General features: G+C 46.8%; 4 protein-coding genes across 8 annotated transcripts in view; 2 read left to right on the top strand and 2 right to left on the bottom strand.

Annotated features, from left to right (window-relative positions):
• Nucleotides 1-495: 495 nt before the first annotated feature.
• On the top strand, nt 496-10,341 carry LOC144107899 (glutathione S-transferase Mu 1-like). The gene is made up of 7 exons (XM_077641131.1): nt 496-653; nt 3,140-3,280; nt 4,332-4,413; nt 5,727-5,827; nt 6,107-6,202; nt 8,930-9,040; nt 10,169-10,341. Exons 1-7 carry the CDS (start codon nt 618-620, stop codon nt 10,271-10,273), a joined length of 672 nt encoding a protein of 223 aa, XP_077497257.1. The 5' UTR covers nt 496-617; the 3' UTR covers nt 10,274-10,341.
• A 7,618-nt stretch (nt 10,342-17,959) lies between these two features.
• Nucleotides 17,960-65,213, top strand: LOC144107183 (regulator of chromosome condensation-like). Of its 5 annotated transcripts, XM_077640191.1 has the most exons (12): nt 17,963-18,111; nt 27,309-27,329; nt 28,250-28,270; nt 29,088-29,175; nt 34,096-34,286; nt 40,576-40,830; nt 43,878-44,055; nt 45,553-45,730; nt 54,580-54,797; nt 60,100-63,207; nt 63,259-64,459; nt 64,577-65,213. In XM_077640191.1, the coding sequence occupies exons 1-10, from the start codon at nt 18,091-18,093 to the stop codon at nt 60,255-60,257; spliced, it is 1,329 nt and encodes a 442-aa protein (XP_077496317.1). In that variant the 5' UTR covers nt 17,963-18,090; the 3' UTR covers nt 60,258-63,207; nt 63,259-64,459; nt 64,577-65,213. The 5 variants fall into 5 exon arrangements, with proteins under 5 accessions (XP_077496322.1, XP_077496321.1, XP_077496317.1 ...); XM_077640194.1 differs by lacking the exon at nt 28,250-28,270; XM_077640196.1 differs by lacking the exons at nt 27,309-27,329; nt 28,250-28,270 and having other exon boundaries at nt 17,960-18,111.
• Nucleotides 65,214-69,359: 4,146 nt separating this feature from the next.
• On the bottom strand, nt 69,360-69,930 carry Tim9a (translocase of inner membrane 9). Its single transcript, XM_077639289.1, has one exon. The coding sequence runs from the start codon at nt 69,894-69,896 to the stop codon at nt 69,621-69,623; it is 276 nt and encodes a 91-aa protein (XP_077495415.1). The 5' UTR covers nt 69,897-69,930; the 3' UTR covers nt 69,360-69,620.
• Nucleotides 69,931-102,689: 32,759 nt separating this feature from the next.
• The window catches only part of FoxP (forkhead box transcription factor P), a 548,205-nt gene continuing 528,998 nt past the window's right edge, over nt 102,690-121,896 (bottom strand). Inside the window, 11 exon segments of the mRNA XM_077639369.1 lie at nt 102,690-106,348; nt 108,394-108,656; nt 109,980-110,085; nt 113,165-113,298; nt 115,172-115,273; nt 115,999-116,040; nt 116,042-116,076; nt 116,365-116,442; nt 116,840-117,080; nt 117,936-118,119; nt 118,865-119,402. Coding sequence (XP_077495495.1) covers nt 106,075-106,348; nt 108,394-108,656; nt 109,980-110,085; nt 113,165-113,298; nt 115,172-115,273; nt 115,999-116,040; nt 116,042-116,076; nt 116,365-116,442; nt 116,840-117,080; nt 117,936-118,119; nt 118,865-119,402 — 1,997 coding nt within the window. The 3' untranslated portion in view covers nt 102,690-106,074.

Here is a 121,896-nt window from a genome sequence, read left to right as displayed (position 1 = left end):
CGCTGATTAAGAAACGGCCGGCGCCGTGCCATTGACGGGATTCAGCTGCCTTTTCCGGCACTGCCCACCGTCCGAGGCCGGCTATTATGTCGGCAAACGGCTTTTGTGTTGCTTGTTTGGTACTTGACGGCGTCCCATGTCCGCAGACCCATTTCCGCTCCGAGGTCGCTCTCCCTTTCCTCTTCTTTGGCCGTTTTCTCTCCTCCTCTTCCTGTTCTTTCTGCGCGTGTGTGACGGGATGTCGCGGCACAATACCTCACTATGTATTTTAACGTCTACGTTAGTTACTAACTTTGCCACTTCATGCACCAACGACGAAATACGGGTAATGTGGCGCTGCAAGTCAACCAATATTTAACAGCTTTTAGAGCACATATACAGCGCTGCCGCGCCCTTATAACCAATGCGGGGAGCTACAGCGGCAACTTTTTGAACTACATAACTGCAGCGCTAGGTCCTACGAAAGTGTGTGTCGTCGTGCTTCCGCAACAGGTTTTGGTTGGCCACAGACAAACGGGGAAAAAGTCAGCCCGTATCATTCGTTGCTTGGCGCGCCTTGTGAACGGTCGTGGAATTTTTCCGTGCGTACGGTTCTCTTCAACCGCCAAGTTCTGACCATGGCTCCCGTACTCGGCTACTGGGACATTCGTGGGGTAAGTGACAAAAAAACGATGCTTCCAGACAGCATGCAGCACAGTTGCACTTCTTGTGTATGTTCAGAATCTTGCTTTTTTTTAAATCCTTTTTGGTATTCTTTATAGTAACTTTCTTGTCTCGAGAGAGACTCGTTAGCCGGCCGGTTCTCCACGCCGGCCGGAGCAGCGCCATGTTTCCTTGGACCAGCAAAACCGAAAGATTGCCGTTTTTTTAAATTGTTAGCGAGTGTATCAGTGACTATGGCTGTTTAAAGTTGTGAGCGTTTTCTAGCCGTTGCGTGGGCGTTTACAAGGTGCTCACGTTGAGGAACGTCGACGAGCAGGAGGCTGCACTGCATGCTCGTGCAAGAACTTGAGACCTTTCTCGCTGGTCGCCAAGTTTTTGAGGCGTTGCCGCGTTGCATTCCGGCCGTCAATGTGATCGTCGATCGAGGCCAGCGGATAGCGCGTAGGTTTGGCCATCGTTTGGCGCACCCTTAATTGTTCACCGCGTCGGACGATGCTACGCTGGTCGTGCTTCAGCCAACTTTCTTAAATTTCTCGCGCCTGCAGCTAACTCTTCGCTGTCTGGACGGCGGGCGCTAGCAACAGGTCGACCTGTTGCTCACTGGACGGCGCATGAAAGTGCTTGAATTACTTTTCATCTCTGCAATATCCTGACCGTTATGAGCAAGACCGAGAACGGAACGCTCGGAGAGGGGTGAAAGATGTCGAGATTAGCGCGCAGAGGTTGCGCGAATTCGATGTCCGGTGTTTGCGCGGTAGCATGAAAGTGCTTGAATTACTTTTTATCTCAGCAATATTCTGTCCGTTATGGTACTTGAATTACTTTTCATCTCTGCAATATCCTGTTCGTTATAAGCAAGACCGAGAACGGAACACTCGATCGGAGGGGAGAAAGATGTCGAGATTAGCGCGCAGAGGTTGCGCGAATTCGATGTCCGGTGTTTGCGCGGTAGCTTGAAAGTGCTTGAATTACTTTTTATCTCAGCAATATCCTGTCCGTTATGGTACTTGAATTACTTTTCATCTCTGCAATATCCTGTTCGTTGTAAGCAAGACCGAGAACGGAACGCTCGGAGAGGGGAGAAAGATCTCGAGATAAGCGCGCAAAGGTTGCGCGAATTCGATGTCGGGTGTTTGCGCGGGAAAGATATATCGCGTTTTCGAGGGGTGGTTTAACACGCTTAGTTGAATTTTTATCTTACAACGTATTAAATTCGGTGTTTACGGTACTGAATTCATTCGCGCTTCCAACGGCAGCCGCGACAGGTTGTTGGGGGAAAAAAGCCACCTGCGTGACACAGAACGCCTCGCGTTTTTTTTTTTTTTTCCTTCTTTAATAAGCAATCCGCGGGGATATGTTGACTGCGCCATTTGGTTTATTGCATGGCATTTTTCTTTGTGCTCTCTACTGCTGTCGCTTATTACATGCCACGCTCTAGATATGTCACGAAGCTCATGCGTTTACTGTCTCGGATCCAGTTTTCTGCTTCACTGCACACGTAATGCTTCTCGGCCGGAAAGTTCTGCGTAGCTGCTTCTGAAAGTTTTGAGAGTAAAAAAAAAAAAGCTCAGTCGCTTATGTGGACCCCAATGACAGCATTTTTTGTTCTTTGTAGAATTACACTTGGCTGTTCTTATTAGTCATATTGGCTTCTTGAAACTTCTTTTTTTTCGGCGACTGATAAAAGGCGCCTACTGCGCTCATAACGGTTGGCGGCGCTGTTGAACACGTCGCTGTAACCATGACAACGGATAGAGCGCTTGTATGGACGGGAGAGGAGGAAAGCGCATTATAGTCTTTCAGCTGAGTAAGAGGATGAAGAGGGGGTGACGGCTCCCTTCCTGTGAGAGACTATGCTTATCTAATCTTCTCCAGTGGTGCATTTGAAGCGATTTTTTGCAAAGGTCTAAGAGCCATGCTTGTGATGCGTTTTGCACAAGCTGGTCATACTTCCTGAAAGAAGCTATATACATTTGTTCGCGGCTTCTTGCATTTGCTTTCAATAACCCCGCATGTTAACTGGAAGAACTAATAAATAACTTGGCAGGTCAAATCTTAGAAAAAGTAGCGAAAGGCTCCCATGGCTATTTATTGAAGTTATGTTTTAGGAATCCCACATGGTGCACTTTTTCCAAATATTTTTATGGCACTTAAATTTAGCCTAGAATGAATGTGTTCATGGATTGCTAAGACTTTATTGAATACTTCCAGACAAGTGTGGGCCATATGTTGTATACATCTGTAAATGCTGCAGTACTGAACACTATATTTCCATTCAACGTGTCTTAAGAGATTGTTGAAAACACAGATTTGAAGTGACATTATTTCTGACATCGCAGCCTAGCTATGCCTCTATAGCTTCCCACTCTGATTTGGGCACTTTGTTGGCATTTAAAGCCTATTGGTGACGTATTGGTTTTCCAATGTGCTCCTTTTTTAAATTTCTGCTGTCTTGTTTTCCCCTTTCTTCCGCCAGCTGGCACAGCCTATTCGCCTGCTGCTGGCGCATGTTGATGCCAAGGTGGAGGACAAGCGCTACTCGTGCGGCCCTCCCCCGGACTTTGACCGCAGCTCCTGGCTCAAGGAGAAGCACACGCTGGGCCTGGAGTTCCCCAACGTACAGCAACCTTTACCTCTCTCTCTAGCTCTTGCGGTGAATTGCGCTGGGTGATCTTGAGAGATAACCCAAACCCTAGAGTTGGCACACTTGCCACCTGAATCTTTTAGTAGCCAAGTTAGATTGTGGTGATCCAAATCTGTTTGTGCATAGCAAGTTGTTGTGCACCAGAGCAAGGTTAAATCTGTTGTCTCAGCTGTCATGGACTTCGACTTCTAAAACAGCTTAACTTTTTCTGAAGTGCGCTCGGCAACTCGTGTATTAAAAGCATGCAGATCATAGGTGTGTGTCCCCCTCTTATAGCTTTGTTTTTTTGCACAAAAAATGTACATATGTGTACTTAAAAGTTGATTCGCAGCACTCCTTGTGCAGCCTAATGAAATTAGGTGAAAAAAAAATGTCTGGCAAACGTAGCATTTGTTCAAAATAAGACACTGCATGGCTATATATTTAGAAGGTGCTGCAACCAGCCAAGGTCCTCCCTTTCAGATGAAGTACTAATGCCCCCCTTGAACTTCTGGCTCAATTCAAACCTTCAGTTTGTTTTAAGCTGCATGTATTTGTTTCAGATACTGCTGAAATCAAAGTTAAAAGTTGTAGCAAAGTAGCTGTTTGCATACATACATACAGACAAGTAATATGAAGACAAATCAAGGGGGAAAAACATTTATAAAGACAGATATGTGAAAGTTAAAATATGAAATAGCACACTTTGCAGTTCAACATAACAGGCTACAGTAATGTACCGAATGATCAAGAAATATAACAAAACTGGGGTAAGAACTAATAGAAAAATATGAAGCAGCGCAATTTGGAATGGAGATCAAAACAAACTACAAAAAGTAGTTCCTGCAGTGATCTTATGCTTGAATTTTGCAGTCATTTTCTTGCATAACCGATTCATCAGGTTCATTCGCATTTAATATCATATGTGGATAAAAGGACTGCACTAAACCTGTCATTCTTAGAGTGAAAATGATCTAGTAGAACACCTTTTCTCCCACCCCAAAGGCCAGATTTGTTTTCACATTGCCGTGCATATTTATTACAGTTGCCCTACTACATTGACGGTGACCTCAAGCTGACTCAGAGCATGGCTATCCTCCGTTACCTTGCCAGGAAGCATGGCTTGGGTAAGAGCAATTGGCTTCTTTCAAAATATGCACTCTTTGCTACAAATGTCAAAAGACAGTGAAATAAAACAATAAAAGACAGCTTTTTCAAGTTAAACTCCACCTCACAAGGTTGGGTAAATGAATTAGTGAAGCATTGGAGATATATGGACCAGCTAAGTACAGTGCTGATTACACAAGATTAGTGCAAATGAGGCTTTGCTGGTACAGGGTAAGGATGACACGAGGCACTCCTGTTGTTCAAGCAAACTGGCAGTGCAATTAGTTTTCGAATAGAGGACCCAAACTTGATGCCCCCCCACAGTCGGCGCTGTTTACGCCAGTCTTGCAGTGTTCTCACAAGAGCTTTAGAATAAGCGAGCCTCTTCTGGGTTGGGTTAGCCGCTCACGGCGCCATTTCGGCTGAAAAGCTGAATGCTAGATACAGATGTATTTACACTTTTATTCATGTCAGCATAAATACAGCAAAAATTAACATTATGTGATAGTTACTTTATTACCTCGTATTTTACTTTAGCCCACCAACCTGTTTGAACATCCCGCCTTTGCCGACATTTATTTCCATGGCAACAAAATAATGCATACTTGCTAAACCTGGCAACTGTCCAAATTCAGAAGCAGCCTAAAAATTTGCGGTGTTTTGCACAAATCAACACTTTGTGCACCATTCATTTGCCACAAATGCGGGACATGGGGGAGCATCGATGACGAATTGGCGGCAAGGCGGGCGCCCCTCTGCTTCGAGGGAGGCTGTGGTTTTTCTCGTTTTTAGTTGTCATCTGCTAACACAAATACACAAGCTGCGTTTGCTTTCTGCGCATGCGGACTGGTGCCCCGCTTTTCCTCTCTCTTACATTTGCCTATTCTGAAACTCTATTGTCAGGTCATTCCCATGACAGCAGAATTGGGAACGTCAGTGGGCAGCGGCCATTCACAATACTACACACTGTCTCACAGATGAAGTGATGCATTGTTAAGTGGGCTGCTTATGCAAGAAATCATTCTTGCAAAATACAATTAGTGCAAAACACTTGCACTAATTCCTCCTCCCTGCCTTCCTGCTACGGCCCAGCCATCCTTGCCCTTGGTGCAATTCTTGATACCGCAGCACCACATTTGTAGCAATTTCAACCATTCTGGCCATCAGTCACATGAAACAGGTGGAGGGCTTGCTTTGAAAAGGGCCCTAACACTTGGGCCTTGTTCTGAATTCTGGTTTTGGGCTAGTTAATGGATTCACTTAGAAGAAGCAGTGTGTATAAAGATGGGATGATCGACATGCGCACTTATGAACTTTATCTTGTGCTCTGCAGATGGCAAGACTGAGGCTCAGAAGCAGCGTATCGACATCACTGAGCAGCAGTTTGCAGACTTCCGAATGAACTGGGTCCGCCTCTGCTACAACCCAGACTTCGTGAGTATAGACCTGTTCTGACTTGTGGAGCTTTAATTCTCTAGATGTTTGTGATTTTTTGGTAATTCTGTAAAAGGTAAATACGGAGGTACTGACTGACCAGTGACCTCTAAAACGAAAAAAACAAAAAACAAACTAGAAATGAAATTTTATGATTATAGTGTATGTAACAAGGTATTGCAGTCCTTATAACTGTGGCCATGTGAACCATTTTGATACTGCCTTACAGTGCTAAGGTTGTAGTATGAGTTCAGTGGTTTCTTGTTTCTCCTTCTTTAGGAAAAGCTGAAGGATGACTATCTCAAGAATCTTCCAGCTTCTCTGAAGGCCTTCTCTGACTACCTGGGAAGCCACAAGTACTTTGCTGGTGACAATGTAAGCACACTGAAGTGTATTAAGCATGATGCCAAGAGATCCATTTACCTGAGAAAGCAGAGCACTTCCAGGACCAGTCAGGATCAAGATAGAGCTTCCAGAATCTGCTTTAACCAGTCTAGAAACACTTCAGACAATTGTGAACAACAGAGTGCCTCCATGCACTTTTCAATACTATGTGGTATGCTGAGGATTGGTATCATTAGCTGTGCAAAACTCTTAACAGCTGTAAATTTATGGCTTCATTGGTACATGTTGTAAATACAGTAGAATCTCGATGATACGATTACGGTTGACACGAATTTCGGGATGATACGAATTTTGAAAGTGTACCGGACAGTCTACATTGTACAGAATACGTTACAGTTCGGGATTATACGAACAGATTTTCAAGCCCGCGCGGATGATACGAACGCGCGACCATCCACGCAAGCAAGCGAGCACGCACGGCTCATCTCTGAAAGGAGCACAACACCCCACCCCCTCCCTCCTCCGTGCAAATGTCCTGCGGCAGATTTTCAAGCCGTGCCACCCACTCAGTTGGAGCCAGCACGCGCGGATGCATCGCACTCAGCCCCAGCCCCTGTCACCAATGTCCGGCAGCCGCCGCGGCACCGACCGTACCGGCTGCTAGGCCCACCCATTCTTTTTCGCTTCCAGCAGGACGAGTCACGTGGGCGATGCCACTCAGCTGCTGATTGGATCTTGCAAGCTGTCTCAGCTTGTTATCGCTTGCCCCCCCTCCCTCTGCTCGCCTCCGCCGATACATTCCTCCGTTTGCCGCTGCCTGTGCGTTTTGTGTTTTGCCTAAACGTGACCAGACAAGGACGCTAGTTAAGTGCACGCCAAAGACCGGATCATTCAAATTCAACATGTCTCGGAAGCGGAAGGACCTTTCTTTTAAAGAAAAACTCGAAATTTTGAAGAAGGTTGATGAAAAAAACGCCTCGACTTGGCAAATGAGCTAGGACTAGAACCGTCGACGCTCTGCACTATTGTTGGGCAGCGGGAAGTCATTTTGAAGAATTCCCAGCACTTCAGTGTCAACGTCAGGCAAGCGAAGATTGCTGCACATGTCCAGTTGGAAGAAGTTCTACTGACGTGGTTTCGCGAGGTGACTGCAGCCGGCGTGAACGTGGACGGCAAAGTGCTACGGGAGAAGGCTGACTACATTGCACTTTCTCTTGGCATCGAAAATTTTCAAGCGTCCGGAGGGTGGCTCCATCGCTTTAAAGAAAGGCACGGGCTTGTTTACAAAAGTGTTTGCGGAGAGGGTAAGAAAGTGGACGAGACGGCGGTTGGCGACTGGATCGACTCACTGCCGGCGCTGACCTCGGGGTACGTGCCGAGCGACATTTTAAATGCCGATGAGGCAGGCATCTTTTTCAACCTGCAACCGAGCAAGAGTTTGTGTGTGAAGGGCCAGGCTTGTCAAGGCGGCCAGAAAAGTAAGGAAAGAGTGTCTGTACTTTTCTGTTGCAACGCCGATGGTTCCAAAAAAATTACCCTGACCGTCATCGGCAAGGCTAAGCGACCGAGATGCTTTCAATTAGCTGGACGCTTGCCTTGCTTGTACAAGGCTAACAAGAAAGCCTGGATGACTGCGGATTTTTTCGAGTTTATCGGCTTAGATCGGAAAATGTCATCGAAGAACAGAAAAATTTTGCTTTTCGTCGATCAGTGCTCCGCCCACTCCAAGCAAGTGACCTTAAACAATGTCAGTCATGTTCTTGCCTGCGAACACGACGACCCACCTGTAGCCGTTGGACGCCGGAATAATTCGGAACGTAAAACATCACTTCAAGGGCCTTTTAGTGAGGCGTTTACTCGCGAAGATTGATCGCAAAGATGACAATTTGCAGATTAGTCTGCTGGACGCAATTCATTTTCTGGCGATGTCTTGGGACAGTGTGACTACGCAAACAATCGCGAACTGCTTCCGCAAGTGTGGATTCACCACTGCACCGGTAGCAACTCCGATTGCCGAAGAGACCAGCGACGATTTTTCTATTGAAGGTTGGGAGACACTCGACGTTCAAGCTTCTGCGGATGACGTCGCAACTTGCGGGTTGCGAACCATTGAGGATTTAATTGGCGAAAAAAAAATGAACAATCTTCATCAGACAGCGATGAAGAGGCTGAACCGCTACCATCGATGGCAGAAACCTTCAACGCCCTTGACGTCCTGCGCCGCACTGTCAGCTCCGCCAGCGTGAGCGACGAAACTACGGCACGGTTTTATTCTTTTTAGGCTGGGCTGATTGGCAAAATCGAGCCCAGGACAAGCATTACTGACTTTTTTGGCCGAAAGTAGTTGAGCTAATAAACTTCGTTTGATTTCCGTGTTAAACTTGGCTTGTTTTGGATCATACGAATTCGGCATGATACGAATATTTTTCCGGGTCCCGCGGAATTCATATCATCGAGATTCTACTGTATGTATCTCTACTGTACCAAGGCGGGGTTTTTGGTGATTCTCAAAGCTGTCATGGGTTCAGAACTAATATCTGCACTAAGTGTAAAATATGGAGCTAGAGTTTGATAGGGGTGAAATTTTTACTTTTGCTTTCAGCATGTTGGTTTCTTAACTTGCTTTTTTTTTTTCTTGATTGCATTTCATATTCTGTTGTCAGTGTAGTGCTTATGCAGCTATGTATGTACTGATGTTTAGTTCAAAGGTGCTCGTGCTTTAAAAGTGCCCATTACTGATGTTTCGCATATTTCCAGCTCACTTATGTCGACTTCATTGCCTACGAAATGCTCGCCCAGCATCTCGTCTTTGCCCCCGACTGCCTCAAGGATTTTGCTAACCTCAAGGCGTTTGTCGAGCGCATTGAGGTATGTGTGTTACTTGCCGTGATGATTTGGTGTCCGTAGTACTCTGTATCTGAGCACATGTGCAGTATACTACCAGCCACTGTGGCTGCATTTCGATGGAGGTGTAATGAAGTTCCAGTGCACGTAAAGAACGCTAGGCAGCCAAAAATGACCTGAACTGCTCCGTTTCGTTGTGCCTCTTAAGCTGAGCATTAGTGTAGCTTTGGCATTTGAGAAATTGTCTGTGTGTGTGCGTGCATGTGTACTTGGTTTGCTGTCCGAGCAAATCGGGAGTTCACACTGCATGAATTAAATAGTGCTGCATAGACTTTGTTCAGCTTCCTCCCAACACAATTGTCTGTTATTTTCGCTTTATTTTCGCTTGCAAAGAAGTTTGTGCACAGTCGCCTGCTTCCTCTACAGGCTCACCATCCAATAATGACACTGGTGGGATTTAGTGATTTAGCAGTGCACATTGGGTGTCAGCCTACGTTAACAGCACACTTGTCGTTTGGCAGTTTGGAGTGAAACAATCATGGGCCCATATTGTGCTTAGTGTCAGAGAGAATAAATTTTTCGCTTGATGTCACTCCAGTACAGACCCATGCATGACATTGGTGTTGAGGCAGTCTAAACTGATATTTAAGCTATCACCATCCTCTTGCCTTTATTAAGGTGACTACAAATGCTGCTGCCATTGCTATATCATACAAAACACAGCAGTGGGACCTTCCAAGCGGTACAGGATCAATTGCCTGAATCATGGGATTAGAAGTCTGGAAAACTGCCTAACCATCAAATAATTATTTATGAACTCTCCAGCATATGTTAACGTGAAGGAAAATAATTTCTCCATTTCGTGTTTGGTTTAGAACGTCCACGACATCAAACCATTTCAGTGTGCCATGCAGGATGTGGCTGATATATTTGTTGTTTTGCTTAGCTGTGTCCATCTGTGTACTTGGTTTCACCTTGAAGTGCTGAAGAATTTTTATAGCCATGATGCAAAACACTTATGTTTTATACAGTTATTTTGATCTCCAGCACATTTTTACCTAGCTGCGAGTACGTGTTCAGACGATTGCAAGTCGTTCTTCTGCCATCCTTGTTTCCTGTTGTAATGGCCTGCATCAATTTTCTTTTGAACAGGCTCTCCCTCACGTTGCTGCTTACCTGAAATCTGACAAGTGCATCAACTGGCCCCTCAATGGCGACATGGCAAGCTTCGGCAGCAGGCTGCAGAAGAAGCCCTGAACGAATTTTGTTTTTTCCTTCCGAATTCCGATTCGTACAATAAAGGTTGCGTTGCAGTTTGCTTTTCACATTGGTAAAAAATACTCACTGTCAGGGGTTAGGTGCTTGTGCGCTTGAAATCTTTTCAGAATCCTTGCAGTGTTTCTCGACAAAATCATTGATGTTCCGATTCATTCTTTGGTTTGTTCAGGGCTGAGACAATGTGCCACAGCAGATCTTAGCACAGCGAGGAAGGCAAAGAAGTTGCATAATGCCTAGTTGGCTATCCTACATGGGTCAATGAAATGGGAGGGAGAAGGATTTGCAAAACAACCATGGTTGTGGCTAATAAAAGTTAACGTTTACGTTTTACCAGGTGCTCCAAGCAGAGTTTGTGTTTGTGGACACCAGGAGATGGTCAATCGCTTTTCGACTAGTAATTGGGTTCATTCCAATTCGCTGGCAGTTGGTAATAACCATATCGGTTCTTAGAATTTTACCTCTGAGGGTGCTGTGGCTTTACAAACTTTGGCCCTTATCCCGTGCCAGCGGTGGCCGTTTATGGGACGCAATTTGATGGCCGCCGCAGAGCGTTCACCGACGAATTTTCAAATTTCACGAGAAATGGCCAGTTTGTTGAGCCACAGCATCGTCTGATATGTTTTCGAAATTCTAAAACTGATCTTGCTATTGCAAAGAGCCAGTTAATTGCAACCAGGCATTATATACTAGCTTAAAAGTAGTTATTCAAGTTCACCAGCTTGCTAGTTTCAGCCATTCGCCGGTTTTGTGCGCAAACATTGGTATTACTATGCCGCAAAAGCCATACCAAGACTAGTGAACTGGTTCACTGTACCAGGACTCTGGCCATACGTTGCCTCAAAAAGCGAATTTTTAAAAATTAGCAGTGGGCTTCCTTGAAACGGCATGGTACGTAGCGTCATGCGCCGATTGCGAGAGCCGCTTCCACCGTGGTTTCTCCCTGCACAGAACGGGATCTTCAGTTCAGCCCTCGCTGTGAAATGACGCCACGGTTACCTTAATTCTACGACAAATTCTGCGCAACTGGGATTTGAGGTCTTAGAGGAACCGTATAGGCGGGCACAGCAACTGCAGCCAAACTGTCCCCGAAATTTGCGAAGCAAAGTGCTTTGTCTACCACAAATTGCCTCCGACGTCTCCCTGCTTTGGCTTGTTAGTAAGCCTTCGTTCTGTATGATTTTGTTTCACAAAGTGAATACGCCTATGCTAACGCATTTCGCTGCTGCCTTCAAGCGGGAAGAAGCCTTGTACGTGGAGGGTGTAACTTCTGGAGGGTCGAGTTTGGTGAGGTTGAGCAGTGGGTCGAGGGTGGGCAGCCCCTATAGTTATATTCGGTGAGGTGGGGGCTGGTGCTTCGGGAAGGTACGAAGGATTCCCCGGGGGGAGGGGGTTACTGTAGCATATTGCTTTCGCAGTAGAAGGAGAATCATGTTAACTGGTATGCTGGTTATTTTTTAATAGTGGCGCTTGGTTACAATGAGATTTTATAGCTGGCCGCGTCAGCGATAGCCATATTTTTTTTAATTCAGAAAACGTGGCTGCCCACGGCGCTGGCTCAGCCATGGAGGTTGGTTGCTTGGTTTTGGAGGAAAGGAAATGGTGCAGTATCCTTTTCACATATCAGCGGACACCTGAACTGCGCGGTAAGGGAAGAAATAACTGGAGGAACTAAAGGAAGAAAGAGGTGCTGTAGTCAATTATAGGAAAAAAACAAACTTGTGAGCCACCTTAGCGAACACCACGTCCACTCTTGGTATAGGTTCGGCATCGGGTACTATATATGATGTCATTTAACCGACGAAAATCTACACACAATCGGTTAGTACCTTTGGGCTTTTTGACAACCACGAGAGGCGCGTTGTATGCTGACCGCAACCCCTCAATCACACCAAGCTCCAACATATCCCGCAACTCAAGAACGTATGTGTATGCTGAATTGAGATCTGACGCAACTTCTTTATTAGTCCACAGCTCCTCAAGTATTGCAAGTGGACCTCTAACGGTTCTCCCATACAACATCTCGAAGGGCGAGAAACCAAGACTCAATTTCGGTACTTCGCGGTAAGCGAACAATTAAAACAGCAGGGAGATATCTATCCCAATCGGTAGGTCTCTCCTGGCACATTTTCCTGATCATGTTTTTTGGGGTGCGTTAAACCGCTCGACAAGCCCATTACACATGGGATGGTATAGAGTTGTTAGTAACTGCCTTACTGACAAAAGGCGGTTAACCTCCTTCATTATAGTTCCGACGTGAAGTTCGAGCCCCGGTCACTCAAAATTTCTCTCGGGAACCCATAACGCGAGAACATCTCCACAAGACCCTCGGTCACTTGGATACTGTCAATAGTCTTCAATGGAATGGCGTCAGGATAATAAGTGGCCACGTCAACCAGAGTAAGCACATATCTGTTGCCTCTGGCGGATACTGGAGATATTGTCCCCACAATGTCAATAGCCACTCTTAGAAACGGTAGGTAGATGGCTGGCATCTTAATTGCCCAGTGGTACGGGACCAACCCTTCCCTTCGGAACTGTGCGCAGGCACACTTCACATGAGCGAACAACGCGTTTAACGTCGCTCTGGACGCCTGGCCAGAAGAGCTCCTCGGTGATCCTAGACATTGTTTTAAAGCGAAAAGTTTCACTACGCTAGTCAACAACGCGCTTCGCACGAGCCGGCGTATGTCAGAGCACGAGTGACGTCACGCACGGCGCAGGTGGCCGCCACCGACTCCGTCTCCTTTTCTCTCTCTCGCTCCCTAGTCACACCGAGCCACAGGTGTTCCGCCACTGCGCAGCGCCGCGCCTTTCCTCAAAATGCAACTTTCAGTCTTCTCTTTCTTCTTTCCCTCCCTCATTTATCCCTTCCTTTACGGCATGGTTCGGGTGTCCATCGAGATATGTGAGACGGTTACTGTGCCATTTCCTTTCCTCAAAAGCCAAACAAAACAAGTGAGCCGACGGCATTCATAGAATTCATTTGCGTTCACCCGCCGCGGTGGCTCAGTGGTTAGGGCGCTCGACTACTGATCCGGAGTTCCCGGGTTCGAACCCGACCGCGGCGGCTGCGTTTTTATGGAGGAAAAACGCCAAGGCGCCCGTGTGCTGTGCGATGTCAGTGCACGTTAAAGATCCCCAGGTGGTCGAAATTATTCCGGAGCCCTCCACTACGGCACCTCATTCTTCCTTTCTTCTCTCACTCCCTCCCTTATCCCTTCCCTTACGGCGCGGTTCAGGTGTCCAACGATATATGAGACAGATACTGCGCCATTTTTTTTCCCCCAAAACCAATTATTATTATTATTATTTGCGTTGACAACTTTGCAAAGGCTGTTCATTTTCACGAAAGGAAAGGCGCACAACCGGCTCCGTTGGTCAGCTTTCATGTACATGGCGTTGGTGTCAAAAGCCTGCTTTGATTGCGTTCTGCACACTGTATAGGCAGCGCGCCCTCCCTTCCACCCTAGGAGGTCGCATGCAGTTAATGGTTGATCGCGAGAGATTGATCACCAAATGAACGCTGTGGCCTAGGTATTGCTGCAGTGCCGCATGTCAGCCACAAAGCTGTCAGCACTAATTCATTCATTCCACATCTCTCTCTCACCACGAATCAAAGCACGAATGAGGCGTCCACATATATCTAGGGAGCTCAAAGCCATCGCCGTCTAGAACATGGTCAACGCCAATGAAAACAGTGAACGCCGATATTTTTCGCTTTGTATGTCCTGGATTAGCTGAGCTAATCCACATTAATTTTGTTGAACACTCTGGTGTCCGGCCATAATGGCGTCATGTCCTAAGCGTAACAGCTAGTCTCTCTCTCATATCTTTCGGTAACACCAGCTGTTGGACCCACCTTCCTGAGCTAAAATATGCATTCCCTGTGCAGAAGACCATTTACCAATTGATATTGAAATGACATACGACTCCTAGGCTCTTTTCACTTTTTCCCCGACTCTTTCGAAGCAGGCTTTCAAGCTCGGGTCTTCTCTTTGCCTAATTGCAATTCCGCCCGGTGTTACGCTCAGGCACATCGTAACGGGAACAGAGTGCGGACGCTGCATTGCTCGGGCTGTCGCTTGGGCTCTTGTCTCAACTGCCGACGTGAAACTGACTGCCCCGTCACCCGCCTGAGCTGTCGTGGACCTTTCCTCCTTTTGGTGTTCTTCAACGTCGAGCATCCTCAACTCGGGATCGGGGTCCTCGACATTTCTTGCACCCGTAATGTTTTCCAAGATGAGGTCGTAGATGGGTTGCCCTACGCATTTTGCCACTACCTGTCCAGTACAATATGGCGTGGACTCTAGAATCCTGGCTTCAGGAAGGTATACCTTACTTTGATATCTACAAGAGTGACGACCGACGCTTCTCCTGTAAGATCCTCGTCCTTCACCAGGCTTATCCGAACCAAAACTGTGTTGACTCCGCTGTCTCTAAGCACCAATATAGGACGGTCCCCTATTTTCCCAATCACTACAGCATCTTTCGACTTCGGTGTTCCACTCACCGCGCCGTTTTCCAGCGGTGTTTGCTCTCCTTTTAGCAGTGGAACTTCAGGTGGTGTGACAAGTTCTGCCCGAGAGTCGACATTAACGCATGCAGCTCGCTCATGCGTTCTATATCGGCACTCATCCATAGTGTGACCCCTCCTAGCTCTTACAACCTTTTTTGACACACAACCTGTGCCTTTTGGGCAGCACTACTAGTCCGACAGTCAGCTGCACGCTGTCCCACCTTGCCACAGAGGAAACACCTTACTGGCGCCTTAGATGCACCGCCATAGGATCTTGCCATGGTTTTGTCGCACCTGGCTTTTGTATTTTCTCCTTTGCCTTACTCGTATTTCTCAGCCCTTGAGCCTCGAAGAATTGGCCTGCAGTGTCGGCAAACTCTTCCAATGAACTCAACTTTCTTTCAGGAATAGCGCTATGTTTGGACTGCAACATGCTAAAAACTGCTCATTCACCAGTTTGTCATGCACCCCTTCAATACTCTTTTCTGTGTTTGACGTATCGAGCCACATGTCAAAATAGTTGGTCAGCCCGCAGGAAAACTGTTTAGCGGTTTCAGAATCCTCAGGTTTCGCGGTGCGAAATCTCTCACGAAATCCCTCTGCCGTAAGCCTGAATCTTTGGAGGAGTGCATTCTTGACTTTGGCCGCCGCGGTGGCTGAGTGGTTACGGCGCTCGGCTGCTGGCCCGAAAGACGCGGGTTCGATCCCGGCCGCGGCGGTCGAATTTCGATGGAGGCGAAATTCTAGAGGCCTGTGTACTGTGCGATGTCAGTGCACGTTAAAGAACCCCAGGTGGTCGAAATTTCCGGAGCCCTTCACTACGGCGTCCCTCATAGCCTGAGTCGCTTTGGGACGTTAAACCCCCATAAAACCAAACCAAGCATTCTTGACTTTCTCGTAGTTCATGGAATCAGCAGCAGGCATCGATCTTTCCAAACACATTCAGCGCCTCCGACTAAACATGTGCTCAATTCTGTGGCCCATTCACTGCGATCTCCCAGCCTTGCCCCAAAGCTATCCGCTCGAATCGTTGCATATTTGCGTCCAGATCATCTCTTTTGTCATCAAAAGGAGCCATCAGCTTCCTTGGACAAACTCTGGCCGTTCTAGCTAGGAGATTCTCTACCCGCTAAGGAACGCTGATCACCTGTCCGTGATCTTCTCATATCCTCCGGCAACATGCGCCTGTTTTCACAAAAGAAACTCTTTCTCCCTTTCTATCCTCCTTTCCTCCTGCTCTTCTGCCTCGCGAGCTCTTCTATCCTCGCGCTCTTTTGTTTCGCGAGCGTCTGCGCGTACTTGCGCCATTTCCTCTCTTTGCCTATCTGGCCCCTCTTTCTGCCTCTGCTTCCTCCTCGTAGAGACGCATCGCCTCTTCCTTGCTTAACCCTAGCTTGAGCGCCAGTTCTAACTTTTTTGCCAAATCCATACTTTATGTCGTCGAGAGATCAGGAAGTTCCGAGGCAAAACAAATAGAAACAAGGAAATTAATCCCCGCACAGGATATTGCCACTTCATTATCTTTGTCACGGATCTCCACGGAGAACACTAGCTCGGACCGAAAGAATGGATTAGGCGACGGGTGTACCCACACAGACGCACATTTAATACACCCTACGTGATCACACAAACACTAACGCACAAAACTAAGAGAAAACACAGACTATGAATACACACGACCCGCGGGAACACTGCGACTAGCGTCTACTACTAGCGTTCTACTGTTAGCGGTCGGCGTTCGTGCTCACTGTTGGTTCGGTGCGGATGAGGCGGTGCATTGCATATATGGGTCCAGTAGCCGGCGTCGAGGTGGCGTTCGACGTGCTCAGGCTGGCGGCGTCGTTGGCTGCGTCGTACAACCTCTCGGTCCAAGCGCCCGTGGAAGTGATGCCGGTGATGTTGGCATTGGGGGCACCACCCGGATGGGAATTAACAGCGCTGGAGACACCCCTGGCCGTAGCATGTGGTAGCGCCCTCCGTTGACTCCCCTAAATGGGCTCGGGAACGGTAGGAAGTCCACGGTGCAAAGCCGTAGAACTCGAGCTCGCCGGAGCCGTTGCTCTCTTCCAGCCGAAGCGTCCCTGATCCGCCGGAGCCTCCGTTTCTCTGTCACCCCCCCCCCCCCCCCCCCTCCAGTGCCTGCTGCTGCTGCGCTGCTGTTGACGGGAAGAAAGTGCACGGGCCTGCCTACTGGCTCAAGCCAAACCACACTCGCTGCCGCGTGCTGAAAGTAGGAGAGTTACAGGATAGGATAGCAAAGATAGAAAGAAAAGGCGTGCGCTAATATATGCCCCGGGCCGATCCCGGAGGCAATGCAATACCGGGCCGACCTGTGCTTCAAGCACACCGCCCTATTCCAAAAATAAGTTTAATATCACAGAAAAGGAAAATATGCAGCGCAAAAAACGCAACACAGCGCTGACTGTATTTGTCGTCCATGCGCTTTCTGCGCTGCATATTTGCCTTTTCTGTGATGAACCAACATGCCCAAATAATCACCCTTCATAAGTTTAATATCTTCTCGGTTCAAGGAGCCCTGTGCCTCGCTCTCCCTCGCGCTTTCATATCCTTGGCGTTAATGCACGCCATCCTTGTCGTCGTCTTCTTCTCTTAATCCCCCACCAATCATCTCTTCCCACCTCACTGAATACTTCTTCGTCTTCTTTAGTCTTCGGTTAATCCACGTCATCCTTCTTCTTCCTCACGCGGGGGGATTGGCCAAGGTGTAGTTTATCGCCATCCTCGTCGTCTTCTTCAAACCTCTTTCGTTCATACTTTTATTTCAGACTCCCTATTTTATGTGACAGAGGTGCCGTAGCGGAGGTCTCCGGGATAATTTCGACCACCTGGGGACCTTTTAAGACAGTGCACGTAATAAAGACCGAAGGAAAAAACTCGGCGTATTTTGGCCATTGCGGGTCCCTTTCGAAAAGCGCGCGTATAGCAACGCCCAAATCCATGAAATCGTGTCTTCTCCTTCCCGGGTACCGACATTATTGCTGTCTTGGGGACAATTTTTAATTTCTTGCTTTTTTAAATCTGGGGCTAAAGGCTGCAAGTTGTTTGCAACATGTAAAACAAGAGAACTCTTTGCTTCCTTCATAAGCCACACCACCATCGAAAGCGTTGCTTGTCACGTGCACGACCGGTCGTGGTCACGTGGTGTTCCGGCGTTCGCGCCCGTTCATAGCCGCCTCTGGCCCATTCGTTTTTGTGTAGCGTTTCGACGTATTACAAGTGCGTTGTTTCATACCGTGTATACATCGTGTGCACGTTTGAAATGCCGCGGCAAAAAGCTAAGGTAAGCTTTCTACGCTCTGATTTTTTTTTTTGTAGCACCACAGAATGATGAATTCACCACGGTATGCTGGAGGGAGACACGTGGTGTTGCGTCTACGCCGGCACTGCGGGTACTGTTGGGTTGAGGAAAACGAGAGCGTTGAGACGCCAACCGGGCAGCTTTATTCCAGTCCAGCGAATCCGTTGCTCTGAGGGTATTGTGGGCTTGATGTGACGTGTTTGAACCCATATTCTTGAGCAAAATTAGCGAAGTCAGACGACGGGAACTGCGGACCGTTATCGGAGACCACCACCTCTGGAATGCCGTGTCGGGCGAAAATTGATTTGCAGTGATTGATCACTCACTGTGCTAGATAATAGCTTCTCTAGACGAGTCACTTCCCGATATGTGGAGTAATAATCAGTCACGATTAACCACCAGTGGCTGTTAAAGAACAGGTCCATTGCAACTCTCTCCCATGTACTTGAAGGGAACTCGCAGGACGAGACGGTTCCGATAAATCCACCTTCGCTGTCGGGTTCTGATGCTTCAACGATGTCAACCCGGCGTGACATGCATACAGACGCGTAGTGGCCCTTTTTGTAGCAGCCCTTGCATGCCTGCGTCCGCGCTGGGCACAGTGAATGCGGGTGTCGTTCTTTCCCACACCAACGACACGATGACGGAACGCTGTCAGCTGGACGCGGATGTGGCCTTGATTCAAGGTGTTCTCGGCCGTCGTTGACGTGAGCAGCGTTCGTGGAATGCCTGACTTGCTGTCTGCCTGATGCAACTTTGTTGATGGTCAGCGTTTCGGTGTGAAGCTCCGCTTGCTGCTGACGAACGCTTTCGACCTGCCTGGTACTCTCTAGCGCCTTCTGAGGAGTAAGATCAGCGTCTAGTTGCCGTCTCGCTGACAATTCGAATGCCGACGACCAGTCTGTCTCGAACCAGTTCCTCTCGGAGGGGGCCGTACTCACAATGGTTGGAAAGCCTTCTGTGAAGCGCAGTTACGAATTCTTCCACGGATTCGCCGTCGTTTTGGACCCTCGTGTTGAAGCGTGCCCGTTCAAAAATGACGTTGCGCCGCGGTATGAAGTAGCTGTCGAACTGTTTTAGGACGACTTCCAAGTTCTGAGCGTTCTCACCGGAGAGTTTGAGGTTCCGAAGACGTCCTTGGCCTGGTCGCCCACCAAGTAAAGGAGCGTGTCGACCTTATGTGACTCTGATTTATCACAGAGACCGGAAGCTGTGTAGAAACGCTCGAACCGCTTCCTCCATTTCGGCCAGTCAGCAGGAGTCGTGAAGCAGAAGGCCTCGGGCGGTTGGATGACGAAGGATGGCATGTACAGGCCGCATAGTCGAGGCCGTAGACGCTGCTGTGACGTGTGCCACCGTAGATGCATATCCGAGCGAGAGGAAGCAGCTCCGGTTGAATTTACTGTGGGTATCCGCAGTTCTCGTCATCTGACTTCGCTAAGTTTGCTCAAGAATATCGGTTCAAACACGTCACATCAAGCCCACAATGCCCTCAGAACAGCGGATTCGCTGGGCTGGAATAAAACTGTCCAGTTGCCGTCTCAGCGCTCTCGTTTTCCTCAACCCAACAGGTACATTCATCGTGCTGTAGTCATCTGTAATCCATCGATAAATGGCTGTCGATGGTTCATTTATCTTGATAAAAAAGTGTTCTCATGTTCCATAGTGCAGCAAGAACTCAGGGGACAAATAGCGTTTGTCCCCCGAGTTCTTGCTGCGCTATGGAACATAACGCATAACCACTATCCCGAACCATCACGTTGTAAGGTGTTCTCCATGCATAGATGCCCTTCATTCAATTAGCTCTAGCTTTCAGGCAAACGGCCAGGTTTAGCAGTAGTGTAATACAGCATCCTTTCTGGAAGGAGCATTTGTCTGTCGAAGAATTGCTAGTCTATAATGGAATTCCTCATACAAAAAATAAAAAGAGGTCGGTATCAGCCGTTGGATTGTGCTGATTTCCAGCGCACCATTCTGAATTTTCTCCCAATGGAATGGTATGCTGGGTCTAAATTAGCTTTGAAGGTATTAGTGTCAGAGTGACAGCGAGGAAGAACTGGCCCCAACTGCGTTGGGTTTCAAGCTGACACGTTTTATTACGCCGCTCGTGCTGTGTGCACTACCACCGGCTTCGTCATCGTTTTGCACCGTCCTGAACTAAGCGCGAGGGTCGCTACAAAGGCGAAAAAATTTGTGCCTCTATGGCTCGTTCATTGTACACCGAGCACGAGTATTCCATTCAGTTTGTTGCCTGATTGACAGTGGTGCAATGCCTTGATCTAAAGCCCACGGCACGCTTGTATCACATATCGCAGGCAACAGTTTCCCGCGCGTTTTTGGGGTCATTGATCTTATGAGGGTTCTGACAAGAGGGGGGTGGGGGATGCATAAACTGCTGGTGAGCGCATACTTTATTTATTTATTTATTCACATTTCCTGCAGCGCTGTGAAGGCATAATTGCAGGGGGGATACAAACATACAATTTTCAAAGATACATCTTGCAGCATGCGACATGGGCTCAACCTCTGGTACAAAAAGTTATGTAAAATGAAGAGGATCGTCAATGTGAAATCACATCAATCAAAATAAGGAAATGGAGAAAGCGAAATATGAAGAGCGGGAAAGAGTATGCAATTACATAAAGTACATCAGAGGTCCGACAACATTGCACGAGGCATTCGAACACAGAGTGGGGCAGCTTGTTCCTTTCATTGATGGTATGTGGAAAAAAAAAAGAGCATTTGTAGGCATCAGTCCTACACGTCATTTCACGTATCTTCCATTCGTGCTCGCATCTTCTTGATATAAAATGTGGTGGAAGCAAATAAGTTTTAGAGCTAATCGCAGTTTTATTGCAGTAAATCCGGTAGAGAAGTTCTAACTTAATTCGCAAACGGCGCTGTTCCAGTGAGTTTCAATTCAACCCCTGCTTGATGCAGCTACTACGGACATAGTATTTGTGACAAATCGTGCTGCACGATTCTGTACACGTTCCAGCATAGCACAATCGGTCTCGATTTGAGGATCCCAGACTGCGCAGGCATACGCCATAATAGGTCTGATGTTTGTGAAATACAAAATTTCTTTAACCTTCTGAGGTGCATCTCGGAAATTCCTCTTTTAAGAAGTCCAACATTCTTGCTGCCTTTGATGATATATATTCGGTTTCTTTTTTCCAAGTCAGGTCAGCAGAAAAACACCAAGATATTTATAATATTTATAATCGGTTATTTTAGTTAAAGGTTCGCTGTTTAAAAGGTAGTCAGACAAAATTGGAGTGCGCCTGCGTGTAAAAGAAATACAGTAACGTTTTGCAGTATTCAAACACATCTTCCATTTATCGTACCAGAGTTGAATGCAGTCCAAGTTTTGCTGAAGATTATCTGAGTCACATGGTGCTTTAATAGAACAATACAAAACGCAGCCGTCCGCGTATAGCCTCACCTGGCAAGTCACACTTTCCGCTATGTCATTGATATAGATTAAGAGCACTAAAGACCTCAACACAGATCCCTGTGGGACACCAGAAGTGACCGCTGCAGTGTTCGATAAGCACCCATTTACTAAGACGCGTTGCTTGCGCCCGCGCAGTTAATCTTTAATTCATTGAAACAGTTTGCTTTGTATGCTAAGAAACGATAGCCTATGGAATAACAGGACATGGGAAACTGTGTTGAAGGCCTTTTTAAAGTCTAAAAATATGCAGTCTACCTGCTCGCGGCTGTTGAAAGCAGAGAAAATGTCATGACTGAATTCGGTTAATTGGGTTATGCATGAGCGGCCAGACCTGAAACCATGTTGGAAGTCGGTGAGGAATTTATTGCTTTCGAGGTGTTTCATCACGGAACTGTAAATGATGTGCTCCATTAATTTGCAACAGATACAAGTAAGGGAGATAGGCCTGTAATTAGCGACACTATTCTTTGAGCCACCTTTGTGAATAGGAACTACATTAGCCATTTTCTACTCGTCAGGAAGAGAGCTGGTTTTAAGCGATTTTTTGAACAAAATCACTAAATAGCGAGCAATCACATCAGAGCAGGCCCGCAGGACTTAAAAAGTAAGACCGCCGGGCCCACCTGCAGAACCAGCTTTAGTATCTTGAAGTAATTTTGCTACACCATTGTGCGTAATAACCAGGTCAGTAGTATCACTGGTTAGTGCCTCAGACACTGAAGGGAGATTGCCAGAATAAGGTGGGGTGAAAACAGACTGGAAATAAGTGTTAAATGAACAGGCCTTCTTATAATCATCATCCACCAGTACACCGTTACAATCTGCTAAGTTTGGGATTCCTACGGGCTCTCTTCCATTCGATTTTAAAAGCTTCCACATTTCCTTAGAATTAGTTTGCAGCTTATCTCCCAAAGCATAAAAATAGTCACGTGTGGCTACCTTATTCTTAATTTTTATTTCATTGCCAAAGTGCTTTAAGGAGTCATAGACAGAGCGATCATTGCTTGCTTCTTTTGTACCTGCATAGGAGGTGATGTTTTTTTTTGATAAGCAAACAAGTCTTGCTAGTCACCCATGGCTTATCAGCTCGCCTTTTACAACATATCTTTACTAGGGGTACACTGAGCAATTAATTTTTCATGTATATGTTTAAACATTAACCACAGCCCATTACAATCTAAATTTTCACTGGCCGTAGTGAATTCAGGTAAGAAAGATTTAAGCTGAGTGCAGATGGAAGTATAATCATCCTTTTCATAGAAATAAACCTTTCTGGTTCCCTCATGTGCTATTCGAGAGCTAACAGGCATAAGCTGTGCAACAACGCAGTCATGGTCACTTATTCCCAGAATGACCATAACGTCAGTAATGTTGTACGGTCTGTTAGTAAAAATTAAGTCGAGGATAGAAGCACCGTTTCTCCCTTGTCTTGTTGGTTCTGCAACAAACTGGTACAGGTAATTAGCTAAAATAAACTCAGAAAAGCCTACTGATAAGGCACTCGAGTCTGTCATATTGCATTTATTATTGTCCCACTGGACAGTGGGCATATTAAAATCACCTTCGAAAACAAAATATTGGTTGAGCGAAGATAAAAAATTTGATAGGTATCTAAAAACAGCAGGATTAGTACATGCAGGAGAACGGTAGAACGAGCCAACAGCTAAGTGACGACCATTATCTAACTACACATTGCACCAAACTGATTCGCCGCACTCCAGAGGCACCGCAGCGGTGGCGAAGTGGTTGAGCATCCGCCTCGTATGCGGGAGGTGCGGGGTTCGATCCCCAGTGCCGCCGGGTACCCACCGGTGATACAATGGGTACAAGCTTTCCCCTGGTCTGGTGCTCGGCTTATTTAGGGTGAAATGCTTGGGAAATGGGTCTCCGACCCCACCTTGAGAAAAAGAAAAATACCTTGTGACATGGCGCTCTTTGGCCATAGCTGCCCTTGCGCCATAAAAATCTATCATCATCATCAGCACTCCAGAGGCGAGGACAAAGCAGCAGATCGCAGGCAAGCATCGACAAGCAGGAACATACCCTCTCCCTGGATATTCCTGTCACGACGATATTTTTCGAAACCATTTGGGAAAACTTCAGTTTCCAGAATAGAATCATGAAGCCAAGATTCTGTGCCAATGACAATATGTGGCTTAATGGCAGAGACTAGAGCTGCAAAGTCATCTACTTCATTTTTAATGTTTCGGCAGTTTACAACAAGAATGGTTAAGGGCTGCAGTACAGATGCAGAACAGTCATGCCGGCCCCTAGGAGAAAGGCTCCGGCTAGTCCTGTATCTTGTTTCTGGCTATCTTTTATTAGTCTCAATAACTTGGCTGTGTTTCTGGTCATAAAAGAAACATTCCCGTAACGACCATAACATAACGTTTCCCATCTACTATCAGTTTGACACCGTAACTTAAAGGGCTTTTCCAAGGCACGGGCATACTGCAAAAGCTTCGAGCGCGCATGTCTCACTGTAAAAGTGAAGTCCTCGCGAATAGCAAAGAAGGCTACCTTTAGCCTTGGGGTGCATGAAAGTACTCGCCCCCTATCTTTGTAGGTAGAAAATTTAACCACAGTTGGACAGTTCCTATCACTTTTGTAGTGTCCCAAACGACGTGCGAACTCAATGCTGTTGAAGCAAATAAGCTCACCAAGGCTTCACTCGAAAAAAGACCGTGCTTTTTTCTTCGATTCAACCCAGCTCTCATTCAGCGAATCAGGTAATCCAAAAAGTACCAGATTATTCCTGCGTAATTGATTAGCGTCATCATCTTATGACAACCTCACCTGAGCGACCTCGCGGGTGAGGTAATGAACTGTACTAGATTCGAAAACGTGATTAGTGTCATTATTACTCATTGAGTGCTCCAGCATAGCAACTTTGCCCGCCAGCTCATTCAGTGAAGCCGTCACCACACTACGCTGTTCTTGCACAGCCTTTACTTCGCGTAAGAATTGTGCCTCAACGTTTTCTAACCGCGCCACAGTTTCGTAAAACCCGCCGATACTGGGATGCCTTAGAGCCTTGCTATCCGGACCGGGGTTTTGCTCAATATCGCCACAAAGCAACAGTAACAACTGGGCAGCACATTTGCAAGAAAAGCCAGTGAACTTACATAAACGCTGCTTAACAGATAGTATACACTCAAACACAGCGTCAGGGGAGGAGTACTGAACGTAGTTCAAAAAGATTTGGAAAAAAAAGCTAAAAATTCTCCGCCAACACTGCCTCAGTGTTCTACTTAAGAACGTTAGCTACGGGAGCTTCGAGTGTTTACATCGGTGTGCTTAGCAAATGTGGAGAAGACCAAATCCAAACATCTGCGGATGTTTTCTGTCCGGAAACATCCCTTGATAATGATACTGATGGATGGATGGGTAAGGCTGACCCCTTTAAACCGGTGGTGACTCAAGCCACCTAGCCATGACTCGTAAAATTTTACTTTTGTTTTAATTTTAACCACCAATCAGATAACCTTCGCTTGGTTACTTCTGTCCATTTAAAATCTATTTTTTTCTTCACTGTCCTTAAACCCCAATGCTTTGAATAAATCAGCCCCACTGCTTTCCACTGTAGGGTGAAGCCCTTTACAGAAAAGTATCAAGTGTTCAGCCATTTCCTCCTCTCCACACACACCGCACAACGTGTCTATCTCGTGGTACCTGACTCAGTATGTCTCAGTCTGGAAAACTCCCGTCCTGGCCTCGAACAACAAAGAGCTTCCCCTACAATTATCATAGATATTTTGGCAATTTCCAGCTTAAAGGTTCTGTATATTCCCTCGATTTCGGCAGCATCCCTGTTTTCCACAGAGCTCTCTCTGGTTCTTTAACCTTTTTCTTAACCGATAATTGCTGATTTGCACCGCAACTGCTGTTCAGATATTTGCTTGTCAATTCTCTAGTTCGCTTTCTCCATTTTGTGTCCACCTTTCTCATGTACAGGTACCTGAAAACTTTCCTAGCTCATTGCACAGACAAACGGGCGGGTGGGCAAGCGAGTGGGCGGGTGGGCAGGCAGACGCATGGACGGATGCATGCATGCTGAACCCTTTAAATTGGGTGGTGCTTCAAGCCACCTAGCCATGACTTATGAAATTTTACTCTTCTCTTGATTTTAGCCACTAATTAGATAATCTTCGCTTGGTTACTTCTACCCGCTTAAAATCTCTTTTCCCTTCACTGTCCTTAAACCCCAATGCCTTGGATAAATCAGCCCCGCTGCTTTCCACTGTAGGGTGAAGCGCTTTACAGAAAAGTATCAAGTGTTCAGTCGCTTCCTCCTCCTCTTCACACGCAACACAAGTGTCTATCTCATGGTACCTGGCTCTGTATGTCTTAGTCCGCAAAACTCCCGTCCTGGCCTCAAACAACAAAGAGCTTCCCTTACATTTATCATAGATATTTTCTTTGGCAATTTCCTGCTTAAAGATCCTGTATGTTCCCAGTGCCGATTTCGTCAGCTTCCCTGTTTTCCACAGAGCTCTCTCTGCTTCTTTAACCTTTTTCTTACCCATAATTGCTGATTTGCCCCCTTACTGCTGTCCAGATATTTGCTTGTCAATTTTCTAGTTCGCTTTCTCCATTTCGTGTCAACATTCTTTATATACAGGTATCTGAAAACTTTCCTAGCCCACTGCTTTTCCTCCATCTTTCTCAATCGTTCCTCAAATGCTATCGTACTGCTAGCTTCTCTGCTCTCGAACGACGCCCATCCCATATCACCCTGTACCCGCTGATTTGGTGTATTGCCATGTGCTCCCAAAGCTAACCTCCCTACTCGCCGTTGTTTAATTTATAGCCTTGCTTGAGCATCTGGCCTCATACACAGGACCGCATTACCGAAGGTCAGGCTAGGGACCATCACCCTTTTCCAGATTCCTCTTACCACCTCATACCTATTGTAATTCCACAGTGCCCTATTTTTCATGACAGCTGCATTCCTACTAGCTTTATTCATTACATATTTTTCATGCTCTGTGCCGTTACTCAGTGCCGTTATTTATCCACACCCCAAGATACTGGTACACATCCACTATTTCTAGCGTGAACTTGTGTATTCTATGCTTGCCGACCTCATAATTAAATACCATGACTGCAGGTTTTTTCCTTAATAAATAATAAACTTGAAACCTAATCTATCTCCCTCTGTACCACATATGTCTATATGTCTTATGATATGCCTATGATAAGACACAAGCAGCGCCATCTACCCCATGGATTTTGCACTATATTGCGATTTACAACCTCGTACGGTATAGCCGGTATATTTTCTCGTTATACCAGTTAATAAATTTTATAAATGTGTGCATCACAGCACGATTCATTTGACACCATCCGGAACCCCCTGCGACAAACGGTTCTGCCGTAATGGCAGTCTGAAGGTCCTCGGAATGCGCTGTTTGGGGTCGGAAAGGTTGTCAGTGCGAATTCCACACATATCTTGGGCTTCATCTCATTTAGTAATTTTATTCTCAGGAACCTGTCAAGTCATTTAACAACCTTCGAACATTCTGTGTCATAGGGGTGGCCCCCAAATTTTCTGCAAATGGTGGTCATGGGGGAGAGGGTTCCACTTCGAGGCCACTATACTGCCACATATAAAACGGATCGAAAGTATAGGCATTAATTGAGGCGCTATGTGCCCACTGTTGCTATGTGATGTAGTGTGGCCGCATTGTAACTGTGTTGCTCAATTTGACCTTCATTGCAGACTGACACATCCACTACAGAGGTAGGTAGTAAGAGCTCACGCTCTTAAAACATCTGCTTGAAATCATGTCGATACAGCCTTTTTAAAGCACCATTTTGCATTGGTCTGCATATGTTCCTTCCTTTTCCAAATCTCTTTCAGCCATAGAGTTTCAGTATTTAAGCTGACGCCTTCGGGCCATTGCCCTCATGAGGGTTCCAGCAAGAGGGAGGTGGGGGATGAATAAACTGCTGGTGAGCGCACACGGAGGAGTACTGAACGTAGTACTAAAATGATTTTGGTTTTCTAAACAGCTGCCCTTTAGTTCGATTACCCTTCATTTCGAAAAAAAAAAAATGCCAACACTGTCTCGGCAAATGTGGAGAAGACTAAACCCAAACATCCGTGGATGTTCCCTCTCCGGAAACATCCCTTGATGATGATGCTGATGATTAGACTCAAGCAGCGCCATCTCACCATGGATTTTGCACTACTATTGCGATTTGCAACCACCTTTGGTATTTCCTGTATACTTCGTCGTTATATTAACAAATTTTATAAACGTGTGCATCAAAACACGATTCATTCGACACCACCTGGAACCCCCTGCGACAAACGGTTTGGCTGTAATGGCCGTCTGAAGGTCCTCGGAGTGCACTGTTTGGGGTCGGAAATGTCGGTGCGAAATCATATTATTTTGGGCTTCGTCTCAATTAGTAATCTTGTCCTCAGGAACATGCGAAGTTATTTAACACCACTTCGAACATTCTTTGTCATACGGGTGGCCCCCATATTTTATGCAAATGATGGTCCTAATGGGGTTCCACTTCGGTGGCCACTATACTGGCACATATACAGTGGATCGAAAGTATATGCATTAATTGAGGTGATATGTGCCCACTGTTGCTATGTGATGTAGAGTGGTCACGTAACTGTTTTGGTAAATTTGACCTTCATTGCAGGCTGACACGACCATGACAGACGTAAGTAGTAAGAGCTCATGTTCTTAAAACATCTGCTTGAATTCGTGTCAATACAGCCCTTTTAAAGCACCATTTTACATTGGTCTGCATATGTTCCTTCCTTTTTCCGAATCTTCTCTTTCAGCCATTGAGTTTCAGTATTTAAGCTAGTGCCACCGTCTGTGCGAGTTTCTTATACAGCATTTCTCGTGAAAGCTGGAATGCTAGGATGACAAGGATTCTTACTTGGCTTGGCTATCTTTGGGCTGCAAATGTGTATTCTACCTCAGAATTGGCAGCTGTGCCACGATGCTCTCCTCTGTGCGCAGATTAAATTATGTCAGTGGTGTGTTGTTTTCATTTATTCAATAAATTTGACGTAAGTGAAAGTTCAGTGTTAGGCTGGTACGAAACTCTCGCAGCATTTCATCTATGTTTGCCTCGAGAAGAGTCTAATTGTTATGGCTGAATCCACGTTTCATATGCTACAATAACCAAGCCAAATACAAAACTTCATCTTCCCTGCATTCCCGCCTGGAGAGTGAGCAAAAGTTTCGCTTAACTCCAGTGCTAACTTCCATTTTGTACGGGCACATATTAAGTGGTTAATTCATATTATTCTCATTGCCATTATCACGTAGATCTTGATGAATGCTTATAAACTTGCTGTTTGTAGGCTCCTATGAGCTGTCCATGTAGTCCAGTTTGCTGTACATTTAGTATACTGTCTTTGCAACAGCTGTCTGCTACACGGCTGTGCACATTTCAGGTCATTGCTTTGCTTGCACTATTTCTGGCTTTTGCATGTCACCTAATTCTCTTTAAACATGGTCTGCAGTCCAATGAAGCAGGCCCTTCCAGAAAAAGAGGCAAGCCTGCAAAAGATGCCCCGTCGGATGCAAAAAGAATCAAAGTTGCAGAGAAGGGTAACTACTGGGGAGACTTGCCTTCTCCATACTTTGTTCTAGTGTGTGCAGAGCTGTGTTCATGTGGCTTATTTTGAGGAAACTCAAAGGCAGTTGTTATTGTGAAGAAATAGGGTGGCATAGTTTCATGCCACCCGATTGCTGTCACATGGCATAAACTTGTGCAAAACCAAAGCAGAAAGATTGTTGAAAATACAAAATACAACACAAGGTACATTTTTTTGTTTTAGGGTAAAGACCATGGTTGCCGATTTCGGCATGCCAAGACAGTATTGGAAAAATTGGATTAAACCTAACCAGCCTGAAAGCATCTTTTCGAACTGCCATGTAGAAACTAACAGCAACCTTAAAACCATTTCAGTAAGGCTTCCGCAGTTAACTATTGTGGCGCTTGTCATTTACTTCTTATGCCTAAATATTTTATGCAAGCCTGAAAACAGCCAAGAAGTCAGGTTTGCTATGCAAAACACCAATGATTACTTTTTTATAGACGTGGTTGCCGCGGTGACTCAGGTTATGGCGCTCAGCTGCTGACACGAAAGACGCAGGTTCGATCCCGGCCGCGGCAGACGAATTTTGATGGGGGCGAAATTTTAGAGGCAGGCCTGTGTACTGTGCGATGTCAGTGCGTGTTAAGGCCAATTCACACGACGGTCCGTTTGCCCGCGGTGTGCCTATCACCTGTTTGTGCGTCATCAAATTGAGAGGCGCGCTGTCGGCCCGCGGGCTGGACAACCAAGGTAGTTCAAGTGCCTCTCCCCTCGCGGGAATTAGCGGCGGCCCGCGAAGACGCGCGCGCTAGCTCTGGCAACCACCGCTCTTGCAATATTTTGGCTGCCGCATTTCTCTGAGTGGCGTTGAGCTGGAGCGCTGTTTTAACAAGCTGCACTGCGTTCGCTACCATGACAAAACGATCGACTGGGCTAGCAAGATGGCCCAAGCGCGTTGAGGAATTGACAAAGGGCCACACCTGCACCATTCAATCACAGCCATGGGTCAGGAGGAAAAACCAGTTTGACCAGCGTTGCCAAACGCTTTAAAATAACCTGGCAACAGTGGTACACTCAGCGCGTCGTCTGCTCTTTTGGTCCGTCGCATTCGCTTGACATGATCGGATCGCAGGCCAGTTTTTAGTGGCGCATGAACACGTGATGCACGAGCCGCGGGCGAACGGACCGTCGTATGAATCGGCCTTTACAGAACCCCAGGGGGTCAAAATTATTCCGGAGCTGTTCACTATAGAGGCCCTTATAGCCGGAGTCGCTTTGGAACGTTAAACCTCCATAAACTTCTTTATAGACGTGCAATATTTCAACAGCGGCAGCGTTGGGGCTTGTTGGCTCACCATGTTTAGATTGTGAAAGCGCTCAAAAAGGCAAGGACACAGAAAGAGACTGTGTTTGTCTCTTTTTGTGTCCTTGTCTTTTTGGGCACTTTCACTATGTATCAATACAATATTTCATACATAGTTTCATATTGTTGAAGGTTTAAATGTGGAAACACCAGGATTTGTCAAATAATTAGCTGTGGAATTGGGGAATCCTTTCTTTTCCTCGAAGATGCATGTTATGGTAGAAAGGCAAAAAAAAAAAAATGTATTGCAGGTGACATTATCTGTCTACTAGAGTATCTCATAAAAGCACAACCAAGGTCCTTTTACTTCGTTCACTAGCAAACTTAGGCAAGCACACTTGTCCAACATGAAGAGTTTTATAATTGTTTGAAACAAAGAAATCGTTGCCAGCTATAGCACGCTTCCAGAAAAAGCTTACAATTCGTGCTGTACATTGTTTTGTGTGCTGTGCATGAAAGTGTTAACCCATTAATTCTCGTGCATTGAAAACGTCAAATAAAAGCTATAAATTTCCGTAACGTCATCATTAATGGCTTGTTTATTCATTAAGAAAAGATTAATTACATAGTAGTTGATTTGAGCTAATTTTAAAAATATCTGAGTGTCGAAGGACCACAAAAGCATGTGCTAACGCGCAGGGGTATTCAGGAATTTAAAACTGTTCTATCATCTATAAGTGCAGCATTACGGCCACATAAATTGTAGGCTGTTTTGTATTAGGGCTAGTTTTTGCACAAACTTTTATTTTTCGCGGGTGTCCTGCACACCTGGCAACTTATGTTTTGCCCTTGCGTTGATAAATATGTTGGAGAAGAACATTACTTGACAAATGCTAGCAATTCACGTAGATATGCGGGCAAAATTATTCACATTTTCACGCTTTGTATCGTATAGCAGCGCTGGGCCTTACAGGGTTAATAGTTGCTGATTGAACCCTTACACTCATTCATAGGTATGCAGGACATCTCAGATTCTCGTTCTCAGTAAACATTGATTGGATGGCTCTGGCTACGTTGATATTTGTTCAGCAGCAAAAGACTCATTTATTGTTTAGAACAAGTGTTCTCAAACAGGGTTCCGTGAAAGCCGGGGGTTCTGCGAGCACACACACTGGCCTGTCCCCCTTTCCAGTACACTTTTGGAGGTCGTGTGTGAAGCAGATATTGCACGTATTTTGTGGAAACTCTTTTCAAGGGTTTAGCTCTTAGCTCTTTCCTAGTTTCGTGCCGTCGGCATCGGTGCTTTCTGCAGCACAGACCCTGGCAGTGCGCCATTAACAGTGCTGCATGTTCATATTAATGCAGAAGCATTACTAGTCTCATTGCAAGAAAAGCTGGCGGCATGTGTGTGCATACTCGCAGATGCAACAGAAAATCCCAGCTATGGCAAGAAAACTTTTTCAGAGACGCTTAGACTGCTTATATGTGGGAACGCGAAAGCATTACTAGTCTCATTGCAAGAAAAGCTGGCGGCATGTGTGTGTGTGCATACTCGCAGATGCGACACAAAAACCCAGCGATGGCAAGAAAACTTCTTGAGAGACGCTTAAGACTGCGTATATGTGGGAATGTGAAAGCATTACTAGTCTCATTGCAAGAAAAGCTGGTGGTATGTTTGTGTGCATACTCGCAGATGCAACAGAAAATCCCAGCTATGGCAAGAAAACTTTTTCAGAGACGCTTAGACTGCTTATATGTGGGAACGCGAAAGCATTACTAGTCTCATTGCAAGAAAAGCTGGCGGCATGTGTGTGTGTGCATACTCGCAGATGCGACACAAAAACCCAGCGATGGCAAGAAAACTTCTTGAGAGACGCTTAAGACTGCGTATATGTGGGAATGTGAAAGCATTACTAGTCTCATTGCAAGAAAAGCTGGTGGTATGTTTGTGTGCATACTCTCAGATACGGCAGAAAATCCCAGCTATGGCAAGAAAACTTTTTCAGAGACGCTTAGACTGCTTATATGTGGGAACGCGAAAGCATTACTAGTCTCATTGCAAGAAAAGCTGGCGGCATGTGTGTGTGTGCATACTCGCAGATGCGACTCAAAAACCCAGCGATGGCAAGAAAACTTCTTGAGAGACGCTTAAGACTGCGTATATGTGGGAATGTGAAAGCATTACTAGTCTCATTGCAAGAAAAGCTGGTGGTATGTTTGTGTGCATACTCTCAGATACGGCAGAAAATCCCAGCTATGGCAAGAAAACTTTTTCAGAGACGCTTAGACTGCTTATATGTGGGAACGCGAAAGCATTACTAGTCTCATTGCAAGAAAAGCTGGCGGCATGTGTGTGTGTGTGCATACTCGCAGATGCGACACAAAAACCCAGCGATGGCAAGAAAACTTCTTGAGAGACGCTTAAGACTGCGTATATGTGGGAATGTGAAAGCATTACTAGTCTCATTGCAAGAAAAGCTGGTGGTATGTTTGTGTGCATACTCTCAGATACGGCAGAAAATCCCAGCTATGGCAAGAAAACTTTTTCAGAGACGCTTAGACTGCTTATATGTGGGAACGCGAAAGCATTACTAGTCTCATTGCAAGAAAAAGCTGGCGGCATGTGTGTGTGTGCATACTCGCAGATGCGACTCAAAAACCCAGCGATGGCAAGAAAACTTCTTCAGAGACGCTTAAGACTGCGTATATGTGGGAATGTGAAAGCATTACTAGTCTCATTGCAAGAAAAGCTGGTGGCATGTTTGTGTGCATACTCTCAGATACGGCAGAAAATCCCAGCGATGGCAAGAAAACTTTTTCAGAGACGCTTAAGACTGCTTATATGTGGGAATGCGAGAGCATTACTAGTCTCATTGCAAGAAAAGCTGGCGTTATGTGTGTGTGCATACTCGCAGATGCAACAGAAAATCCCAGCGATGGCAAGAAAAATTTCTCAGAGATACTTAAGACTGCTTATATGTAAGAATGCTAAAGCGTTACTGTCCCTGGGTGCATTGTTCACATGTAATGTTTGTATGTACATTAAAGTTCAATGATTCTCGCACACACGCGTGCGTGTGTGAAACCACTGGGAACACTGTATGAGGAATGGTTGCATTACAATTTTGATGCGCAAGTCTGGGAAGGCGTACATTTGAAGGTGCATGTGTCGTCAGTTTGAATCCCTCTTGCAAGCTAGCCTCTAACTTGATGAGCACATGTGAGCTATACGCAACAAGAAATTGTATGACGCCACCCGGAACTCTGGACGACAAACGGTTGCATCATATTTTTGGTGCGAATGTTGGGAAAACTGGCGCCACATGGAGGTTGGCCAGTGGCGAGTATATATAGATGAACGACATGTATGGGATTGTCACAAGTGGCTCGGCTATGCTTGCTGTGTGCATCATACTCATGACTTTCGCTGAAACAACCAATATAAACCATACAAATTTTTTTCAAGTGCTTGCAATAACTCTCACTTGAAAAGACAGAGTGCTTGCTTATGCTTGTTTTTACCATATCCTGTGTTCATTTTGTTTTCTTTTCGTTGTTTGTGCCTGGCTGTGATGACCTCCATCTTGTGCCAGGTTCGCAGTATGCCTATGTAAATTCTTGTTGCAGAAGAGGTGGTTGTGGAGAGGCGCAAGATCCCTGGCCAGGTTTACGCAGTTGGTCAGGCTGACGTTGGTCAGCTTGGCTTGGGTGAAGATTTCATGGAGAGGCTGCGCCCTACTCTTGTGCCAAATTTGGACAACGTGGTCGATGTTGTCGCCGGAGGCATGCATACCCTCTGCCTCACGGTTGATGGGAAGGTGAGGCTATTTTTTGTTTCTCTTTTCCTTTCTCTTTTCTTTCTTTTATTTCTTGCATTCTTTTTGCAATTCAGTGTTGAGTTATTGCGAGTGCCCTTGGTGATGATGCCACGAATGGGGCACAACTCTGAAAGATTTTGTGGCTCATTCCCGTATGTATGGCGCAAATAAAGAGGAACAGGCAGCCCACTCGTATGTAGCATGCCCGTTGTTTTAGATGTCTGAATGTACTGTTGTTGAAGATTGATGTTTCCACGGGAGGGACAGTAGGAATCTCTCCTGTCTTCTATCCATAAAAGATATGCTTGGGGATTACACATTTCCTTGTGCTTTAAATGCAAGTATGTTATGTCGTAATTTGCTTCATCTAAATGTGTGCAATGTGCTGCGAAACAATGAGTCACCTTTTTCGTTGCAAGTCTTCGAGGGCCCCTGGTGCAGTTTGCCAATCCAAAGAGATTTCTGTGGGAGGGGCTTGTATTCATTCACTTGCAAACAACACAAAAGAAGGCGAACTGCACTATGGCTGTCGTAAAAAAAAAAGCACAAACCTTAGTCGACCTGCCTGCCCCTCTTTCTTCTGTCTCTGTCAGTGCGGGCCAGGCAGTTTTTGTTTTAGTTCTTTTTTTTTTTTGCCCATTCTACTCTTTGTCTCTACCACTTGGACATACCTGCTGTAACAGATCAGTATCTGGGCCATTCAGCTGCTGAGAACGAGGTTGCAGGGTTAAAGGTGCATTAAAGGGGAATCTGAACTCGTCTTTTTACTGCGAAAACTCTATCTACACATTCCGGGCATTCTTAGAATTATTGTCCTGTGCTGCCGATTACCCTAATTAAATAGAATTAAACGTCCTGGCTCCCGCCTTTTTTTAAAACTCAACGCGCTAAGTAGGAGGAGTCAACCAATGCGTCAGCCAGTCCCATGGCAGCTTGCCAATCTGTCATCGGCACAGTGATACGTAAATCAGAGTCCACGTGTATTTTTATTTCCGTGGGCCTAACGTGCGGCTATATTGTCTGTGACTGAAACTCTTTATTCACAGAAACCTAAAGGTAAAATAAAAGCGAAAGTGAAGCCGCCACTGGACTGGCTCAAAGGCATTCCATGCGTTGGTTGACTCCGCCTATCTACCGCGTTCAGTTCAAAAAAGGGTGGGAGCCAGGACGTTTAATTCAATCTAATTAGGGATAATAATTGGAAGTTTCTAAGAATGCCCGGAACGTGTAGACAGAGTTCCCACGGTAAAAAGACGCGTTCAGATTCCTCTTTAGAGTACCTTTTAAGTCCTGGCCTTGGCAGCAGTGCACGGCAAAGAACTGCAGGTGGTTGAGATCCTTCTGGAGCCCTTCACTACGGTGCCTCTTTTTTTTTTGCACCCTCCTTTGAAGGCCCCTTCTCTCACTGCGCAATTGAGTTGCCCACAGGGAAGTGAGGCCTTCCTTTCTGCAAAACCATTTCTCAGTATTTGATGCGAAAGAACTATTGGCCTCATGACCTGGAAAATGCTGGTGTGTGGTGAAGCCTCGTAGGTTAGTCACGTGATGTGGGAAATGAGCGAGATTTTGAATGAGGGTGACCTTGGCCAACCTGGAGAAAGAAAATAAATATTGCCGTGACCAGAGGTGGGCAAATGCCCTCATTTTTACTTTTCCTCCCTCACCCTCACTTTGGAATCCGTGGCCCTCCCTCACCCTCGTCCTCACTATGAAAAACTATGCGACCCTCCCTCGTCCTCACCCTCACATCGTCGGCCCTCCCTCACCCTCACTAATAGTCATTTTAAAATTCGAGTTATATTTTGTAGTCTGCAACTTCTGGCGATATTACTGAGTAGTAAACATACAAGACAAGCCCCCAAGGCTCTGTTGAATGAGAGGCTAGATGCTTATACTGTTGTGTGTGTTCGGGTTTGAGCTAATTGGGTTGAGCTGCTTGAGCTAATACTTGAGACAATACCGAGACAGTTACGAGTTGGGCCCTAAACTATCACTCTACCTTTAGTTCTGGCACGCACTGCATGCATACATTTTGAAACGTGTTCATTGGTTAGGAGATTCCGTTCAATTACTGTTCGTGGAAGGAAAGAATACTTAAAATGGTTATTACGCGTGGTAAATGGCGTTACTGTGCGGCTGTGTCTTTGCCTAGTGGTGTAACCAGATGAAGAAGAAATTATTCTCGTGAGATCTGTCTTATAGTGGCCGTTAATAAATTGAAAGAGGAATTTTAGTCGCGACAAACGGTTTCTTTGCGTTAATGGGGGCAAGTCCGCTTTAGTTACCAGTTCTGTCACGTACGTCCAAATCTATTTTAAATGAAGCGAGCTGCTTTTCTTGGCACCATTTATATCTTATTAGTGTAAGTTGCAGTGAAAATGTCCCAAATAACGCATGCACAGTCTAGTATCGGCATAAATATATTTTTGTATGCGAGCGGTCGGACAGAAGGAGTAGGAAATCTCAAAGCTCTCCTCAGAAAGAACAACTTGCGCTTAACATTAGCCATTGTGTAGTCAGTGTGCTTAGCCAAGTAAAGTCATTAGTGATCAAGAGTCCGAGATACTTACAATGTATCTCGAGAAATGTTTCGATAGGATGAATGTTTAGGCTTTTCTAAAGTGGCGTCTGCAGTAGTGAGCAGTACAGCTTTGTGGTCCGATGTTCTATCTACTATCTGGCTATTTGTTTTGGCAGTAATTGATCCGCTAACAAAAAAGAAGTCAAGCATTGATTGAGAACTGCCCTCAAATATGGTATTTTTTTCTACAGTCTGCAATATTTCGAAGCCAAAAGCAATGGCCAACATAGCTTCACCTTGGGGGTAGTGCTTTTTGACTGAAAAATTTGACCAGTCTACTTCAAGCAAATTAAAATATCTTGACAGTGTAATACGATTATCAGGTTTAACATTCATGCACAAATACTGTTTCAGTTCCTATAATACGGAAACGGTATAGTTTGGGGGCCTGTACATTGCTTCGATAATATATCTAACGTTTCCATAGTACATTGTGCAAAAAATGCACTCTACATTGGGTGCATCAGGCATTGGTAAAATTCACACGGATGATTTAAACCAAATGCTGACATCTCCACCTCTACCATCACGATCCTTTCGGTACAAACTATAGCCAGTGGTAAGGGACTCACTGCCAAACACTGTATTGTTAAGCCAAGTTTCTGTCAAAACCGCTATTTCACGTTCGTGAAAAAGCAGAAGGGCCTCCAACTCAGTTGTCTTGTTTATGACGCTTCCACGTGCGCGGATGGAGGTTGATGAAGACCACGCTTTCAATCTACAGCGTGAGAGACTGGCACTTTCAACAACAACTCTCGTGAACGCGGCTATGCGACGAAGACGATGACATTGCAAGCACAGCACGAGAGTTTGGCAGTTGATGTTAGGTTTTCTGCCAACTGATTGTTCAAATCAGGGAAATGTATGAACCGACCGACTTAAAACCGGAGTGGCAATCCTTCTTGGTGATGCGCAAAGCCTACACCTCGCATCTACTGCTCTGTTGTAGTCTTTTGCGATGTGTTTCATGGCGTATCCTAAAAGCTTTGTAAATAATTTAGTTAATGTAAATTTACAATCTTATAAATGTCATCCTTAAAGAAAAGTTGTGGTGACGGCGTAATGGTCTGAAGAAGTGGCCAGCGGAACTGATTTTTTAGTGCCGCCGCGAGTTCGGATCCCACTCCCCCAGCTTTAAATTTTTTTATTTCTTTAGTGTCTTCCCCCGGTGCTGTGCCGGCTTTCCGCTGCAGTGAAGGCCCTTATGTGGTCACTTAAAATAAAACATTATTGAGGCCACTTGAAAATCAAACGGCTCACTAAAATGCAGCATTTGGGCTGAATGATAGTAATCACTAGATCCCCGAGTCTGGAGTGAACGATTCTTGTGGTTGCCATTTTAGTGCTCTATTGCTTCCAATCTACCGAAAAGTGGTTCTTTGTCTGTCCAAAGCCTGCTTCTAGCACGTGGGTCACCTTGGTCACTTTAAATTGTGATGTCATCACAAGCTGCCCATCGGATTGTGAGCAAGCTGCCCACCGTGGCAGTTCAATGTAATGATTAGTCGCGAGATTTCCTCGGGAACAACATAGGTCTCACAAGCACGACCGATGGCAACACCTGCCATTGCAGGGCAGTGGCGCGTAGCTTGACCGCTGCACCTCTGCGCCTGCAGCGGAATCAGGACTCCCAGGTATCTGTGAATGTGAAGAATGACCAATTCTACCGCAGTACAAGTTTGAAATGGTGCAATAACACACAAACTTACATCATATGACATATCAACCAAAGCAAGCGTGTTCAGGCCAAGCAGCAGCATAGAAACTGAAGATAAACCATGCGAAACAGGACTAACGGCGCTTCCAGTTCATGGTTAATTCATGGTTAACCCCAAGCGAAACCGTCCGCGATTTTTTTGCTTGCACATCTACGCCCTACTCAAACGCTGAGTACCAATTACCTACCATGTCTGCTAGAAATTTCGTTCATAAAATCAGGCGCACGATTACGTGGTCACAGGTCTTATGAGGAACAGAAATAAACCAAGAGATTTTGATGTTATTTGGAAAGCAGTAGAACTTTTTCTTTTTTAGCACGTCGTACAATGCAAGGTGGAGCGAGCGATTATTCAGATCAAGGTGGTTAAGGTGCTGCTTTATTTTCATGGTAAGACTGCAGTGGTCGCCCTTGCCCACCACGCTGCGGCACCGCTTTCCTATACCACATTTCCAGAGAAAATTGAATATAGAAAGAAGATGTGACTACTGAAATACTCACAGCGTGAATAGAAAGAAGATATGACTACTGAAATACTCACAGCGTGAATAAAAAAAATTCCACACCAACGCCACAAGGTTTTGATTTGACAGTGGAATTTTGCAAAAGCATTTTTTGCGCTGCAGCCAATTCTAGGAACCTCACTGAGCTGAAATCTGACTTCGTTCCGGCAAAGAAGGCCTAGAACTTAGGAATTCAATGGTTTTACTCGGTATAATTTCTACATGTTTTACTCTACACTCTGATCATCCGACAGACTCGGGGCTGATAATGAAAATGTTGACTGTGGTACCATGGTTAACGTTGTACTGGCAGCCACCCGCACGGCCCTGCCAGTGGCCCCTTGTTATCGCGCTTTACAGGGTGTTTTTCACCTATGGGTTAAAGCCTATACAGGGTTTCACCGAATACTTTACACAATTTAAAAAAAAAGGTTTTTGAGTTAGAAGAGTGCTTTTTTCGGTGGTGTAGTACAACACGACGACGGAGGTGTACTGCACCCACGTTTCGTGTTCACCTCGTGTACACCTCCAGACTGCCGAAACTAGTCTTCCCTGTGAACCTTCACCCTAAGAACCAGTTCTTTAAAATGGGAATTGATAACGGGGTGCACAGACAAAATACGTTAGCCCGGAGTACAGCTCGGACCACCACCCTTGCCCTAACAGTGTGCATCTTGCCCTCCCTCACCCTCACCTCATATCTTCCCTCCCTCGCCCTCACCTCATCATGTCTTCTCTCACTCGCCCTCGTCCTCACGAATTTTTATCCGCCCATCCTCCTTCACCCTCACCTCACTGTGTGAAATCCTCATGAGGTGAGGGTGAGGACGCCGCCCTCGTGAGGATGCCCATCTCTGGCCGTGACTACTTACAAATTGCAGTTGCGCGAACAGATCAGCTTCGTTGGCCACTGCACGAGAGCACTATGCTGTCTCGCCACATCCAATCACGGCCCGTGTTAAACTGCAACAGCCACCGCGGTGGCTGAGTGGTTATGGCGCTCGGCTGCTGGCCTGAAAGGCGCGGGTTCGATCCCGGCCGCGGTGGTTGAATTTTGATGGAAGCAAAATTCTAGAGGCCCGTTTACTGTGCGATGTCAGTGCACGTTAAAGAACCCCAGGTGGCCGAAATTTCCGGTGCCCTCCACTACGGCGTCCGTCATAGCCTGAGTTGCTTTGGGACGTTAAACCCCCATAAACCAAACCAAAACCTAAACTGCAACACGCTCTCACTGTGTGCATTGCATGTCATCTTACTCGTCAACATCCATCTGGGCACAAGTCGCGCTTTCAATTGCGCTTTCAGGTATGTGGTGCTGGTGTTCTGCAAAAACCTGCTTTCACACAATATTTCGTGGTTAGCAGTGCTAAACCGCGAGCAGCTTTTTATTTCTCTCAAGATACTGGCTGCAGGCTATCCCAAAACTGCCTTCCTTGATTGTTGTTATAACCGTCGTTTACATTTTCAACGGGCTCTTTTTCTCTGCAGGTGTGGTCCTTTGGCTGCAATGATGAGGGTGCCCTGGGGCGCCAGACCGATGAGAACGAGGGTACCCCTGGACTTGTAGAGCTGCCGGAGCCAGTTGCCAAGCTGTCGGCAGGCGACTCCCACTCAGTGGCGCTCACTGTTACCGGAAAAGTCTTCATGTGGGGCAACTTCCGGGACTCGAGGGGCCAGATGGGCCTCATCGTTGAAGGCCGGGCAGAGAAGAAGCCCCAGCTGGTTGCCACAGGCATAGTGCAGGCAAGATTTGCTTTTCTTTTTGTCTGCCCATGCGTGAGCTGGCCTTAAGGGGGGATGCGACCTTTGAAAACCGATAAATTGCGAAAAAGTCGATTTTTGAAAAAGTAGGTATTCCGGATGTATGTGTTATAAACTGCCTTTTCTGTAATTATCAGTGTCTATTTCGTCGTGAAAATATTGGAGCAAGCACCGAAAATGCCCCAACTACGTGTGCGCACCATTCGTCTCCCGCTGAACTGCCGCCATTTTGGTCTTGTTTTGTTCGTGAATTCTTGCTCTTTTCTTTGCTGCCAGCTGTGGCGGCGGCAGCTTGCTTGAGGCGTGGCTAGCTTTTGATTGGGGGCCTCGCGGTAGCTTTCGAGTTTCCCATGTCTGAAATCCGAGGCTACGATTGGACCAGGCGCGTGCTTCTCGAGAACGCGGGGGAGGAACGGGCGGCTGCTATTGGCTGCTGCACGCGCTGACGCAATGGTCTCCTCCGGCTGCCCCTGCGCGTCGTCTGTTGCGGCTTCATGCTCTCCTTTGTGTGGCGTGTTCGCCTTTCATCATTTTTGCTATCGCCGTCTTTACAGTCTGTGACCGTACCCTTTGAACAGTTTGGTGCAGCCGGTTGATTGTTGCTTGGTCAGTCACAATGCCTACAACGAAATTCAAGTCGCGACACGCGTTCGGTGCACGGAAGCATTCTAAGAGGTCCATCCGTATGGCGAAGCGTGCTGCCAACGACTGCACTGATGCTTCCAGCGTCCTAGGACCTGCTACAACGGTACAAGACGAATGCGTCACCGCATCCAGCAACGTACTACCTTCTGCTTCATCGGCACAAGAATGCGTGGTTTCAAGTGCGTCTGGTGACCCGAGCCCATCAACATCAGCGACCGCGGCCTTCAGCTCCGGCCCCGCATCCGGCCCCGCTCTGCTGAAATTGTGCCATGGCCTTTTTTCAGTGTACTGTACGCTTCAGGTGAAATTGCTTGTTTTAGCCAGCACTAACAAATTGTCTGGTTTTCGATGTGCTTCGTGAATATTTTTTGTTCTAGGCTTGCGTCATAAGAGCAGTTTATTTTTCAAAATTTGAAAATCCGAAGTGGGGAGGTCGACTTAAAATCGAAACTAAGGCATCGCACGATAAATAAAGGCGAGAAAAACAAGATATCAGGCATGCTACTTCATGGTTGCATTTTTGCTGTGCGGATCCGTCACATTGCTTTGGTGCTGGCCTTGAGCAGCTACTATGTCAGCGTGCAGAACCAGCATCCCCACCCCGTGCATGGCGGCCGATGGTGGCTGTCGATAAGCAGCAAACCAGCATCAGCCCACTCCCCACACATGACCGCATATTGCGTCTGCTGATAGGCGGCGGCGGCGGCCCGATAACGCATTCGCGTTCTACGCTTAAAGGGGCTGTGAAGGGGGCTATAATAAAGTTACGGCATGCCTGGGATATTGAAGCACGCCGCTTCACGAATAGTGTCCAGCAATAATTTTTTGAATGTGCTTTGTAGAAGCTGAGTTATCTGTAGTTAAAATTTAAATTTCAGCATCTTCACGCCTTTCCCTCGCCTCTCGTCACTTTTTGCACGCTGGAAGGTAGGCGTTCCGTCGCCGACCCCCCCTCCCTCCCCCCCTCTGGCAGCGGAGCTTCCCGACCCGCTGGAGATAAGCGGCTTATTGGCTGCGGCCACGGTAGTTGCCTGACGTCTGCAAGAATCTAACCAATGGCCACCTCTCACCTCGTCTACGCAGATGCGGGGGACGGAGGAGGGTGCGTGCATGAAAAAGTCGCAGGGAAGGGCTCGCCAACTTTCACGCGTGTTTGCGGGTCGTCTGCTGCGTGTAGAAGAGTATTATTTGGCTCTAGTTTTCATGGCAACACAGTGCAGTGAATAAGTGAGTTAATGTGCTCTCCTCGGAAGGCGTTTCAGAGCCCCTTTAAAAGGCCTCGTCCAAGTTTTTTTTTTCGTTAACTTTTCAACCGCACACTTGGCGCTCAAGGGAGCATCGATAGTTGATGGAAGAGTCGCTGTTCCAATCGCGGCGGCACCCCCTCTCAGGACCGCAACGGCGCCGGGGAGTATCGGTAGCTGACGGAAGAGCCGACGCTGCTCATGCATAGTTCCTGCCTGGCTCTGATGCATTTGACTACTGCCGGCCGCGTTTCACAAGTTCTTAATGTAGTGCTTCGTCATTTGATCTCCGGGTCCGGTAAGTGACCGGCGCTCATTCACGGCTACATTCAAGATGGCTGTCGTTCTTTGCCCCGACAAAACGAACAACTGTGCGCCGGGCCGCAAGTTCGTTTGACATTCGCAACGGATGATATAGGTGTGAGCCGCAGCGAGGCAAAATTTTCAGCTGTTCTGCGTGATGTCGTGATGTGGCATCAGGACAGTGCTATTGCGTTCTGTTATTGAAGGCCAAGTGCAAACGACCTCCAAGTGTTTTTTTTTTTTTTTTCAGAAATGTTATTGGGGGGGGGGGGGGGGGGTCGACTTCCAATCATGTAAATACGGTACTTGTACATCTGCTAGTTCTTGCGCACCATCTAGTCAGTAATTTGGCTGTAGTAATGGGAAAATGAGCTTGCCAACTCGACACATAGCGCCATGAAAGTGCGAAGTGCTCGAGTCGAGGCAGTTTGAAATTGCCCTTCAGTATTGTGTGCAGTCATAGTGTTGCTCATGGCAGAAATGGGGCTGCTGTACGTGGTCACAGACGTCTATTGTTCTTGAGGATCGGTAGAAGCAGGGCTGCGGTTGGCACTTCATTGCTGTTGACTAGCTTGGTCACACTGGGCCATCAAAGGCCATTCGGTTTTCATGCTTTGTGTATGCAGTGAGTGTGTCTCGTGGGGTTGGCTAGTGTACTGGGTGTGCTCAGCATCTAGGCATGTGCACTACTTGTCATGGCACTTTGAGGTACTTGCGGGGGTGCCCACATCCAGTGTTTGTCAAAGTAATAACCTGTCGGTGTTGTTCGCACGTCTGGCCTGGATGTGCGCTGCTGCATCACTCCTGAAGCTTAATGTGACTATTGCGCTTCCACAGATAGCCTCTGGCAGTGACCACGTGGCAATGCTGACAGCGGAAGGAAACCTGGTGACCAGGGGCTGTGCTGAACAGGGACAGCTGGGGAGGGTGGCTGCCATGTTCACATCACGTGGTGGACGCAGGTTGTCCGCCTACCTCCTCAAGCCCGGCACAGTCAGGGTTCAGTGCCCCAAGGGTGAGTGGAGGCTTGCATTGTGTGCTCGACTTTGGTGCTGTCCTGAAGCTATGCAGATTTGGTAATGGCTGTAAGTTAGATTCCTGAATGATGGCTAGTGGAAAGTTGATCTTGCTTTGTAAAGGACTGGGTAACATTCGCCAGCTGGGAATTCGAGCCCCTCATCTTTAGGGCATGCTTGACAGTTTGAACTCCTTGGCACCACGAAATGCTCCATAGAGCCAATGTCCAAGAGTGTCTGAAATTTCAGACTCATCGCAAACTGATTGCTCGATCTTTTTGGGCTCATTCACACTGCATGCAGCACCGCCGCCAATAGTCAAAGTGCCGTATAATGTATTGGGAAGCCCTGTTAATTAGATAGTGAACAAAAAATTTAACGTCGAGATTTCTGGCCCAAATGAGAATGACCAAAAAACAACTCTTTTGAAACAGAAATAAGCAAGAAGTAAGGCTTGTCTGTCTGGTGGAAAGTCTCCATCAGTCGCGGAGTCTGCCGAAGGGCGCTGTGATCCTGTTTGTCTGCAAAGAAAGCAAATCTCTCCTCCTCCTCCTCCTCCGTGTGGCTGCAGATAGCAGCTGCCGATTAGCAGCGGTGGTCCAGTAACGCTGTCACGTTCTACTCTTAAAGATGACGCTTAAGCATCCTCAACTTTTTCCCTGCTTTTGAGCATGAACTGTTGTAGTGCGATGTCGAATGATGTTCCAAAGGCGAAAGCAGTGGAGATCATGACGCACTGTGTCAACTGTGCTTGCTCGTTGCGGTTGTAGACATCTCTCTCAAGTTAGTTCATGCTTTGTCGTCTTGAACCTTCTCCTCCTTATTTTGTAATTTAGCACAAGCTTACAAACAGCATAACGAGTTTGTCATTTCAAGGTCAACTGTCACAACACCTTCGTTGCATGGAGGTCTCAAATATACGCGTTTCAGTGGGGGCAGCACTGGGGAATTGAGAAATTGAGGAACATGCATGGAGGTCTCAAATATACGCGTTTCAGTGGGGGCAGCACTGGGGAATTGAGAAATTGAGGAACATTGTAATATCGAGGAATTCGCTGTATGGAGGTTCGTTACATCCAGGTTTAGCTATAGAAGTTGAAGTAAATGATTTGTTCAGTGAAATTCGCTTTACTGCACTTCTGATGTTTTTGCGGTCTCTTGGGAGTCTAAAAAACCAGCGGCTGTAGTCGATTTAGAAGGGCGCATTTTGAATTCATCCCGGGACCTGATGCATTGCTTGCTCATTGGAATAGACAGATTGTTGGCAGGTGTTTCTGAATCTGCGGTGAGTTCTGAGAAAGTGCACTTTATTTTTATTTGTGTATGTACAACAAAGGTACCTAAACAGTGAATAAATCTGGCAGAGCTGAGGGCAGCTACATTTTTTTAAAGCAACTAACTCAAACTGCTTCTTTCGTTGCACTTCTGTCCTTGCTGGCTGTTAACTGTTGGCAATTGTTCACTCATCTCTGCATCATTGTGTTGTGTTGCTCCAGGTTGCAAGTCATCAGCCTTCGATCGGATATGGACAGGGGCATACACCACGTATGCCAGGCTCCAGGAGACTGGTGCTATTTATGGCTTCGGCTTGAACAATTACCACCAACTAGGTCCGAGCAAAGGCGACACCATCTGCCACATGCCTGAACTACTCGGCTCTTGCGCTGGGCGCAGGTAAGTCGGCCCATCCATAGCGTGCTGCTGTTACATGGGGATAATGCAACTCGTTTAGGGTCTTGTTGGCAGTGTTTCCATTTGAGATTTTGTGCTTTGCTGCCTGTGTGCCATAAAACCAAACACAACACAACTATCTGTGCTTTGTGCCTTTGCGTCTTTTAAAAACTTCGAGAATAAATGTATTTAAAATTTGTAAAAAATTATTTGCACTTATAGTGAAGGCTCATTAAAGGTACACTAGAGAGGAATCTGAACGAATCTTTTTACCACAGGAACTCGATCTACACGTTTCGGGCATTCTTAGAAACTTGGAATTATTGTCCTGTGTGGCCGATTGCCCTAATTAAATTGGATTAAACGTCCCGGCTCCCGCCTTTTTTTGAACAGAACGTGCTAGGTAGGCGGAGTCAACCAACGCGTGGAGTGCTTTTCAGGCAGTCCAGTGGCGGCTGTGCTTTCGCTTTCATTTTGCTTTTTAGGTTTCTGTGAATAAACAGTTTCAGTCACAGACAATATAATCCCAAATTAGGCCCACGGAAATAAAAATACACATGGACTCTTTGATATACGTATGGCTCCGCAGATGGCAGAGCGGCAGGCCGCCGCGGGACTGTCTGACGCGTTGGTTGACTCCTCCTACCTACTGCGTTGAGTTCAAAAATAAGGCAGGAGCCGGGACATTTAATCCGATTTAATTAGGGAAATCGGCTGCACATGACAATGATTCGAAGTTTCACAATTCGAAGTTTCTAAGATTGCCCGGAACGTGTAGATAGAGTTCCCGGGGTAAAAAGGCGAGTTCAGATTCCCCTTTAGTGCACCTTTAACCCTTTCCTTACTGGAGCTACTCAAATTGTTCAACATGAATAGTGGTGTGAAATGGCCTATTCTGTGTGGTCTGGGCTACCTTTGAACAAGTTTACACCATCCGGTATATTGGAGAAGAACTGTGCTCCAGTTTAAGATTCGCTCTCTTTTTTCATCAGCCATATGAGGGAGCATTTTCAAACTTCCCGCAAAACCTGTCAACGCGGAGTGATCATGGTGAGCATATAGCATCCGAGGTAGCACACTTGTTTTGCACCAAGCCTGCTCAGCAGCGGTGGTGTTATTGCAATTCCACAGCATGAACCCTTGACTTTGTAGATGGAAGCAATAGCTTCGTTTAAAAAGATGACGCCCATTCTTCTGATTTTTGTTCGGACAGAGATGACTACTTCGTTTAGCCCGGACTATTGATAGTCCTGGCATGGTCTGAACGATTCCATGCCACCAGCGGCATCGCGGATTGAGTTTTCTCCAAAACAGCCTGGGATCAACCTTGGCACTGCACTGCGGAGTAGGCTGAAATGCTTTGCACAAGCAGTTGAGTTTTTCATTACTGAATTTCAACATCGTAGCGCATAGAATGCATATTTATTCTTTTCCTTAACCTCTTTTCATGACAGAACAAATTGAAAGGGGGTTTGTACACAAATAGGTCAGGGGAAAGAGTTCACGGCGGGCGACACAAAACGGCGAGCAGGACAGCGGGCAGCGCTGACGGCCAGTCCAAAAACCAAGCAATCTCGTGCAGCGCAGCGAAACTTCGTCTTTCACCGGCACCTCGTCTTCATCGGCGCTTGGTCACTGATCTGCCTATGCGGCATCAGGCACGGCCGTCATGGTTCGCTACAAAATATTTTCTTGCAGGTCTCAAATTTTCCCCATAAAAATTTTTTCCATTGTAAGCAGTACACATCTTGTTTTCTTGTGCCATTCTTTGTGCCATTAAAATGAGAGCTCTATTTGCTACACTGTGATGTGCAGCAGTAAAGTATAATTTTTAAATTTATGTGTGAGTAAATTTTTCACGCACACCACACTGAAAGTGCCTATTTTCTGCGGTAAGGAAAAAGTTAATTCGAAGTCATTAGGACCATGAAAAATATTATGATTAACCAGGGCTTTTGAATCAGTTGAGCATAGCAAAGAAACTGGATGCGCACGAAAAATTGTTGCAGGAACGAGCTACCATTGTTCGACGAACTTTGCGATTACTGTGACTATGAACCTTAACACAAGTTGACCCCTCAGCTCATAGCCCTTGCTGGCCAAATGAAAAAAAAGAAGGCTGATTTCAAACATGAGTCGACTGCAGAAAAATTTAAAACCAAATTTTTTCATATGATAGTCAGGCGTTCTTGTGGCAGATGGCATCTGCAAATCCTGATGTCAGGGACAGAAGGCACAGGTTGTCCCGCCTAAAATGGGTCAAGAATTAAAAAAGAAGCATTCTGATGAGAGTTACCTTAAAAACCCACGTATATAATAAGAACCCGAATACAGTAAAACCTCGTTAATTCGAAATCGCTTAATTCGAACTTCCGGTTAATTCGAACTGACGGCCGGGTCCCGGCAAAGCCCTGTGTATTTCAATGGGTCAAAACTCCCGATAATTCGAATATGCCGGTATCCACGTCGGTTAATTCGAACTAGGCGCCGATGGCTGGCATTGCTCCTCGCATATAGAAGTCACCTCGTAGCAAATACAATGCGCTGGAAATTTTAAAAAAATGCAGAATGATGAGAAAAAAAATAAGCCAGCACGCACGAGGTGAGACGTGAATTTCGTTGCCCGAACCAACCCTCCGGTGCATGCCGTAGCAGGTTTTCGCTGCCGGAGCGTCGAAGCATTGGCTTATCTATTTTTGGCTGACGCTCGGTCACGCGGGTAGCCACCCTACCGCGGGCGCCGCCTATGCTCCGGCCACGGTGGCTCCGGCGCAAGCCGTTGCAGGTTTCCGCTGCGCCGAGGCGGTCGTGACCATTGGAGACGCACGCGACCATGGAGGAAGGAAGTACTCGGGAGAGGCGGTTACGTCACATTTTTTTGAAGCCGCACTTTTTTTCTGATGGAAATAAACGTTTCAATCAAGCGGGCCTCCCCTCCCCGTTCCCCCGCTTCCCTCTACTTGGGCGCCATCCCAGCGCGCCTGCCCATGCAGCAGACGACGCCGCTGCGCCCAGCGTTCTATTGGCTGCGCCGTCGGCTAAACTCTCCCAGTAGCCCTTGTGAGAACGCGTGACTTCCGGTACCCTTTTATTGTGCAGCTCGGGAAGCGAAGACTCTTTCCTTTCCTTCATCCTGCACGCAGCACCCGGCCCCTCTTGCGCCTAGTCTTTGTTGCCGCGGTGTCTAGCGAAGTTTGTGTTGCGTGATATTCCTCGTTTGTTTGGTATCTCGCTGGTGACGTCTCATCGACTGTGGCAATCATGGCAAACCGAGGAAAGTACTCCGCAAAGGATTTGAAGACGAAGCTGGAGATATTACAGGAGGTCGAACGTGGTTTCCTAACAAAGACAGCAATCGCAGAGAAGTTTGCAGTCAAGAAAAGCACGCTGTCCACATACCTCAAGAACAAGGACTCGATCTTCAATGCGTATCAAAAGGGGATGGAGCCCTCGCGGAAACGACTAAGAACATCGGCTCATCCAGAGATGGAGGATGCTGTAATGGCATGGATTAAGGACGTTCGCAGCAGGAACATTCCGCTAAGTGGACCAATAATTGCCGCAAAGGCAGTGGACTTCGCCAGCCAGATGGGCATAAGTGACTTCAGCGCGTCGGAAGGCTGGTTGTCGCGTTTCAAGGCCCGTCACGGACTTTTAAAAGCGTTTGTGGAGAGGCAGCCGCAGTCGATGAAGAAACGTTTCAAAATTGGATCTCAGGTCAACTAAAGGACTACCTTGCCGATTACTCGCTCAGCGATGTGTTCAATAAAGATGAAACCACGCTTTATTTTAAGTTGCTGCCGAACAAGACTGTCAGTTACAAAGGCGACACGTGTTCAGGCGGGAAGAGAAGCAAGGAAAGAGTGACGGTGTTGGTGTGCGCAAACGCGACTGGCACGGAACGGTGCCGCTTGCTAGTTGTAGGCAAAGCAGCGAAGCCTCGCTGCTTTAAAGGGCTAAAAACTCTCCCTGTTGATTATACTTTCAACAGAAAGTCGTGGATGACGCGAGCAATTTTCACGGATTGGCTGCGCACACTCGACAGGAAGTTCGCGGCACAGAACAGGAATGTTCTGTTGTTCGTCGACAACTGTTCAGCCCATTGCGACATCAGCGGACTGAAGGCGATCCGTCTGGCATTTCTGCCGAAAAACACTACGGCTGTGCTGCAGCCTATGGACCTTGGGGTTATTAAAAACCTCAAAACACTGTACAGGCGCCACCTCCTAGAGCGGATTCTTGTGTGTATGGACAGCGGCAAATCGTACGACGTCAATCTCCTCGGAGCGTGCCACATGCTGGCAACATCGTGGAATGCTGTCAAGGCGGACACAGTCGCGAACTGTTACCGAAAGTGCGGCTTCATTGAAGGCCCAGAAGCCTGCAGCACGGCAGAGCTGGATGCTCAGTGTGATGACTCCGTCGCGCTGCACCCTGCCTACGCTGCTTTATCAGAGGGTGTTGACTTCCAGAGCTTCGTAGACGTTGACAGCGGCGTGGAGACATAGGGGCCGTTAAGCGATGCCGAGATTATTGAAGCGGCCTGCGGTGACCAGATGCCGCACAACTCGGGCACGGCGAGCACAGCTGACAGCGACGACGAGTCCGACGGAGGCGACGATCCATTGCCACCCCCGAGTGCATGTGAAACAGCGTCAGCACTCGATCTGGCTGCGCGCTACTTCTCCGCCGATGATAATTCAGACGCTGCGTTGGAGCTGTTGGGCAAGTTGCAGACGATGCTTGTCGAGTCACGGCAAAGAAAACGAAAACAAATGCGCATCACCGATTATTTTTCTCTTTGATATGCTTTGCCAATCTGCTGTTAATAAACATGTTTTTGAAGCATACTGCCATATTTAATCATTAAGCTTGCTGCTTACGCGAATGCATTTTGATGTTAGCTCCAACCGCATAAACAAATTAACTTTATTTCCTTCGACATTCGGGCTCTATGATTTTAATTCGCGCAATCGCCCGCCGCAAATGTGTAGTAGCGCGTAGTAAGAGGTAACGATCTCAGATATGCCTGTTTTAGCTTCGGCCCGTGCTGCCGGGCGTGATGGCCGCTTTTCTTAGCGCCCGCTCGTTAATTCAAACTCCGCTTAATTCGAACAATTTTCCGGTCCCCCTCGAGTTCGAATTAACGAGGTTTTACTGTATAATAAGAGGTGAAGTTTTAGAGACACGAAATGGAAAAAAAAAAGTTATCCGCGTATAATACGACTGGCGAAAGCTCAGAGAAGACATTTATTCAAATCGCATCCAGCATTTCACTTCAATGACTTTCATCTTCAGCAGCGCTTTCTTCGAACATTTCTTTGTCCGACAAATCATCCCAAATGTATTCATTTTCCGTGCCATCGAGGGCGTTTGAGATGCCACACTTCTTAAAAGAACGACGCACAAGATCTGGGATGGCCGCCCACGCGTCCACAGTCTATTTGCACGGTGTGGCTGGCGAAGCCTGCTTCAGCCACCGGTTGACGTCACTGCAGGCTCACGTGAGCGCATCCACTCTGCGTAGCACCGCTTGACTGCGTCCTTGAAAGGTTTGTTTGCACAAACATCAAGGAGCTGTAGTTGTGATATCATCCCACCCGGAATCATATTGAGTTCAGTGCCGCAGCCGCGTAGCAGCCTCTTCACCGAGTCAGCCAAGTGGCAACAAAACGCATCCAGCACAAGGATGGACGGCAGAGACAACAGTGCACCATGTCGCCTACACCACACGGACTTTACCCAGTCCAAGACTAGATCCTCATTCATCCACCCTTTCTCATGACATCTCACGATGAAACTTTTCGGCAACTCCTTACCTGTCGGCATTGTTTCATCTTGAAGATCACGTATGGGGGGAGCTTGCAACCATCTGCTGTGCATGATAACATGACTGTAACTTGCGTCTTCTCGCTGCCAGTGGACCGGACGCTAACTTGTTTAAACCCCTTCTCGTGCACGGTGAGGGGCGATGCCTTGTCCAGGTAAACTGGTGTCTGATCGGCATTGCCTATTTGCCCAACAGAAAGTTCTTTGACTTGCGCAAAGAAATAACATGGCGCTGAAAACTTATAAGCAGCTCTTCGAACACTTCAGGAAGCTTCTGTGAAATCGAGGTCCGCTGGCGTAGTGAAAAGCCAACACGGCACATGTAACGATGGATCCAGTGCTTGCTCACTTTGAAGGCAGAGCGCGGTATTCCTTTTTCTTTTTCAAACTCTCAAGCTTTTGCCTGCATAATCTCCACGCTCACAGCTAGATGCGCGGCTCGCTGTTGCTGTACGAACTCAATCAGGCCAAGTTCAATTTCAGGGAATGCGCCATTCTTCAGGCCGCGGAAGCTTTGTCGCGTTCTGCTGCATGCAAAAAGGGCTTCTTTCTGTCGTTGCCATCCACGATTGCTTCCCTCGGCGACACCAAACTGTCTCCCGCCCACACTGTTGATGATGTTCTCCGCAGCTAAAATAACTTTTCGCTTGAAAGCAGCCGAGTGCTGTTTTCGAGACCCTGACATCTTGCTTCCAAAACAAAATATCCTCTTCACGAAGCGTGGCTTACATGCGAGCACGTACGTTGTCAACAGGCACACGGCACACCACAACCTCCAGCACACCCGGATCACCAACAAAGAAACGACATCGTGACGTCGTTTGTGAAGAGTAACAAAGCCAAGTCGTAGCCACGCCGCAATAACGAAAGCAAAACTTCGAGCAACTTTGAAAATTTTTGTTTGGATCCGCAAATAGTACGAGGCAGAAATTTAGGATGTTAATTATGGGAAAAAAAACCGTATTATGCGCGGGTTTTTACAGTCTGTGAAGTACTGGCTGCTATTATTTTTTTGTTCTGTCTACTTTATGATTAGTTGACATTAGATGTTTAAATATGAACGCATGAACTCACTTTTTTGTTTTTGTGCTTGCTTACTCTGTAACTTTCTCATACTTTAACCATTTTAATATGTTATGAATGTACTCCCATTCCCGCCTCCTCCCGTCCTTATGTAATGCTCCAACTTAAGGGCCTTTAAGGAGAATGAATGATGATGATGATTGCTAAATGCTCGGGTAGGAATTGGAAAGTTGTCAAGCACTGCAAAAATGATCCGGTCCAAGTGCTTCCAAAGCCTTAGCGCACCTTTTTATTTGGCAAAAGGTGCTGCCCATTACATAGCTTCGCGTTGCTTGGTTTCAAGAGAAGCGCCGGCGGCAGCTGATGGCATGCTTTCTCAGTGTGCTGTCAGCAACCGCTGGCTCGAGTACTTGGAGAACCGCTTCAACATGGCATGCTGCAGCAGTCTGCTCTGGCCTGACTTTCTCTGCCAATTTAAAATGTTGAATTCCTTCCTAAACAGAGATTCTGCCCTCATGATTGCATACATAGGGAAAGATCTGCTAGAATATGCAAAAATTTTCAGTAAAAGCTAGTTAAACTTCAAGGGACAGGAAAAACTGTTTGAATTATTGAATAACCCCGAAGAAATGGGCTGGCGCTTTAGCATTGGTAACCACTAAATGTGCTGTCCCCCCCCCCCCGGTGACAGTGAGCTCTCACCACATGTGTGAGAGCCCCTAGATCCCAGCCCCATAAGGCCAGGGGTGGATGCCGCCACCTACTTGCAGCACTATTGAGGTGTCCACTGCTGTCATTCTTCATTGGTTTTAATTGACCGGGCTTCACAAAGACATTGCTGAAACCCGTAGAGTGCGGCTAGAAGTACTTTCACGTTAACAATGTCGGGAACTGCTTGCATCATGGTAAGTTTAATTGGTGGGAGGCAGGGCAATGGTTGCCTGATTTTCAAATGAGACAAGCATGGCAGCGATTTTCTTTTTTATGTTCCCATTGCATTAATGCTTCATGCATACTGTCGTGAGCATTGAAGCAGTCATGCGAGGGAGGCCCTTGTCATCGTGGTGCAGTTCTGCTCTGATGCTTTCGGCAGTGTGCAGCCGATGACGCATTGGTGAAAATGTTAAAAATAGTCATTGTCACATAGTTCTCATCTCTAAAGCAGGCGACTATTGCCCAGTCTTTTACCAGATAAATTTACTGAGATGCAAGTGGCTCTTTTCATTTTTTATTTTTTTCACAGCCATTCAACAATTCGAACTTTTCGATAATTTGAACATTTATACTTGTCCCTAGAATTTCAAATTAACGAGCTTCTACTTTTTACGCACCCTACGTATTGTCACTGAAAATTCGTGTACAGTTGTGGACATAATATATTTTGGACCATGTTTTTTGCGTTTTGAACTCTTTTGTCACATTGCGTAATGAAAGTAGAAACGTTTGCTGTGTTTATGTACAAAGGCAAAAGTAAATATTACTTGCATATGCACCAGACATGTATTACTTTTCACTAAGTTACGCGTCTGAAGACTGACCTCCGAAGTGTGGTCGATATTCTTATGTCCACAGGTGTACATCACATCATCAGTAAAAAAAAAAAAAAAGAGAACTTAGCATTCGGTCCACTAGTTGCCTACTGTTAACATGCCAGCACTTCTTCACTTTATTTTTTGTAATATGACTTTTACATTCCCATGCCACATTCTCATATAGTTATATTAGTATGTGTGCTGAAAAAGTTTACTTATTCTGTATTATGTTCTTGTTTACTTTTGCTTGACACTTGCTTGTTAATTAGTTTTCCGTGGTTCACTCATAGTTATTCTGTACAAGAAGTCCCAGTGCAGTCGTCGACTCCCAGACCTCTTTTTCTAATAACTTTTCTTTTTTTTTTTCAGTCTGCCTGAAAATTTTTTGTCAGACTGAGTCTTATACAGGACAAGACATTGGGCTTTTGCACCGCTAATAGCTGGGGATTTTTTTCACTCTCCTCTCAGGTGGGAAGCTGTCAGCGGGGGCCAGCACCACACGCTGCTTCTGAGCGAGGAAGGCTCGGTCTTCTCAATGGGCCGCAAAGAGTACGGTCGGCTTGGTCTCGGTGCGGCCAACCCCCCTGACAAAGATGACCAAGAAACCCCCGCCCAAGTGCCTGGCCTGGCCAACTGCACGGAGATATCATGTGGCGAGGCGGTCTCCTTCGCAGTGGATGGAGAAGGCGAGTCTGCGTTCTTGAACTCAGTGAACTTTTTAACACAGAGCCCAAAGTCAGTGTGTTAGATTAGCCTTGAAAGAACCCACCTATTTGTGCATGCACAAGGTCATAGTGGGACTGGCAAATGACCTCCGGAAAGAATTACCGTAAAAACCGGAATATAGGTTTAACTTTTCTTCAAAAAACCGTGGCGAAAAGTCGACCCCCGTCTTGCATACCGGTCATTGGCGGAAGAACTACGAAGTCTTGCAACAATGGGCGGCCGAAGTCAGCAGCCTCCATCACCATCGCCATCAGCAGCAGCGCGGCGTGGCGACGTTAGCGACGTTCTTGCACCACCATTTTGCGTTTCCGTTGTTGCAAAGCTATTTTGGTTAAAAGCTGCTTTTTGACATTTTGTTTCAAAATGAGCAGAAGCCGACGGCAATTCACCATTGCCTTCAAGAAAAATGCGACTGAGTATGTAGAAGCTCATAGCAACCTAGCGGCACAGCAGGAATTTGGAGTATCCGAAAGGAGCATTCAGTACTGGCGGAAGCAGAAGCTGCATATTACAACTTGCAGCAACCAGAAGAAAACATCATTTCGTGGGCGGATTGCAGTGTATCCAGAATTGGAAGGAAAGGTTGTGCTGCGTGCAAGATTGGGGTGAAAATGCATGCTCATCACAAGCTGTTCAGTTTGTGCGGTGGTGGCTCTTCATGTGTGACAAGTCCGCTTGTAGGGAGGTTCCGCTGCTTTTGTGAAGGAGGCCGCAGGCGTCTTTATCATTCTAGTGCAGTCATGCATTAACGATCCCAAGTGTGTGCACGCTGTGTGCACCTGATGTTGTTCAGAAAATCTTTGTTGCCACGCAGTTTTCATCTCAAAAGCAGACAGCCATTTTCCTGGTTTATGCCAAATAAACTTGGTATGATGTTTTTTTGTTTTGTTTTTTTGAGGGGGGGGGGGGGGGGCTGTTTGTTGATTAGGCCCTTGGATAGTTTGGATTTTTTTCCCAGTCACTTGAAGTACGAATTAATGAGGTTTTACTAAACAATGGTTTGTGTGTGTTTGTAGACCTGAAAGGCAGGCAGTTTTAGCCTTGCTCAATTTGGCTCCGTTGCCTCTCAGAATTGCCATTTTTGATCTCCCCCTATCCCATTTTTGGGGGTTTTTCAGAAACAAGCTTTTTCCAGGCACGGGCACTCCAAGGAAACACTTTATTCTTATTTATAGCTAGAAATATAAAGTTAAAATAGATGTTAGAAATGTGCTCTGGAAAGTGTATTGTGGAAGAGTCATAATCCTCATTATAGTGCTGCCCTGAAAAAAACAAAAACAAATTGCATCAGATTTAGCCTTTGAAAGTACAGTCAAAGCCCACTGCAACAAAGTTGCTACAACAAAATATTTCAGATTCCTCGTTCATATAAAGCAGTGCAATTATTTGCCCCTGCAACGAATCATTTTTGGAGCGCGGTACCAATGCAACCAAGTTTTCGCGAAGAAGCAGTCTATTTTATTTTATTTTTGCATCCAAATACACTAGGAGTATCTTGTGTAGTTCCACCAGAAACTGCTGCCAAAGTTAGTTTGCACTGGCATTCCCTGCAGAATTGGAATTAATGCGCAGATATGCACATAGCGGTCTGGTCAGGCACACGACTGCCTGCAATGGTTCTGCCGTTGGACTGCGAGGTGGCTTTCAGCAGGCCCGCTTATTCGTTCGCTTTGCTGACAAAGGTGGAAGGGAAGGTGGGATGGTGGAAAGGGATGTTAGAACAATGCTAGACCTTTTGTGATAAGTGGTGGCTAGTTCCAAAGCTCTTTCACTGCGGCTTCAGTACAGAGCACGTCAGTCCTTGCGACACCTAGCAAGCATCATCATCAGCATGACTACGCCCACTGCAGAGCAAATGCCTCTCAAATGTCTCTACAATTAACCCTATCCTTTGCCAGCTGTGCCCACCGTATTCCCGCAAACTTCTTAATCTCATCCGCCAACCTAACCTTCTGCTGCCCCCTGCTACGCTTGCCTTGGCTTGGAATCCACTCCGTTACCCTTAAGGAACAGCGGTTGTATCGCCTTCACACCATTCGCCCCAGCCCATTTCTTGCTCTTTATTTCGACTAGGATGTCACTAACCCACGTTTGTTCCCTGACCCACTCTTCCCTCTTCCTGTCTCTTATCGTCACACCTATCATTTTCCTTTCCATTGGTCGCTGCATTGTCCTAAAGGGGGGAAGACTGTCTTAGAAATAAATTTATTTAATGAAGTCACAATTCTGAAATCTTCAGTTAACATGTATTTTTGCATGCTGATTCCAAACATGTAATTTAATTTTGTGTCTAATAAGTCTGTGCACTTATGCAATATGTTATGTAACTTTTTGCCAAGAGTTTGAAAGAAATTCTGCTGCAGGGAACTTGTTAGATTGCGTGCCATTGGTTTCTCTTGACATCAAGCTATGGAGTAAAGGTAGAATTATCCTGCCTGTTGTAGAAGGTGAGTTATAGGATTTTGAAATCATCATGAACACAAGTTTTTCTTCCCATTTGTGAAGTGGCAAATTCAAAACCCAGTAATTCAACTTCTGTGATAGGCAGGATAATAATTTTTCCCTTATTGCGTAGCTTGATGTCCAGACAAGCCAATGGCCTGTGTTCTAGCAAGTTTCCTGCAGCAAAGTTTATTGAAAGCTCTTGGCAGAAAGTTACATAACATTATTGTACAAGTGCACAAGGACTTGTTCTACATAAAATTAAATCACATATTTGGAATCAGCAAGTAAAAATACTAGTTTCTTGAAGATTTTGCTATTGTGACTTCATTAACAAAAATGTCTTGTCCAAGACCAGCTTCCCCCGTTAACCCATTCACTTCCGAAGCCGACGATCCGCCAGCCACTTCAGCCAAGGCCAAACTGCGATAAGCCGGTGGTTCGCCGGCCTCTGGAAAAAAGCGTTTTTAAAAGGCCCCGAAAGACGATGCCTCCCTTTACACATTTGTTGGGTTGTCTCGTCTTTTTAACACCAGATGGACATAGTTGTCTACTATTTTTGAGCTTGGTTGTTAGAAAAAAAAAAGAAAGTTGGCGCCTCTGCTTTTTCTGTCGAGTCGTTTGCTGTGTCTCGAGCATGGCGTCATGAGGGACAGAAGCTCTCATGTGTGAGGAAATTCTTGAGCTGGTGTTCCAAAGTGATGATGAAAGTGACTGGTGACGATCCAGAAGATACCTCGGGCCAAGAAAGTGGCGACGATGAGAGTGACGGTGAGAACAGCAGTGGTTGTGAAAGCGATGTGTGTGTATCTGAAGGCACTCTGCTCTCCTCCCCACCACCTTTCAAGAAGCCGAGAAATGAAAATTGGCAGTGGGAGGAAAAAGACCGTTCATATAATGTCACCATACTGTCTTTTACCGGAAGTCCTGGAGTCAAATAAGCGATCCAGCTCAAAGTACAGTGGACTCTCGTTAAACGGAACCTCGAGGGACCGGTAAAATGTGTTCCGTTTATCGGGAGTTTCGTTTAGAGAGAGAAGGTTAAGGATTTCGCAATCCGTTCCGCGCTGCTTGGTCCCGACGAGGCAGGTGTGCACGCAGTTGGCAGTCTCCGTGGAAGTGCATCTCTAATGCAAAATCTAGATAATAAAGAGAACGGTACGCTATGGGCACAAACTTTATTGCACAAAAGCAGTAAGCAGTGAGGTTTTTTTCCAAAGCACTACTGAAATTTAAAAAAAATGTCAATAGTCCACTTATTTCGTGGAAATCAGTGGGAACTGCAATTTATTGGCTTGTGAAAAAGGACTTTATGTTTGCTTGTTTTAGCTCTCGCAACCATTTTCTTTGGATGACTCCACCCATACTAGACAGGCTGCTCACTTTTGCAGAATTTTGGGGAGCCGTCTTGCTGGCATGCCATCCCCTAAAACGGCACAACACACTATGCCATTCCGATCTTTAAATCTCGTCAACCACCCTTCGCTGCACGAGAAATCTTCGATGTCGAGCTGCAGAACAAATTCTGCTTGCGCGTGAATGAGTGGCCCGCTGATCGGAATGTTTTCGCTGCGGGCTCTCCGCAGGCAAACCGCCAGGCACTTCTCCAGATCTTCGTGGTTGGCCACCCGCAGTTGTTTTCAAAGCGTAACGTACCGAAGGCCAAAGCGTAATGTCCCGAAAGCCTGCCGCAGGTTATCCTTGGTCTGAAGTATCCTCGTGAGGCTGCTCTTGGGGACAGTGTAGTTAGTCGCAAGCATCAGGCATCATGGCTTTGACATGGCATGGCAGGACAAGAAGCCTGTCAATATGCTCTCTACGTGTCACAACACAGCCAGTGTGACTGACACCGGCAAGCGAAATCGCCAGAGTGGCCTGCCTGTTTTGAAGCCCCAGGTTGTGCAGGACTACAATCGTGGAATGGGAGGTGTGGATTGAGGAGATCAACAGCTCGCTTCGTTTCCTATAATGCGAAGGTGCGCGAAACGATACAGGAAGACATCTTTTTTACATCATGGATATCGCTGTGTATAACAGCTACATCCTATCAGCCAGGATTACAGGAAAGCGAGTGAACTACACGGACTGGAAAGTCGACCTGGCGGAACAGCTGATCGAAGAGACTGTGCTACCAGGATACCGGCGACGAGGCAAATTGCCTGTTGGGGCTTCGCCGATGCGGCTAGAAGCCTGTGAGTGTGCTCACTTCCCTCGCCAAATCCCACCAAACGCAATCAAGCAAAATCCACCCAGGCAGTGTCATGTCTGTAAAGCTCGGGGGGAAGAAGAGCGAGAGCCGATGGGAGTGCGAGATATGTGGAGTGGCACTTCACATGCCCGTCTGCTTCAAGACCTTCCACACTCACAAGGTACGCTGAGCGCAGTGCTTCTGGAAGACATTCCCAAACAAAGTAAAACAAAAAGAGTTCACGGGGGAGGCAACAGCCGGAGTTATGGGGGTTTCTTTACGACGCCATACACGGCAGTCCGTGGCGCCGAAAGTTGCGCGGAACAGCTCGTGGGAACGGCCGTCGAAGCCGCGGAAGCGAACGGTCTAAGCTGAACCCTTTTCGTTAGCCTCCACGTTTCTACCCTGTAGATGAGTACTGGTAAGATATGGCTGTTGTAGACTGGCAAGCATGCCATAACAAATCCGCTGTCACCCAGCGTGCCGGCGGTTTGGCACATACTGCAGGTTGCATGCCTTGAATGAGCGTTGGAGTCTGGTTTCCTGATTTCCCTTTTTAGCTCTGTTTTCTATATTTTTCGTGCTTAATTTTTCTAACTTGATTTTTGTTTCCTATTTTCTCTATCTTGCAGGTCGCCTGCACTCCTGGGGTCTTGGCACGAATGGCCAGTTGGGCCATGGGAACGAAAATGACTTGTTTGAACCGAAAGTCGTTGCGGGACGCCTGGCGGACAGAAAAGTGCTTGTGGTGTCTGGCGGAGGCCAGCACACCGTCATCCTTGCTTCGTGATGCGAGCAGCATGCATGGCGTTTTTTTTTATGGTTTTACACTTAGGACAATTGGTGAGCATGAGAAGCGAGGTGTCAAGTTTAGCCTCACTGGTGTATAAAAATGGTGTGCTGTCACCTGGTCTCACCACTACAGAATCCCATCGGGCCCTCTGATGTAACCAGGGATGAAGTGGAGCGTTGTCACTGACTCCTTTAGAGAGCCTTAAAAGAATTTTTCAAACATGTTCAACTACACTTGATCCTTGGAGAAGGCCTATGAGGGCATTCGGATCAGGCTCACTGTAATTAATTTTTAATTTGAAAAGATAATTACAAGGACTTCTCTGCAAAATTATTAAAGCTCTGCCGCTCTTCTGGCTGAGAGCTAATGTTTTGTGCTCGTGTTGCTGCGTGGTTCTTGCAGGCAGTGCCTGCTTCTGTGTGCTTAGTTTTATATTTCCAAGTTTTTTTTTTTCCATGTAGCGAGTCAGCTTTGTAGTGTTGTTGGCTAAAGAATACTGACAACTGGTGATTTATCAATGAAATGCATTGTCTGTAATGAACACATTCGTGGAGGAACCACTCGCTTGACAACAAGAATGTGTACCATCCGTTTGAATCAACACAGTAGACAGCCCTCGAAAGCTGGCAATAAATACCTGTAAGCCTGCCTCTCTGGCATCGGCTAAGCCTCTTAATGTAGTTGTAGGGCTTTTGAAATTTTTGTGACCACTGTTTTGTTGTACCTGCGGGGAGTTGGCACATGTTAAACCCAGGGGAGAATTGTTGGTTTCATCTGTTGAAACGGTTGTGGGCGAACTGTCAAGGTTATGAACCAGAGAAGCTTGCAGCGGGCTCGAAAATTGCTGTTTGCACAGGGCACGGCATATCAATGAAGTAGGAGGGGAAAGGGTAGCGTGGGTGGTCGAAATGACACCACAAGGCTACATGGATTGCTCGAGGGCAGTGCGCGACAACTGCACACTGGACACTGTATGCAGAACAAATGTCAGGGTTCTCATAAAAAAACATTTGCCATATCTAACTGGACCAAATTCATGTGATAAGAATTTTGGCTCGTGAGCAGGAGCTGTGTAACGGTGTGATTTGCCGCCTGCTTGCTATTTTGTTTATTGGTTGAGTGAAAAGTTGGTGAACAGAGATGGTTGAAATAAAGTGGGTGCTGCAAAAAATGCAGGGAAGTGGTGGAGCATGTAACCCAAGGTGCCCGGATGAAGATTTGTTGAGGCAGAGGTAGCAGCCTCAGCGGAGGGTAATTTTCAGTAGCAAATAGCTACGAGAGCAAAACTGTTTTAATGCGAAAGTCTGGTATAGGGCACATGTGCAGGTTGGGTGTCGGTTACCAGCTGAAGTTTTGTCAAGTCACATTTCTTGATTTTTTTTTTACTTTTAGTGATTTTATTGGTATCCCGGTTTTCATAGTTTTAACGCTTTCTAGAGTATTGGCGATATTGACGACCTAGAGGGGGCATCTCATTTCATACAACATGGCTGCGTTACGGAGGACTCGTTCTGGGGCTCGCCTGAGTTGAATCGCAGTTAAAGTTTCGCAATGAATTTGTGCTCGTCTGTGGATGGTGGCAGCCTCGCGTGAGTGAAGCAGAGTCTTTTCTCGCGGATGGAAAGGAATAAAGGAGAAAGGGGAAAAATCACTATCTGGCGTTTGAAAACCACAGGCGTTAAAGCAGAGCAGTAGGCGGTCGACGCATGCTTTGGAGAAAATTTATTGAAGATGGAGACTCCTGTACAATGGGCAAATGGCAGAACTAGAAGCAGTTTTTTGCATTCAGCTCTACAGGTAAGCATGACCCAGCAAATGTAATGCTGCTTGCATGTAAAACAAGCTAAAAAAAGCTAGCAACATAGCTTGAACATTAACTGATAAATCTGCACCCTTTTAGCTTTCCTCTACTCGAAAGTTTTGTTAACCATGTGCAAGTTCAAGCTATGTTGCCTCCCATCATCAGACCTAAACTAGAGTACGCATGCACCGTCTGGGACCCTTACACAAAACATCGTCATGTTGGAAATGATCCAGCGAAAATTTGTAGACTCATTTTTAACAAATACCGTTTCACTGACTTGCCAACCGCTCTGATGGCACAACACAACATACAGACACTGCAAACACGAAGAAAAATTCAAAGCTTGAGGCTACTTTTCTTACTCAAAAATAAGAAACTGTCCATGAGCCCTGATCCATTTATTAAACCCAGCACAACTCGACTAACAAGAAATCATCACCTGGAATCACACTGTTCAATGCTATGGTCGATGTTTTTAAATACTTATTCTTTCCGCGCACAATAACACAATGGAATGAACTCCCGCCTGATCTACTAAACAACATCAATGCCTTTGTCAAAACTGCTTGTTGACAGTTGCTGAGTGCTTGTTTCTTGTTCTGTGCCATTATTTATATTTGTTCTGCGATGTTATTTGCTGTATTTCTTTTATGCCTTTCCGCCCCTCCTGCTAGGACCCATTTAGGGTCTACAGTATTCTGTAAATAAATAAATCGACTTCATACTATGCGCTCAACCTGCCATCGTGCAGGATGTGGAGGTCCTCGGAAAGGTGCGTTGTAGCGACCACAGAATGGTAAGGTCTAGAATTAGCTTGGACTTGGAAGAGGGAACGGAAGAAGCTAGTGAAGAGGAAGTCCATTAACGAGTTAGCAGTAATAGGGAAAGTAGAGGAATTCAGTATATCACCGCAGAACAGATATTCAGCCTTAACTGAGGAAGAGATCTTATTTCAATGAGTGATAATATGACAGCTATTATTATGGAGTGCGTAGTAGGAGTAGGCGGTAGGATGGTTCGACAGGATGCCGGCAAGCTATCTCTGGAGACGAAATATCTGATCAAGAAACGCTAAAGCATGAGGGCGTCTAACCCTACAAACAGGATGGGACTAGTAGAGCTATCGAAGTTAATAAGCGCAAGGTAGCCGACATAAGGAAGTTCAATATGGAGAGAATAGAGCATGCTCTAAAGAACGGAGGTAGCCTGAAAGCGGTGAACAGGAAACTAGGCACAGGTAAAAACCAGATGGACAAGGAAGGAGGGCAATGTCATTAGCAATATGGATAAGATAAAGTAGCTGAAGAGTTCTACACAAATCTGTACAGTAGCCAATGTAATCGGAGCATTAATGAGAAACATACAGCAATGCTTCGTCTCGCCAGTAACAAAAGAGGAAGTGATGAAAACCTTGGGAGCAATGCAAAGGGGAAAAGCACCTGGGGAGGATCAGGTAACAGCAGATCTATTGAAGGACGGAGGGGAAATTGTGCTAGAAAAACTAGCCACCCTGTATACGCAATGCCTTATGACCTGGACCACACCAGAAGCTTCGAAGAGTGCAAACGTTATCTTAATAAGAAACGAGACTACTAGGCCTTTAAAAATTGCAGACTGATTAGCTTACTGTCTTTTCCCTACAAGGTATTTACTAAGGTAATCGCTAATAGAGTCAGGGAAACCTTAGACTTTAATCAACCCAGTGATCAGGCAGCCTTTTGTAAAGGATATTCTACAATAGATCATATTCACAATATCAGTCAGGTGATAGAAAAATGCGCAGGATATAACCAACCCCTAAATATAGCCTTCATTGATTATGAGAAAGAATTTGACTCAGTGGAAACCTCTGCAGTCATACAGACATTGCGGAATCGGGGTGTAGAAGAGCCTTGTGTCAAAATACTGGAAGATATATATAGCGACTGCACAGCTACCATAGTCCTCCAGTAAGTCGGCAATAAAATTCTGATAAGGGAGGGCGTCGGTCAAGGGGACACGATCTCGCCAATGCTATTCACCACCTGTTTACGAAAGGTATTCCGAGGCCTGAATTGGGAACAGCTGGGGATAAGAGTTAATGGAGAATACCTAAATAATCTGCGATTCGCTGAAGACATTGCCTTGTTGAGTCCCCCGGGAGATGAACTGCAAATCATGATCAATGAGTTAGACAGACAGAGCAGTACAGTGGATCTAAAAATTAACATGCTGAAAACCAAAGTAATGTTCAACAGCCTAGCAAGGGAACAGCAGTTCACAATCTGAAGCGAGATGCTGGAAGTGATAAAGGATTACGGTTTAGGGCAGGTAGTGACAGCTGATGCGAATCATGAGAGGGAAATAACGAAGGATAAGAATGGGGTGGAGTGCATATGGCAGGTTTTATGAGAAGGCAAACATTGCATGGGGTGGCAGAAGGTTAGGTGGGCGGGTGAGATTAAGAAGTTTGAAGGCACGGCTAAAGTACAGGGTTAATTGGAGAGACATGGGAGAGGCCTTTGCCCTGCAGTGGCAATGTCGGGCTGATGATGATGATGAGCTGCTGTCATGGTCCTGTACGCGTTGCAGTAAAGCGTGGAACCTTCCTGTTCGTATGTCCTTTGTGCATTGCTGGCACCGGAAAACTTGAATGTCGTATAGCAGTTCTTCCATCTTGTTACCATAGGCATGTTCATATAACAATGCTTCTAAGATATATTCTGTAGCAAATATCTGCCAACATCTCAGTGTGCCGGCAAAACACTTGCGCAGCGTAACAAATGAAACAAATGACATTCCGCGTGCGCCGATGCTTTGTAGGCTAGTTCGCGGCACCGCCGCAAGCGTGATGTTGATTTCATGAAAATCACCAACAGTCCGCACGTGATGTATAGTCTCGCTGAGAAAAATTTATTAGATTGTCTGGGTTCACGTGGTTTGCAAGGCCCAGTGAGCAAACCATGCCAATAAAGTATTGAAATAGGTTACTGCGCTGCATTTTTCACTAGCATAAATTGTTCACTATTCACAAAGCTCACATCCTTACACTTGTACTGCTTTTATTGAACTCCTTGGCCAATGCATGGCCTGCCTTGTGTTTTCATTTGTTCAGCCACACTTAGCTTGAAATAAATATTACATGCACTTTGTTTTGGAGGCGTCTAGACTGTTTATATTGCACTGACTTCACTTCCTCTTCCTGTGTCGCATGGTTGAGATGACTGCTTGCGATATCGGCAGGGCCAGGCAAATGTGTTGGAGGTAGAGCGTTGATGATGGGTCTCGTGATTTATGTTCTTAGCAGGGACAAGACAAGCAAGCGTTATTCTTTGAAATTTGGATAGCAGCTAGTGCTGGTGAGCAAATTGGGCATGTGCACCACAAATGTGACCAAAAAATCTTGATACTTGAATTGCATTGGGCATGTCACATTATAATGGACCATTTTGAAAACAGCCACTGTAGTAGGCTGCACAGCATAAAATGCCTATTTTAACACTGTACTTTAACCTACCATTGTAAACTTGCTGAAGGGGCATTGAGAACTGCTTTATCAAATTTCTGTTTTCAGTAAAAATTCATTGCGTGGCCCCTTGTGGCCATGTTTATGTTTGTTTGGCTACAAAAAACTTATTGCAGGGAAAATGAAGGTGGTGAAAAATTAAAAGGGAATATGTTTTCCCGCTCCTTGAGCCAAACTCAACATTGGGTGAAGAGGATACTGTGATCATTGGTGGAAGTGAACAGCGATGTGACCTAACCTCCGAGATCTGCAACAACAAAAAAAAGCTTTGCTGTCACAGCAGACTGCAGTTGCTTTGAAAATCTGTCTGTTTCACAACATGTGGCACTTTCTGGGAAGTGTGGGAAGCTGTGTTTGCTACTAAAAAAAATTGGTTGAAACATGCATGTAGGCGATGCGGGCGCAGTCTAGTTCCATAATGTGTGAACTGCTCCTGTGAAGTGGCAGTTAAGTCTTGACAGCTACGGCAACCTGTTTATTGTGCCCATCAGTAATGGATTGTGCGTGTGCAGTAGAAGTTAGCGGTTTGTTTTCAGCCATTGGAGCTCGAGAAAAAGAGCGCATTCGTAGAGTGGCTGTGTGAAAAGGCGGATTGCTGGCGGCAACGGACCCTGTATATTATTTTTGGCCCTTTTTAACTTCCAGGTTGTAAGTTTCATTTCCAGTGAAACTAACCACTTTGCCATTAGAATGTGGTACTAATCTGTTGACTGGCAACTTCTCAGTAGCCCTGCTGCCGAATCAATTTCTTTGGCCACACTGTCGTGATGGCTTTATTCAGTGGGTGGTAACAATGGTCGCAAGTTGAAAGATGGAGATTTCAACTGAATGGCTGATCTGGTTGGAATATGTCCCAAGATGGGCACAGTCTCCAAACTACACAGGAACTGGATGCTTTTTTGTTTAGACAATCTCAGTGCTGCTCATGCAAGTGACTGTAATATCTGTGCACGCTTCTCAGTATGGTGTCATGCAAGGATCTGGTGTTCTGCCTGTTCTCTCAAGATATGATTTGTATCTGGCACTTTTTGGACGTTTAAAAAAAAGTGTGGCTCGACGGTAAATTTCATTTGGTAGTTAACGGCCATCCTGTGTGTCTCTACACCATTCTTTTAAGCTATAAACACTTGCTTTCATGTGTGCAAACGAGGCCAAACCAGAGTGCACTAGGTTGTCTGGTGATTCAAGCTTAAAAAATCTATTCACATTTAGCAAAGTTTTTTTTTTTACATCTACACCTAATCCTGCCTGTTGGCCCAATAGTGGCTCATTTCAAGGATACTTTCTGCTTCCCTTTTAGGTTATTGCCATTCTAGATGTTGAGAATTAGCCCTTGCAACACTTAAGAATACTGCTAAAGTTGCTTGTTTCTATGTGCCTAGGTATTGGGTGGACTTTGCAAGGTTCCTTAAAGTCTTTCATAGTCTCGGAGTATATTGATACACCTCACTCAAGTGCTGTGGTAGTTTTTCTTTTATGGCAGGCGAGTTTCCCTCAGTTGGATGTTTCACTCGGTGTGATAGGCAAGGAGAGAGAGAGAGAGAGAAAAACTTTATTTGGGTGCTTTCAAGGGCTTGGCGTCTCGAGGCCTCCGTCGTCTTCACTGCGCTGGTGACTTGAGGCCTCTTCTTAAGCAAGGTTGGGCCCCTATTCCAGGGCTCCACTGAGCCTTGCTACCTCACTTGCGTGCTGCACTAAAGCCCTTTGGGCCGTGAGCTCGCAGCTGGTGAGCCGACTCTCCCATTGCTCCGCACTTGGGTTATTGTGTTGGTGGAATGTTTGGTTGCGTTTACATTCCCATGTGATGTGGTAGAGTGTGGGTGTAGCCCCGCACCAGGGGCAGGTATCTCTGTACTGCGTCAGGTACATTTTGTTAGGATGTATAAATTTAGGAAGGAGTTTGTTTGCAGTCTGCGCCAAAACGTTGCTTCCTCTTTCGTCAGGGCTTTATGCGGTGGGGGGTATTTAGCTCTCGTCCCCCTGTGTAGGTTTAGGATGTCTGTATATCCTCCCTCACACGCGTGTGGGCGATACTCCGGGGCATGCGACTGCCCGGCTCGGAACGTGGTTTCTCGAGCTAGGCTGTCTGCCCTTTCGTTGCCCTCTATGCCTGCATGGGCCGGAATTCAGATTAACTTGTGTGTAATGTCTCTCCTGGCGAGCTTGACCCTGCCGATGATATCTAGGGCGGTTCTGTTTATCCTGCCCCTTGTCTAATTCCTGCACGCCTCCTTTGAGTCTGTTAGGATGTTTAGAGGCCTGCCTGTAACCTTCGGTAACCCTCTGCGGTACTGGCGATTTTCGCTGCCGCGCATGTGATTAGGTTTCCTGTGCAATCTACCACCACCGCTGTATGCAGGGGCAGCAGGCAAGGAAGAAAAGTGGGATGTGATGCCACCTCAGTTCACTTGCTTACTGGAACAAGCTGTGAAGAAACAAACAAGCACTGCCAGTGTATATCCGAAATGTTGATAGTGTGTGCAATTAAACTCTGGAAATTAAGTCATTCATTGCTTATAACCAATAGGATACAAGTTTGAGGAATAGCTTGCTTTTCCACTGGAATTCAATATGATCAATATTAGAAACGGTACTTGAATATTTAGGACAACATGCATGCCTGTTGCAATTCTGCACATCCATCATGCTGGCTGTTTTGTCTATGGCTGCCGTGTATAGGTGTGCAGATGTAGTAGGCCTGCTCGAACGTAGCTGCCTATGCCATACGGACATGTCGAGCATTCTTTGTATCAGGAGAACAGTAAAGTTGTGTGCTGAATTTTGATCACAAGCATAGTGCTAGATATGAGTGCATGCCTTCTGCTTTATATGTACGTACCTGAGGTAAGTCTTCAGCGAAGGCACTTAGCAGAAAAGTGACCACCCATACCCTGCTAAGGTCAATTATGGGAGGCCTGAACGTGGCTGTGCTGAATGTGTATCTAAATATATCCTTCGTACACTTTTCAATGCGCGGCTCAACTGGTTAGGAGATACTAAAGACAATAGTACTAAGTAACAATAACAAACAATAATACTAAAACAAGACTAAAGACAATAGAAGAAAGATGAACGGATTTTAAGTGCATGTGCCATGATGTTACGTAGAGAATTTGAATTTCTGGTGTCCATGGCATGCAGATTAAGTGACATATCTGAAGTTTTTTTTCTCGTGTATTTTTGGATTATGGTGGCCTCTCTTCACGCAACTTCAACCTTAGGTTAGCATTTGCCGATGCACCTCTGTTCGTCCTTTGCCCCTTTCTGTGGTGCTCGTCTTCCAAGATGCAACAGACCTGCCCGAATGTCTTCCTTCGCTTTGCAACGGAATGGTGATATTCGTCAGCTTCAGCACGGGGCCATTGCCAGTTCAAGTTGCAGCAGTTTCCTTTCCCTTAAGTTGAGCTTCTCATAACCGTCACCATACTGTTTTGTCACATGTTCGTTCTCTAAAACTCCAGCCATCATCCAATGGAAGGACAAACGTTCAGAAACTTTTGCATTACGGTAGCAACTTGCAGCTGTGCATAAACCCCTCTTCCGACTTATGTGCCCGTTCGTTCTCTACCAATATGCACTACACCGACCCAAGCCCAACCTTCTACAGCACGCAAGTGGGCCTGCGTATTTTACGCACAAGGATGACTGTCTGTGGCTTCATTAATCCACTTAATGGCCGTAACTGGACAACTGCGGAAAGCTGTGCCTAAATACAGGGCCTGAAAAGCAAGTCTGAGACAACACCGATAGTGCAGAATTCGGGGTGCAACAGACCAACAGCAAGAAAATGTTCAAGGAGAACAGTGCGGGCGTTCAGGTTTATTACAAACTAGCTAGCCAGGTAAACCTGGTTGTCGAGCTGCAGTCGGGTCATTCAATCGTGAGGCTGCCATGCGCCTACATATATCACTCCACATGCCAGCTCGCGTACCGCGATGCTCAAGCGAAGGGTGTCGCTGCACACCGGCAGAGCAGCAGAACTCCAGGAAGCTGTGGTGCACTGTTGGGAATGTCACTCGCATCTGCGCTGCACCTACTCGAGTCGGCGAGGCTAGTGCAATCCTTTTTGTGCCGCTGCCATCGCCGCCTCGTTGGTCTGCATCTGGAATTCCTGGAAGCGTTGCGATATGCGCTGGTTCATCTTCATGTATTTCTCCATGCAGTTCATGGCGCACTTGTCCTCTTTGTCCCGCACGTGACGCACAGTGAAGTCGTGCACGCAGTCGCTGAAACAAAGCTCTGAAAGCTTGTTGTAGGAAACGAGAAAGTCTTTGAACTGCTTGATCTGCTCCGTTTGCGGGTCCGCTGCAGCCATGGTCGCCGCCATTTTTGTATACAGTTTTCTGTTGGTAAGCCCCAGTTTCGAACCCCTTAGTTTTTTTTTCTCACATTTTCTTGCCCTAAAATGTTCAGTATAATATTTGAACGTAGTTATAGGTGCGTCGTGTTTACTAATAGTTGAAAATAATTGCCAACCGTGTGTCTAAACAGCTGACGCGAGGATCGCGTGAGTGATCGCTCTAGACGGCGCTGCAGTTGTCTGCGGTGTCTATCTGCGTTAGGACAGATACGCAAGGAAAACCACAAATATTCTGTTAGGGAAAAAGGACGAAGAGATGCCGGCATAATGAAACAGGGCATTGTGGGGGTCACGGAGGAAGACTATTTAGGAGTGGAAACTCCGCTGTCTGCGGCGACCAGAAGGTCACTAGAGTCACTGGAATTCCAGTGACTCTAGAAGGTCACAAGCCCGCAGCGCCACTATCATGCTGGCGGCCTGGAAAGAAATTACCGGCTTTTCGGTTGCCAAGGCAACCGGTCGAGCGTGTTGCTCCCGTTCGGCCGCGAGCGCCTGACTTCTATTGAGGGCACACTCGCGCGCGTCTTTACCGCTGGTAGCTCGAAGAGCAACTGGTGCTACGCTTCAACCATTTGAGCACAGACACCGACAAGAACTGTTGCTGTTTGACTTAAGAGCACACAAATACAACGTTACGGCGTGCCCGCTGAAGCAAACACCCGTGCCGTCTGCTTGTCTTTGTCTGTTTTGAGCGCGCGCCGCCGGAGCCGCCTGCCCGTCGCTAATAATAATTGGTTTTAGGGGGAAAGGAAATGGCACAGTATCTGTCTCATATATCTTTGGATACCTGAACCGCGCCGTAAGGGAAGGGATAAAGTAGGGAGTGAAAGAAGAAAGGAAGAAAAAGGTGCCGTAGTGGAGGGCTCCGGAATAATTTCGACCACCTGGGGATCTTTAACGTGCACTGACATGCACAGCACACGGGCGCCTCAGCTTTTTTCCTCCATAAAAACGCAGCCGCCGCGGTCGGGTTCGAACCCGCCCGGCGCTGCATTTTTTTTTTTTTTCGCTGGATGGATGGATGGATGGATGGATGGATGGATGGATGGATGGATGGATGGATGGATGGATGGATGGATACGGCTGAACCCTTTACATCGGGCGGTGGCTCAAGCCACCTAGCCATGTCTTGTGAAATTTTACTCCTGTCTTGCTTTTAGCCACCAATCAGATAACCTTCGCTTGGTTACTTCTAACCTCTTAAAATCCACTTTCCCTTCACTATCCCTAAACCCCAATGCCTTGGGTAAGTCAGCCCCGCTGCCTTCCACTGTAGGGTGAAGCCCTTTACAGAAAAGTATCAAGTGTTCAGCCGTTTCCTCCTCCTCTCCGCACGCAATGCACAAAGTGTCTATCTCCTGGTACCTGACTCTATACTTCTTAGTCCGCAAAACTCCAGTCCTGGCCTCAAACAACAAAGAACTTCCCCTACAATTATCATAGATATTTTCTTTGACAATTTCCTGTTTAAAGGTCCGGTATGTTTCTAGTGCCGATTTCGTCAGCATCCCTGTTTTCCACAAAGCTCTCTCTGTTCCTTTAACCTTTTTCTTAACCGATAATTGCTGATTTGCCCCCTTACTGCTGTCCAGATATTTGGTTGTCAATTTTCTAGTTCGCTTTCTCCATTTCGTGTCAACATTCTTTATATACAGGTATCTGAAAACTTTCCTAGCCCACCGCTTTTCCTCCATCCTTCTCAATCGTTCCTCAAATGCTATCTTACTGCTAGCCTCTCTGCTCTCGAAAGACGCCCATCCCATATCACCCTGTACCCCCTGATTTGGTGTATTGCCATGTGCTCCCAAAGCTAACCTCCCTACTCCCCGTTGCCTAATTTCCAGCCTTGCTTGAACATCTGGCCTCATACACAGGACCGCATTCCCGAAGGTCAGGCTAGGGACCATCACCCCTTTCCAGATCCCTCTTACCACCTCATACCTATTGTAATTCCACAGTGCCCTATTTTTCATGACAGCTGCATGACAGCGGCTTCTACGAGGCGCCACATGGCGCCGCCACTGCATACGACCCCGTCGGCGCATACAATCCTGCGCTCGCTCGCGCTGACGGGAGTTTCACCTCCTATAGTCTTGCTGCGTGGTGGGGGTGCAGCAAATATGAAGTACTGAGAGGTATTTGGAAATGAATAATGGTGCTGTGGCTTACTTTCGGGAATGCGGTTCTGCGCTTAAGGGGGCTCTGAAAGGGGCTCTCAATAATGTTGCGGTATGCCTAGGATGTTAAAGGACGCCGCTTCACAAATATCCTCCGGTAAGAATTTCTTTAATGCGTTTTGTGGAGGCTGACTTATATGTAGTTAAAATTTGAATGTCCGCGCTTTCGCGCCTTTCTCCTCAACGCCTAATTTGCACACTGAAATGCCCTCCGTCGGCCCCATAGAGTTTCTTACTATTAACTAGAGGGAAAGCTGGCGGCACTGCACATGTACCTCCATGGGCGCGCAAAGCATTATGGGTCGATGAGCTACTTGGTGCAGGACAGTAGGTTTTTTTCAGGAACACAAAGTGGCGTTACAGAGATGCCCCATTCCGTGTCCATGGCGCGCTCCGCGCGCAGACGACTTCGGCGTAAAAGTAGTGCGCAAAAGCCGTAGTAGCGAAAACGCAACAGCACACGACGCCAATAAAAGGTTTTTGTTTTCCGAAATGCTGTGGAAAAACCTTTTGAATTGTTGAAGCGGCAACATTATTTTCAAAAACATATCTCTTTTTAAAAGTGCGCCTGTTAAACACGAAATATTGGCTTTTGTGGTCTGCAATGCTTGGCCAATAGGAGAGCAAGCCATCGCTTATTTTGGGCACATTTTGCATTTACATGCTTTTCTGCTCGTTTGTTGCAATTTATAGACAGGGTATTGAATGTTACGGCATTCTTGATTATCGAACAGCATTTGTTTTTTCGCAGCGCGGCGGGGGGGGGGGGGGGGGTGAGAGATTCTGGCCGCCGCCATGGTAGCTGCGTGACGTCATAAAGAGTTGGCATGGCGCCAATGATAGCCCTCCGCTGCTGACGTAACGGGCGCTGCATGGCGCCTTGCGAGTGGATTCGAGCGCAAGCTGTACCCCGCTGGTCGCCCCGAGGCGTAGAAGCGCGAATTAAAAAAAAATGTATTGTAAATGATCAGCTCGCTTTTGAGATCTTGTACGTGGCATGAACGCTCGGTGGCCTATACCCTACATAACGCATGCGTATTATAGCCACCATTAACCGCCCTTTTCAGGGAGAATTTCAGACGAGATTAGAAATAAATCAGAGAGCAGTTGGAAGATTAGCACTAGGTGCCCACGGGAAAACCACAAACGAGGCAGTACAGGGGGATATATGGGCTGGGCATCGTTCGAAGCAGGGTGAACACTGAGTAAGATATTATATGAAAAACGCTTAAGGAAATTGGACGATAACACGTGGGCAGCCACTCGGCAGCTAAGGTATTTAAATACTTATACGGAAAAAGCATGGATTCACTATGGCGGGAAACTACTAGGAAACTAAACAGTAAGTATGCTAGGCCACAAGGACGGAGTAAGAAATAGCATCAAACGAAAGCCAAAAGCGGGGAAGCTAAAAACTGGATGACTTCAATTGAGAGGATGTAGAGTATAGAACTATATCGATACTGGAAAAGACAGATCAGGAAGGAATCGTTCTATGATAACTCAGGAGGCAGTGCCCTACTCTATGAGCTAGATCAGGGTGTCTTAGAACGCGCAGCTACAAAATGAAATTTAACGAAGAAGATGACACATGTGCTGTGTGTGGTAAATCTGTAGAAACAAATGAACACCTCATACTCAAATGTGATAGTATCCATCCGGATGTCGATGCAGGCACAATCACTCTCACTGAGGCCCTAGAGTTTAAAGATAACAATGGTCATGTAGTAAATCTGTGGTGGAAATTATCAAAAAGCGATTTTAAGATTGGTGGCTTAAAAGCTGAGAGGTGACGTAAGGTTAGAAGTGCAGGACTGAAGACGTAATTTAAGAAAATGGCGAATTTTAAGACCAATTTATAACACAGTTAAAAAATATTAAAAAAAAAGGAAGCCAAGCACAGTGGCAACTGCCACCACCCCGTTTCAAAGAGGACACTCCTATCTCCCGTCCAGTTATCATCATCATCAGCCTGACTAGGCAGACTGATGATGATGATGGAAGAGGCAGGGCAAAGGCCTCTCCCGTGTCCAAGCCCTTGATGGCGTAGAATTTCTAATTATGTGTCGCTACCATTCTACCGCAAACGTTAGCGATGTATAAAACAAACACGTGAAAGGAAGACAGGACGACGTCCTCTCACGTGTTTGTTTTATGTTGCTCTAACGTTTACCGAAGAATATGCACCAACTCGTCCAGCAACAAGTTTTACTTGAGTCGCTACCATGGTCGCTACTTTCAAATTATCAAGCGTGGAGTAAGAAACTCTATGTTAGATAATTTGAAAGATTTGAAAGTAGCGACACTCTCCTCCGCGCCGCGCTATTCCTCCTTCAGCTCTTTCCCCAGTCTTCTTCTCCAGCCCTATACCGTCTCTACTCCTCTATTCTGTCCCACCCATCCTGCGCGACCTCAAAATTAATTAAGAATCTCAAGGCAGAGTTGTTCTCAGCGCCAACCGGCCGGCAGCAGCAGTCAGTGGAGGCGCGTTTTTTTTTTTTTTTGCGAGGGGGGGGGGGGGGGGGGAGGAGGCAGGTCAGCGCTCCAGTGGTGCAACATTTTGAAAAATCTTCATAACAGCATCGATCGAGAATGCTGAAAGTAACGTTTATGAGGAGGTGCAGGTTTCTTCTTAAAGCCGTTTGAACGGGCAATAATGATGTAAAATGAGCTCTATGAGTCGAGTTCTATATTCGATATTTTTGTATGTTAAGACGCTTTACTTTGTGTATCTTATCTAGTATTTCATATGGCTTTGTCTGTGTTCAGCTTTTTTTTTTCTCGCTTGTGAGCGCATGTCTACAGGAGGTCTTATTTTGACCGCCCTCTTAAAATAAATTATTAACGAGTGCATCGTCCATCCATCAGTTTGTCTTCTCAATTTAAAAGTGGGTTTTGTGCTGTATCTGTAGGCTCAATAGAACAGTTGCACACAATTTCAATGCTACCAAGCGGCGTGGGCGACCACTCATCGAACACAATTCACCGACTATTCTTTAGGTACCGGTGTCACGGAAGCTTAATTAAATACTCGGTATAGACATATGAGCGAAGGCATTCTGTATCTTTAGACAAGATAAGCGCATCTGAATAATGTATTATGATACTTTACCGCGAATTTCGTTGCATTCTGCATAGTAGCAGAATTAAAATTGGAATTTTGATTACGTATCACAAAAAGATGTATCATTAAAGAAAAAAAGAGCGTGGTCAGCAGGATATTTTATTTTCGTGCACGAGCAAAAACGTTGGTTCAATTAGGGCTGCCGTTTACTCTTCCCGTCCTCCTCTCCTTCGGTGCAACCGTCAAAGGGCGTGCCATTAGGCAGGTGTGTGAGCTTCTTCACAAGTATATCTGTAAAACCGGGAGATTTTTGTGTTAACTTCTCGATGCGTTTACTTTCCTCTCAAAAGTATGTTCTTTCTGATTAATTCTTAAAATTTAGTTATTCTACTCGCACTGCTTTGTTTCCTTGATTTTCATTCCGATTTCCTCAAGCTCTCGCAAAATTCGTGATTTTATTTTTCTCTCAGAGTCCTCTCAATTTATGAGCCGCTTGAAATAAACCTGGATGAGATTTTTCCTGTTTGGATCTGCACCAAACGCTGGCCAATCCCCTACCGTGGGTATGTGTCATCGTATTTGAGGCAACAACAACAACAACGTTGGTTGACAAGGTACTCTTAACCGAGAAGATATGAAGGAAGCCAACGGCCACCGAAACCAAGGTGCATAGGGAATGCAGCATCAGTATCTATGCAGTGTAGAAATATGCCATGCAGTGTTATGGCTGCTGAGGCTAAGACGTGCTCAAGAAAACAGCAGGGGTAACACTATGTCGTAGCTCAAATCAACATTGCTTTATACATGCCATACAGCAGTTTCAGTGCTACCGAATGTCAACGGACAATGGGATCTTGCACTGAGAGCTTCTCTGTTACAAATAAATCCAGCCATAATGATTTATAGATTACTCTTAGAGGAGGCGGCTGGTGGGGATCAGTCCCATATGAAGTACGTATTTCTTTGACTTTTTTTCGCTGGAAAAATCAGGTTCAGCATGATTTTTTAAATTTCTCGCTTTGGTCGCTCCCTTCCACTTCTCCTTTTAAGGGGCTCTGAAACGCCTTCCGAGGAGAGCACATTAACTCACTTATGGTGAATTCCAATTGCAGGCCCGGAGCGGTCTGCACGCTCTGTGACAGAGCGCCTGAATCCGGCGGAGAGCGCGAGACCTGAAATTGCGATTGGAGTACACTTGCTCTGGCCAGAGCATGCAGGGCGCCGCTGAAAAAGAACGTCACGCAAACTTCCGGTCGGATCCGCCGATTTCGGCGGAGCAGTCCCGACTGCTCCACGGAGCAATCTCTGCTCGGCAACCGCTCCCTGTCTGCGATTGGAAGACTCGATCCGTGGCTCAGATCTGCGTTTGGAATAGAGTTGCTCCGAAACGAACAGAAAACGTTGCTCCCGAAGTGCTCCAACTCTGCGATTGGAAGTCACCATTAATCACTGCACTATGTTGCCATGAAAACCTGAGCTAAATAATGCTCTTCTACACACAGCAGACGACCCACAATCGCGCGTCAAAGTTGGCGAGCCCTTCCCGGTGACTTTTTCATGCTCGCACCCTCCTCCGTCCCCCGCATCTGCGTAGACATGGTTAGAGATGGCCATTGGTTAGATTCTTTCAGACGTCAGGCAGCTACCGTGGCCGCGGCCAATAAGCCGCTTATCTCCGGCGGGTCGGGAAGCTCCGCTCCCAGAGGGGGGTCGGCGAAGGAGCGCCTACCTTTCAGCGTGCAGAAAGTGACGAGATGAGAGGAAAAGGCGCGAAGGCGCTGAAATTCAAATTTTAACTACAGATAACTCAGCTTCTACAAAGCGCATTTAAGAAATCCGTGCTGGATAGTATTCGTGAAGCGGCGTGCTTCCATATCCCAGGCATGCCGAAACTTTGTTAGAGCCCTCCTCGCAGCCCCTTTAAATTCGCCCCTGTATTTTTTTTGCAGCGAGGTCGGTGATTGCAGGCAATGGCAGAGGGTTATATAGCAGCACAGAAAACCCGAAAACACGCAGAAGGAAAACACTCGACCTTGTATTCGGTATATCCCATAGCCCGCAAGGTGCAGTAATCTTCCAGTGCACTGGCGTGCTATCACGCTGAGCTATGCAGAACTTGCTGGGAAGGCACGCCACGAATGTAAATTCAAAAATTTATTCGGGCCATAAACACAGTACGAGGATTGGGAGGTCAAGGGGAGGTGGTAGACAAAGTTGATCAAAAAAAGAATTTTTGATTTTGTACTTTAAAAATGCGAAACATTCCCTCCAAGTAGGGTGCTCTTATGAGCACTGGAAGGTATTTTAGAATGGTTCCAACCACATCTATTCACTTTTTAAATGCAGTGTGACTTGAGGCAGGGTGCGTTTGCAAAGCTTCTTTTGTTTCGAAATAAAGAAAATATCTCCTAAAGCGTGCCTTCCTAACGTAATCTCGATGCAAAATACCGGATAAAAAAGGTTCTACGTTTTAATAGTTCTATTTTTGGTGCACTGGCGCTGTGAGTTAGTGCTGAACCGCAATAAGTTGTCTTGTTGGACGTGCAGCCTAGTTTTCTTGCGTTGACAAAACTAGACGGCTGCTTGCTGCTTTCTCAATAAGATTGCCAAGACAGCCGTGCCTCCTTGCTCTTCCAATTCTGCGAGTGAAGCGCATGCTTTGAGCAAACCAATGTGCTATACTATAGGTGCTGAAGTACATGGATCACAACCTTATAACAAAGGCATTTTTACACGGTTCTGCCGAATAGAAGAAGAGCTTGAAGATGAAAAAAATGTGCTAAGAACGGCTTCATAAACCACTTCAAACAAATCACGCTGAAGGCTAGGTTCCGGGCACATTCTAGAATCGATACTGCGCGACAAAATTTTGAAGTGCAGTTTAGGAAAATCCAGTTTTTCTGCGTTTAAGGAACATTTTCTTGTCAACCTTAAAAAAGTCAAATTAAACTACCAGGAGTCTGAAGTTTATGCCTTGTCAATCTACTAAATTATAAAATTCAGGATGCGAAAAAAGATTTTTTTAAATAAATATTTATATCGCTGTAGAAAGTGTGACAAATTGAATGTCAAAATTCAAAACTTTATTTTTCGCAAAATAAACATGCATGTGCTATTGATTTTAGTTCAGTCAATACTACACGTACTTAAGAATATTTATGCCAATTTTCGTAGTTCTGCCGGCTGTGAGTGTACCGAACGCTGTGACTTCGCATAGTGACTTCAATATCCCCCTACTCTGTTTTCTCCTTCATCTTTTTTCTCCCTCACCCCTTTCCCCCCGTGCAGGGTAGCAAACCGGTTATTGTTCCGGTTAACCTACCTGCCTTTCCTCCTCCTCCTCCTCCTCCTTCACATCGCCACAATATTTTTTGCTATAACTTAGTGTGTTTTACGAGAATTCATCGAAAATCCAGGTAAGCTTCAGTTTTTTGGTTACAACAGAACCTGAGAAACATACAAAAATTCATACGTACACCTCGCCAGGTACCGTATCTACCTCCATGCACTCAGTTGCTACGGACCGGAACTCTCTACTTCTTTTCTTCTAACTCTTTTACGCCCCCCGAATCCCTCTCCTCCAGTGCAGGGTAGCCAACCGGAACTTTCTTCTGGTTAACCCTCCGGCCCCGCCTTTCCTCTACCACTTTTCTCTCTCTTCCTCTGTTAGGAGTTCGCGACAACCATCGCTAAGTTTTCAAGATATATGCTTTCCTAAGGCTCAAGTTTCCATTTGTTTAGTATCAACCCATAAAGCATCCATATCAACGAGCAAGACATCCTGTAACCGTCTCGTCCATTGGCATAATGTAGGCGAGGTATCGGCTGCACCTGTCAGATGTCGTCTGAGTCACTTATTGTCTCAGGAGCAAATTTGTCTGGAGGACCACCGACGATATGTAAAAAAAACTAAATTTTAATTTATTCTTGGAAGAACTTCGGTAATTGCTAACACGCACGAAGAAACGGTATTTTTGAACAAATCAAAAGGGCTCACAAAGGTGCGGTATGCCTGGAATGTTAAAGGACACCGCTTCACAAATATCCTCCAGCAAGAATTGCTTTAATACGCTTCGTAGAAGCTGAGTCATCTCTAGTCAAAATTTGAATTTCAGCGCTTTCGCGCCTTGTCCTCTGCTCTCTGCACCCCGCCGGCCCCACCGCGGGGCAGAGCTCCGGGGGCAAAGCTTCCTGACCTGCCGGAGCGATGCTGCTGACTGGCCGCGGCCATGATAGCTGCGTGACGCCTCTAGCCAAGAGCCATCCCTGAACAGAATTACGCAGCATCGTGCGACGGAGGAGGGCGCAAGGGATGAAAATGTCACCGGGAAGGACTCACCACCTTTCGCGCGCGATTGTGGGTCCTCTGCTGCGTTTACAAGTGCATTATTTGGCTCAAGTGTTCATGACGAGAGAACGCAGTTATTGAGCGAGTTTATGTACCCTCATCCGAAGGCATTTCAGAGCCCCTTTAATGAAAGCAAAGGTAAAATGTCAGCGGCCATAGGTGCATGTAAGAGGCCTGTTGAAAGGTAATGTAATTCATGTTTGAACCTAACGGTCAAACAGCTTAAAATTTTGGTGACCGTAATGCTGCAATCGGATGTGATATACCAGTTTAGTATTGCGGTTTAACGTACGTCCTGTTGGGGACGAGGGGTCCTTGAGTGAGCTGACTCTTTCAGCGCCGCAGGTCCCTTCTCCGAATGACGTTGTCGGACTTGGTTATGAAGGAAACTGTGCAGGCGGTTTATTTTACATATTTTACAAGATTTAGGAACCCATTGGAGGGTGATGGGGGAAGGTCGGAGGATCTGAGAAGATCTGAGGATGATCGAGGATTCCTTCCTCACGGCACTCGTCGTCCGGTTTTAAAAAGGGTCCGGTCCCTAGGATTCCCCAGGTTCGAGGAGGTCTTCGCCAGGTTGGGCGTGGCCTAACTTGCGTTGTCGTACACACACACACACGACTTCACATAGGGACACGCCCCCGTCAAATGCCTCGCCAGAGAGAGAGGGTGCCGCTGGACAATCGCCCCCACCAGAGAGAGCGTTGTCTTCGCGTCCGAACGACAGTTCTCACGCTGTCAAGTCGGACACGTCTTCCGGGAAGTCTGATTGGGCGAGGCGCCGGCGAGCAGGCACAGTTGAAGGGGTGAGTCACCCTGCTCGGTTCTGGCGGTCGCTAACTGCCTCCGTGCCGCACGGTCGATCTTCCGGGAACAATGTTGTTTACAAACGACAGTGGAATCCTCCGTCTCGAATGCAATAAACCACGCGAGGACCGGCCGTGGGAACCAAGATGCCTATCACCGTGCAGTGACCCCGGTTGCAGATGTCCGGGCCGAATACGCAGCTGAATCAGACCACCGGCTGTCGCCAGAAACCTTACAGCTCCTCCACGGCCCGAAAAATCTCGAATGTCCAGCGTTGACGACCGCTGGGCAGGAAGAGATGAGATGGTGTCCGTGTTGGTCCCCTGGATTGCAATATCATCGCCCCCAAAGCAGAACTCAAAGCACCACCAACAAAGGAAAGCGCAGGTGGGACGTTCCAAACAGCAAAGCACTGCCCCACCCGCAAGCGCTCGGACTTCGCCAAAGAATCACCAGGCTTCTTCCATTGACAACAATACACTTTTAAAAAATTGTGTTCAAATTTGGATTAATTTTGTGCCGACTGAGCGCGAAACATCCCCTTTTGAAACTGCCACAGCCGGATTACTCGGAACAAAGTAAAAAAAAAAACTCACACAGGAGGAGATTCCTCTTAGTTCTCCCGCTTACATCAGTCTGCTCAAGCCATCAGCATTTCCGTGCAGTTTCCCCTTCTTATAACGCACCGAGAAATTGTACTGTTGGAGAGCCAGACTCCATCTGAGCAAGCGACCATTTTTGGGGGACATCTGTCGCAGCCACGTTAAAGGACAATGGTCAGTCTCAAATACAAACTTTGCTCTGTACAGGTAACACGACAACTTCTGCGCTGCCCAAACTAAACACGCGCACTCTTTTTCGGAAGCGATGTACGCTTCCTCTCTACTGGTCAGTTTGCGGCTGGTGTACAGAACTGGGTGTTCTTCATGGTCGCAGCCAACTTGGCTTAAGACAGCACCCAGCCCTCTATCACTGGCATCACACTGGACTATGAACTCTTTCCCATAGTCAGGGGTCCTGAGCAAGGGTCGGGACACGAGTGCTTCCTTCAGGCTTTTGAAGGCGTTTTCTTTTTGGTTACCCCAACTTACGTTAGTAGGTGCTCCCTTTCGCAAGGCGTAAGTTAAGGGACTAGCCCGCTGTGAGTAGTTAGAAATATATCGCTGGTAGTACCCAACTAATCCCAAAAAGGAGCGAATGTCCGTTTTCGTCCGTGGTTGCGGAAATGCTTCGATCGGGGCAATCTTTAACTCGGATGGGCTCCTAGTTCCCTGGCCTACAACGTGGCCCAAGTACGTCACCTGTGCGCAACCAAATCTACACTTTTCTGCCTTCAATGTCAGTCCAGCCTGTCGTAAACTGGAAAACACGGTCCTTAGGTGTTCTAGATGCTCTTGCCAGGTTTCCGAAAAAATAGCCACATCGTCTAAATAAGGGAGTGCAAAGCACTGCATGTCCTTCAGTACGATGTCCATGAGTTTCGAGAAGCTGTAGGGGGCATTCTTCAACCCAAAACTAAGCATTAAGGGTCGAAAGGTGCCCGCTGGGGAGATGAGAGCGGCATACCTGCATGCTCGCGCTTTCTGAGAGGGGAACTTGCCAATATCCCCGTACGAGATCGAGGGTGGAAATGAATTTCGCGCCGCTCACCCTTTCTATCCTTTCCTCTATGTTGGGAATCGGGTATAGCTGATCCCTGGTAATTGCATTAAGCTTTCTATAATCCACGCAGGGACGAGGATCTTTCCCTGGGGCCTCAACAAGAATTAGCGGTGAGGTATAGTCACTTTCCGCTGGCTTTACAACCCCTAACTCCAACATGCGCTGAATTTCCGCGTCCATTATTTCTTTTTGCCGCGGTGATACCCTGTAGGGTTTTTCGACCGTACCGGCTCATCAGAGGTGAGCTCGATTTCGCGTGTCTTTCCCGGGCGACTGCTAAATAGGTCAGCGAATTCGCTCAACAACTGCTTTAGCGTGTCGACCTGTGTCCCGCTTAGGAAATCTGCATTCACGGAGTGAGCCAGAATGTTCTCCACGTTGTCACTAGCGTCCGCACCTCCCTTCCAACCCTGACTCTCGCTGTCCAGCTCTTCTGGTTCATTCAGAGTCAGATTGACGATCCCGCTGCGTTCCACGAACGGCTTCATCAGCTTGCAATGATAGATTCTCACCTGCTTTCCCCTGCCTGGAATCCTTAGCCCGTAATTCGTCTCCGAAAGTTTTTGCAACACTTCCACTGGACCATCCCAGTGAACTTCCAGCTTGTTCTTTCTCGATGGCCGGAGGATCATCACGCGATCGCCCGCGGCGAAGCCTCGAAGGCGCGCGTTTTTGTCATAATAGACCTTGGCGGCCTCCTGGGCAGCTTTCATATTTCGGTTTACTAATTCCCTCGTGTTGTCAAGGCGGTCCAGTAGCTGAAGCACGTACTCAACCACTGTCTGGTTCTCTCCTGTCCTTTCCCACATTTCTCTCAGCATTCGGGGGGGGAGAGCGGAGGGCTCTTCCGTACACGAGTTCTGCTGGGGTAAACCCCGTAGCTTCGTGGGGGACTGTTCGTAAAGCGAAAAGTGTGGCCGGCAGGCAATCCTCCCAGTCTGCTTTATGCTCATAACAAAGAGCGCGTAGCACCCGCTTCAGCACCGAATGCCATTTCTCTACACTGTTGGACTGCGGATGATACACCGAGCTGTGCAACAGTTTTATTCCGCATCTTTCTAAGAATGTGGTCGTCAAGGCGCTTGTAAAGACCGTCGCCTGATCGGCTTGGATTTCGGCCGGAAATCCTATTCTCGCGAACACTGACAAAAGGGCGTCAACTATTTCTGTGGAGCTCAAGTCCTCCAACGGAATTGCTTCGGGAAATTTTGTGGCGGGACATAGCACAGTAAGCAAGTACTTATATCCTGATTTCGTTTTAGGCAAAGGGCCTACTGTGTCTATTACAAGCCGGCGGATGGGTTCCGAGATCAATGGAACAATTTTCAGTGGAGCCTTCCATGTCTCTCCCGGCTTGCCCACGCGCTGGCACGCATCGCATGATTTTGCGTAGCGTTCTGCATCTTTGAAACAACCCGACCAATAATATTCCATTAATAGCCGCTCCTTTGTTTTATTGCTTCCCAGATGTCCTGCCCAGCCATTTTCGTGGCAGAGACTCAGAATGTCCGCTCTGTATTTTTCGGGCACGACCAGCTGATCAAATGCTTTGCCTTTTCTGTCCTGGTAGTGTCGGTACAGTAAGCCTCCCTTCTCATGCATCGTTATGTTGCGTCTCGCGATGCCCTCTTTAGCTGTAAAGTGCAGTCTTTCCAAAGTGGGATCCTGCTTCTGTTCTTTTATGAGGGACTCCCTGTTCACCTGCAGAAGGCGATCAAAACTACGCGATGTTGGAGATAAAACGGATCCTTCAGCGTTTTCTGATTCCTCTACCGACTTAGTGGTTGGAGTCCCTCGTCGCTCATTTGCTCGGTCAGCTGTCTGGCTTTAATTCCTAGTTGGTTCCCTTACCTCCTCATTTGATTGCAACGATATGCTGGCTGGTGCGTCTCTGGCTACTTGAGGTTCGGGAATCTGACTTAGTTGAGATGCGAGCTGACGAGTTTTCGATCTTGTCAAAGCTTGTATCACCCCGCTTCCGAGTTTCTGGCTTCTCTCGCGTAGCAATTGGTCTGATCGATTCGAGAAGAGGTAAGGATATTGAAGTGGCACGGCCTTCGAAACTGCGGCCTCAGTGATTAGCTCTCCAAACGGTCCACAAAAATTATCACTCTAGCTATGGGAAGGCATACACTGTGTTCTTCTACTGCCTGTTTTATCCACGAGACTTCTCCCGTAAAATCGCCCACTGACACGTAAGACGGGTGGACAACGTCCATCGTCGCGGCGCTATCACGAAGCACCCTGCACGGTTTCCCGTTAACGTGCAGCTCGTGCAGGTATGGCTTAAGGAGCTCTAGATTCTCGGCGTTATCCTCGACGCACGAGAACACCAAACGTTGCTTTGCGCACTTGGCTGCAAAGTGCCCGACACCATTGCAGTTGTAGCAACGAAATGGCCTACTAGCCTCAAACTCTTTTTTCGCGGCTTTGTCTGCTCCCTGTCTCTTTGCCTGTTCAAGCTTTTCTGGCGCTACCTTCGTTGCCTCCGATTGCTCCGAACTTCTAGCACTTCGCGTCTTTCTGCTAGGCCCTTTATCTCGCATCGCGTTTCGAGCGTGTGACACACCCTCTTCAGTGCTCAACCTTCTGCGCGAAACGTACTCCTCTGCTAGCTCAGCGGCCCTTTCAACTGTGTCGACTTTTTCCCTGTCTTGAACCCACAGTTTCACCACTTGCGGAATGCTTCGGTAAAATTGCTCAAGGAAAAAGCACTCAATGATTTTGTCTCGGCTTTCATAAACCACGGCTCCTTTTAGCCACTCTAGCAGATTCGTCTTTAGGTCATACGCGAAATCCGGATAGCCCTCGCTATCGTTTTTCATTGCGTTCCTGAAGCGCTGTCGGAAAGCTTCGGCTGACAGCCGGTACCTTTTTAGCAGGCTGGCTTTGACTTTTTCGTAGTCAGCTGCGTCTTGTGTGCTAAGTCTCGCTATGACTTCAGCTACTTCACATGGCAAGAGTGTCCGAAGCCGTTGCAGCCATGTACTGCGAGCAAAGTTCTCCCTTTCGCAAGTTCTCTCAAAGTTTCCCAGGTACAATCCTATGTCCCTTCCACTTTCATAAGGCTGCATGAATCTGTTCATTCTATATGATTATACATCGCTTGCTCTTTCAGGAGACCCGGCTCTCGTACTGTCGCCTTTTTTTCGATTTTCGCTTTCAAGCTGCAATCGCTTTAGATTTCTTTCTTCTTTTTCAGCTTCCCACTTTTGCCGTTCTTTCTCTTTTTCCCACTCCGCTTCCCTTTTTCTTTTTTCTTCCTGTACCAAATTCCACGTATCTACCAGCTGATCGTCCTCTACGTGTTTTTGAATTGTCTTGCATATTTCAAGTTTTGTAATCTTGCCCTGTATTTCTATTGACAGTTCCTCGCATAACAACAGTAAGTCCGACTTTGACAATTTCATAAGGTCCATGATAACGGTTTCTCCGCTTTGGCAATGCTATCTGCAAAATGTCGTGAGATTACTCTTTCTCAATTGACATACACTTCCCAATGATTCTAGATTATTCTCTCAAAATCTGAAGCCTGGCGAATGCTATAGCAAAATGCCGAAACGCTTACCGGTTGAGAAAGCACGATGTCGCACGGTCCATCCCAGCTGCTGCCAACCAGTTGTTGGGGACGAGGGGTCCTTTAGTGAGCTGACTCTTTCAGCGCCGCAGGTCCCTTCTCCGAATGACGTTGTCGGACTTGGTTATGAAGGAAACTGTACAGGGGGTTTATTTTACATATTTTACAAGATTTTAGAACCCATTGGAGGGTGATGGGGGAAGGTCGGAGGATCTGAGAAGATCTGAGGATGATCGAGGATTCCTTCCTCACGGCACTCGTCGTCCGGTTTTAAAAAGGGTCCGGTCCTTAGGATTCCCCAGGTTCGAGGAGGCCTTCGCCAGGTTGGGCGTGGCCTAACTTGCGTTGTCGTACACACACACACGACTTCACATAGGGACACGCCCCCGTCACATGCCTCGCCAGAGAGAGAGGGTGCCGCTGGACAATCGCCCCCACCAGAGAGAGCGTTGTCTTCGCGTCCGAACGACAGTTCTCACGCTGTCAAGTCGGACACGTCTTCCGGGAAGTCCGAATGGGCGAAGCGCCGGCGAGCAGGCACAGTTGAAGGGGTGAGTCACCCCTGCTCGGTTCTGGCGGTCGCTAACTGCCTCCGTGCCGCACGGTCGATCTTCCGGGAACAATGTTGTTTACAAACGGCAGTGGAATCCTCCGTCTCGAATCCAATAAACCTCGCGAGGACCGGCCGTGGGAACCAAGATGCCTATCGCCGTGCAGTGACCCCGGTTGCAGGTGTCCGGGCCGAATACGCAGCTGAATCAGACCACCGGCTGTCGCCAGAAACCTTACAGTCCCAAATCGACCCAGGATATGAGGGACGCTGTAGCGGAGGTCTTTATGACACTTTGGCTCTAACATTTCACCTTCATCGAATTTCGACTGTCGCGGCCGGGATCGAACTCGCCTCTTTCGGGTCAGCAGCTGAGCACCATAACCACTGAGCCATTGCAGCGGCGCAGAGCAGCTTTGAACATGCTCCTCGTTTCCTGTACACGTCTACGAGTATGCGTGCAGTTTTAATGTCCTTATAGACATTCAGAAAACCAAACCAGATAAATTTGTTTTGTTGTAACTTTTATGGTAATAAATCTCGTATATTTTTAATTTCTTCCACGAAGGAACAATCGGTAATGAGACTGTGAAAGCTCTTAATTTTTTCCTATGTTTCCATTGTCCGGACATTGCAGGGATAAACAGGCTATGTCCATCTTCACGCAAGAAGTTCAACTGTGCAGCACTGTAGTAAACATCAAACATGAAACACACGTCTTCTCGAGGCTCCTTTACAGTCTCTCGTACCATGGCGACATTGTTGCATGTGATTGTTCGCATTTTCCTTCGTCTCTTGGAATTTCTCAGTGTTCTCCGCGAGGACGTCATAAAGACGGAACAGACTGCGGGAACTCTCACGATGCATCCAGGCCTTCTTCAGTGATTTCCTCAGTGCAGAGCTCCTCGATTATGGTCCGGTGCTGAAGTGAGTCTGCAGCCTCTCTTTCTTGACATTGGAACTCTTGGCCATCTGAAATCATGGACTGGAGAACCACTGGACGTAGCTTGGGGTCTTGCTTCAGGCACTTAACCGCTAAGGTGTCCAAGAGGCAGCAAATGGCGCCTGTCAGAATGAACACCGTGGTGGTGATGCCGACCTTAGTCATCCTGCCCACTGCAGCGAGATGCAGAGCCTGGAAAGCGGCGCGCACGGAAAGAAACTCCCAAGGCATCCAGGGTTTCTTGCGGGCCGTGTATGTCAGGAACGCTCCGTAGTCCACGCCCACGACGTTGAAGAGATTCGCGAAATCGACGAGACAGTGTTGCGACGACGAGAGGGTTCTCAGCTTCGCCGTTGGCAGTGGTCGTCGCCGCCTTGGCGTGTCCCAGATCCTGGTCTGTAAAGGTCTACACGAAAGCCGTGACGTCCTCAGAGGGAAAGCCGTGCGCTCTAGCCGCCGATTCTGCGACAACTTAGGTTAATTTCAGACTCTGGCGAGCGATCAACCAGCGGGGTCTTTCTCGAAAGAGGGTGTAGCCGAAGGGAATGAGCAGCGTCGGGACAACCATCAGGAGCTGCAGCGCGATCCAGTTGACCCGCACTCCGTGTAGGACTGTGAGGCAAGCGTTGCCCAGGCAAAGACCAGGCATGCTGCAGAAGCTGATGTGAAAGTCCTGGCATCGTTTCGTCGACACCTCGACGCATGCTACGACGCACAGCGTAGACGGCGAGCCAGAGAGAAGTCGATTGCCCTGGTATGTTAGGAACGTGTTGGAGGAGCACCAACCGAACACCGCCAGAATAAGCTCAGTCGTGGATCCCGGGATAAAGAGCTCACGGCCGACGATATCCGTGACGACGCGGCCCACGACCAGGAAGCACAAGGAGCCGGCCATGTAGACGCCGAAGACCGTGGCAATGGGCTACCGCCGGTGGCAAACCAGGTCACAGCTGCTCACGACGGCGGTGTGCGCTACCTCGTTGACGTAGTTCCACTTCTCGCCGCTGACGAGCGTTATGTCGTTAGAGTCGTATGGGATCGCGTAGACAGTGCGGTGACCCCACCTGTCGCTGTCTTCTGCGGCGATGACTAAGATGTCCCAGGTTTCGGCCGACAGGTCATGGTTCGAATACTGCTTGCACCAGTGGTCCAGGTCTGTGGAGATGGGCGGGAGGGCGAGCGTGTCCGTGTGTATTACCCACGCGATGAGCACGCCACTCGGGAAGTTTCCGTACCCGAAGGCCCCGGCGAAGGCGAGAGTCTTGCTTGTCTCCGGCTCATCGGCGACGGGGAAACGGGACCTCGGTATGCTTCCCATGTGCACGTGTAAATGCTCCCATTCTCTGTGGAAAACCTATATTTTCACATGCCTTAGCGTGAGTATACCACTCTTCATAGTTATGGCATAAAACGTTTCATCTTTATTTCGCTTGCCCACTAATCGGCTCTACCTTCTTCCTGTCCCTTAGTGCTGCCCCTAAATCAGTTTCCTTTACATTGCTTGCTGCGTCGTTCGCAATTCAACTTCAAACCTTCTCAGTTATTGTCCACCATATGTTTCTGCCCTATAGGGGTGTTGCAAGACAACGCTATTAGTCACTTTAGTTTGGCTTGGTTTATGGGGGTTTAACGTCCCAAAGCGACTCAGGCTGTGAGGGCCGCCGTAGTGGAGGGCTCCGGATAATTTGGACCACCTTATTTAACGTGCACTGACATCGCACAGTACATGGACTTAATAAATTTCTTCTTTGGGATATTGTTAAGAGATAGAGAGGCATAAAACTTTATTGGTTTTTAAAATGTTGGACGAGTCAGGTAGGCGAACTCCTTAGTTCATGACTGTGGTGGCTTGCGCTGATATCTGGACCCGTCGGATGGCCCGACGTTATCCCTCCAGACCATGCCTGGTCAGGGCTGTCTCCCACGGCTCGTATGATGTCTGTGACGTTCTCAGGAGGGTTGGTTTTCTCACCCAACTCTGCGAAATGGCGAAATGTAAGATAGCGTGGGCATTCCGCCGCACCAGGAACAGGTGTGGGGTTATCTGGAAGGGTGGGTGAGGCTGCACAAGTGTACTTTAGAGAAGGTGTTGGTCTCTATTCGCCTACAGAATGAGGCCTTTTCTGCGGCGAGTTTATTATGGGCAGGCGTGTATTTCCCACGGTTTAGTCGAGTGATTTCTAGCTGTTCACCTTAGTTTGATGATAGAGCGTGGAGGCACCGGTAAGTATCCGCTCGGTTTGTTTGCGACTTAGACTGCGCACCGCCTCATTGCGTTCAAGCCCTCCATTGCCCGGGGTCCACGAAAAGTTACGGGAGCGGTGTAGAGTGAAATTGAATGGAAGACCTGACGGTATATATGAGCAATAAGGCCAACGTCGTTTTTGGAACTCTTCTATTCCTATAATATATGCAGGCTCATTTCTATAGAATTAGTTATTATATAAGCTGATGTGGCCGTGAGATTGCAACGCCTTATGGCGAGGGTGAGTGTGAGGGCGGAGCCTTTCGCAGCGGCAGGATCCTCAGCATTGAGTGAAGCACTCCACTAGTTGGTGTAGTTGTGGTCGAGCACGGGCGCGACGAATATTCTTCGTGTAGGACGAAGCTTGGAGTTGATAAACTGAGTGTTTCTTCTGTTCCTGTGTTTTCTTAGTTTTGCTTGTGTTACATGCAGTTCTGGAAACATGTCGTCCGCCAGCCGTCGCAGTAACTGTCCTTGCTCCCCACGACAAAATATGACCTGCTTCCGAACACTAATGGTGCCCCGGAGACCACCATGGCAACACCACAGCTGAAAAGAGCCGGAGACAGTGACCGGCTGAGCGAGGAGCCTGCCGAGAGGTCAGCCGCAGCGGAGGAGCAGCAGAGCAGTGAGACATCTGAAGATGGCTCGACCTGAAGCAGCCGCTGACATGGAAGACGAAGGCTTCAAACTGGTCATCCGCCGTAAAGGCCGGTCGGTGGGGTTACCGGTGCTCGATGAACCGCGTGACGCCAAGAAAGACTTGCAACATGTGAATCCTGTGGACCTTTCTTCTGTCGAGAGTAATCTTAGAGTTGCGCCAAACCGGACCCGATTTACTGCACGGGGTGCCCTATTGGTCGGTGTATGTGACATGGGAGGAGTACGCGCCACTCTTCAGTGCCGACACATTTTTTGGCTTTGCCTCGAATTCCGTATGAGTGCCAGCAAAATAATTTCATAATCAAAAACGCTCCGAAATGGCATTCAGGCGAGGAACTTCTGTCTCCGCTACCAAGGCGTCATACCAGCTCAACGTGCCCTCCGAGCGGTGAAAATAGAGGAAAAGTGGGAAACAAGACCTACGGGATCGGTATAGTCCTGTATTTTTCGGCAAACACTGAGCAAGCGGAGAAAATGAACTTTGGCTTGACGAGGCCTGCCTTTATTGACTATAGTAAGCCTCCACCGAGGTGCTACAAGTGCCAACGTTTTGGCCACATCGTCAAGCCCTGCAGTGGCGATCAATACTGCAAGAGGTGCGCAGGCCACGCGAGTCTCATATCTGCAAGGCAGACGCATCTTGACCAATTGCCGGAGTCCTGCATGCGAGTTTCAGTGGTTTCTCTTCTCACGCGGCCGCTATCAAGAGAAAGCGTACTTTTGTTCATGGGCCCAAATGCCACTTCTACGCAGTCTCAAGGCAAATCTATGGCTTTGTCTTAGCGTCACAGAAATAAGCTGATGCCGCCAAGCGTAAGAAAAAATTGGAGGTTGTAATCAAGAGTTCGACGAAACATCAATGAAAAAAATATAGGGTCACTGCATGACCAAGTCATGTACTGACGTTTCGGAAGCCCTACGGCTTCCTTGTTCACAATGGGGACCAGACAAAAGCTATGTGTTTATATCTTCTTCAAAATGCGTCGTATTGGCCTCGCGTAATCAGATGACAGATTCCCTTGCATCCGATTTAATGTGCCAGAAGTGGTCTGAATCTTCAAAGACTATAGATACAGGCGTCTAGAAGCGATCCGTTCTAGAAGCACGTGCCCCGTCCCAATTGATGACGTGCACAGTTTCTTGCACGTGTTCGACCAGAGCGTTAGCATCACTGTGTCCTTTCGCTACGTCATTTTTGTGCTGCTGGATCCGTTTGGACCAAAGTGCGGTCGCAATCTGCACACGGAATCTTGTACACGACCCCATGATATCTGTTAAGGGGGAAGCGGGACTTTCACATTGACGAACTCCTGTCCAAGCTTGCTTATTGGAACGTGGGCAGCTTGCTCGCTGTACTATCGAAATACTCGACCAAGCGCTTCACTGAACTGTGGGATGTAATGGATGCGTGGAAGCATTGGAAACGACAGAATGTGGCGGTCGCTGTAGGTTGCTGGCGGTCGTTGTAACTGTATTATGAACAAGGAAACCGTAGGGCTTAAGAAACGTCAGTACTTTGACTTGGTCAGTGACTATATTTTTCAAAAAATTGGAGGGAATTTAAGGGTATGACGTGACAGAGGTTCCTCTCGCTAACGCATTTATTATTTCCTCTTTCACAACCATAATCATTATGTGACAGACCACACGGCGTGCGTATATAGCCCCGCTTTAACCAAGCCGTACTAACGTGTCAGCGTGGCGTAGCGGTAGCGTGCCTGACTCACAACCCTCGGGCCCCCGGGCCGAAGGTCAGGGTTTTCCGATGCGCCGCTTTTGTGGCTGGAGCCATCTATGGGAGCCTGTTGCAATCGACTAGTCCAAATTTTTCTGTCACGCCGACGGCGACGACGCCATCGGCTTTTCTGCGACACGGGGCCTTTGCGCTTTAGCCTAAAACATGACATCTGCTGCTACGATGATCCCTGAGCCCCTGATTCTCTTAACCGTGTACGGATTCCCCGTTACCAACACCACCTGAAACGATGGAGCTTGCCCCTCGGAATGCTCCGACGAGTATGCAAGACGCAGCTCCTACATGACCACGCTGCATAGTTCGCCCACACGAGATATTCAAAGAGAAAATGAAGACACAGGTGGAGTCATCCGCGCTCTATTTGCAGCTCTGCATGCACATTCGGAAACGATGCCATCCAGTATCTCTGAAGTCTTCTTGCAGCTGTGCTTGCTTTGGAGACAGTTATACTATAGGTTCCAGAATTCCAGTGGTCATGCAGTGGAACTACACCGTCCTTGGTTCACGTCTAGCTGAACTCTCATTCTATATGTGAAAGAGTCTCCCGTACCTATTTTAGCTTTATATGAAGCTGATCTCCCAACCATTCGCACTGTCTTGGGATATGTAATCCACAAGAACCATGCATTGGCGCTCGGCTGCCTGCCCGAAAGACGCGGGTTCGATCCCGGCCGCGGCGGTCGAATTTCGATGGAGACGAAATTCTAGAGGCCCGTGTGCTGTGCGATGTCAGTGCACGTAAAAGAACCCCAGGTGGTCGAAATTTCCGGAACCCTTCACTACGGCATCCCTCATAGCCTGAGTCGCTTTGGGACGTTAAACCTCCATAAACCAAATCAAACCTCAATTGCCACTTTGCCCGTGAGGCGACGCTTTCATATAAACGACAATACTTCGGTGAAATTAATGCTGGCAAACCCAGTGCGTTCCACACAATTGGATCATCCGTCATGGAATAACAGTGCCTGTATGGCAAAATACCCGCATATGGTTGCCATTTTATGCGGCAGTCACACATGTGAATAACTCTGGAAGACCAGATAGTGTGCTTGTGCTGCACTTAACCCACTGCCAAGAACCACACAGCGAAGAAATGCATTATGAGCTAAGTGGATTAGAACAAAGCTGGGATGCACATAGGCATTGTTTCTTGTTTGTCAGTGTTTCTACAAGAAATATAGATCGAAAAAAGATGGTCAACCTCAAAACACAAACCTCCTTTCGAAGCCTTGCAAAGCGCCTACTGCAAGGCCCTCTCTCATGTCTCCCATGGGGGGAGACAACGATTATTGCGACAGCATCTTTTTGGAACCATCTGCCGGACGACGGTTGCCGACGGAATTTCGTCTAATGAGGCTAGTAAGGCTTTCGCCTTAATAAAAAAAATTAGTGTTGGCTTAGCTCTGCCATGCCTATAGTACACGTAGCGAAAGGAGCTATTGGTTTGGCTTATGGGGTTTAACGTCTCAAAGGGACTCAGGCTATCAGAGACGCCGTAGTGAAGGGCTCCGGAAATTTCGTCCACCTGAGGTTCTTTAACGTGCACTGACATCGCACAGTACACTGGCCTCAAGAATTTCACCTCCATCGTAATTCGACCGCCGCGGCCGGGATCGAACCCGCGTCTTACGGGTCAGCAACCGAGCGTCATATATAACCACTGAGCCACCACGGCGGCTTGAAAAAGGAGCTATTAGCTGATGGAGCCGAACTGGTGTCAGCCTGTGAGTTTGCCAGTCGTGCCGAGCAGCCCGGGCAACCGCTTCGGGGTCCGTCGAGTTCATTTCCCGAAGCCTGTGTTGCTGCCGCAACTAGCAAGGCTTCCCTTCTTCCATGGCTTGCAACAACTGACGGCCGAGCGCATCGCCTCCCGTATTCATTCGACCCCACGCGCATGCGCAGTAAGGCGCATAGCTAGTCGTGGCGTCAACGCGCAGCGGAAGAGGGGGCGAGGCGGCGGAGTCGGCGGCGGCGCAGCTGTGACGTCACGCGCGGCTACCTGTGGCGAAACTCGCGATTGCGCAGTAGGAGCAGATGGCCAAGAAGGGTGAAATCGCTCCGGCTAGCGTAGTGTAGCTTTCGCTACAAAATCAAAACCTCAAAATTTCACAGAGCGTCTAAGCTTCCAATATGTCTGACATCAAGCTGCCACAGCGTTGACCACCCGTATGGGATGGTTGGCTCCCATCATCTCCCCGAATCTAGTGGTTGAACACATTTGATGGTGATGGGTTTTTATGGAGCAAGGGCATCTACGGCCAAAGAGCGCCATGACACAAGGTATTTTCCATTTCTCAAGGTGGGGTCAAAGACCCATTTCCCAAGCATTTCACCCTAAATAAGCCGAGCACCAGGCCAGGGGAAAGCTTGTACCCATTGTATTACCGGTGGGTACCCGGCGGCACTGGGGATCGAGCCCCGCACCTCCCGCATGCGAGGCGGATGCTCAACCACTTCGCCACCGCTGCGGTCTAAGTTGGGCACATTTCAAGTCGTTGAAGACCTGTTGCAGTTGGGGGTCAGGGCCAGGAAGACGCTTTCCGGTACTCACTGAATGATGCGCGTTGGTTCCCAACAGCTCCAAAAAGGAGACGTTATGTTTCTGCGACTTCCAAGTTACTGCTTTACAATCATAGACGAAGGAAGCTGATAGTAAAAAGTGGCTGGAGTAATGCTAGAATAAACAAAACTGTCTAAATTGGAGCCAGATTTTGCAAGATGATGATGATGAATTTTTATGGTTAAGAGAAAATGTGGTCAAAAAGCGCCATGGAACAAGGTTTTTATCTTCTAATTAAGATGGGGTCACAGAACCATTCTCCAAGCATTTCACCCTAAAGAAGCCAAGCCCCAGGCAGGGGAAAGCTTGTACCCATTGTATCTCCGGTGGGTACCCGGCGGCATTGGGGATCGAACTCCGCACTTCCCTCATGCGAGGTGGATGCTCAAACGACTAGTCCACCGCTGCGGTGCCGGATTTTGCAGACAGAACCAGATTAGCTACTCGTAGCTAACGGAAATTTTGGCAGCTAATCGCTTACAAAAGTAGCTAGATTTATCTACTAAATAGCTAAACTGGAAACACAGCTCCCCTTTAGTTAAAGCGAGGCTGCCAACCTGGAATCGCATTGCAACACGGAGGCTAAAGGGGGGGGGGGGGGCGAAGAAGTGTGCAATCTTTTAACGCTGCGAAAACATGCCTGTACACTACTTAGTCATGCCACTCTTCGGGCGCAAATGAAATGGTTGATAAGCTGCGGGAAAGGTACCTCGAAGCAAAAAAGCACATGACCACATTGGTGCGGTAGAAGATGCAGGCAGTCAGCAGAAAACTCCTTCATGACATTACATAAGCTGGTATAGATGGCCCGACTAAAGGCTGCCACTATATCCAGATCCTCCAGCCAGAGCTGAGCTGATACAGTGAGCCTGCGTGAGCCACGCACAGGAAGAAGCACGAGGAAGCAGCCTGCCACGACTACAAAGTCTCGTGTGACCCACCACCTCCAGTCCCAAACCAGCGCCTAGCTGCCCAAATGGGCAGTGGTTGTGCAACTCTACCAACCACCGGTCCACTTCCTGGTTCTATCTGAGATGCATTCACAGAGGGGGAGCTAGAGCGGGCGCTGCGGCACATAACAGGAAACTCGGCAGGGCTTCCCGGTATACCACCATTGTTACTTAAGGAGACAGGGAAGAGAACACGTACCCATCTCAGGGGAGGGGGGGGGGGGGGCCTGAACCGGGGGCACTATTCCACCAGGGTGCCGGTGCTCACGGATACGGCTGGTTCCGAAGAGAAGGCTCGCATGCAGAACTGGGCGAACTACAAAATGGTTGTAGACTCGGTCGCCAGATAAAAAACAACCCTCTTGTACTGACGTCTTCGATCGAAATTGCAGACGAAGAGACGCGGGAGCTTGTTCCTGCTTCCTGGATATAGCCCAGACGTACAACTGTGTGGAAGACGAGGGGTTGGGGGGGATTATAGGGGCTGCACCTTTTGAAGCTCCCCTACGTAAAAGCACAGGCTGTGGTCCACTGGGGGACCTCAATCACCAGGCCAATTGCCGTATTCAGGGGACTGCGCCTTGGCTGTCCTATGTGTCACCAATCCTCTTCTCGGGGCTACTGTGGCTGTGGCACGGGATTGACCTCACCTACGCACGTACTCGTCTATTGCCAGCTGTCCCGTACGCGTCACAGATCCTGCAGAGGCTTCCCCACGACGTGAACTCGTCAGAGGGCGGTGCCCTCGGGCTGAAGTTCAATGCCACGAAGTCTGGAGACTGAGTCTGTTTTCAACTGGAAGCGTTCCAGGCCAGTGGGCAAGTGAACTTGCCCCTGCACCTGCCGAATAGCGGCGTCGTTTGATTGCCGTCCTACAAATACCTGGGCGTGGAAATCTCGATGCGCCGATACCACGTCCGAGTTTTCAGGAAGAGAGGCGATTGGACGCCAGACTTTCCTGAGCTCACGGGCCCTGCGGGAATTCAACCGTCCCGAGGTTGCTCGATCCCTAAATTTGGACGGCGGCGCCAGGCCTGACCTTCGGCAACACTGTCATCTGTTTGTCGTCCACTACCGTGGACGAACGCTACATGACGTAATGAGCGCAGATGCTGACGTAACGAGCGCGGAATCGGGCGAAAGCCCATCACCGCGGGTCGCCGCTAGGCGCGGATGTGGGAGTTTTAAAAATGTATTGTAAATTATCGGCTCGCATTTGAGGTCTTGTACGCGGCATGACGCTCGTTGGCCTGTGCCTCTACATAAGGCGAGCATTTTATAGACAACACCAAACACCTTTTTCAGGGACCCTTTAAGTGGGAATGAGAAAGAGAGGGGACGGACCTGAGATAATCATCCAGAGGCTCGCATGATTAGTGTCCCCCCCCCTCCCCCCTGCGTTGCCCGCCTCCCCACCTTGCGTCCTCTTTCTCCCCGGAAGGAAAATTAGGGAGGGAAGGCAGCTTCGGTAAAACACCCCGCATTGTTTACCTGGCTGCTACTGTTCCTTTGCGATTGACTCGTCGGCGCCGCTGCCGACCGGCTTCAAGGACGACATTCCTAGAACCTGCTTCTCAGAACCTGCTTCTGTGCTCCAAACCGCACAGTCTAACAGCAGCAGGAATGCCACTACGGGGCGACAGCTTTTCGATGATTTTTTTTCGTGTTAAACAACAGCTCAGCCGATATAACCTTTGAGCTCCCATTTTTAGAGTTTCTTGGTCTCAAGGCTCCCCGAGTTACGAATGGAGTAAAAAAACACCCTTTTGCGCCATACTCTCCGTCACCTAGCATCCCGTCTGCTTCTGGTCAGTCGTGTGACGATGGCATGTGCACGGGTGGCGTCCCCTTGTGTACCATCTTTGCTGGCTCGTTGCTTGCTTCTGCTGCTTCACGGGCGCTTGTCGCAGTAAAAGGTGTCGGGTTGTCATTTCACGCTGCAGTAAGCTACATCGAACCATTCCTCTCAAGACTTCAGCGTGCTTCCACGATTCCAGATTTTTCCTTGCTCGCTCCGCTACACCACTACGCTCCAAAGGAAGTAAGCTTTCCTCTAGCGCACTCTATTTTATGAAAGGGAGTGCGCCAGGGGACAGCTTACTCCATCTTTACTCTCATTCGCGTTTAGAGAGTATATAGAGCCCCCGCTCAGCCATCATTCTCACAGCTTTTTACGGGATGGTTCGCGCAGTGTGTTGCACTCGACTATAATGAGGTGTACCGACATGTAACTGCTATGGAATAGAATTTCAACACCGAGCAATTTCAATTAACGTCGTTGCCGCTTCACGCTGCCTCGCATTTTCGGAAAATAGATGGTGTACGAAGCTCTTGATCTAATTCAAGATGCCCGCACTAAAAAATTCCAGCGATAGAACATTGCAGATATTAAGATTGCTTCTGGATTTGAATCTTACTGTTTCTTAATAGAGCTAGAGGGAAAGCTGAAGGCGCTACACTTCATCCACCATGGAGAAGCTCACGAATGCCGGGAAGACGAGGTTTCTTACGTGTCTTGGCTATTGTTGCGCATAAAACGGGGATACAGCCGTAAAAATAGCACTCTTCTCGAGCAAAACCTCGAAGAAATGCTGTGAAAGTTTCCATACCTGCCTAACACCGAACTTTCACTTACGTTAAATCTATTGAAGAGGTAAAAAATGCGGTATTGAAATAACTTAATCTGCGCAAGGAGGAGAGACTCGCGGTGCAAATACGAATTTTGAGGCGCAATCCCCGTTTTCGGCCTAAGACAAACCAAACACGAATCCTCGGCTTGCCGGCATTCCCGCGATGGATGAAGTGTGAGTGAAGGAACTCGTACATAGACGGTGGCACCAGATTTCTCTCTAGGTACACCTTAAACAGAAAGGACTAAAAAGGGAGTAAGCTGGCCTCTAGCGCATTTTCTTTTATAAAAGGGAGTGCACTACAGGGCAGCTTAGTCCCTTAATTTTTTCTCCCAAACAGGCCATAGCTCACATGCATTTCCTTTACTGTTAGGCTAAGGTTCCTCAATTTTCTTTATATGCTGCTGTCCAACATTTTCCTTGCACAATCTCTAGTATACGATCTAAACAGAAAGGAGTAAAAATTGAGTAGGCTGTCCCTAGTGCACTCGCTTCTATAAAACGGAGTGCATGAGAGGAGGGCTTACTCTTTTTACCCCCATATGGGCGCATTCGTGTTTACAGCGCACCTCTTGTTACCTTAAAGACACTTAGGTTATGAATTTCACATCAGAGCGTCGCGCAGGTTGTACTCCGCGTTCAGGCCTTCCATACTCACGGTATGGTGACAACAGCACTGAACTTCAACGTTCAACTTCAATAAGGAAAACGTTTTTATCCGTGAAAAGGAAAATTATGGTACCTTTTGGTTGTCAGATTCGTTTCACTATAATGATTTTGTCACACTATGGACACCGTGGCAATGGTTGTGTCCTTCAGACAAGAGCAATGCCAACCACACCCTAGTATAACGAGCATGCATACATCGAGTCCAAACGAAAGAATGGCTGCGGAAGACTCACAGGTGCACTTCTTTTTTTTATTATAATCTTGGTCCACGCCTCTTTAGTGTGGATGTACACATAAACCGACAAAACACACTTCTCTACATCTTCCACGGGGTTGCTCCATCTTTAAGTAATCGAAGGTTCTTTTCTTTTATTGCTCTGGGATGCACTCTCTTACAAACACTTTGCCCCTCAACATTTATATTCCATTCCAAGAGACGTACGCATGCCTATCTGAAGCGACTGCTGATGCGCCATTTCTGACTGGCTGGCACATACACTATTCTCTCAAATACTGGTTCCGTTTACTGCAGTATAGTCTACTGTGACATCACTCAGGTGGCAGCTTTTCATGAGAGATGAAATGCTGCATAAATTTTGCCCACATTAGGAACAGTCACCATGAATTGCTGAGAGGAAGAGCGAACAAATAAAACCAAGAGCTCGTACGTATATCGGTAAATCTGCCTAGGGGACAGTGTTTGTGGGTCAAATACTATTTCACAAAGGCTGCACTCACAAAAGGACGCTCTAGAAGCCAAACTTACTTAACACACCGAACAATGAGTAGGCAGTTTTGACGTCACTTCCGAAAGAGCATGGCGGTTTTAATCTTTGTTTTTTCAGAGAACGATGCATTCTACGCTTCGACCTTGCAATAATGCTTCGAGAATTCAAATACGGAAACCCGTCGGATTACCGCAAAGTTACCTTCAGTGATATGTCATGTGAGGTTTAACAGGACTCGTTTGCACAGATGGCGAGCCTATGCTTTACTTGCACATAGCCGAGGGGTGCTTGCCTTACTTTTAAAATATTCTGCCAAAGCATTTCTTAAAACGAAACAGCTAATCCTTTTCTTTGTTACTTTTTGTCTATGAACATAGCACATATGATCACACTTCAGGCAACTTACTGAAGAAGAAAGGACGCCACAATTAAAGACAATCTACATGAAGGTGATGCAACAACGGACCTACTAAGAATGGGCATTATCACACACACGTTGTAAACCCAACAGCTGCCAAGGACAAAAACGAACTCGCATATTTGTGCCACGAGATGTCCAGGGGAAAAATTTTCAGTCGTAGAACTTCGCTTTTTTTTCAAAGGGAGTACTTGGAAATTGACGTCACCGCTTCGTTACGGAAAGGATACGTTGACCATACATCAGGAACATGCGACACTAGCAGGACACACGCTATGTACAGAGGATCTAGTGTCGTTCTTTTGAGGGTTGGCTAGGATTTTTCAAGGAACATGATGTAGTTTAACAATGTCTGGAGTCGGCTGGACAACAGAAGAAAAAACTTCACAGAGGTCTGGTCTGACATGTTTGAAAATGAAACAAAAGATGAACTTCACGCTCCAAAAAATGCACATCAGCATTACAAGCGTAGGAGGCAATGGTTGCCCAAAACTTATATTATTATGTCTTAAAGCAGCATATTTAAAACAAGCTTGCAAGTGTAGATGGAAAGGAATAAATAATATTAGTCTTCAGAACACCCACATAGTGCCGAGCAGGAAGTATACGGGACTGCTGTTTGGCCAAATTGTCTCAGCCGACAGACACAGTACAAGGAACTGGTTGCCTTAGTTTCATGTCAGTTACGCGTTCACAAGCACGTTTAAGTTGTATAACTACAATGAAAAACAGCCTCCACAAGACATGTCCGAGTGCTGGTAATAGTTATGCGCTTTCTAATGCATATACTATGTACATTTATAATCATGCGCGCATTTTACAACTGCACATGCAGAAGACTAGTATGAACAGCCTGTCGTGTAGGGCGAACTTAGCCTGCCAGCAGCACATCGGAGAACATATTTCTACTACAAATATTTTTAGAGAGCCAACGCACAAACCAGTCTTTAGAAGACATACTTCTTGCTTTGGTGTCGGTAACATGCAGTAACTGATGGTAATCTGTGTTGCCTCTGACTAGTCTGCTTGCAACATCTCAATGGTAAATAGAAGGCCGAATGTAGAGCAAATTAACTTTGAAGAAAAAATAGGCTGTTGAATTGGACTAGAAGGCTTGTACCTGTGCACAGGAGCTAGATAAGCACTGAATCCATTCTTCAAATATTACTCTATTAAAAGGACTGATGGCTAAATGTAATAATTGAAGAAGTTATGTTAAAATTGAAAAAGTTTACTTGTGTTGGCATCAGAAGCGCAGGTTGCGGATAAATCTAAATTTTTGTCTTGAAGGGCAACTTCAGGAGATCTTTGAACATTTTGAGGTGATAGTCACATCACATTCCTCAGGGTTCCATCTCTCAGCCACAGCAAACGTTTTTCAAAATACGCAGTGAAATCATTTTAAAACCCACGACCAGGGAAGATGCTTCGCATGATGCAATGCTGAAGTCAAAACTGTTTACTCGCGTGCGCGCTGAATGGCAAAAGTAGTGACCGGAAACGATGAGTCTTTTCATGAAATCTTTGAGCCAACCTAATAAAAGCTATAAAATTTTGTTACTGGAGAGGGAAGGAATGTTTGTGACGTCCAAAATGCAGTGTTTCCTGCAGAAATCATCTGATCTGAGGCCCAAGGAGGATAAAAAACTCCATGCTAAGGCCATAGAAACGGCAAACTTTTAAATCGATTTGTGCCACAGTGAAATGTGGCATGACTGCCAAACTTGGAGCAACTAATGAGAAACAAAAGTAAAACCTGCAGTATAAGTTTCATTAGAACATGGTGACCTCGAAAAACCGCCGGAGCAGCCCTTTAAATGAGCGGCGGAAAAAAAGTAATAGAACCAGTGCTTTACACTACGGTTTTGTCTCTGTGTGCCACGCAGCTACGTCAATTCTGACAATCGAGTGCACTGTTCTTCTGATTGCTCGATGGTTTCCAATTTAGTTAATACATGCCCTATGGCACTGTAAGTCGTCGCGTTGACGAGTGTGACTCGTCCAGTGCCTGTGACGCTGTGGTTTTAGAATTTAAAAATAGAAATTCAGGATTCATGTTTGGTATAGCGTAAAAGTCAACTGAAGTTGTATTTTAAAAAAGGAAGAATTTCTGGCAAGTACTTGTAAGTTTTAAGTTTTGCATATTGGCTAGAGAAATATAGAGAAAAAAAAACGAAAAAATATACAGCATGGTTGCACCAGCCACCATCTCGTTTCGAAAGGGATGCTCCTAACATCTATCCATTCATCGAGCGTAAAACCTCAGTTCCAGGTGGGTTTTCGGTACAGGTTTATTCTTTGGAGCCGCTGCAGTTGGAACAGGCGAGCCCTTACATTTTGTACGCTGCGTTGTCATCCCCATTCGAAACTACATCAGCGCTTGTATCTTTCGTTCTTCGTTCCTGTTCTGTTCGCGCTATTGTTCTTAAAAACGCAACATCAGCTAGCTAAACTGTCCGTATTACATCAGTGTTCCCAGAATCAGACTACGCACGAATGAAATCACAAGTTTTACTGAACTTTTGTTGCTGTCATTGTGTCACTCGATATTTCAGAAATGAGATTTCTCTTATATCCTGCGAAGTGTTTCAGTCGTCAGTCCCTTTAATACAAGCTTGAACAAAGCTTTCTTTTAAATAGCAACTTATTTTTGAAGTAGCGAGTTTGTTTCGAGCTTTCTATAACTTTAGTGAGTTTGTTTTGTACTGTCTATAACTGTTTTAAACTGCACGCCAGGCATGTAAAAATATCAGCCTATAAAGTGGCAACCTGTGCTTCCCATACCTAAGAGAGGAGCCTGCCACAGATACATCAGTTGTAGTTTGCTGAATTGCTCATCTTTATGCTTGTAATTTATTTATGTGCTTAAAGATATAGGAAAATGAGGAGATCCAATAAAAAAAAAAGGTCAAACCAGAGAAATGAAAAGTGTGCCAGTGTTCTAGTTGTGGAGACTACAGTTTTCTTGAGTGTGGAGGAGAACCAAGGAGGAAATAAAACAAAAGTCCAGAAATCAGGGCAAAAAAATACTGTATTGACAACATTGTGGATATGTAATTTGCTGCAATGCAGGTTTTTTTTTAAGTACGTGGAAGCATGGGGTGATATGTATGGTCTGCATGAAAGTGACTGGCATGAAACGCTACCATACAGGTCCTAATGCATTGATGAAAAAAAAATGTTACACCACTCCAAAGAAAAAAAAATGAAACAGAATGGACAATGGAGCACACAAGAAACGAACAAAAGCGTCACCAGTATCTTTCATCTTCTCGAGTGCCCATGATGTGAAAGTAACACATGCCTTCACCACACATCAAGTATATGCTACCTACTTGAAATGCACACTGCTACCACCCTTTAGTGGCTCTAGCAAGCCACCAAAAAGTGAAAATGTTGGCTCGATTCTTCACATATTAGTGAGTTGCCAGGCCATGACTATGCAAATGCAAACACAACATGCATAAAATATAATGAGGTGACCATGATGCCATACAGAGCTTACACTAGTGTGGAAGAAAACTTTGCCATCCTCTTTTGGCGTCTTGCACACCAGAATAATTAATATGTACAGTCATCAATAAATACCTTAAAGACAAAACCTTCACTTAGAACTCTCATTCGTTACCTTTTTCTTCCTGGCTCTCAGTTTAATAAACACATTAAGAAATAAACTGCACTACTGCAAAGTATAGAAAAATTAAACTTTGAAACTAAAATAAAGCAATAGAAGCTAAACAAGGTACAAAAGCACTCCCAAGGTTAGCAGCATTACTAAACTTTGTATGTCGGGTGCAGAAGATATAGCTCTATTGTAAACAGAAAACACAAACTAAAGTCACTCGGTATTTCAGACAAGTGGTGCTGAGAAATGCAAGCACAGAGGAAGTAGAAAATAAAATTAGCAACAAACAGCCCAACTTTCGTGTGCTAGTGACAAGGCTGTAAATACGAAAGGTAACAAAACTCGATAGCTGCTATGATATTGAGGACAAAAGAAGAACAAAAAGAAACTAGTGCAAACTGCTGAGGAAAAAATTGAGCAAGAAGCAAATGCAAGAAGAGAAAGGTACCAACAGTACGTGGCACACATGACAATATGGCAGCCTGCTTGGTCGTAAGGAATGCAAAAGTCATTGTTCATGTGGTACAATGGTGATCTGAGTGCAAATAAAGCAAGAAGTGAACAGAATGAAACAAATGAAACACATGGAAGAATTCAAGTGAACAGAATGAAACAAATGAAACACATGGAAGAATTCACACCAATGTTTGCGTTATCCCCTCTTTTTTGTATACATGACAAGCTAAGCATAGAAACAAAATTGTGAGATGAAATGCTTTCATGTAGATTTGTTTAGCGGCTCGCACGGGATGCCAGGTGATGATCACGATGACCATTTCCAAGCGGGAAGCAGTGAAATCCAGAGGCACACGCAAAAAAAAAGAAAATACTACAAGCATTCTTCACACAACACTGAACAAACAAGTGGGCGGCATGAAATCACATCCCAGTCCCGAATCGCACATCGAATGACAAAGCATTTGCATTCAAACCACCCCTTCTCAGAGAGAAACATGGTGCAGCCTTGAAGGCTGCTTAATGCTGACAACAAGCCAAAAGTTAGCACAGCAAATGAGGCTGAAGTTCACTAACACTAGCACGAACAGCAGATGCTGAAACAGGCAAACGCACCGAAAATTTGTGGTAACGTTGACAGTTTGCACAAAACGCATATGTCTGGAGTTTAAAGACGTGCAATTTCGACAGAGAGTCCACAGTGTGAGAAGCTCAACTCTCTAAGACGACGACCCAAAGCTCTGCCATGAACGCGAGTCCACGGAAGGTAAGTGTACCACACAGACTGCTATCAAAGTGTACTGCTACCGCCTACACGATGTACTGCCACCTGCTCTCTCACTAGGTATTTTAGTACGAAGACTGCAAAAGTGATGCATTTTACGTAGCACTATATGTCTTGTTACACACGAACGTGGGAGGAGGGAGAACACAGACTATAGTATAGCTGGTAACTTTTACAATGTCATTTTTCCGGTTCATCGATCGCGTTTTTTTTATTTTCGCGCTTCGTTTTGTGTCTAGGAAAATTGACACTGCATGGCAGCAGCGTAGAACGATATGCACAGAGGAACATTTTTTTTTTTTTCTCTCGAGGCTCTTCGAGCTGGATTCTGCTAGGACAACGAACTGTCGTCACAGCACTTCCATTCTCTCTGTCACCTTCCGCGTTTGAAACACTCGGGGCTGAAACACCTCGCCACCTTCCGATTGGGCCGGTAACTCTTCTTGACCTGCTTGCTTTAAGAATGTCGTGCCAACTTGGAGGGCAAACTTGGAGAGAGATAGCTTGGAGGGATCATCAACAGCACTTTGACACTTGATTCCAAAGTCCACACAGCACCCGCCACTGCTGTTTCTCGTATACAGGTGGTAGGAAAGCTGATGGGTTTTTGCACTTGCTGCAGAGGCAACAAAAATTTTGCTTTCCAAGCTCTGACAGTTGCTGGCAGGCCCATCAAAGTGAGACTATTGCATCAGCATTTTGTTCCCCATTAAGCCTTATTCTGCAAGCTCACAATTCAAACCAAATTCCAAGGGCATACATGAACAAAATTATACAAAACATGGAAGCCTATCTATTGTTAGACAATAGAACCGATGTTTTTCAAGCAAAGCTTCATTTGTGGAGTTGGAAAACAATAGGAACAATGAGCATAATGTGCAAAGAAGCATGCCTACAAGAAATCACAAACCAAGTGCCGCTTGCAAAATCAAATAACGAGAGCCTTTTGTGGCTTTCCCACTTAAATGCCTCAAATAAATGATCAGCCAGCTTCAGACTCAAGTGCACCCAATGCTACCACATGTACACTGTTCATAGACAGGTGCACAAGCACATCTTCCACCAAACAAGCAACATGGCTGTCCATGAAGGTGACATCTTATGCCACTTCTTAAGCAGAGAGCCGAAACCAGTTTCTTTTTTGCCACATCCAGCTTTGCGGCCTCGACTAATGCTCCGCGTCAAATAGTCCGCCGTAAAACAACCACAGCCTGGAAAGAAGGGGAAAACACTTGTCTCTGCCGGAAACAACTCGTCGCCCTTCCCACTGAGGTAATTGTGGTACTGAGGTACGGTGCGATAGAGATGTATTCGTCGTTGACTGCTACAGTGACAATGCTGGCGTTGCTGTTGCTGTGGCTGTGTGGAGACGAAATGAAATTCGTGCCTTGGAAGGGGGTGTTCTTGCTTGCTTCGCCGTGGCGTGCGACGAAGCTGCGCGATCTTTCGGGACACGGGAGGACAGGGTAGTGGGTGCGTGTGTTGGAGAGGATTGGTGAGTTAGGAGAGGGCTGCGCGGTGGGGGGCAATGTCCTACGTCGAGTTCGAGACCGGCGTCTCGCAGGGGGTCGTCGTGGACGAAGACAGGGACAAATCTTCGGCTTCCTCGTTGTCCTCCCTCTCGGTAGCTGAGTCGCGGCCGATGACGCCGTCGATGCCGTCGGAGGGTCGGGGTGCCTCATCACTTCCCAGGTCGTCTTCGAGCACAGAGCCCGTGACCAGCTGGTCAGGAGTGGCCTCCATAGGTTCCTCCAGGTCACTGCTGGGCTCTTCTACCACTGGTTCCTGCTTGATGTGGACGCCATTGCTGTGGGGGTGGGGGCAGAAAGAAAGGTCGATGTGAGTGGCTGCACGTAGACACACACGCTCAAAACATTTCGATTCTGCACGTAGACCATGCTGCATGTGCATCCCTCATCTCTTTGCACTCATCGATCATCCTAACAGGAAAAGAGTGGCCATCAAGAGTACAAATTGGCACCACTTAATTTTTAATACTGTGTTTACACAACACCTGTTATATTAATCCTTTTACTAAAAGAAATACTTTAGATTTATGCTAACTGCATTTTGCTTAGTGACACCACTGCCTTCTTCACGTAAGAAGACAAAAAAAATTGAAAGGTCAGTTACCGCTTTGTAACGTGAGGTTCAGCGACAGCTGCTAAGTATAACATGTGCTAAGCACGACAATATATATTACAATACGTTGAGGTAGAAAATATGAGACGGTGTTTGTACACTTCTAGAGGGCTCTTTTTAGTTTTCCTCACATACTTGCTTTTCAACTAGCTCTCCCCAGTCCACTGCTCTAGGCTCGCAGCACAACCGATGACCGTCCTCGGGTCAGGCAGCTCATTTCGCAGCAGCTGCCACCGATGGAATGTGCATCATTCCTCCATTTTCGCCATACTTTCCTTACTTCTTCCATGGTATATTCGCCCTCTGGATAGTTCCCATTGTAACCACCCTCTGGCTATGCATTTATATGCTTTTACCAATCTCTTTTCTTTCCACGGCAATCCTTCTCCTCCCATTGCAGGGTAACTACCCTCCAGGTGGTAACCGTCACAACCACCCTCTGCTTGCGCCTTACACTGTCATCATACCTTCCTCCTCCCACTGTAATCATCCTTTGTTTACAATTCTTCTGCTCTCATAACGCCCTCCTCCTTCCAACGTAACCACCCTCCAGACGATTTCCATGGTAACGGCCTTCCATATACGCCATGCTACGTTCTCGTCATACCCTCCTCCTTTAATGGTAACCCACCTCATCCTTCCAGGGTGGCTACCCTCTGGGTGGTTCACGTGGCAAGCGACCACCGAATGCACCTTCTTAAGCCCTTGCCATACCCTCTTCCTTCCAAGATAACCACCCTCCGGATAGTTCCGGTCGTAACTACCTACCAGTTATGAATTCCTCTACTCACGTCATACCCTTCCTCTTCCACAGTAACCACCCTCCGAGTGGTCCCCATGGCAATGCACCCACCGGTTATGCCGACGACTACAACATACTACAACAATGACGATGATGCGAAACCCAGAAACGGGCACTTAACATCTGTTGATGTAGAACGAAGTTTAGTGCATGGGACCTGTACTGTGCGATGTTTCATATTCCTGCAATGCCTAGATACAGCCAAGAAGAACATCAGCCACACCTGCAGGAACCCCTCTGGGAAGTGCTCCTGGAATTTCTCCACCACCCCCAAGATCCGGGACACCTCCCGGAGATATGCCCCCACCAACATTTCCTTTCCTATTTTTTAGCCTGGTCTGTTGGGTAGACCCAACAGATGAGAAATATGGGCTGAATAAAAAAATAATTTTATGAATAAAGGGTCGGTCTACTATAGAAATAATGAAAGGACCCGACCTCGTGATGCGGGACTGCACGTGCTTGACTTAACAACGGCTTAGGGCAAGTGCAGAGAATCACTACCTTTAAAGCACATTTAGATACTCAATTTTTCAATATATTTGTAGCATCCGGCAACCTAACAATCTCCTTGTTGTATTAGTACAAAAGTTAAGTTACAAACCCCCAGTCTAGGACTGAGACTGTCTCTCGCCTATTCCTTTGCACTGATCTAAACCGGCACCCAACAAGTGCGTCCTAGTGTGGCTAGTTTCAGACCTAGTTACACTCGGCAGCTTTGTTATCCCCGTTAAGAGCCCAGTCAAATGGGCTTGAAGACACTCACTGCAGTACCAGACTAAATGCACAACAGGTTGTCATCATGGAGAAATTGCGCTTTATAATGAAACCCGCTAGTATTTCAAACAAATCCGGGAGCGCAATGTTCCTAACTGTGCAAGACCGCGTGATGACGAGCTGGCCCTAACCTGGTGAGTCTCTCCCCCGGGAGTCCCTGGCCGAGCATGCCGGCGACGAATCGCTCTGCAGCGTCTCCTGCCACCCCATGGAGCTGTGGAGCAGGCAGCAGGCCGCCCGAGGAGACAATTGGGCTGCTGAGGGGTCCGTTGCCTGCGCTCGGAGGCCGGGCCCCGGGCATGACTACGCCACCCGCAATGGACGCCGCCGTGCTCACTGCCGTGCCGGAAATCGCTGCACTGAGGAATGACAGGTTGCTCTCGGCCAGCGCTGCCTGCAACGACAGAGGAAGAGGAAACGCACGTGTCAGAGGTCCCACTAATGCGATGGCGAAGATGGACGTCAAGTGTGAGTTTAGTTGAAGCAACTGAAATAGACTACAGGCACTGTCATTTAAATAGAAAAGGAGATTTTGTCCAAATCTTCCCATGCCAGTTGTGAGACTGCCAAGCAGTAGGATGCAAGTACTGCCGAATAAAAAGTGGTGTATACCACGTGAGCTTCTGTTAGAATGCACGCACTGCTACGGTAGCCATTTTCTGTGAGCACAAGCTCTCGACACAGACTACGAAGTAACATTTTTTGCCTGGAGGCATATCAGTTTGCTTGTCTCGGTCTGTGGCACTCCTGCTTGACGGTAACACTAAAGGACTTTGAAAGAGTAGCGAGCCACAAAACCACACGTGGCATATATCACTTTCGTTCCCGTGAGCATGCCTAAGAGAGTACGCACTCAGCCACTACCGCAATCGTCATTTTGGAGTACATAAAGCATGAGCAAAGGCAGTGCAGCATGTCTAATCGGCTTATCGCCACCTGAGCCTGCAGGATGCAGCTGCGTTCTGTGCGCCCAAGTGGCACCCATCACGTCAAGTGAATACTTTAATGCATGTCCCATTTTTGGTATGGAGGTAGATACAACTGATGTACAGCAGTGCCTTGTGCACCCGGCCGATTTTTTTACAGTATCGCGCAACCGTAGACCCGCCGGCTTGCCACTGCCTTATCACGGTGTGGAGCGGTGAAACAAATTAGAACAACCGCATGTGTTTTAGATGTGCTTATTCTTGCTTGTTTCGACGTTCCACACCGTGATAAGGCGGTGACAAGCCGGCGGATTGATGGTCACTTGATATTGTTAAAAAAATGGCCAGGTGGACAGCAATGTTCTGCAAGACACGAATTTATTACATGTACTATTGATATAGCGATCAACACGATTCCTGCAGCAGAGAATGCATTAGCATTAGTGCTCCCTCTTAAGGTGGCATGATCAAGTTCATCGATCACTGTGTGAAATGCTGTACCCCTCCTCTACTCACCAGATCCAATTCACTAATCACAGTGTGCCGTGCCATACCCATCGCCCCTCTCCCTGCCCCTCGACTCTGCTTAGAGACAGCGCTTTCACTCTCGCCATCTGTCTCCTCTCGCTGGCATGCCCTCTCTCACTCTCTCCTTTCCTCTCCCTCTCTTCCCTTTTTCACTCGCTCCACTTTGCCTCCTCTCCCAGAGGCTTTACACACAGGACAACGCCAGACAATTTCCGCTAATGTGGGTTCTTAAGATTGGAAGTATGTTTTTGAAGGGCACTTACTTGCAGTGAAGCGTTAAGGGACTCTCCGTACAGACCCGGACTTTGCTGGAGGGTCGGACTACGGACCGATCTCTGTCCTACTTGCTGGGAAGGCACTGGTAGGCCCCTAAGAGAAGCAAAAGAAAATCACTTCAACATTCACTCCCTTTTAACTAACACTGTAGATGACAAGTGTGGCTGCAGCCCTCTCTGACCCTTCAATGACTACTTTAACATGTTATTGCAGTGCTTTGAATAGCCACATTCACTGTGGAGAACTTGTTTTGTCACTGGCCAGTTCACACCTGAACATAACTTGACTGTATGCTTACTTTATAGACAAAACAGTCATGCTTTAAAGCTCACCAATAACCACAATAATGTGCAGCTAATGACATGGATGAGCACTGTAGCATTTAACTGCTTCTGCAGGACCATATCAGTTTTTTATGTAGAAAATATTTAAGTGTAACGTTTTTGTGCACATTACATGCAAATATTGCTAATAAACTTGATGACAGCAGAGACCATTGTATGCCAGCTCAAAAATCTTGAGCATAAATTGGCAGCCATTCAAATCATACAAATATTTAAAAGGAACGATACAGCATTGCTAGGGTCATTATGCTCTTTCATAAAGCACAATAAACTAATGCAAGTGCTGCCACAAAATGTTAAGCAACTCTAAAGACTTAGCAGGGAACGAATAGCTATGAAGAAGTGCTAGTGTAACATTATCATTTAAACAGATTCTGGGGCATCAATGCAGCAAAAGCTCTGAAAGTATGGCCACACAAGCAATGCTGTATAACACTGCGGTCAATCATGCACTACTGAACTAGTCTACAACACCTATAATGTGGGACTAAACATGACTCTATAACATCGAAAATTCAGCTATGCTGCACCAGTCAAAACACAAGGTAGTTACATTAGATGGATGGCCTGTAAATGTGCCTAAGCACCTAAAGACAAGCAAGGGTGTGACTATGAGTCTGTTATTCTGTTGGCGATTGAGTTTTTCAATTTATTTTCTTGCAATGCATACAGCAAGCACTCTGACTTTGTTGCCTAAATGGCTAGCAGCAAATGGTCCTTGTGTCCATTTGCTACCATAAATCGACACTCGCCAACAAAACACAGCCAATAGTTTACCCTCTACTACAAACATACACACAAGTATTGGCACACAAAAATGCACAAACAGGGTTGCATCAGTGACTACTCAAAACTTGCTTAAACAAAATTTTTGAAGGTAGAGGGAAACACAGAATTGGAAGGGCAGGAGAGGGTCAGGAAAGGTGTCTGCACGCAAGGCTTCATGCTGAAAAAATTGCATGCAAGGACGCCGGAGAGCCTGCAGACAGGCATGAAGGAAATTATGTGCTCTACCATAGGCTCCCCTGGGCTCCCTTATCAGCTTTGTCTATGCAATTGTTTCAGACGAACTGCTTTCTAAATGATGCACATATGTTCTTGGAACAAGAGATATGCACTCATAAATGCACTGTCAAAGCTGAAGTGTAAATGGCAAGGGGGAAGTTAATGAAAAACTACCTGCTGTGAATAATTACAGAGCTGATGTTGCTTTATATTCTCACTTTTCATAGTTTTGCAGCATGGAATAGTTACTAACCACACAAACTTCTTTTGATAAATGCATTCTTACATAGAAGTCTTGAAAGAAGTCCATTAGCTTTAATGCATCACTGTGCGCAGATGCAAAATACTCCCTTCATTACCTTTAGAGGTTGTTGCTCGCTGCCACTCTTACGCTTGACATTATAAGTTTACGTTCAGCAGCACATGTTATGAGCCCATCTCGTCCAAGACGAGCCTGATACGCAAGAACCTTTGACAGTGCATAGTGCATCATATACGACGCCGTCTAAGGCTTCGACCGCTTGGGTCGGCAGTCCTGGTGGAGTTCGAGCAAGGACTGTCTTCCAACTGGTTCGGCCTACGGCTTACTCAGCCAATTGTGGCGGTGCGCTCCGGAAGTCGGTGAATTTTCGGGGACGGCCACGGCTGAGGTGACGCCGCTTAACAAATTCGCGATCGTCCACCATCCAAAACGAGCCGTAGTCATCCTCGTAACGAACAAAGCACTTATGCAGCGACAAGTTGGTTCGGATAGCATTCTGCGCTTGTTGGCGTTGTTAGGTCCGGAAGCCGCGAAGGTTTATAAGGAGTGGTTGGGAACAGGTGTGGGTGGGGTGTTTCAGTCAGTGAAAAGATAGTTTTGGCAAAAAAATGTGTTTGGGAGAGAAACACAGAAAATGAGAAAAAGAAGGCCATTGCAAATACCAGTGGTTCAGCGTGAAAAAAATTAGAAGTGAGAAATTAAAAAAATGAAAATTAAAAAAGGTCATATTTAAAGAAATGTAAAGCAAGTAAGTTTTGAAAAATGTTTCAAAGTATAACATTAAAAATATAAGGAGCATACAATAAGCAGAAATTACAAAACAAAGCATGACGTTCAAGTTTTGAGGTAGTCACCGATGATAGGCATCCCATTTAATGATTTACAAAAGAATGATGTGGGGTCATTACAGATGACCCATGCATGCAAAAGCAAGATTATGCAGTAGCCCAAGTTTTTTTTTTTGTCAGAAATTTGGCGCCATTTACCGAGAAGGAGAAAATGAAATGATAAGCAAACGTGCAGAAAACAACATGAACGAAAAAAGGGTGCAGCCGCATGATTCATGGCGTCAAACAAGACACAGCAAAAAATAAAGTTAATCAGCAAAAGAGCATACATCGGTGCATGTGAAATTAAGAACGTGAATACAGGAAGGATGCAGAGGTCAGAACGCAATGTTAACATATTGTAACACAGGAATAAAAAATCAGAAAAATAAAAAGGGGAGGGAAAGAGAGAGAGAGAGAGAAAGAAAGCGTGTTAAGCAAGCACAACAAGCATCGCATTTCTGTAGATCTGTTTGCTCGTGCACAAAATTGGCCAGTATGGCAATTTCGAATCCGAATCCAGGTAACGTTGTTTAGTCACTTTTCTTTTGCCTGTTCTCTTGCTGCTGTTCGCAATATATGCAGCAGACTTTTTTTAAGCTTTAACCATATACTTTCACTTTTAGATCATCCACATTGTGAAGGAGCAAGCAGAGTTCTGTGAGCACACTGCATCAGTTAGCAATGAAGCAAACTGCACGCATGTTTTGGGCGCTTTAAGGTCGATGATTTACCCTGCTATCCGATCTTGGAGTCGCTGGGGCCTACGCTTGTAGAATTCTATTTCGTCCACAGTCCACACAGCCCCTTTAACGTTCTCAACACGCATAAAACATTTGTGTAGGCTCAGGTTGTGTCTCACCGCATTCTACGCGAAAAAAAAGAAAAGCACATGTATTGACTTTAGCTTCAATACTGTTAGTGTAAATAAGCATCTGATTGCTAAGGGAAAAACAAAAGAATTATTAACAGAAGCATGAATGAAAGCACTAATAACTAACAGCAAAATTCTCAAGTGAAATTTCCTTTGATCTTTTACAGAACCCTTCAAGCAGCTAGGCAAAAATACCTACATTAAACTTTATAATCAGCAAAATGTCCTCAAAGTTATGTACAGTGATTTAGGCTTCTGCAAAGAGATGAAATTCTCTGAACAGATCATCTCAGTTCATGCACCACAGACGATTTCTCAAAGCAGCAAGTCTATTACAGTCCACCAGTCTTAAACGCCATACCCACTTCTGACGAATAATATAGTCATGGGACAATGTTAAAAAAGCAGCAAAAATTTCTGCACACTACTGCGAAATGAAAGGTAGGATCCATTTTTTTTTTGAAGTAGCAAAACCCTGACAGTTTGACATTTAAGAAACATGCAAAATTCCTAGAAAGAAGATTTCACAGTTTCAGATGACAACGAAAAATTCACAGTACGCATGTCACAAAAATTTGCATATCTTGAATGCTACTTAAAGGGTCAGTCTACAGAATTTTATAAACCATATTTTTTAAGCTCCTTATGAGGTGATCTTATGCCCTGTTGTGGTGTAAAGAAGTACGCTGGAAATTTTTTAAGCTTAATTTTTCAACATGGGAACATAACTTTGTTTTTCAGTAAAGAACATCTGCAGATCCTCACACTCATCATCATCAGCCTGACTACAACCACTGCAGGGCAAAGGACTCTCCCATGTCTCTCCAATTAACCCTATCCTTTGCCAGCTGCGCCCACCTTATGCCTGCAAACTTCCCAATCTCATCCGCCCACCTAACCTTCTGCCGCCCCCTGCTACGCTTGCCTTCTCTTGGAATCCACTCCGTTACCCTTAAGGACCTTCGCACCACATGCCCTGCCCAAGACCATTTCTTCCTCTTGATTTCAACCAGGACGTCATTTACCTGCATTTGTTCCCTCACCCACTCTGCCCGTTTCTGGTCTCTTAAAGTTACACCTATCATTTTTCTTTCCATGGCTCACTGCATTGTCCTTACGCTACGCTACAAAACTTCCAGTTATGCGTTCTTTCATACCATCATACAGGGCAAGATTTACCACTATATGCCAGTATATTTTGACTTCTCTGAGACAGACCGACCCTTTAATATACAATGAATGGGCTGCTAAATCGGTAGAGTTCCTTGAGCAAATGAGCAGGCTCCTGCTTTGACGAACGTGAATGCATCGGTATAAAATGCCAACCGTAACAAATGTTCACCTCAGGCGAAATGCTGATTATATGTGCCACACGAATGCAATCTCAGTCATTCACACTAGCTACTGTAATCCTGCAAATATGCTATCGTGTTTCCCTGGCACACATCAGAAAGAGAAGATTTGAAGTGAGTTAGAGGGAAAACCTTCGTGCCCTACTAAAAAGCACACAGCAGTGGCATTTCAAGCCATTTGCGCTATTAACCAATTGTCAGTCCCAAAATATCATGAACCTAGGGTTTTGAGGATGATAGTGCTTTTTGGTCAGTACCACTTTCCACTGCCCTGCACTGCCTGGTTTCCTATAGTTTAGAGAGTCAACTGATGAAGTGCAGTCAGCTCTGCACAATTCATCACATTAAACAAAGGCTGTTTATAATAATTTGCCAAGCTGAATATAATTTTTTATAGTATGCAGAACCTCATATGTATGGAATATGTGTGTCATTACAAATGCACGATTATTTAGAGTAAATTCTTGTACAAGAATGAAGCGGAGCTATAAATGCACAAAACAACTCTATATTACCTTCCAAGTTGCAGCATTCCTACGGAAGTAGCAGAAGGTATTCTGGAACCAGTTGTAGATCTCATTCAGCGTTAACTGTTTATCAGGAGATTCAATTATGGCCTGGAATAAGAAAGCAATGAAAAGATTTCACTACTATAGCACGGTTGGTTGCAATGAGCAGAGGTAACAGAATCATGCCCACACTTATACATCATTGCAAAAAACGAGTATATTGTGTGCCAACCAGTAGCAGCAATAGCAATAGTGAACACCGTAGCGAACGATTCTTATAATTCTTATAATATTACCATGATTCTTATAATTCTGTATTTCTCGTATGGTTCACATGGGAACCATAAGGAACAAACGAAGTCTCATAGAACCTGAGTTAAGCATTAGCCTCTTGGTGACCGCATACGGCCTGCTACTTAGAAATCACATGTAAACTACATAAAAATGATATGGACATCATACAGAATACATACGGAAAGCAAGGGATTTGTGTATATTTTGTATATCATACAGACTCCGTATTTTCAAAATTTCATAGGCGTGGCATATACGTAACGTTTCAGGGGTGGCAGTGTATTGCACAGCTATTTCAGCTTAGAGTTACTGAACGTAATCTATTGGTAGCTACAAGACATGAATTTTGGCAAATACCCAAGAAAAAACATTTTAGCCTAGGAATACCACAGTGCATTCACGGTAGTATATATCTTCCCCCTGCAGCACTATGAGGGGCTCAGGCTATAAATCGTCATATAAACACATATTACATAATCATCGTGCAGGAGAGAACCACGACCTGTTTGTAGCATTACGCTTAGCATTAGAGCACTCACCTGCCGAATGAGAGAGGCGTATGTGAAGGGAGGCCGTACGTCCCGCAGACTTGTAAAACTCTCGATTTCGCTGGATCTCTGCAACGGATGAAAAAGTAAGGCAATGATCAGTACATGTAAGTTTTAATTGAGTACAATTCCTATTATGAAATTTCTGGCCGACACTCCCCACTGTCTTATTTGCTTGTTGCATCTGGAGCGCACATGGCAGGCACGGCTACGTTGCAAAAAAAAACACCAAGTGTCCATTGCCACACGACAACGTAAATACACAGCTTTTGAAGTGACAAGTGAAGTGACTGTCAAAGACAGTAATTAAATAAAAAATGGTAATGATAAAATAATGCTTCAGCGGACATCACTCACCTTCGGTGATGTCCAAGTTAGCTCTCTCCGCAACCCTACGCCGTATGGGCGAGTCAGGTAATGATGCAATTTCCATACCTGCATGGCAATGAAACAGCAGCTGAAAGTTGGACTCGTTTTTCTATAAACATACAATAGCACACAGAAGTCAATACGCAATAAACGGGAAGGTTTTGTTAGTTCAAGCATGTGCGAATATTCAAAGGTCAATATTCAGAAATAGAATGACAGACTGCCACAGAAAATTCCTGCCTAAAATAGAAGCTTTCTGCAGTTAAACATCACTAAACTTAGAAGAAAAACTACGCAGACACAGAGAATAATCTTCTATTCAGATATGAATTAGAATCTCATTCTGATCTATGCCCTTGATTTTCTATTTTGTCCCTTTCTGCTGGCACAAGCTTTAGTTGACATACAGTGCAAATGCACTGGGCTGCACAGTTTACGTATAGCGGCTAGATCAGCGACTGACCCGACAGCGGAGACACGCCCTTGTCGCTCAGCCTGCGCCGGATGGGACCCGAGCCCGGTGCCTGGGTGGACGAAGGCAGCCCCAAAAGCCGGCTGGTCATGAGCGGGCTGCTCATGGTGAGCGGCGGTGGGCTCGGGCTGATAGGCAGCAGCGACTGAGGTGAGGACGTCGCTGGCTTGGGGGTCGACGACAGCAGCTGCAGGCACACAGACGAGGGGGGAGGGGAGCAGCTCGCAAAAGGCTGCCGAAAAAAACTGCACGCTCAGTACATCTGCCAAACAAATCATTTCTGCCGTCGAAAGGAACGGCCTGATACAATGACTTTTTAGCGCACACAATAACTGATGAAAAAACTCGTAGTGAAATGCAGATGGAATGCGCAGAGTGATAAAATAGAGTTTTAGAGTAATGTATGCCATCAAACGCCACCACTCAGCATGGTGGCAGCCTCTAATGCACACATGCAGATGGCGCCAAGTGCCTGCATCTGGCTGATCGGCGCCATCTGCACATCCACAGTGGCGGCCTCAGTACAAGCTATGAAAAACTCTTTAAACATGCAGGAAAAGCCCGTTTTTGTCGCTTTACAAGCTCCGCCAGGAATCTGGACCAACAGGCCTGCAAATCCGTTATTCTACAAGACTAGTCTGAACGGTGACAGCACGGTTATTAGCTGGCTAGCGAAAAACCAAATGACAAATAACCGAAAAAGGTGCGTGCACATATTGGTGAACTAAGTAGCCGAGGATAGAAAGCAAGGTAATCGCATGCTTCTGATACCCACATACATTCTTAGAAAGCATCTACTCTTACGTGAACATGCTCGACATTACTAATGCACTGAAAGAATACACCTAGTGTTTACAGAACATGCAAGGTAAGATAGCACAGAACAAACATTAATGTGGTCATGCACAACAGGAAACACAAGGTTCATGTTTAGTGAATGGTAAGCAGCATAAAAAATGATAAATTGTATTCTATATTAACTTCAAGTTGTATCTCAAGTTTTAAATTTTCCTTGATTCTTCTGATCATGCTTCAGATGCAAAATTGACACAGTCTACTACAGAAAATGTTCCGTGCATGTACTCACCGAATCTTTGTTGCCAGAGCCAGATGAGCTGCCATTCGGCGGCTTCATGTGAAGGTGTGCCATCATGGACTGGAGCCGATCCCGCTCTTTGTCCAGCTGCAGTTCCAGCTGAGACACAACCTGCATCTGGACTCTGGCTTGTGCTGTGCTTCGATCATCCAGCTGGTGTTCTGTGTTCAAGTGTCTGGAAAAAGAGGACACATCGCAAAGGTAATGTCCCAATGCTGCAGCTGCAGAATCACATCATTACCACAAATGATTTGTTTTGGATCGACAGTGCCTGCTTAATAGATATATTCAGATAGGCATGATCATCATCGTCAGTACATGTGGCATTCAGTAAAGACCGAGGGCTGTTATCCAGCCACTGTTTCCCTATGTCTGGCTTAACCAATTCTTTGCTCATGACTGTTCCTATTTTAATTGTTTACCTAGCTCTCTGCAGGCTCTGCTTTCCCCCCCCCCCCCCCCCCCCCCCCCCCCATCTCGGCTAAGAAGGTAGTGCGGCCTCTCTAGCCATCCACTTTGAACCTGAGTACTACCGGGGGCCAAAGTAACTGACTCCCCTCCAAGTTTCGAATCATGCCGGACTGCATGCGGGTGCCAGCTGGCGAGGCGCTCTTGGTGTCGAGACCGGCGAGTGCGCTCACATATGCAGTGCGGCATGATTCGGAACTTGAACTGGGGGTCAATAACTATTGCCCCCAATGGTACGTGGGCAGCACCCTCGGAGACTGCCCTCCGCTCCCATTCCTTATCTTTCAGTATGTTATGCGTTGTACCATGGGGACCCTAATTGTTGCCACAAGCTCGCTGAAGGTAAGTAACATCAGTGCCCAAGCACCGCTGAAGACACGTGCATATTCACCGAGTGGCATTGTCAAGTTACATGTCGGGAATGTGACGTGGCCATGAGCGGGATCACTCACTTTACAAAGGCCTGGTAGTCTTCACACTCGGCGTCGCACCCGGGCCACTTGCAAACGCCGTGGCCGTAGAGCGCGTGCCCGCTGCTGGCACCACTGGCACCGGAAGACCTCTCCTCCTTCCCCAGCTGCTGCTGGAATGTGGACGGTGACGAAGACGCGGAGCCGCCCGCCTCGTTACCCCCGTGGCACAGGGGACCACCCGCTGAGGCATGCTGCTGCGACTGCTGCTGCTGTTGCTGCTGGTGGGACTGGAGTCCCTGGAGGGCGCTCTGCAGCACAGTGTTGTTGCCGTTGACGAGCCGAGAGCCCGAGGACGACGTGGTGGGCGGATGCTGGGCCGTGGGCATGCCCAGAGGCGGAGGACCTGGAGGCACGTGCTGCTGCGCCTGTTGTTGCTGCTGCTGCTGCTGCTGCTGCACGGCGACGGCGGCGGCGGCCGAGCCCAGGAGGCCGTTGAGGCCCTTGAGCGGCCCGCCGTCGACGTCCAAGCCCGACGTGACACCGTCCTTCCAGAGCCCTTGCAGGTCCGTGTTCAGGGCTGCAATGAGGCAGCAACACAGGGGGTTCAGTGTCGCGCTGGAGTTTTGCGGTAAGCGAGTACAGGTTTCTGAAGCAGCTCAGTGAGTATCTTTGCTTGTTCGTATGGTGGGATCCATGCTTGCTTACTTTATGTTCTTTTTCACCCGGTGACAGAGATAGCCTATAAGGTTCATATGACGCCAGGAATATTTGTGCAGCAAACGTTTCGCTAGCGCATTTCCTTTGTTCTTTGTCGGAGGCATCAGGCGAAGTTTCTGTCGAGAATTCTTCCAGATGCGATACCAGCCAATAGGCTGCTTGTTCTTAGGAAATCTCGAACTTCGTCTTGTGTGCGAGCACCCACAAGCATGGACGTCGGGCTGCACGTGGCGTCACTTGCGTCTGATGGCAAACCACAGCCAAATGTTTCAACTTAATCAGGGCTCGCTTTGTAAAAAGTTTTATTAGATACCAGTATTTGATAAATATCAGGTGCGGACAGCAATTTACTCGTGCTAATCTTCGACAATGAAAATAATGAGCACTGCCCTTGTGCCTAATTGTGAGCTGGTCACATTTGTACTTGTTACGCATGCTTGTAATTAGATTGCGGTAGCATGTGATAGCTAGCAAACTCCCCTTGCATAGCTCATTTTTCTGGAAGAAAAAAGGCACCTTGCTCCATCTAAGACAAAGTGTCCGCCGAGTATAACAGCGAGGGTTGACAAAATATACTATCTTCTTTTATGCTGCAATCACGTTGATGGTTGCGCAGAAGGCCAGGGAACATCGTCGAATACTGGTTACATTTCTACGTAAACCTACGTTTTATGTGCGGTCGATATTAGAAAAATTTCCAACATGTCAGACGCAAATGCCACCGATAGCTTTGCTGTATTCATCTTGAGTGTGCCCACGTCTGGCATCAATTGTATCTTGCGATCATAGGTGGCGCCACATTCTAGAGCATCCTTGGGGTGTGGATAAATAACGGTGCTGAGCATCTGACAGAGCATGAACATATGCAATGAATAAAGCTAGTAGGAATGCAGCTGTCATGAAAAATTGGGCACTGTGGAGTTACAATAGGTATGAAGTGGTAAAAGGGATCTGGAAAGGGTGATGGTTCCTAGCCTGACTTTCGACAATGCGGTCCTGTGCGTGAGACCAGATGTTCAAGCAAGGTTAGAAATTAAACAACGTGGCTTAGGGAGGTTAGCTTCGGGAGCACATGGCAATACACCAAATCAGGGGGTACAGGGTGATATGGGATGCGCGTCGTTCGAGAGCAAAGAGGCTAGCAGTAAGATAGCATTTGAGGAACGATTGAGAAAGATGGGGAAAAGCGGTGGGCTAGGAAAGTTTTCAGATACCTGTATATAAGGAATGTTGATACAAAATGGAGAAAGCGAACTAGAAAGTTGACAAGCAAATATCTGGACAGCAGTAAGGGGGCAAATCAGCAATTATCGGTTAAGAAAAAGGTTAAAGAAACGAGAGATCTGTGAAAAACAGGGATGATGACGAAATCGGCACTGGGAACATACAGGATCGTTAAGAAGAAAATTGTATAAGCAACCGTCTATTGATAATTGTAGGGGAAGCTCTGTTGTTTGAGGCCAGGATGGTAGTTTTGCGGATTAAGACATATAGAGTCAGGTACCACGAGATAGACATATTGTGTTGTGTTGCGTGCAGATAGGAGGAGGCAACAGCTGAACACTTGATACTTTTCTGCAAAGGGCTTCACTCTACAGTGGAAAGCAGCGGGGCTGATTTATCCAAAGCATTGGGGTTTAAGGACAGTGAAGGAAAAGTAGATTTTAAGCGGGTAGAAGTAACCAGGCGAAGGTTATCTGATTGGTGGCTAAAATCAAGACAAGAGTAAATTTCACAAGTCATGGCTAGGTGGCTTGACCCACGCCCGCCCGCCCAATCAATCAATCAATCAATCAATCCACCCAACCAACCAACCAACCAACCAACCAACCAACCAACCCGCCCGCCCGCCCGCCGCCCGCCCGCCCGCCCGCCCGCCGCCCGCCCGCCCGCCCGCCCGCCCCGTCCGTCCGTCCGTCCGTCCGTCCGTCCGTCCGTCCGTCCGTCCGTCCGTCCGTCGTCCGTCCGTCCGTCCGTCCGTCCGTCCGTCCGTCCGTCCGTCCGTCCGTCCGTCCGTCCGTCCCGTCCGTCCGTCCGTCCGTCCGTCCGTCCGTCCGTCCGTCCGTCCGTCCGTCCGTCCGTCCGTCCGTCCGTCCGTCCGTCCGTCCGTCCGTCCGTCCGTCCGTCCGTCCGTCCGTCCGTCCGTCCGTCCGTCCGTCCATCCATCCATCCATCCATCCATCCATCCATCCATCCATCCATCCATCCATCCATCCATCCATCCATCCATCCATCCATCCATCCTAAAGCCTCTCAAAACTTCGTCCGGTGGTACCCGCCATGACCCCGGTTCAATGGAGACGCTCTTGGCATCTATCCATACACTCCCAAGGCCGACATGACAAATAAAGGCC

Source organism: Amblyomma americanum, chromosome 10 (assembly GCF_052857255.1).
Source record: "Amblyomma americanum isolate KBUSLIRL-KWMA chromosome 10, ASM5285725v1, whole genome shotgun sequence".
Taxonomy (NCBI): Eukaryota; Metazoa; Arthropoda; class Arachnida; order Ixodida; family Ixodidae; genus Amblyomma; species Amblyomma americanum.
Note: the sequence above shows the minus strand (reverse complement) of the source record. Positions and strands in the feature narration are given on the sequence as shown.

What these genes read in the sequence shown, in the direction of transcription:
- LOC144107899 (XM_077641131.1), top strand. Translation starts at nt 618, where the DNA reads ATGGCTCCCGTACTCGGCTACTGGGACATTCGTGGG. An exon ending in TGCCAGGAAGCATGGCTTGG is followed by an intron (nt 4,414 to 5,726) that starts GTAAGAGCAATT and finishes TGTGCTCTGCAG; the next exon opens with ATGGCAAGACTGAGGCTCAG. An exon ending in AGTACTTTGCTGGTGACAAT is followed by an intron (nt 6,203 to 8,929) that starts GTAAGCACACTG and finishes GCATATTTCCAG; the next exon opens with CTCACTTATGTCGACTTCAT.
- LOC144107183 (XM_077640191.1), top strand. Translation starts at nt 18,091, where the DNA reads ATGCCGCGGCAAAAAGCTAAG. An exon ending in CTGACACGACCATGACAGAC is followed by an intron (nt 28,271 to 29,087) that starts GTAAGTAGTAAG and finishes CATGGTCTGCAG; the next exon opens with TCCAATGAAGCAGGCCCTTC. An exon ending in AATCAAAGTTGCAGAGAAGG is followed by an intron (nt 29,176 to 34,095) that starts GTAACTACTGGG and finishes TTCTTGTTGCAG; the next exon opens with AAGAGGTGGTTGTGGAGAGG.
- Tim9a (XM_077639289.1), bottom strand. Translation starts at nt 69,896, where the DNA reads ATGGCGGCGACCATGGCTGCAGCGGACCCGCAAACGGAGCAGATCAAG.